General features: G+C 41.6%; 18 protein-coding genes across 30 annotated transcripts in view; 11 read left to right on the top strand and 7 right to left on the bottom strand.

Annotated features, from left to right (window-relative positions):
• LOC129090112 (equilibrative nucleobase transporter 1-like) overlaps window positions 1-12,775 on the bottom strand; it is a 13,095-nt gene extending 320 nt beyond the window's left edge. Inside the window, exons 1-13 of one of the 3 annotated variants that reach the window (XM_054597630.1) lie at window positions 12,678-12,775; window positions 6,089-6,359; window positions 5,704-5,833; window positions 4,402-4,448; window positions 4,210-4,286; window positions 3,498-3,590; window positions 3,273-3,412; window positions 2,558-2,670; window positions 2,291-2,434; window positions 1,960-2,067; window positions 1,411-1,597; window positions 1,025-1,148; window positions 1-921 (exon numbers count right to left, since the gene is read on the bottom strand). The exon at window positions 1-921 is cut by the window's left edge and continues 320 nt beyond it. In XM_054597630.1, the coding sequence (XP_054453605.1) occupies window positions 811-921; window positions 1,025-1,148; window positions 1,411-1,597; window positions 1,960-2,067; window positions 2,291-2,434; window positions 2,558-2,670; window positions 3,273-3,412; window positions 3,498-3,590; window positions 4,210-4,286; window positions 4,402-4,448; window positions 5,704-5,833; window positions 6,089-6,275 (1,461 nt within the window). In that variant the 5' untranslated portion in view covers window positions 6,276-6,359; window positions 12,678-12,775 and the 3' untranslated portion in view covers window positions 1-810. Of the gene's footprint in view, window positions 922-1,024; window positions 1,149-1,410; window positions 1,598-1,959; window positions 2,068-2,290; window positions 2,435-2,557; window positions 2,671-3,272; window positions 3,413-3,497; window positions 3,591-4,209; window positions 4,287-4,401; window positions 4,449-5,703; window positions 5,834-6,088; window positions 6,360-6,734; window positions 6,801-12,677 lie in introns of those variants that run through there. The other 2 variants (XM_054597632.1, XM_054597633.1) reach the window with 2 other exon arrangements.
• A 988-nt stretch (window positions 12,776-13,763) lies between these two features.
• Window positions 13,764-15,255, bottom strand: LOC129090446 (nascent polypeptide-associated complex subunit alpha, muscle-specific form-like). Its single transcript, XM_054598098.1, has 5 exons — window positions 15,204-15,255; window positions 15,070-15,125; window positions 14,687-14,992; window positions 13,921-14,555; window positions 13,764-13,839 (listed from the first exon to the last, which is right to left on the bottom strand). Exons 1-5 carry the CDS (start codon window positions 15,227-15,229, stop codon window positions 13,828-13,830), a joined length of 1,035 nt encoding a protein of 344 aa, XP_054454073.1. The 5' UTR covers window positions 15,230-15,255; the 3' UTR covers window positions 13,764-13,827.
• A 1,863-nt stretch (window positions 15,256-17,118) lies between these two features.
• On the bottom strand, window positions 17,119-18,609 carry LOC129090435 (trithorax group protein osa-like). The gene is made up of 5 exons (XM_054598087.1): window positions 18,559-18,609; window positions 18,425-18,480; window positions 18,042-18,347; window positions 17,276-17,910; window positions 17,119-17,194 (listed from the first exon to the last, which is right to left on the bottom strand). Exons 1-5 carry the CDS (start codon window positions 18,582-18,584, stop codon window positions 17,183-17,185), a joined length of 1,035 nt encoding a protein of 344 aa, XP_054454062.1. The 5' UTR covers window positions 18,585-18,609; the 3' UTR covers window positions 17,119-17,182.
• A 2,855-nt stretch (window positions 18,610-21,464) lies between these two features.
• smtnl1 (smoothelin-like 1) lies at window positions 21,465-24,827 on the top strand. The gene is made up of 5 exons (XM_054598218.1): window positions 21,465-21,545; window positions 22,556-23,220; window positions 23,313-23,427; window positions 23,548-23,699; window positions 24,407-24,827. The coding sequence occupies exons 1-5, from the start codon at window positions 21,465-21,467 to the stop codon at window positions 24,825-24,827; spliced, it is 1,434 nt and encodes a 477-aa protein (XP_054454193.1).
• A 1,165-nt stretch (window positions 24,828-25,992) lies between these two features.
• LOC129090296 (zinc finger protein 3-like) lies at window positions 25,993-30,101 on the top strand. Its single transcript, XM_054597895.1, has 4 exons — window positions 25,993-26,345; window positions 27,499-27,599; window positions 27,686-27,761; window positions 28,337-30,101. Exons 1-4 carry the CDS (start codon window positions 26,051-26,053, stop codon window positions 29,122-29,124), a joined length of 1,260 nt encoding a protein of 419 aa, XP_054453870.1. The 5' UTR covers window positions 25,993-26,050; the 3' UTR covers window positions 29,125-30,101.
• A 356-nt stretch (window positions 30,102-30,457) lies between these two features.
• On the top strand, window positions 30,458-49,402 carry LOC129089635 (catenin delta-1-like). 7 transcript variants are annotated; one of them, XM_054596913.1, is made up of 23 exons: window positions 30,458-30,474; window positions 30,911-31,045; window positions 36,115-36,238; window positions 37,208-37,371; window positions 39,808-39,876; window positions 40,000-40,119; window positions 40,320-40,582; window positions 41,357-41,638; window positions 41,757-41,997; window positions 42,114-42,336; window positions 42,530-42,722; window positions 42,830-42,947; window positions 43,060-43,213; window positions 43,449-43,466; window positions 43,796-43,864; window positions 44,324-44,451; window positions 44,691-44,841; window positions 45,007-45,199; window positions 45,662-45,858; window positions 45,990-46,031; window positions 46,139-46,206; window positions 46,417-46,519; window positions 47,658-49,402. In XM_054596913.1, the coding sequence occupies exons 4-22, from the start codon at window positions 37,213-37,215 to the stop codon at window positions 46,474-46,476; spliced, it is 2,748 nt and encodes a 915-aa protein (XP_054452888.1). In that variant the 5' UTR covers window positions 30,458-30,474; window positions 30,911-31,045; window positions 36,115-36,238; window positions 37,208-37,212; the 3' UTR covers window positions 46,477-46,519; window positions 47,658-49,402. The 7 variants fall into 7 exon arrangements, with proteins under 7 accessions (XP_054452888.1, XP_054452886.1, XP_054452889.1 ...); XM_054596912.1 differs by lacking the exon at window positions 30,458-30,474 and adding an exon at window positions 30,661-30,764; XM_054596911.1 differs by lacking the exon at window positions 30,458-30,474 and having other exon boundaries at window positions 30,660-31,045.
• Window positions 49,403-54,834: 5,432 nt separating this feature from the next.
• Window positions 54,835-61,673, top strand: LOC129090573 (uncharacterized). Its single transcript, XM_054598217.1, has 7 exons — window positions 54,835-54,923; window positions 55,931-56,044; window positions 56,119-57,395; window positions 58,197-58,229; window positions 58,335-59,258; window positions 59,360-59,476; window positions 60,063-61,673. Exons 2-7 carry the CDS (start codon window positions 55,942-55,944, stop codon window positions 60,924-60,926), a joined length of 3,318 nt encoding a protein of 1,105 aa, XP_054454192.1. The 5' UTR covers window positions 54,835-54,923; window positions 55,931-55,941; the 3' UTR covers window positions 60,927-61,673.
• A 1,279-nt stretch (window positions 61,674-62,952) lies between these two features.
• On the bottom strand, window positions 62,953-65,209 carry cryba1l1 (crystallin, beta A1, like 1). Its single transcript, XM_054597217.1, has 6 exons — window positions 65,154-65,209; window positions 64,635-64,717; window positions 64,396-64,514; window positions 63,850-63,991; window positions 63,611-63,753; window positions 62,953-63,419 (listed from the first exon to the last, which is right to left on the bottom strand). The coding sequence occupies exons 2-6, from the start codon at window positions 64,707-64,709 to the stop codon at window positions 63,272-63,274; spliced, it is 627 nt and encodes a 208-aa protein (XP_054453192.1). The 5' UTR covers window positions 64,710-64,717; window positions 65,154-65,209; the 3' UTR covers window positions 62,953-63,271.
• Window positions 65,210-66,604: 1,395 nt separating this feature from the next.
• Window positions 66,605-67,667, top strand: crybb1l1 (crystallin, beta B1, like 1). The gene is made up of 5 exons (XM_054597219.1): window positions 66,605-66,715; window positions 66,819-66,937; window positions 67,016-67,148; window positions 67,248-67,390; window positions 67,496-67,667. Exons 1-5 carry the CDS (start codon window positions 66,623-66,625, stop codon window positions 67,665-67,667), a joined length of 660 nt encoding a protein of 219 aa, XP_054453194.1. The 5' UTR covers window positions 66,605-66,622.
• Window positions 67,668-70,163: 2,496 nt separating this feature from the next.
• On the bottom strand, window positions 70,164-82,192 carry LOC129089839 (calcium-binding protein 2-like). The gene is made up of 7 exons (XM_054597216.1): window positions 82,108-82,192; window positions 81,260-81,561; window positions 71,935-71,965; window positions 71,682-71,816; window positions 71,055-71,164; window positions 70,335-70,482; window positions 70,164-70,240 (listed from the first exon to the last, which is right to left on the bottom strand). The coding sequence occupies exons 1-7, from the start codon at window positions 82,190-82,192 to the stop codon at window positions 70,215-70,217; spliced, it is 837 nt and encodes a 278-aa protein (XP_054453191.1). The 3' UTR covers window positions 70,164-70,214.
• Window positions 82,193-86,928: 4,736 nt separating this feature from the next.
• LOC129090079 (zinc-binding protein A33-like) lies at window positions 86,929-93,261 on the bottom strand. Its single transcript, XM_054597584.1, has 6 exons — window positions 92,539-93,261; window positions 91,727-91,822; window positions 89,464-89,697; window positions 89,269-89,291; window positions 88,648-88,763; window positions 86,929-87,958 (listed from the first exon to the last, which is right to left on the bottom strand). Exons 1-6 carry the CDS (start codon window positions 93,055-93,057, stop codon window positions 87,393-87,395), a joined length of 1,554 nt encoding a protein of 517 aa, XP_054453559.1. The 5' UTR covers window positions 93,058-93,261; the 3' UTR covers window positions 86,929-87,392.
• A 3,235-nt stretch (window positions 93,262-96,496) lies between these two features.
• Window positions 96,497-98,644, top strand: LOC129090397 (endonuclease domain-containing 1 protein-like). The gene is made up of 2 exons (XM_054598039.1): window positions 96,497-96,938; window positions 97,690-98,644. Exons 1-2 carry the CDS (start codon window positions 96,633-96,635, stop codon window positions 98,293-98,295), a joined length of 912 nt encoding a protein of 303 aa, XP_054454014.1. The 5' UTR covers window positions 96,497-96,632; the 3' UTR covers window positions 98,296-98,644.
• A 639-nt stretch (window positions 98,645-99,283) lies between these two features.
• Window positions 99,284-103,702, bottom strand: LOC129090396 (zinc finger protein 449-like). The gene is given in 5 exon segments (XM_054598038.1): window positions 99,284-99,976; window positions 99,978-100,927; window positions 101,062-101,173; window positions 101,790-102,103; window positions 103,334-103,702. Coding segments are annotated over 5 exon segments (1,737 nt in total). The 5' UTR covers window positions 103,638-103,702; the 3' UTR covers window positions 99,284-99,919.
• Window positions 103,703-104,693: 991 nt separating this feature from the next.
• mif (macrophage migration inhibitory factor) lies at window positions 104,694-106,339 on the top strand. Its single transcript, XM_054597778.1, has 3 exons — window positions 104,694-104,880; window positions 105,694-105,866; window positions 106,026-106,339. The coding sequence occupies exons 1-3, from the start codon at window positions 104,773-104,775 to the stop codon at window positions 106,090-106,092; spliced, it is 348 nt and encodes a 115-aa protein (XP_054453753.1). The 5' UTR covers window positions 104,694-104,772; the 3' UTR covers window positions 106,093-106,339.
• Window positions 106,340-107,486: 1,147 nt separating this feature from the next.
• Window positions 107,487-109,030, top strand: LOC129090184 (macrophage migration inhibitory factor-like). Its single transcript, XM_054597725.1, has 3 exons — window positions 107,487-107,665; window positions 108,435-108,607; window positions 108,756-109,030. The coding sequence occupies exons 1-3, from the start codon at window positions 107,558-107,560 to the stop codon at window positions 108,820-108,822; spliced, it is 348 nt and encodes a 115-aa protein (XP_054453700.1). The 5' UTR covers window positions 107,487-107,557; the 3' UTR covers window positions 108,823-109,030.
• A 1,547-nt stretch (window positions 109,031-110,577) lies between these two features.
• On the top strand, window positions 110,578-116,422 carry LOC129090239 (oocyte zinc finger protein XlCOF22-like). 4 transcript variants are annotated; one of them, XM_054597807.1, is made up of 5 exons: window positions 110,578-110,657; window positions 111,154-111,549; window positions 111,804-111,931; window positions 113,455-113,515; window positions 115,142-116,422. In XM_054597807.1, exons 2-5 carry the CDS (start codon window positions 111,246-111,248, stop codon window positions 116,410-116,412), a joined length of 1,764 nt encoding a protein of 587 aa, XP_054453782.1. In that variant the 5' UTR covers window positions 110,578-110,657; window positions 111,154-111,245; the 3' UTR covers window positions 116,413-116,422. The 4 variants fall into 4 exon arrangements, with proteins under 4 accessions (XP_054453782.1, XP_054453783.1, XP_054453780.1 ...); XM_054597808.1 differs by having other exon boundaries at window positions 110,632-110,692; XM_054597805.1 differs by having other exon boundaries at window positions 110,645-110,800.
• A 1,684-nt stretch (window positions 116,423-118,106) lies between these two features.
• Window positions 118,107-121,636, top strand: LOC129090295 (zinc finger protein 875-like). Its single transcript, XM_054597894.1, has 4 exons — window positions 118,107-118,524; window positions 119,054-119,172; window positions 119,326-119,443; window positions 120,004-121,636. Exons 1-4 carry the CDS (start codon window positions 118,284-118,286, stop codon window positions 120,990-120,992), a joined length of 1,467 nt encoding a protein of 488 aa, XP_054453869.1. The 5' UTR covers window positions 118,107-118,283; the 3' UTR covers window positions 120,993-121,636.
• Window positions 121,637-129,771: 8,135 nt separating this feature from the next.
• Window positions 129,772-137,540, top strand: part of LOC129089953 (serine/threonine-protein phosphatase 2A 55 kDa regulatory subunit B gamma isoform) — an 18,976-nt gene continuing 11,207 nt past the window's right edge. Inside the window, exon 1 of one of the 2 annotated variants that reach the window (XM_054597388.1) lies at window positions 129,772-129,847. In XM_054597388.1, coding sequence (XP_054453363.1) covers window positions 129,772-129,847 — 76 coding nt within the window. Of the gene's footprint in view, window positions 129,848-133,117; window positions 133,200-137,540 lie in introns of those variants that run through there. The other variant, XM_054597387.1, reaches the window with a different exon arrangement.

Raw genomic sequence — 137,540 nt, 5'->3', positions numbered from 1 at the left:
GGTTGACGTTGGCTGGCTAACAGCTTAACAGAGTCCAGCAGATGGCAGAGCTGTGTCGTCAGTTTGTTCTGTTCACATCCCTGATCACACAACACTGTCTGATAAATGTGATTCTGACTGACAATCCTCCCTTACAATGTTTCTACATTCTGCCTTTTCCTACAACACTTTCTGGTCCTATACTCTATACTGTAAACATAAAAAAAAGATAGAGATAACTTAAGAGGTATATAGGCGTTATCTATAACATTTTCAGCACAAAGTCTGTTATCTTTTGGCACTCTGAATCCAACCATGGTGTGATAGGTGGCTGGTTTTACAAAGAATAAAAGAATACACGAGTATATGTTACATTTGCATTAAGCTTGCATTAAGCAGTAAAACATTATGTCACAGTTGTGTAAAGTGGTCAGCAAAAGTCATATAAATTGTAAAAACAGACAAAGTCAGCCATTGCTAAAGCTGGATTTTTAAAAAGGTAAAATTATAGAAGGGTGTGAAATAAGTTGATCTATGCATCAGTGAAAAGAAAAAATAGGTCAAATGTTATGCAACGCTACGACTGCAGCAGACTGCACACCAGAAGCTCTTAATTATTATGGATGAATTCAATTTGGCTGTGAAAATGATCTGAGAGTGTGGGAACACTATGACACTGCAATGTGAAATGTATTTACCAGCACTTGATGATACAAACAGCAACAGAACACACACATATGAGCACTGTTAATAAATCAAACAAACTGAAGAGTAAACAGTGTCACTGGTGATATTAAGGACATTTTAAGTGCAAGTATCATTTGATAAACTTTAGGAGGAGGTACTGCTGGCTCGCTGGGAGGCGAGACGTCGACAGTGCAGGAAGACAGAGAGGGGATGGATGAAGGCGAGCAGGCTGAGCACCGTCAGACCAATGTTCACCTGCAGACACATGAAGGGAGAGAGAAGAGAAGGCAGTGAGAGGAGCGTTCATAAAGATGGTGATTAAGGGAGGAGAAGGACGAGATTTAAAAGATTTACTCACATATAAAGGGTTTCCCTCCAGAGGTCCATTCACCAGGGCAAAGCAGGGATACTGCAGGATAGAAATGACTGCAGACAGAGCCATGACCAGACCATACAGCTTCCCAAAGTGGCACGATGGGAAACTACAACACACACACACACACACACACACACACACACACACACACACACACACACACACACACACACACACACACACACACACACACACACACACACACACACACACACACACACACACACACACACACACACACACACACATAAAACACACACACACACACACACACACACCAAGGAATGTCATTATCAGCCAGTATAAGAACACCAAAGTGTAGTCCACAAAGACGTGTGCTGTTTGTATGCGTGCGTTTTGATACTCACGCCAAACTGATGAAGGCTGCGTTGCCGCCGTAGAGGAAGGAGCGGTTGAGCACCTGCAGGACGAAGGTTAGATACTGGAGAGGCAGGTACGGGATGGAGGCACAAACTGAGAACAACAGACACTGCAGCGCTGTCAGGAAGAGAGAAAGCACCGAGGCCCGCAGGTCTGCTTCCTGTTCACTCTCTCCTACAAACAGATACACACACAAATGAAAACATTCACCTATTCCTCCAAAGAAAAATACATTCATGATGAAAAATCTGAGAAGTAAGTCATTTTAAGTAATACGTCTCTTTCTTGCACAATTTTGTTTGTATAAGTTCCCTAAAAGGAACATGAGGTTGGTGTCCAATGCAACTGGATTACTGTTTATCCACCACAGACATTAATGGGACTTTTTCAATTAATATCTATCATCTCTTTAGAAATTAAAGAGTCCACTGATATGCTGGATCCTGAGAGCACACCTGGGACACACTGACAGTAGGTCTGCCATGGCTGTGGCCTGTTGGATTCATTAATAGTCCTTATAAGTATTAGTATGTTACCTGGAGCACGAGGTTTTCCCTTGTGTCTGTCCATGATGAGGCCGTTCCAGGGAGCACACAGCACGCCACACAGCTGAGTTATAGCAAAGGCATTGATGTACTGGCTCACTGCAAAGACACACCATAGGACAAGATGGTTAGAGACAAAAAACAGCTCAAAAAGTACTTTCTATACTCAACAAACGCTTCTTACTCATATAATATTACTTCAGTCACGTCCTCTAGAGGTTAACTGGTCAGTATTAATGCAACTTCATGGACCTAATAATGAAAGCTTGTACAGACGTCCATCTTTACTAAGACAGGCAGAAACGATGTAGTGTTTGTTTACCCAGTGAAGGCTCTCCGGCAGTCAGACGCTGCAACATGGGATTGAGGGTGCCGATGAAGAGGTAATGTCTGAGCTGCATAATCGACAACCAAAGCAGCTGCAACACGAAGAACCTGGACATCAAACACTCACGGAAACTCTTCTCTAAAAGAGACGAGCGGAGAACAAGGAGATTGATGAAGACGAGTAAAGAACAAAGATGTAGGATTATTTTAATCCGCTACATTTTACTATGTATCAATCCATGTCACAGTAAAGTGAACAGACCTTGTTTCACAGTGACGTCCTTGTTGAGGGGCATTTCCTCCGTCGCCGCCTGTTCGTTACCATTTGTTGTTGTCTGCTCTAAACTCAGGGTCTCTGATTTACCACAGGTTATCCTGAAAAAGGTCAAATGTCACAGTGGGTCAGACCCAGTCTAAGTGCATTGTGGGAGTTATTTGATATTATTTACTTTACTTGCTGTAATCACATTACTGGATATAAAGTATATTTCCAACAAAGTGGCATGATGATGTAAAAAAACAAAACTGTTCTAGTAAGATAAAAAAAAAATGCAAAAACGTATTCATTAGTTGTTTCTTTGCCTTTCAATATTTGCAACTGAATGTATTCATCATAAGCTTGTTTACATTTTTGGGAAATAATGCTGAAATAATGTTGTTATTTTGGAAAGCAGGCAGACTGGTGACAGTCTGTGTATATACTGTATGTATGCACTACGTCAAGACAAATGTACTTTCTATCTTATATATCTTGCCTTTTTTTTAATTTAAATTGTTTTCAACTCGGACATTATGTCCTATCACATCCCATATTTCTTCCTGTAAGAGTACACTGAACTATTTACTGGGCTGTGTAGTAGCACTTCTAGCAAAGAGCTTAATTTTGTATATTTACACGATTGCTTTTTTTTAACTTTAATGTTAAATCATTTTCAGCATATTTTATTTGATGTGTGTGTGTTTTTCTGGTTTGGTACCCGTATGTGAAGTCATCAGGCACCGGGTAGGGAATGTGCTTTCTTGGCAGCAGGAAGAAAGTCCTGAGGAGGTGAATGACGCTGCAGGCGGACAGGAAGAGGAAGGAGGAGCGGAGAGAGACACCAGCCTCGTGTAACAGCTGCAGGAGAAGACATCGAGATCATCATTACATTATTAGATAGGTTGAATATATTTCTCTGTGAATGTGTGTGGATGTTTCTCACCTTGATGACAAGGAAGAGTGCTGACGAAGAGTCGAAGGCCCCGTTATAGAGAGTGATGATGGTGGAGCGACGTGAGCCGAACAGGTTTCCTACCTTTAGGAGATAATTTGTAATTCATTTAAACAGATGTCGCATTTAAGTGTGTACCTATTTGGGGCTTTCTTTGCTTTTTTGCATCTACTTTTCTCTCAATCGGCGTAAAATATGTTCCTGCTGTGTTAAATTATTTGTTTGAACAGGATGATTTGGATTTAGATTGTTTCCTTGAGAGAGCTTTCATGAGCTGAGTCTGAGAGAAGCCCTGCAGTTGGTGTTCTTGTTTTGTGACTTTTTTTAGTGATTTAGTGAGTAGACTGTCTTCTACTTTGGTGAACACAACAATCTTGAACATCAAACCTCTGACTCTCTCAAAAAAAGCTTTTTCAACTGTGTTTCTCAGTCACTCCTTACAAATGGGTCATAGTATTATTTAGAGTCAGTTGTTTCTTTATCATTATCTATTCTACTTTAGCTGATACTCAACTGACAGAGCACAAATACAAGTAATACATCCAGAAATAGTCAAATAAATAAATAGATTTAATTGTGACTGACAGCTTTCACAATTTCCAGACATTTCACAGAGTAATCAATTAAATAATCAAGGAAATAAGAAATTAATTTAGGTGAAACTGACAATTATCTTTTTTAATGTGAACAACTGCTTCAGTACCTGCATGTTTGTTATTAGGAATAAGATGCCACCTGCTGCCAGGAGGGAGACAGCTGGGAACAGCAGGTTGGACGAGGCTGATAGAAAAAAAACATGGGAAAAATGAGCATTAAAAAGCTGTAACACCTTTACTCTTATTGTTTAAACAGTGAGGTTCCTGAGAAAACAAAAAGAAGGAGAAATGTTTTTCACCTGCAGTCGAGAAGGCCACCATCAGAGTACCCGTGGTGTAAAGAAATCTGGTGGGAAAAATAAATCCCAGTGTTTTCAGGTCATCTTTCTGAGGCTCGTCTTGGCTTAATGGGAGCTTCACAGTAACCAGCCACAAGATTTTACAAAACAAATAATTTGTGACGGAGACAATTGGTTTTAAAATGAATAAAAAACAGTAAACGTTCAGTTCAAAGTCACAGAAAATCTGATTAAAAGCAGGTTCTGCTGTTTGAAAAAGTTTGGTTGACTTTTGAACAAAGATCTATCCTCAGCTCCACATGCTGCGTCTTGTCCAACTATTTTCCCTCCACCCTCTTTTAGTGGAAACATATGGGTGTCCTTAGTGCCAGTTTGTTATTGAGGATTTAGATATATCTGCTGGGTAGGTATGTGTGTGTTTAGTTATGTTATATGATAAATATTAACTCTGAGGCAGTAGGAGGGACTTCTTCATCACACGGTTGGAACATCAGCACAAAAACACTCAAAATACTTCTCTCTGACATTCCTCCATCCGCCGATGATTCATGATCATTCTCTCACGCTTCCTCTTTCCATTTCATTGTCCTTTATTTTCTTAACTGCTCCTTTTTCTCAGAAAACATTTTCTCTTCATTCTACATTGCTAAGTGTCAGGCTCTGGTATGTACGCTGCATATCTATTCTTGTTGCTGACAGGAAACCTCAGCAACTTTACGTAACAATCATTGAGGGAGCTACTCTCGCCTTTCGCTTTTACAACTTTTCCTACAGTACATGTCCCTTTTACTTCCCAGGAGCTTGTAGAGTATATTTAGCTCAAACATATTTGGAAATCCCTTAGAGGGAAATATCAGAGACTGAATCTACAGCAAATGCCTCTCTGCACTGTAGCATTAGCTTAATCACAATAGGCAGAGAGAGTAACAGCCATGCAGGGAGATCATAATGAGCCCTGTCTTCAGGGAAGCGTGTTTGATTTAGTAAAAACATCAGGCTGCAGGGACATTTATTATGTTTAGTTTTATTGCTGCATCCAAAACAGGAAGTTACAGCAAAGCAACCAGATGCAGTTTTTCTTTCCTTCCTAGTTCCTTGAATTTGAATTTGAATTTGCAAGAAACTTTGTACAACTTGCACTTGTTCAATTGTGAAACCAATAACCAACCTCTTGTTGTGGTTCTTTACTACCTTACTGTTTGTCATTTGATTCCTCTTTACTACCTGACTGGTGGGTTTTAAGACCTCTACCGAGTCACTGTTTTGATGAGAAATTACACAGGAAATCTTTTTTTTACTCACATTCCAAAGAGGCGAGCCACTGTAGTACCAAACATGTCAAAGAGGAAGCCATTGGGCAACGTCAGGAAATTGTTCATGAAGGAGGCGATGGTGAAAACAAGAGAGAACTGTTCATCCTGTCCACTGCAATCTGTAGACACATAAAACATAAAGGAAGAGAGAATAAATGGTTGTGAAATATATGGCTAACCAGGTGACAAAGGTCAGAGGACACAAAAACATCTAGATTTGTAATTCATTTTAGAAATCCAGGCAATGGGGCGCCCTCTCCCCCTTTCCAGTCTATCTTCGGCTGTACTATCTTATAAAGGCGAAATAAAGGTCCCAAAATAACCTAAAAATAATAAAGAATTAACAGCAGTAGGGGTGAGCATTTCAAACTAACCTAAGACTTGAGTTGCATTGAAATATGTGGTGTTGACGCATTGAGAGCTGAAGTAGCCATCCGTCTTCAGGATAAAAACAAGCGAAGCCCATCCAAACACGGCTCCAGCGAAGCACAGACATTCCACCAGACCTGTAGCAAAGGTGAGGAGGCGTCGCACAGACAAGCTGTTGCCAAGCCCTGGCATGGTTTGCTTCCTCAAACCCGGGCAGGAAATTCACAAACAAATGTCACCTGCATGGACACATACAGATGTCTCCTGTCACTGCACCTGCCAAACAAAGGAAATAAAAAATGAGAAATGTAATTCTGATACATTTGACATGGGCCTGTTCTGCACCTTTAAATTCATTTTTCTATAAAAAAGAACATGACCCGCTTGACACGTCAAAAGCGCTTTAATGGAAAATCTTCAAGTTGCAAAAGCAAGACATGAGCCAAAACATCTGGGCACAAAATGTTGTGCTTCAGTCCAGGCTATTTAGTGAATCCTCAGCAAAATAAACATGAAAACTATCATCTTAACAACAATAGGAATCAATTAAAATGTGTAAACATGGATTCTTAACTCCTGTGAAGTCACAAAAACAAAATGCACAGTTGTTAAGTAGTATTATTCTCCAGCTTAGTGCTCTCTAGTACTCACAGTCTAGCCTCTGTGGGTCTCCCCAGACGTTCTCACAAACCACACCTCCCTGCTCTTACTCTTTCTTTATCTATCTCACCAGTTCCCTCCCTCTCCTCCCTCTCTAATGTTTTTCTCTTTCTCAATTAATCTTTGCTGCGCAGCAGAGAAAATCTCTCTGCCCTTGCGGTGCTAGTGGCTGCTGAAAATAAACACTCCTGCATCCCTGAAGCCAAACAGCAGTGAAGCTGCTGCTGAATGGAATTTATCTCTATGTAGAATGTAACATAACAGTGTAACAAAAACGTTAAATATGGATTACCCCCTCTTTTTAAAAACGAGCCTATGACGAGCACATGACATTTAAAGAAGCTGTTAATGTTCCAGGGGGATCTGTACTGAACAAAGTGAAACATTGTGGTAATCTAGGATTCAATACTTATAAACAACTCAATAATTCACGTGTATGTCCTGTGTGAGTGTGTTTCTGGTGTTTGTGGTTTCTGTGACCACACAAGTTGTAACACATTCAAAAATCTACTTCTGTTTTGGCCATTAGTGGGGATATGTGTTGGAAACCTCCAAACAGCAGACATAAGTGTCAAAGGCTTCGACTTTGGAACAGACTCGGGAAGATGTCTGAGCATAGACCAACTAAAAAATGTATTTCACTGGGACATCGTGCATGGCCATCACTGGGCTAAGGGTTTGAAATCTCTGTTTGATAAGAATGATTTGTCATACATTTTTCATAACACGTTACTTTGTGATATTCACGAGTTTATGAACAAACTGTTTCTCATGCATAGAGAAAAATGTTATGTTAATATATGGTGTAAACAAAAGTTAAGAACTTTTTGTCTCATTAAGAATAACTATAGTGCAAAACTTTATGTGAAGTATAACTTTGTTTGTTGCGAGAGCTCGGGGAAATGGAAAACAAGGTGCACTTTTTGTTTTACTATCCTATCTACAATCATATAAGGGATGTACTCTTTATTAAAATTACTTCCATTTATGTTGATTGTATTTGCCAGGCCTTGGAGAGAAGGCAGAATATTTTGTTTAAGATCGAGCGGTGACTTAATGAAATGTGTGTCCACTGCAGCTGTATTTTTGGTGTCTTATAAACCCATGACGATCTGTCTGTCTATCGATCCATCTATCTATCTATCTATCTATCTATCTATCTATCTATCTATCTATCTATCTATCTATCTATCTATCTATCTATCTATCTATCTATCTATCTATCAACCTATGTATCTATATATAAACCTATCTATCTATCTATCTATCTATCTATCTATCTATCTATCTATCTATCTATCTATCTATCTATCTATCTATCTATCTATCTATCTATCTATCTATCTATGGCCTTATGGTCTTAAATCATAGAATGAGTCTGAGTTATTGATCATGTTTAAAGTCCCTATATTCTGAAGTATTTTTAGATAGTGCCCTCACATGGTTGCGGTGACTCACACTTTCTCCAAACACTTCTGTTTTATACTGACATTGTGCTTCACCAACCTCCACCCACTACTCTGTGGCCAGAGACACAGTGGGAGAAAACTATAGACTGGATGTCTAAGGGGAAAACAGTTTGCTCACTTTTATTGTTTTTGAAGGTGTGTTTTACTATCAGCGAACTGTTATCTGCTTATTTTTAACTGTTTAAGCAACTACACACACAGCTAACTGCATCGCTGCTTCTAAGCTGCTCTTCAGCCATAGTCATAGTTAATGCGTGCCTTTTTGTTTTGCATTAACTAATCATTTACACGCAAAAAAATATAGACTTCAAGCCTAAAGAAATGCTTAAAGTCGCGGTTACACCCGTGGGACAGAGCAGAGATCTGCATAGATTAAAATGAAGGCATAACTGTCGGTCAGATACACTTGCGTTCTAGATGGGGGATTAGCCTATTATGGGTTGTCCTTCAATCACACGATAGTGCCATGGTTTAGATTTATATATATTTTAGAATGAAAATACATGAATAGTTTGCAAATTCAAGAGACCCCACTTTTAATTTAGCAGTGTACGTTATGATTGATATACTAAAATATCCCCATAGAGAAATTTGTCTTGCATTCAAATGCTGCACACATGACTTGTTACACTTTTGATGATAAACTACACATTATTCTTAACAAATTCCACAAATTGAAAAGAGTTACTGGCTTTAAAACAGAGTAACTGGCAACAAAATGACAATGACATCAGAGGACCAGCAACAACAGAACAAACCATTAAAGCCACAAGATGATGTTGCATTGGCATATCAGCATGTTATCAAGCCACATATGTAAAGTCCACTGAGTCGCCCATGTGTGTCATTATCAAAGGAATCCTGTAAGACTACCAAGGTCGACTCCACTGATACTCCAGAGACTATTATTGATTATCATCCTGTTAATGATAATGCTTGATTTCAGTGTTTGACTTTTCTTTCCCCTACAGTAGATAAAACACGATGAAGTGCCCTCTAGGTCATCCTCCCAGTAAAGAAAACCAAATGCAGCTCACTCATGGGTGCCCGTTTCATGGTCTTTGTTATAATGCCCAGATACATTACACAATGTTTAAGGCTTGTTCACTTTGATGCTGTTTTTGTTTCAGTGGGATCAAGCAGGTCGAGGTCGACATTACTAGTAGCTGAGGGCGGAGATGTATATCACAGTTGGAAGTCTTATGATAAAACACCACTCATGAGACCTATAAATGCATGTTTTGCCAGTATCGTCACCTGATCACAAGACAAAGATATTTTTTTGCACACACAAATGCACACAATGTGCGAACAAGCTTGTAACCACTTCCTAAAATGAAATGACCCAGTGTTACCAAAGGCATCCACCCCCTACATATCTCTGTGTGTGTATGTGATGAATAGAGCCTGCAGATACTAAGTCCACAGATAATCAGCAAAGGTCGGGACCCATATGACTTCTTCTAATCACAATGTAGATTTTCTATAGCTTAAAGGATAATGCTGCAATCATTTGCCATCTTTTGACTTTTATCAAAAAATGACACAATGTCTTATGTACCTCTATTACGCTCTTGAAGCTATAATAACGTCAAACCATCAAACCAACATGGATGGCTTTTGAATGCCCTCCAGTAAATAAATGTTTGATCAACAGCTCCGAGAGCACTGTGCAAACTTCATCTGCTGATGGAAGACCAGAATAAGCAGTAAGTTGCACGAGAAGGGAGATTGTTTAATCAAATGCTCAGTATAGTTTATTCCTCTCAGGTCTTTGTTGTATTTTGTCTAAAAATATGGCTCATATCCTACAGCTGTGTAACTTTAATAATGAATAGCTAACATATCTAATAATAATAATAATGATAATAAAAACTCAAATATGTGCATTCTATCTGCAGGTTGTCCTACTAAAGACGTTATAAATCCATCTGTCAGCATATTTTTAATGAGGAGCCTACGCATCCCAATGCAGGAGTCAGGCCTTCCTCACTCACAAAGCTGTGCTTGCTTTGCTGGTTGTGCATTGAATGGCAGTAGCCTTGGATGGCCAAAGCTGAAATGAATTCCCATCTTATATAAATGTTATGCGGGTTGTTCCATATCTAAAGTTGCATGCTTTGTGTAATGGCGACGCCTACGATTGCATTTTTTTGCAACATCGATTGTTTTCAAGCAAACGAGGCACACAGGTTTAGCAAGTTGGCGAGATGAGATGCATACTTACAAACAGCTTGTGAGTGACATTCCATTACCTAACCAGACAAACCATCAAACAGGCTTTTCTTCTGTAAGTGTTAACAATCATCTAACCCTCGGCAAGAAATAAAAAGTGTAAATCCAAAGATGTTGACATTTTCAGGTAATAAAGCAGGACCTACATTTTCATGTCAGTTTGTATCATTGTTTAGCACCAAAGCACAGAGTTACAGTAGATCATATTAATACAAACCAATTGCCACACAGTGATCTTGAGGATTTTGGTGGCCTGTTCTGGCTAATCGGCCTGTTGATAATCCCGCTTTGGTTTAGATTAAGGTTAGAATACAGGTACAGGTTAGCCATTTAGCTGTGAAATATAACAAAAATCTAGTAGTTAAGTGACAACACACCTGAATAAAGCTTAACCAGTAGCTGACTGCAGAAAAACTCTGAAACAATGTCATACGCCAAGAGAAATGTCTTGTGAAACCTTTGAAGAATAAAGAAATCTATTCAGAGACATGCTGCTAGTAAATTTACATTTTTTTAAATGAAGAGAAGCCACTAACAGAAAGAAGCTGAAACTGTTTGGCCTTTAACAGTTCCAAAGAAATATGTCTCCTATGTCTCATATAATATGCCTCATAAGTTAAAAAGAGCTAGTATGTGCACCTGTATGCATATAATGTGCAAATATCAGCAATTACAAGGACAGCAAATGGTCAGATTTCATCATCTCTCATCTTATTCTTTAGGAAATGATGCCAGAGAAACCCACGAGGCTCTTTTTCCTCCATCTACTTCTCCTTTGTAAAAATAATGTTTGTGGTGAAAGATGACAAGTCATGTGGACTTACACAATCAACAACATTTTATTTAATACTATCTATTTCGTCATCCGTTATCCTTCCCAAGGTCGCTGGGGCTGGAGCTTATTCCAGCTAAAATTAAACAATGTAAGAGTCAACATTTAACATTACCTGCAAGTCTTTGGACAGCGGGAGGTGACTGGAGAACTCAGAGAAAACCAATACTAACACGGGGAGAAGATGCAAACTAATTTGTTTCACCTGAAACGATAACTGTTAAGTTAAAGTGCTGATTTTCAGCTTTGCTCCTGTTTGTATTTGGTTAAACAATAGTACACAAAACCACCTGGCTGTCAATGGCGAGGGACAGTGATTCTAAACATAAAGACAAAGCAACGACTAAAAAGTACAATGACCTTCGATGGTAAAGTTGGTTAACTGACTTCAGTCCAACTGAGCATCCGACTGGATGGAAGATGCCCCTTAAACAACCACAGGGGGAAGCTGCCTGCAGAGCGTCACTAGGGAGCTGTCAACTCTAAGGATGAGAGGCTACGGACTGCAGAGGATTTGTAACTAAATATGAAATACAACGACCTCAAATTCATGTTTCAGCTCAAGTTGTCTGAGTATATTTTGAACCCTTAAAATTGGAGATTGATGCATACAATGTTGTTTTAAGATCTCGACTCAAACACAAAGGTGACAGACTTTTCGGTGAGAGTCCTATTAAAGTATTTTCTTTAGGAGAGCAAACCAATTCTTTTTTAGTTTGTTTAAGCTCAGTTGTATGAGTTTTTTGTTTGCGTGTTGTTTTGATTTGTCTTATGTAAAGCTCTTGTAAATATGTTTTTTCGAAAACTGTTAAATATATAAAGTTTATTATTCCACAAGTGTAAACATTTATGGCCTGTAATCCTTTTTCAGATCCACACATTTTTATGACCCCAGCAGTTAAGGAGATATTCAAGTTGTTAAGTGAATATAAATAATGTGCATGTGAGTTTTCAGGAATGTGTGAACTACTTTACAGTTTTACATCTTCATAAATGATCCCAGAAGAGAAAATTACTCTTAAAAAAGTAACAACTGCTTTACACTGAATAACCACAGACACTTCCTCGTGAGTATGAACAGTGAGCCTACACATGATTCAGCTCCAGTTAATTTAAAGGTTTACCGAGCTCTTAATGCATGTTATATAATGATGATACTCAGCAACACAAGCACTTCATGCAGCAGATTAAAGTGTCATTGCTACGTGGTGCAGTGTCTGCAGAACCCTGTGGTTCCGCTGCGGGCTGTTCACACTGAGCTGGATCCCAGATTCACACTCCTGTAATTATCTGGAAGAAAGAGATGTGCATGTGCACACACGGTCACAGAAGAGAGCCTCTGATCTATTCTCAGTCTGTAGCTGTCTGACGTGTATTCGTCGCAGGATGTACACTTACGTGGTGTTATGCCCTCCTACAGTGATCCCATTGTCCACAGATTGTTTGTCCCATAGGTTCAGACGTAAAGACCCGGTGGGGAGGATCCACATGCTGAGGCCGCTGCTGTCACACGGTGGACGGAGTACAGAGGCTGGAAGAACCGCTCCCATCTCTGATCTCTGGATGCTTCCTCCGGGTCCAAATGCCCCTTTGGTTGCTCTGCTGATGGAAACACTAACAATTCTAATTGACTGATTTGTGTAAATTGAGAATGATTCTACAATGAATTAATATTAAGTATAGCCAAGGCCAATCAATTTTGTGGTGGACCCATTAATCACTTACCATTTTTATTAGAGTAGACACAAATTGATTGAAAAGACTTTAACCTCGTCAACTCAGTTTCCCATGTTTCATAAGCAGTACAAACAAATAAATCTAAATTATAGAATTTAGGCCAAAACAAATGTATAATTAATCAATTGTTGATTATAGAATAGAAAACCAACTTAGGCTGTTCAGTCTTTTGGCGCCCCCATGTGACCAATTCGCAACATTGACTCTAATAAATTCAAGTTAATGATTAAGCAACACTACAGCAGGGGTGAAAAGTATTTAAAGTACTGAAATTCAGTACATATTTGAAGCACTTTTACTTTGATTCCATACAGCTAGCAGAGCACTTTGCAGGGTGAGGTTTTAAAGTTATTTGAGCACTACACAATTAGATTTTGACAGTCCAACAGCACAAAATTGTTTAGCCCTAGCTTAACCAACAAATGTGTTTACTGCTTTACTCTCATCCTAAACATTTTCAGATCTGTACCAAGATTTGATACAAAGAGGATCTTCTACCGATTGTTGCCAAGATCTTTTTTAAGCCCCACAGCGGGGAAATGTTCTACTCCAAGAAGGTGAGAGATGTCAAGTGATTTCAGAACCCTACTGCTGAAGAGAAAGTCATATTTTGCCTGTAGGCCACAAAGACCAAAGCTGCAGCAAGGAAATGTTAACATCCACATGCAATGAATTTCTGAGCAACATGTACAAGTTTTGGGCACATACAATCTGATATTAGGAAACAAGACAGGTCAACACCCCAACTTCAGATTTTTCAAAATAATTTATTGTATTCAGAAATCTTTGTTCATGCTCCAGGGTCAAGCACTCAGTTTAAAACCTGAAAGTAAGGACAAGAGAAAACTTAGTATTAGTTACACAACCTAGTGATCTTCTGTGCAAATACATCTTGTCAACATACCTTGCCCGAGTTGGGGCCGCCACCTTGGCTGGGAAATGGCTGCCTAAAGACTCCACGGGAAGCAGCAGGTCCAGCCTGTTCACCACCATGTCCATAACCAGCCATCACAGGATTAGGATCCATAGAGCTCTGGGGGGCTGCAAAGTCACCGGTAAAGGTTTCCATCTGCTGCTCAGGAGCGGAGTTGTAGGGAGCGTAGTCCCTCACATAGTGACCATCTTGCCAGTAGTCTCTCCCCTGCTCGTAGCTGCTGCTGAAGTGACTGACTGTGCCTGGAGGATACTGGCCGGTCAGGAACATGAAGTCATAGTAAGGGTAATAGTCCCATCTTCCACTGATGTAGGAGTTTGGCTGAGGTTGGTAGATGAAGCCTTGTCCAGCAGACTCTTGCGCAACGTATGGCGGTAGTGGAGGAGGAGGAGGATACAAACCCGTTTCCTCGGTTTCCCTCTCAGAGTTAGCACGCTCAAAGCTATTCTCAAAATGGGAAAGCTCTCCTGCCTGGTACATTGGTCCAGGCGGTGGGAGAGGTGGACTCATTTGCTGAGGTAGACTGGATACAACGCCATGAGTGCCAGATGAAATGCCCTCATCTGGAGAGAAGGGACTGGGTGGAGCAACAGCCCAGTTGATTTCTGCAAACAGGAATGTAAAAGAGCAAGAGACTCACAATAACATTTGTTTAAGAAGTGGGTCAAGCCAAGACTGTCTAGTGATTTTGGCCATTAACCTTTAACATTGCAAAATTGTATAATCAGATTTTTACCTTGCAGGCCAGGTTGAAAAGCAGCTCCCTTTTGTGAAGGGCTCGCAGGGTTTCTCCTCACTGAAGAGTCACTGTATCCTGACACAGGTCCAGAAGAAAAACTGGAGCCAACAGATGGTTCTGGTCCTCTTTGAGCAGTAGGCTGCGGGTCAGCCTGATAAGATGGTGTGAAGACTCCTTTAGAAGGAGCATTGTTAGGCAGAACAGCTGCAGGTGAATACTGCCCAGAAGGAGCTCCCTTGTACGAGTCAAAAGTAGGAGCAGCGTTTGGGTAACCCCTGCCATAAGAAGCACCCGGATCAGAGCCTGGGTACAAGAAAATACAATTTAAAGCAGAAGTCAATCAAACTGAACCTGTTTCACCAAAGCGGATGATACTTTACCTTTCTGATGAGGAAAGCAGCAAATGTCCACAATCAGCAGAGCAAAGAGGGAAGCCCTGAAAAACATTCACATAAGATAAAATCAACAATTGTTTTCTAGTAACCAGGCAACTTGGAGAAAACCAGCTACTTACCCTGAGAAAAACCGTGCAGCCATCATGTTGAAGGGCAACACACGATAAGCTGTTAAATGTGGAGGGTTATAAGTGTTACCAGAGATCAGAACTGACCAATCAGAGCTTAACGAGGTTACGACAGACAGCTGCTGGTGAATGAATGACTCTCAGTAGACTGATCTAACATCAGCAATTAGTCTAATAGGAGCCAATAGTGACATCTCAGAAAGAAAGTAAGTGTGACATTTGCACTTGATCCATTTATATTGCAACAATTGCAAGAATGCATTGACAGCCTAGTACATTTACATGAATGATGTATTCTATTTATAATGCAAACAATCACTTATTTTAATCAATCTAATGGGAATTGTCTTGATGCAGGACAACTATCAGAAATTGTCACTAACTCAAACAATGTAAGGATACAATTTAAGACCACTGTAAAATCATAACCAATATCAAGAACACGGTCCAATTTTATCAGGATTTTTTGTTCAATTCATGATGTTGGCAACATGCTTCTCCATAACTTCATAACTGCATAAAGCTAGAAAATGGTGGACCAGAATAGTCATATATTGAAGAACAGATAAAGACAAAAATTCTACAAAGATGAGATGTGTGAGGTTAAATATAGCTGTAAATTGGAATATATTTTGAGCACATGCAAGTAAGAAATGAGTACAAAGTAACCATGGTTTACAAAAACGTACCAACAGTTTTTCCTGCGTCATTATCATGGAACCTTTACATTTTCCTGTATTGGTTATAGAAATAAATAAATAAAAACTAAATTTAATTGGTCAGCCATTTTCAAAATCACATTAAACACATGAGAACTTCTAAAGGGATTGCTATATGCTACATTGTCCACAGATTGTTTGTCCCATAGGTTCAGACGTAAAGACCCGGTGGGGAGGATCCACATGCTGAGGCCGCTGCTGTCACACGGTGGACGGAGTACAGAGGCTGGAAGAACCGCTCCCATCTCTGATCTCTGGATGCTTCCTCCGGGTCCAAATGCCCCTTTGGTTGCTCTGCTGATGGAAACACTAACAATTCTAATTGACTGATTTGTGTAAATTGAGAATGATTCTACAATGAATTAATATTAAGTATAGCCAAGGCCAATCAATTTTGTGGTGGACCCATTAATCACTTACCATTTTTATTAGAGTAGACACAAATTGATTGAAAAGACTTTAACCTCGTCAACTCAGTTTCCCATGTTTCATAAGCAGTACAAACGTAAAAACAAATAAATCTAAATTATAGAATTTAGGCCAAAACAAATGTATAATTAATCAATTGTTGATTATAGAATAGAAAACCAACTTAGGCTGTTCAGTCTTTTGGCGCCCCCATGTGACCAATTCGCAACATTGACTCTAATAAATTCAAGTTAATGATTAAGCAACACTACAGCAGGGGTGAAAAGTATTTAAAGTACTGAAATTCAGTACATATTTGAAGCACTTTTACTTTGATTCCATACAGCTAGCAGAGCACTTTGCAGGGTGAGGTTTTAAAGTTATTTGAGCACTACACAATTAGATTTTGACAGTCCAACAGCACAAAATTGTTTAGCCCTAGCTTAACCAACAAATGTGTTTACTGCTTTACTCTCATCCTAAACATTTTCAGATCTGTACCAAGATTTGATACAAAGAGGATCTTCTACCGATTGTTGCCAAGATTTTTTTTAAGCCCCACAGCGGGGAAATGTTCTACTCCAAGAAGGTGAGAGATGTCAAGTGATTTCAGAACCCTACTGCTGAAGAGAAAGTCATATTTTGCCTGTAGGCCACAAAGACCAAAGCTGCAGCAAGGAAATGTTAACATCCACATGCAATGAATTTCTGAGCAACATGTACAAGTTTTGGGCACATACAATCTGATATTAGGAAACAAGACAGGTCAACACCCCAACTTCAGATTTTTCAAAATAATTTATTGTATTCAGAAATCTTTGTTCATGCTCCAGGGTCAAGCACTCAGTTTAAAACCTGAAAGTAAGGACAAGAGAAAACTTAGTATTAGTTACACAACCTAGTGATCTTCTGTGCAAATACATCTTGTCAACATACCTTGCCCGAGTTGGGGCCGCCACCTTGGCTGGGAAATGGCTGCCTAAAGACTCCACGGGAAGCAGCAGGTCCAGCCTGTTCACCACCATGTCCATAACCAGCCATCACAGGATTAGGATCCATAGAGCTCTGGGGGGCTGCAAAGTCACCGGTAAAGGTTTCCATCTGCTGCTCAGGAGCGGAGTTGTAGGGAGCGTAGTCCCTCACATAGTGACCATCTTGCCAGTAGTCTCTCCCCTGCTCGTAGCTGCTGCTGAAGTGACTGACTGTGCCTGGAGGATACTGGCCGGTCAGGAACATGAAGTCATAGTAAGGGTAATAGTCCCAGCTTCCACTGATGTAGGAGTTTGGCTGAGGTTGGTAGATGAAGCCTTGTCCAGCAGACTCTTGCGCAACGTATGGCGGTAGTGGAGGAGGAGGAGGATACAAACCCGTTTCCTCGGTTTCCCTCTCAGAGTTAGCACGCTCAAAGCTATTCTCAAAATGGGAAAGCTCTCCTGCCTGGTACATTGGTCCAGGCGGTGGGAGAGGTGGACTCATTTGCTGAGGTAGACTGGATACAACGCCATGAGTGCCAGATGAAATGCCCTCATCTGGAGAGAAGGGACTGGGTGGAGCAACAGCCCAGTTGATTTCTGCAAACAGGAATGTAAAAGAGCAAGAGACTCACAATAACATTTGTTTAAGAAGTGGGTCAAGCCAAGACTGTCTAGTGATTTTGGCCATTAACCTTTAACATTGCAAAATTGTATAATCAGATTTTTACCTTGCAGGCCAGGTTGAAAAGCAGCTCCCTTTTGTGAAGGGCTCGCAGGGTTTCTCCTCACTGAAGAGTCACTGTATCCTGACACAGGTCCAGAAGAAAAACTGGAGCCAACAGATGGTTCTGGTCCTCTTTGAGCAGTAGGCTGCGGGTCAGCCTGATAAGATGGTGTGAAGACTCCTTTAGAAGGAGCATTGTTAGGCAGAACAGCTGCAGGTGAATACTGCCCAGAAGGAGCTCCCTTGTACGAGTCAAAAGTAGGAGCAGCGTTTGGGTAACCCCTGCCATAAGAAGCACCCGGATCAGAGCCTGGGTACAAGAAAATACAATTTAAAGCAGAAGTCAATCAAACTGAACCTGTTTCACCAAAGCGGATGATACTTTACCTTTCTGATGAGGAAAGCAGCAAATGTCCACAATCAGCAGAGCAAAGAGGGAAGCCCTGAAAAACATTCACATAAGATAAAATCAACAATTGTTTTCTAGTAACCAGGCAACTTGGAGAAAACCAGCTACTTACCCTGAGAAAAACCGTGCAGCCATCATGTTGAAGGGCAACACACGATAAGCTGTTAAATGTGGAGGGTTATAAGTGTTACCAGAGATCAGAACTGACCAATCAGAGCTTAACGAGGTTACGACAGACAGCTGCTGGTGAATGAATGACTCTCAGTAGACTGATCTAACATCAGCAATTAGTCTAATAGGAGCCAATAGTGACATCTCAGAAAGAAAGTAAGTGTGACATTTGCACTTGATCCATTTATATTGCAACAATTGCAAGAATGCATTGACAGCCTAGTACATTTACATGAATGATGTATTCTATTTATAATGCAAACAATCACTTATTTTAATCAATCTAATGGGAATTGTCTTGATGCAGGACAACTATCAGAAATTGTCACTAACTCAAACAATGTAAGGATACAATTTAAGACCACTGTAAAATCATAACCAATATCAAGAACACGGTCCAATTCTATCAGGATTTTTTGTTCAATTCATGATGTTGGCAACATGCTTCTCCATAACTTCATAACGTTGAATATGAAGTCATATTATGTGAATGAAAAAGCATCCCTACCATGCCTGGCAGTGCTGAGCCTGCCTAAATAACCTACAGGAAGTGCCAGATCAGAACGTTGCATGTAAAGATTGTTTTAGTTTGTTCTGTGACATATAAATAATGTTTAGCAGTCCCTTGACTCTTTTGGATCTTGACTCAAGATCATCCCACTAAAATACCATTACCACCCGATATGTGTTCAAATCACATCAAGGTCAAACAGGTGTATCTTCGTGCCACATTTGTATTTCAATGTGCATGATGAGTTCACAATAAATAATGATTCATAAAGAAAATTGACAACAAATTGAGCCAATGTTTTTTTTTATATATGTCCTTGTTAGACCTGTCTAAAAAAGTATCAAACTGTGCACTCTGCAATGTGAGAAAGTAAAAAACAATATCCCCTTATCAGGATGCTGCCACTGTTGTGCATCTAGTCCAAAAAGCAGAAGACAACGGGAAGAGTTCTCACCAACACATAAAGGGTGGCATGCAAGTCAGCCTCTGTTGTGGACACACACAGACACACACACATTCAGATAACATGACTGGCATGAGGCACTTCACTCAAAGTAAAGAAAATAATTTCATATGAATGACAAAAGTTATCACACAGCAGCTTTGACTCCACCCATGGACACACGAACACGAACACGCACACACGCACACACACACACACACACACACACACACACACACACACACACACACACACACACACACACACACACACACACACACACACACACACACACACACACACACACACACACACACACACACACACACACACACACACACACACACACACACACACACACACACACACAGATACAGTGACAGAAGAACATGGTTTTGTCATCCATTGCAATTTTCTTAATAAGCGAATGTAAATCTTTCAACATTTCCTTTGTTTCCCTTTTTAATTATATAAAGTCCTCTGGTTTCGCAAACACACAAAGTGCAACAGAGGCATAGTTTTGCTTTATAGTAATTGGGCCATGAGTAAGAGGGAGTGGGACAGATACACAAGAAGGCGTTGACATATTTAAAGCCCCCAAGACTTAGACAGCAGGGAGGAGAAGAAGAAAGATTGTGGGGGGGGAAGAGAGAGATAATGACAGACATAGTGGGAATAAAGATAGACATTTATTTTTAAAAACATCTGTTTTGTGTTGAATGAGTAGATACACTGTTTGGACAGGAACGCAAGTTGAAAAGCTAGACTAGTCTTGTTTAACCATGTATCTAGTTTATATGTATATGCCTTGTTAACATTTTATGATATAAATTGCAAGTAAAGTGGGAGGACAAAGAGAGATAGAGAAAAGAAAAAAAAATTCAGGAAGCTAGAAAATGGTGGACCAGAATAGTCATATATTGAAGAACAGATAAAGACAAAAATTCTACAAAGATGAGATGTGTGAGGTTAAATATAGCTGTGAATTGGAATATATTTTGAGCACATGCAAACTATAAATGAGTACAAAGTAACCATGGTTTACAAAAACGTACCAACAGTTTTTCCTGCGTCATTATCATGGAACCTTTACATTTTCCTGTATTGGTTATAGAAATAAATAAATAAAAACTAAATTTAATTGGTCAGCCATTTTCAAAATCACATTAAACACATGAGAACTTCTAAAGGGATTGCTATATGTTAAAGCTTAGTCAAATGGTGCACCAGTTTATCCACTTATGAACACAAACCAGCTTGTGCAGTGTTCTGGCATTCATCACTGTGCACATGCCTTGTACAGATGGAACAATTAAGACATAAGGAAAAGACTCTTTGATATATATATATATATATATATATATATATATATATATATATTCAAATCAACAACATATACTGAGGGTGAAAAGGAAGTGGCAGACTGTGTGTCTGTGAGCATGTGCATTAAACTGCATGCATGCCCCCACGTGTTCATTATGTGTGTGTGTACAGTCACGGTTTCCACAGCAGACGCAGCTGTCTGGCCCGGTGGGTTGCGCCTATGTCAGTGTGACTCTATTTCAGGACCTTACGTTGTTCGAAAGGTCAGATAAAGAGACATAGGCATCCTCACAAAGCAGAGGGAGGGGTGTCTGGTGACAGGGGGTGAAGGCGGGCATCCACAAACCAACATACACACACATCACAAACACAGGGGCATTGCTGACAGCGAAGCAAAGTAGAGGAGTGGGAGGACGTTGAGCAGGCTTTCTGTGAAGAGGATTCACCTTCGACTGAATGAGAACCTTCTAGGTAAGACAGAAGTGATAGTTTGAGAGTCCTGGGACATTAGTGGAAAAGAAAGTCTGATTTGACCTTTTATCCAGTGGACAAACAGACATTTATTGTCATCATGGATGGAGAATTGCCCAGCCAGGATGCATCTGGGTCTACAGAGACCCCTAGTCAAACTGACACCAACAACAACAACCAGGTCTGTGTGTTTCTTTCATTTACCTTTTAAGTTGCAGCCGTAAAGTGTTCACATTTCTATCAATGACCAGTGTCACTACACGTACCAGGAAAAGGCAGTGAGTTCATTTGTGGCCATGGCAGGTGTTGTGTTTGGACAGTTGAAGTGATTTTGGCTGAATTAGCTGCACCTGTTCTTACTCACAAGACACACAAGTTAGGCAAAGTTATGCACACACAAATACACACCGTGGAGTTTCCTGTTCAGTCTGTCGAGTCACCGGTCCAAGCTCTGACCTGGTGTGACTCTTCCTGCTCTGACGTTTTACCAGATCATACAGCATTTCAAAAATCATTACATTTATCTCTATAACTGAAAATTCTGTATGCCACATTTAGTCTTGATGAGATTTGTAATCACTGAAAATGTCTGTGAATTTTCAAAAAAGATTGTGTGACCCTCAACTGACTTATCACACATTTTCTCACTCAAATTGATAATCAACACTCATGTCAGAGGAAACAACTTTATATTTAAACGTAAAGAGTTGAGAGGGATTAGATTATTGATTCTTTGTGGATTTTAAAAGTTTTCCTTGAATGAAGTTGACCTGTATTTTAGGTTCAGGTTTGATTTTAAAAAACTACAAAAGGAAAATGTTCCATCTGAAAGTTCAACCTCTCAGCTGTGTTCAAATAAGTGAGATACCCAACAAGTCCCAGAGTGGAGCTTCAGGTCTCACGTTACATCAGGCTCTCTAGTTTGAGGACTCTGTTATCCCCAGAGGAAAGTGTTGGAACTAATTTTAGAACATCTTACATAATGTTTCTCAAACAGAAGTCATGCTTTTAGTAATGATTCCAAAAAAGACAGAGACCTAAATGTATCTCTGCAGTGAAACTGGAGCAAGAAAACAACAGAATGAGTTCGGTTTCCGCTCATGTATGTCCTTTAATTTACACATATGTTAAAGTATTATATCTGCAGATGGATCGATAACTAAACTCTATTTTATGCTACTTGTCCTCCAGACCGATGAGCCAGAGCTGGAGGAGAGTAAAGACCCAGGGAGGGAGCCTCCAGCAGGGGAGACAGTGGAAGGTCTGGGGGTAATGAAAATGGAGGAGAAAGGGGAGGAGGATGCAGTACTAGAGCAGGGAGGAGAAGGGGAGGCCAGTGCTGGGGGTGAAGACAAGCACCAGACTCTTCCTTCAGAGCATGTTGAAAATGACACTGAAGAGGCTAATGAGTCTGAAGACAAAGCCTCCGCGAATGTTGATGTGAAAGATCCTGAACCGACGAGTGAAGAAAAAGATGGGGAGGGAGAGAGTAAGGAGGAGAAGAAAGGTCGGGAGGTAGAGGAGGTCAAGAGTTGCGAAACTGGAAGAGATGGAGAGGAGGTGACAGACAAAAACAACAAGAAAAAGAAGAGTAAAACAAAGGAAAAGGCAAAAGAAGCAGAAAAAGATAGGGATGAAAAGGCAGCAAAAGAGGAAGAGGAGACAAAACAAGTTGAGGAAGTGGACGTAGACACAAAAGACAAAACAAAGATTAAGGAGGTAGAAAAGCAAGGGAAGCCCAAAAGAAAGAGTGGGGCTCCCTCTTCTTCTGTCTCCCGACCAAGACCCTCTCTACGCTCTATGAGAGCAGCAGCTAAAAACGACATCATTGCCAAGTTCCAGCAAGGTGCACCAGAGTAAGTGATACGAAATATCATTACCTCAGTGACAGTGAATATGAAAATGAGGGTTTCAGAAAAGTAATTGTGCAATATTGTGACATTTGTAGGACACCAACACCCCGCAACTTCAAAATTCAGAGGTCATCTGCGGCTGCGGCCACAGGAGCTTCGATCAAACAGAAGATGCTTCAGTGGTGTCGCAGCAAGACTCGCAACTATGAGGTGAGTTCAACACTCAGATATCATCACAAAGATTTTGTCGCCCTGTTGGGACCATATATTTTACACAATGACATAAATAATCCTTGGTTTGTCTATCTTCCTGTCCTTTGATCTTTTCAGGGTGTCGACATAGAAAACTTCTCATCATCTTGGTGTGACGGTTTGGCGTTCTGCGCTCTGATCCATCGTTTTTTTCCGGATGCTTTTGACTACAGCTCTCTGAATCCAAAGGAGAGGAAGAAAAACTTCACTCTGGCCTTCCAAACTGCAGAGTAAGAAGTAGTTAACTATCTCCCCTTCATTTCTCTTTTTTCTTAGTTGGGATCTTTATTATCACACAAGAATACATTTATTTTGCATTGAGACAGCATAAAACATTATCACAATAACAATACAATAAGGCAGTGGACGTTACAAGTACTTTATTGTCATCAAGTATTCACACAATTACAGAGAAGCAGTTGTTGTTCTAACAATGCTCACACTAATAAGGACAGAAACATGACATTGCTGATACATGCTGGAATAGATACATAAGTATGATAACATGTTCGCCGTTTCAACTTAAAAGTTGACACTTATTTAACTTAAATATATATCTGCAGGTCCTTTTAGACCAAAAGCTAAAATAAAGTGTTCTCTGCATTTATTAAATTGTGTGGATATCTATTTTATCAGTTTGAGCTTTTTGATACTTCCAGCACCTTGTTGAAGATTAAGCCGAGTGAGGCTGTAGTTAACCTGCAATTAAATTGAAAGGTGATGAAAAGATAATGTTATGCATAACTTGTTTTTCCTTGTTATTGCGTGTATGTTGCCTCATTTCCCCAATGTTATGCACATTTAAACTGATCACACCCAAATCAGTTAGAAAGTCAGGACTCTCTTTCTCTCTGTATGTAGTTACTTTCCTGTATGTCACTGCTTTGTCTCACCTCAGTTCTCTCCTCTCCTCTGTTCCCCTGTAAACCTCACTCAGGTCCCTGGCCGACTGTTGCCCCCTGTTGGAAGTGGAAGACATGCTCATGATGGGTAAACACCCGGACCCCATGTGTGTGTTCACATATGTCCAGTCCCTCTGCCACAGCCTCTCTAAAATAGAGAAAGAGAGGAAGGACAAGGAAAAGGAGGAGAAAGACAAAACACCTGCTAATGAGGGAGAGGAGAAAGAGGAGAAAGAGGAGAAAGGGGAGAAAGGGGAGAAAGAGGAGAAAGAGGAGAAAGAGGAGAAAGAGGAGGGAGAGGAGGCAGAGGAGAAAGAGGTGTCACCGCAGAAGGAAGAGTCTGCTGAGAACGGGACGATGGAGAGCCAAGAGGAGAAACAGGGAGATATTAAAGAGACAGAGGGTGCAGGCGAGGAAGAAAATCCACCAAACAGCTGTGAAATTGAGGAGTGTTAATCAAGACAGAGTCCTCGGAAAAAAAAAGACTGACTGCAAACAGAGAGACTGAAAAGACCAAAATGATAGTTGATGGTTGTGGTACTTCAATGAGTAAGTCTTAGTTTGGTGTCAGATTGATTACTGGCAATGTTATATTAGTTAGCTGTATTTTTGAAAGTGTACTATGCTGTGTTTTTTTTAAAGCAGAAATGTTTAGTTCCTCTTAAAAAAGTATTAAATGATTTGACTTGTGAACTAGAAAGTGGTTTGTCCAGAAAGTCTTTGTGTTGATATGACGCTCAGCCAATGTGAATGGGAATGAATGACAACAGTTATAATGGATGATGTATTCACAATCTCGCCAGAGACAGTTGAATTTTGTAGTACACGAAGTATATTACTTTATAGAGATGTCTAAAATATAATACAATGAAAGTTTATTAGGAATTGAACTTATTAGGTTTGTTTCAGCTTCGCGAGACATTTTGCGAGACAAAGGTGTGTCCAAACTTTTGACTGGTACTGTATATATATATATATATATATATATATATATATATATATATATATATAACACAAACTTTTGACTGGTACTATATATATATATATATATATATATATATATATATATATATATATATATATATATATATACACAGGAGTCAATGCAACGGTACTGTGTGTGTGTATATATATATATATATATATATATATATATATATATTATACAGTACCAGTCAAAAGTTTGGACACAACAACTTCTCATTCAATGTTCTTTCTTTTTTCTTTATTTTTTTATTTTTTTTTTTTCTACATTGTAGATTAATATTGAAGACATCCAAACTATGAAGGAACACATATGGAATTATGTGGTAAACAAACAACTGCTCAACAAACCAGAATATGTTTTATATTTTAGATTCTTCAAAGTAGTTGAATGAGAAGGTGTGTCCAAACTTTTGACTGGTACTATATATATATATATATATATATAAAATATATATATAAAAATATAAATATGAATACATAAATAATTCTGACCAGATGTGCTGCAGAATAACCATGAAAACGTCCACTAAACGCAGGAACTGGATCTGCCCCTGCTTTACAGGGATTACGGTAACCAGCGTCATTGCTACCGGAAAAGCCATTGTGTTGACCCTTTTGTTTGCTTACCCAACGACTGTGCTGAGCTGTGTTTTCCCCCCACATCACATTTCTCTGCGGCAGCACAGTGAAACATGTCCGCAGACATGCCGCCGGGCAGCATGAACCTGGAGTCCCAGCTCCTGTCCGTCATGGACGTGCTGGTGAAGGCGGCGGTGGTGGAGATCAGTCAGCTGTTCTCGGAGGGCTCGTCGTCTCTCCGCCTGCATCTCACCCAGAGCCTGAAGGAAAACGAAGCCCTGAGGATGAGGATGAAGGTGATGAGGAGCGAGCTGTTCTCCCTCAGGCTGCAGACCAGGAACAACCGGCCGGTCAGCCGCTTCTCCCCGATCAGAGGGAGCATCCCCAAACCACGGGCCAAAACACAAGGTACCGAGCGCCTCTGGGAGAGGAGCTCACCCTCAAGTTACAAGTGTTGCTCCTCCTATTGCATTCACATTTTTAACCAAATTGTTTTTATTTTGAATAAAACTGGCTGTAACAGTTGCATTAAAGGGTCTCTTACTAAAAGAAAATGTCAATAAATGGTACATAAACTTCATCACGTGACTCAGACATCAACATGGTTGTTTGCCCTCTTATCCTGTAGGTGGTCTGTCTGATTCACTCTGAATAACACGTTTGACGATAGTTCAGTTTAAGGTCATTATTAGGGCTGATTACAGATATCAAATGTTGATAGTCAGAATGCTGTATTATTATTTATTTGGTTTGATAGAGCGTTACTGATTAAGACTAGATTACCTTTCTTTAGAAGACATCACTGACTCAGACACCACTTCGAATAAATATTTATGAATTAATTAATAAATGTACCTTTTAAATTAATATATTACAAGTTAAAATACTAGATAAATGATTGAAACCCAATTAGCAAGTTTTACAAGGTACAGTACCAGTCTAAAGTTTGGACACACCTTCTCATTCAACTAGTTTGAAGAATCTAAAATATAAAACATATTCTGGTTTGTTGAGCATTTGTTTGTTTACCACATAATTCCATATGTGTTCCTTCATAGTTTGGATGTCTTCAATATTAATCTACAATGTAGAAAAAAATAAAAATAAAGAAAAACCATTGAAAGAGAAGGTGTGTCCAAACTTTTGACTGGTACTGTAAGTTATTACTGGTCTGATATATATATATAAAAATATGTTGTTGGTGAAAGGAGTTTTAAAAGAGTTTTTAAGGGAGTTTTTTTTTAAAGTATGTTAATCTGGTTATTATGACTATGAATATGTCATCTTGGACTCTAGGAAACTGTGATGGACATATTTCACTATTTTTAATAAGCATGTTTCTTATTCATCAAATTTTGGAAACTTTACATTTATTGCTTTTTCATGTGCTATATTTAATGTAAAACATTTGAATGGTAATTTATTGGAGATGGCATTAAATCATCGATATCTCAAATAATATACATATAATACTCGGTACACAGATGCTTGGTGGAGAAGTGCTCTTGTCAATAGCTTCACCAAATAATAATAATAATAATAATAATCTTTATCCCTCTAGTTGTCATTAAGCCACCATTAACTCCAAAGACTGTTGTGGAAGCGGCTTCTATCTCTCTACAATCAGAGAACAAGACTTCCTCCTCTGAAACTGAAGTGGAGGTAAAATACAGTACTTTCAGTCAATAAAAGTTGTGTTAAATTCTTTATAATTGTTTTGCTTGTGCATAAATATACTTATTTGTTAGTGTGCAGATTTGGAGAGCCCAGATATCATCCTGATCAAAGATGAAGACGACGTGGGAGGATGTGGGCCAGTTGTAGGTGAGTGGTCAACAGATGCAAGAGTATGACTCAGGCAGAATCTACACTGACAATACGAAGTTAGTACTGTTAATTGTAGAAATTCATTGTTAGTTTAGCATTTTCAGGAGGTTTGTTGACAAATAATGTTGATTTCAATATGTGAAATAAAGATCACATTGAGTTATTTAAAAGGCCAATGGCAGCAGGGACGATTGAGTTCGCAAGTATTTACTGGTTAAAGCAACTTAAACTCCTTAATGAGGGAATTTATAGACTAAATTGTCAGATTGGGGTCAATGAATAGGCTTTCAGGGTGATTTATTTCAACACAGTGTGCATTAAAACACAAACAATGATTCAGCCATGACACGTCACTGTTAACGGTACAGCACTTGTTGATTCACTTCTTGAGGAAGCGGATTTTGGGTAGGCGTCAAATGAGTCAGTATTTTCAGTCAGTACTACAACGTTAACTTTGCTAAAGCTACTTAAAGCTTCTTGATACAAATGATGTCCTTGTATATAAGTCACAGTCTTAAAGTGTAATACACAAACTCTGATTAAAATAGTTATTTTGTGGCTTGCCTTCTTAGGTCAGGACGACTTTGGAAACCACAGTACGCAGGGTTGTGTTTCTACAGGGACTCAGAATGAGTCCTGCCTGACAGGTGATAACAAGGAGCTGAGAATCGTGAGTGTTCACGGACGAGGGGAAGGGCCGCTACAGGAGGAGAGCGACTCCCTCTTCACTGCCTCTGAACTCCAGGCTTTTACCTCTCTGTCTCCTGACCACAACGTCCCCCACGACGGCCTCCTGAACTTCACAAGCGGTGCTAATGACAGAGCCCCACCGAGAGGGATGCCGAATAACAGAAACAGCCAACTGGAGCGAAATCAGTCCACCCAAATGGCTTCAACAACATTGAATCCTGCAATTAAAACACAAATAGTAGGAGCTGATGGTCAGGTGGGACACCCGAGTCATGTCAACCAGTTTGCCCAGCAGCAGAACATCTTCCCTCATAGTGGCAACAAATCTCTGGACTGCGGCTTCTGCGGCGAGCGCTTCCTCAGCCGTGAAGACCTGATTGTGCACAGGGTAAGTCACACCGGGGAGCCGCCCGTCCTTTGCAACTTTTGCGGCAAGTCGTTCGTGAACAAGACCACGCTGAGCATCCACATGCGCATTCACACTGGGGAGAAGCCCTACGCGTGTACGCAATGTGGGAAACGCTTCACGCAGAACGGCAGCCTGAAGATCCACCTGCGGACTCACTCTGGAGAGAAGCCATACACCTGCAATCAGTGCACCGCCAGCTTCAACAACCCCAGCAACCTGCGCAGGCACATGATCACACACAACACCAATGGAGTGTTCTGACCGTGAATGAAGCAAACATATGAAAAACTAACACGGAGTTTTACATTTTTTTAGCATGTTAATTTTACTGACTCTTGTGTGCCACAGTGTGTATTTGGATAATATGTATTTCCTGTGTGTTTGTGTAGTTGTCAGGTACCTGTCATGGGTCAAATGTGCTTGATGAACTACAAGTACACCAGATGTATATCTTGACCACTTCTCAATAATATCAGTGGAGTCTTGCGTTTCAACATGAGGGCACAAACATGCCTGATCTCTGTTCAATATGAAGAGGCTTTTTAATAATTAACTTTCAAAACTAAAATGCCTTCATCTTTTTTAAAGTATCTTTAAAGCAGATAAAATGTATGCCTTATATATTATTCAAGGAAAATAAACAGGAAATTCATTTAATTTGAATTAGATAAATGCTCAAAACATTGACATGCCCACATTGGCCTGATGCAGATATTATATATATATATATATAGCTCACATTTTGTAACTAGTCTGGCAAAATCCAGTAATGATTTGGTTCATAAATTTCTACTGATATATATTGTCAAAGCGCCCAACCTTTGGTACACAAAAAAAAGATACAAGTATGCTAAGGTTAAGTGATTTATACTGTTTTTTAAAGTTTGAAAGACACAGTTGACAAGAAAAATCCCAGATACACTGTCTACATTTCTGAATTTGTTTTATCAATCTGAACATTGTAATTTATTAGGTATTCAGCGTTTACTGAATAGTAAGCTGCCTTTTAAGGGGAGAACCATTTACCTGTTTCATTTCATTTATTTGTGTAAGTGTGTGTTTCATTTAAAAAGCAAACTACCTCCACTGTTGTCTCTGTTGCAGCTCTCTTATACTATTTTTGTACTTCTCATATAGTTTCAGACTGATTGCAATAATCAATTTAGTGTGGATTTTGTTTGTGGATTTGTAATCTGGATATGCAATTAATAATAAATACAGATTTTTTTTTTAACAGCTTTCAATGTCTGACAAGTCACTTGTAATTTTTTCACCTCTAGGGTGCAGCATCGTTTCTGTTCCCAGTGATTATTGTGACTCATGTTCCCTCGTACTGTGGCGCTGGGGGGGGGCTTACAAGGAAACTGGGGGAAATTCCTTGCATTGTCCCTCTTTCCACCCTGTTTTGTTTATCGGGAACTTTCTTGTTTGGCTTTCGTTTCACCTAAAGATCTAAAAGAAAATGGAATTGAATCAAACACATATTACTAAAAGTGCAATTATCAAGGGAAAAACATTAAGTTGACTCTTAAGTTGGAGTTTCAGTCCTGCAGAGATCCCCAAATAGTTTACCAGTCAAGCACGATTCTTTTAAATCCATTGATTGCAGAGGTAGTTCACCTTCAGTCTTTTTTACTCATCATGCACATGCAAAGGATGTGATGGTCCCTGGTAGTGGGTTAATGTGACAATTGTTTTATCATGTTGGTGCGGAATGCTGTTATACTTCCCCAAGAAACACAGCTTCCTCTCAGGCCATTGTTCTTGGGCAATCAATGAAATGACATCAGTGTGTGTATATTTGAGGGAGAGGGAGGAGAGAGGAGGCAGTGGGAGGCAGCCTATTTATGATCCTACTGCAGCAGACTTTACATCCCTCTTCTCCTCTTTTAAAATCGCAGGTTTGCTCTTGTCAGTCAGTGTTTTACTTTTCAGCTACTGCATGCCTCTCTAGAAACTTGTAACAAACACCTGTGTGGGGAAAGGAATTCTTTGTGCGCCGTCTTTACGGTAATGCCCTCGGTTGATCCCGCCCTCTCTCTGGTAGAAAAACTCGGTGATGTCGCTCCGTCTTTAACGAGCTTGACCCAGAACCCAGGGAAGGAGGGGAAAAGAGGGGAGAAAACCCACCGAATAAACGGAATAGTCTGGAAGGGGCTGAGACAGGCTTTCAACTAGCACGGTAAGTGGCTTCATAAAGGAGGGTTGATAGAGTGGGGGGTTGAGGTTTTGATACTGGGTGCACTGCAGCGTTGGCAAGGAGTGGTCACATCACCGACACACCAGCAACACGACTCCGCCAGGCTAACGGTAGCTCACACTGCCAACGTTTAAAAAAAAAAAAAAAAGTTCGAACCGCCACCAACGACTCCGTCGCCCATAGTGACGCTCCGTTCCAAAAGAGCACGTGGCACCAACGGCTAACCCCCCAGAACAGTAACGTCTGGAATCAGAACGCCGCGTAGCCCAACACGCGCTAACTTGCTGCTAATCGGGGTGGTTCGCTATGCTAACTGTTAGCCTTGGCTAGCTGGCCACCGCTCTGTGTGGGTTATTGTGATGCTAACGTAGCAAGACAGCCGAACCAGGTCACGATGGGCTGATTTGATCCCACACAGTGTCATGTATCTGGGCAGTGAGGGTTGGCACAAGCACGCAGTTCCTCCACACACTGCTCTTTGTCACTGCCTGTTGTGTGTTAGCTAGCTAGCTAGCTGCCCTAGATAGCTATGCTAGGTTAGCAAAACCAACCCACCACAGTCTGCAGAGACACATTAAAACGTTGAGCCTGGTTTCTGTGTGTATTTGAGTCTGGCTCAAAGGGGGGGTGGTGTTACTCCAGTTGTAGTCTGTCACATTGTGAGTGTGTCTGTGAACCTGTTGGGTGGGTCCTGTGTGAACTTGTTGTCTGGGTGGGGATCACTTAACTGTCAGCTTGTGTGTGTGAACAAACAAACCAGCACCAGCTCTCCCCATGTGAACACTGGCTCCATGCAGGCCTGTACACAGTCCATGTGAGGGGCCTCCCTGTGGGCTTGAGGACTGTCCTGGATTATGTGTATACTGTGTGTGTGTGTGTGTGTGTGTGTGTGTGTGTGTGTGTGGAGAGGTCACAGGTGTAGTTTAATGTGCCTCCACTAATAACACCACCTGTGACTGTGAACACCCATGAATTAGCCTTTTCTTACTACTTTTTTAAGTCACTGTTTGATTGTTGATGTATGCTCCCAACCAACGCCAACCACAATTATGTCTGCTCTCTTGAGGTGTGCAGGTTAATCCTCAAAGGGCCGTGTGTGTGTGCGTGTACACACACACACACACACACACACACACACACGCACACACACACACACACACGTATGTGCGTGCACCTTAACATCATGTCTGTATGTGTTGGGAGGTAAGTGGATTAGTGGACTAAAGCTTCAATCCCATTAGAAGCCACACTTGGTTTAAACCAGTGCCTGGGACATCACGCTGATTTCGAAGCTAACTGCAGTGTCCGTTACTCCCGAGATGCACGAACAGATGTGCTTTTTGACGGTGAATGTGTTGTTTCAGTGTCAGTTTTTGCCGCTGCCGGCAGGTGTAGGCGCTTATTTCATTAGCCAGTGTTTCATTAAGTCGACAAAGGCTGCACTGTTGGGTTACATGTGTGCATATGATCACAGATGTCTTCTGACAGGGTTGAGTGAGTCATGCTGACTGATGGCTGCAGAATCAGATGGAGATATGTGACTTGTGGTGTGTCAGGGCTCGATCAGATGTTTGAGGGCTGTGTGTATCTTGTTGACCTTCAGGCACTGTGGTATTAGTCGTAGATAGTTGGGGACAGCAGAATGTAAGTCTTTCTTTGTGCATTCTTGTATCTTCACCCTTTTTTAAAAAGATTTTAAAAAAACATTTTGCTTTGCGGCTGATAGTAACTTTAACGTGCCTTAATGTACATGTTTTGTGAATGAAGGCTCATGTTCAGAATGTACGACCAAAATGGTTCTTCCCATTCAGTTTCTTAGCGATCTGGTTTTTCGCTGCTTGAAGTTTGCTGCTTTTCTTGGAGTGGTCTACCCGGACAAAATTTGTCATTTGAGAGAAAAAAAAACTAGGTCAGAAACTAAAGAGACTTTTCATTATCAATTACTGTGCAGATCCTATTCCTGATTGAATATCAGAATATGGAAAAAATGCAATGTGATGTCTTTTTTTTCTTTTTCTTAGATTAATAGTCAAAAAACAAAAGATGATGAATTAACTATGGTAGAGGAGTTAAAAAAACAATATTCACATTTGAGACATTGAAACCAGTTAATATTCCCTATATGTGCTTGGATAAATGAGTTGTATCATTAATCCTTTGTCAAAATAGATTTGACCCGTCGATCAACTAATTGTTTAGTTTCCTTTTTAAAAAGAGTATTAGGTTTCAGCGGTTAAACTATGGGAACAAATCAACATTTTAATAACTTACTAAAAGAAAGATATTCATGCGCTGATTTAGCCACACGGGTTCTCAAAAAGATTCTGAAAAGTCATGAAAGCAGAACAGAAAGCTGTAGGTGGAGAACAATATTAGCAAAATGGGAAGTGGTTTGTGGGCGTGTGATCAGCATATTGACCATGGGGGATTTTCACCTCAAAGACTTCCTCCAGCAATCAGTAGGTGGTTTATTAGAGTTTATATCCTATAGGTTCTCGTGGTTTTGTTGAGGACAAATGTTTTTTGGTGAGCTTAAGTAACCGCTGCGTCCCTTTACTCGTCTCTGATGTCCAATCCATAACATCCTGTTTTCTCAGGAAGTGGGTTTGAGGGGAAAGGGGAGGGGAGGGGAGCGGCAATGGGACAGAAATGATTGTTTTCATTGTTCAACGAAACTCACCGGTGACTTTCAAGGCCAAAACTAACAGCTGTGAAAGGGGAATAGGGGTGGAGAACAGAAGTCAGGAGGGGGTTAAAGAGCGACGTTAACTCGACCCCCTCCAGACACACACAAACACAGATGCACGCACACTCAAATAGGTCCAATAATACTCTCCTGGCCCTCCAAGTGTTTTCACACTTGCAGTCATGCTCTCAGTTTCACAAACTACTTATTGTTCCACCAACCTCCCAGACTGGCAGCTGCAAATTCCCTCCTTTTGACTGCTGTTAACTCACACACTTGGAATCACATTCGCAAGTACACTTGCCAAGAAATATCAATCACAGTTTATAATTTATCTGGCATGAGTGACAGTTGTGCTCATTAGTGAAATACGATAGCGGTTCACCGTGGTAATGATGATTTATTTGCTTCATCTGAGATAAGATGAGGAGCGAGGCAGTGTTTACATATGGATTTAAATTATGGAAAGATGCCAGATGGGAAGACATGGAAATAAATAGTCAGTCTTTCTCTGGTTTGGGTACTTGCCACCAGTGAACTGCTTCAAAATGATGCAACAGTATTGTAAACACAAATCTGTAAAGGATTATTAGCCAGTGTCCTGTCATGGTTGTTTTATAGTAGATGAGTGGGTGGGCTGCTTTGCTGAATTGGCAGGAGACAATGCTAGGAATGCAAGATTAGCTTTTCTCTTTTATTCAGCTCTCCTTTCCTTATCTCTACCCCCTCGTTCACTCCAGATTACACTCTCCTTGTGGGTTGTTTTTTTCTCTGCCTGTCTTTCGCCTCGCTTTATTTGTTGGTAGCTCCTACTCTGTTCATCTCTGTCTGTCTTGTGGATAATATCAGCCCTGTCCCGACTATGACCATATATAGGCATGTGTGGTACAGGACAGCAGTGTGTGATTTGCTCAGGTGGGAGGTTATAGCACCGGGGCTCCACAGCCACTATGCAAAGGATAGTGTGTGAGTGTATGTGTGTGTGTGTGTGTATATGTGACATCATTTCATCCCGTCAGTCAGCTGTAATTGCGCATGCAAATCCTGGTTTTGGTTCTGAGTTATTCCTTTGTCTTGTGAAATAAACTTCAGCCACTCCTTGTTTTCTCATCAGGCCATCCCACTTTCCTCCCTTTTTTCCCACACTGGGCACACCCCGAGCTGGGTTTCTTTTTATGCCACAGGTCGTGTGTGACTGTGTGTGACTGTGTGTGTGTGTGTGTGTGTGTGTGTGTGTGAGACTATGTGTTAGTCATTCCTTTAACAGATGTACAGGAACAGATTCAGACTCTCCGGGCTTCATTTTACCAGTTAAAGGTTGTCGTAATAGTCTGTTGATCAGACGGTGATTTCACCATGTCTGTCTTTTATTTCCCTTTCTTTTTTTTTGTTTGCCCAATCTAATTCAGGTGAAACTGTGAGTCAGTTATCGCCATCTCTCTGCTTGAACTCATTTCACCTGCTTGAATGTCGAAGCTCTACCTTGTCGTTCACACAAACACCTGCTGCCTGAAATGTGAGTGCATGTCCCTGTTTGTTGCCCAAGTCTCTGTGGAATTGCCCTCATGATTGTCAGAAGAGTGTGTCTGTGCATGTTGGCAGGACAAACGGGAGGCTTGAGAAACTGAAATTTGGTCGCCCCTCCTCTACCTTGTCCAACCGGTCCTGCAGGTGTGTGTGGGTGGTAATGCCTGTGTTTATTCACCTTTTCAAACCAGGGCTGATGGGGAGCCGGGTTGCTGCAGTACAGGGTGTAGCAAAAGATAAGAGGATCTGAGTCTACACTTGTTTGGCTCTGCTATAACAATGTCTTTCTCTCAGAGCACAGCCAAGATAACAAAGACGGAGGGGGAGGGATAAAAGGCCGTTTGGTTGAGAGAACAAGAGCAGCGGACTGACAGAGTTGAGCCAGAAGTAGATGAAAACTGATAAAGGAGGAAAGGCTAGAAGACAAACGTAGAAGGCAAGGTTAAGAAAATAATGAGTTTATAGCAGAACATAAAGGTTCTTGAAGAATGTTACTATCTCTTAAACCCCCTTTCTCTTTATGCTGACGGTCGATGTTCTTTGGCCCAGAAAGAGCTGCAGGTTGGTCAACTTCCCAGCTCTTGCAGCCGTATGCAGGCCAAACGTTGAGTAAATACAGGGTGTGTCTAAAGGCTGAAGCTACTGTATGTCTCTGTCTCTTGCTGTGTTTTTCTTTCTGCTCACAAAGCAAACACAATCCCATTGACACACTTGTAAGGTATTCTCACCATGTTGCTGTTTCTCAAACTGAGGTGCCTGCGTTCTTCACCAAAACATTTCTCCCTCTGTCTCCTTATTATTCTCCTCCCTCCCTCTCCCTCTTTCTCTCTCTCTGCAGTCCATTCCTCCCTGTTTCTGGGCTTGGTGGTTCGGTGACCTTCTTCCCATGAGCAACTAGAGCTCAACCTCTGACCTTGGCGTGATCTTTCACCTCTACTACCAAACAACGCCCACAGGGGAAGGTGGGTATTTTTGTGTGTGTGTGCTTAAATTGTAAAGACAAGTATGCAGCTACCTTTTATTGTGTGTGTTGGTCTATAAAGGATGCTCCCCTTCATGTGTGACAGTCCTCCTCCTCTTTGTTTGTTTTGTGTACACTGTAGATCTGTGTATCGGCATAAATTGGTGCTTTTAATATTCAGTTCATGATGTTTAAGTATGGAAAATCCACCTACATATCCCCCATGACTTTGTACACCACATTAATTGTATGTTCATGAAATAAACATTTGTATGCCAGCGAGGCACCCCATATTCTCCTGAAGATGGAAACATTGCAGTTTTTCCTTTTTTAAAGGAAGTATTCTTGTTGTGCTTTGGCAATACACCAATGCTGCTTTGGTTTGCCAGGTCTACACTGCAGAGGATTTATACCCAAAATCTCTTTGTCTGCCGTCTGTATTTAAGACAGTATTTTATGTTGTGGAGTCTAAGAAGCTGAAAAGCCCTGAAGACTCCTCCATGCATGCCTTAAGTGGCAATAACTTTTATTGATCTGCATGCAGGGGATGGTGATATTGACCAATGTAAATGTTACAATAGCTATCTCCGTATTATCATGATCAATATGTTGCAATATTAATGATTAATGCAATAACCAGGGTTTTAAAGACTCCTCCCCCTCCATCATCACTACCTCTTCCTGCAGAGTTTGCCTCTTATTGTGTCTACTGTCAGCCACGAAAATGACAGTTCAAAGGAAGTGTTGTGCAATCCGCACAGTGCCGATTCCAAGGAGGCATCTCCACGTTAGTCACCAAACAAAGCAGATATGATGAAATAACTATTCTCACTGCATCCAATGGCTTTTTGCTACACTTTGTACGGAGAGAGGTGTACGTGTCTGTCTTAGGCATGCTCGCCCTATGCTGTAGCGAGTACGAGGCTGTCTGGATGTGTGTAACGCCTCTCTCCCTCTGGGGCCCGTGTAGTGTGTATGGAGCAGTGTGAGAGCGCAGCAGCTCTGCTGGAGTCGGTCAGGGAGCAGGAGGTGCAGTTTGAACAGCTGACCAGGGCGCTGGAGGAGGAGAGGAGGAGAGTTGGCCTCCCCGCCACCAGCCCCTCGGCCCTGGGTCACCCCCTCCCCCACACACAGGTAACACTCCCCATAAACATCCCGATCCAGAGTCTCTCGTAAGCGTTAAGCACCCGCCATCATTCGCTTAACATCCAATCCATGGATCAGCATTTTTCTTCCATCCAACCCTGAAAGATTCCTCCCTTCATCCATCGTTCATCCCTTCTCTGCCTCCGCCTGCTTCCTCTCCAACCGCACTCGGCGAGTCCGTATATGTTTGTATGAGTCATCATTTAAACGTCTTTCTTTATTGTCGCTGAAGTCCATCTGTCTTTCAGCCATCATTCGCCACCAAAATTCTTTCCTGCACGTAGTTCCACTACTCTTAACATGCCTGAGGTGGTCTTCATCACACATTTTCTGCATGCCTTCACGGTCACTCACCGGATGCACTCTTGACACAGACGTATACACCTTTCGTTGGCCCCATGCTGTGGAATCTCAGTTATTTTCCTCTCTGTTCCAGCATGCTGTGACTTGTGTTATCAAGGGCACTCATCTGTTGTGCATGTGTCGCATAGTCCTTCATCCAGCATGGTTCCTCATTTATTTATAAATAAATTTGTCTTATTTTCATTTAAATCCCTTATCAAGCACTTTCATATTTTTGTGTCGAACATCCATGATATTGCAAGCTCTTTGATGAAATGTGTAATAAAATCAGTGCTATGTTTCTGCTGCATTTTATCAGCCTTATAGCCCATTTTCCTTGATCTGCAAGGTATTTTTTTGAAAACAGACATTTCAAAGTTTCTCAATTGAGTTTACTAGATCACTTTATAGATCTGTTATAGATCTGTTTTTGTAGTTGATCAACTTTCCTTTCTTGAGTTTAAAGGCTCTCACTCAGCTTTTTTGGTTAGAGCCGAGTTATTTGATTGGACGAGGTTTTATTGTTGCCTCCTTGTCCCATTCTGTTGTTTCTACCAAAAAAGGTGCCTACAAGCTTAAGAGAGCAATTAAAACAAACCAAGTATCAGTTTTCTATTGATGGGTTGACATTAAAGCACATTTCCAGCCCTTTGCATTGTGCACATACTGAGTAGAATAGTGTGAAGTCTGTTTATAGATATTTTCCTCCATTAAGGGCTGGCTGACATAGATAAGGTTTTATGTTTTGTCTCTTTGAATCCTTGGAGAAGACTTATTTGATTAGTATGTGGCATGAAGGCTAAGAAATCAAGAATCTGTGTTTATGGCCTTGTGCTAACTGTGCATGTTTTTTTCCCCTAAAAGATAAGTATGCTGATGATGCATTTTCTTTTTTTTTTTTTTCAAGACCATGACAGAGTTGTTGGTAAATGAGGTGGCATTATAGGAAGGACCAGCTGTAGAGGAAGTTTGCCCTTCTCACTGTAAAAGTCCACTTCCACTTCCCATTCCTTTTCAGTAGTAGCCCTGCCTCCTGGTGGACATAATATTAAGTGCAGTGTGACATTCTACTGCAAATGAAGTGGGTGTCTGTGTTTGAAAAGGTTCAGATCGTTTTGTAATTGACATCACGGTACACAGCAAGTGCAAGTCCGATACAGCATGAAAGAAAACCCGAATGCATAAAATATTTATTTTCATTTATTTTGAACAGATGGTGTCTGTGTCAAAAGGCTATAAAAGTGAAATCGATTTCTTATACAATGAAACTGAAAATATCCTAAAAAAAGGGAAATGCAAAACAATTGTGTTTCACTTGGTTTCACCAAAGTTATATTTAAACATTAAAAGTACCAGATCATTGTGACTGAATTGCACACCACATATCCTTTTTGTTTTTGTTTCTAACTGCATGATGCGAAAAGATAAAGAGCAGAGCTCGCGCTTGTTGGCTTTGGTTATGCACTGCATGCATCAATCTACATGCAATGTTTTCTGCATGAGGCTGCCTGCACGGGACCGTGACCCCTTTTATCCATGACAGTTCAACGCAAATGCACAAATCGTTAGTTGTGTCAAAGAAATACTGTAACGGATAGTAACCCAGGCCATCAGATATGAGGAGCAGGCATTGCTGGGAAATATTTCCAAAGTATCCCAATTAAGCAGAATTCCCATGTGATTCAGCTCGGGGCTATTGCTTAAAACTGAGGCCGTTATAGTGCATGAGTGTTACTCAGGGTTAGGTAGAAAATGTCCAAGTTATACAGTGTGACAGTCATTGGTTATGTAACAGAATACAGCAGGAGGAAGTGGGGTGTGAGGATGAGTGGCTGAACTCCAAAATGTCCTCCCTCATGTCTGGCAGTGATTCACAGACCATAAACATGTAAGGACAGTTTGTCAGCAGTGAATGTGCTTCGGAAGGAGTAATCTCATCTGGGAGGTTGTTAGAAAGTAGACAGCACTGGCTACTGGGAATCATGCCTTTAACCTCACTTTTACCTGTTTAAGCCGAATTGTTTTATATTTAAAATTTGAACAATATATATTTCAAAGTTGTGTCTTTCTCTTTCCTCCCAGAACGGGCGTTTAGGGGATGCAGACATAGAACGACTGAAACTGACTGACTCATACATAAACGGCACACAGGTATGTGTGTGTGTGTGTATATATATATAGTTTATAATGTCAATGTTATTGTTTTTCTTGTATTAATAGTAGTCCGTGCCAGTGATTTGTAATCTAACTGTGTGGTGTGCCTCTTCACTCCAGTACAGAATGGTGGACCCGGCACATGGTGCTCTAGATGAGAGCTACACACCAGAGGACGACTCCCAGGAAGTGCACTCAGTCTTTTCAGACGAAGGACACACACGGCGGCCAGACAATGGCGTAAGTGAATATGAGAAATGGGCCATGATGTCATCAGACGTTTCCTGCAAAGCCCCGTGGGGAAAATAAATTTGACCATTAAAATGTTTTTTGTTGTTGCTGAATTTAGTAATCTGGAAACGTATGATCAAGGATCTTACACCACTTGGTTGTCCTTTACCATAAACATACTTTGATGTATCAACCCTCTCCCCTTTTAGATGAAGAAACCAATCTCACGCACAGTCCTGCCCTCTGACTCCATGTCCATTGACGGGGGCTTGTCGGTGTCTGGAATGGGCGGCTACAGCGCCACACTGGACCGTCCTTACAGGCAGCCTGGACCTGCAGACTACCCCACCGCCACAGTGCCCAGAAACTACCACTATGCCCCTGTAGGGGGTTATGACGACTACCGGGGAGGCCCCCCATCAGAGGCTTACACTAGCCTGAGCAGGGGCTCGCACATGGACGAGCGCTACAGGTACAAGACCTCTGCATAGAAGAGTGCTGGGACTGTTTTCTTGTGTTGTTCATACATCCTGAAATGCGTTGCCTTGAAGTCACGCTGTAACTGTAGTTTTTGGTTTCCATGAGTGGACGCAAAAGCATAATTCCTTTATCCGTTATCAACATAACGTGTGACACACAACAGACGTTTTACATGGTTAATAAAAACATGCTCTATCCAAGTTTGAACCCTTTAAACCAGATTTTAGCGGTCACAGTTAAATCTCTGATCATCGTTTTTAAAACGAGATCTGAAACTACAACCGTGGTTCATATACAACAAAAAGATAAATAACACTAAACTAAGCAGTTTATATTTGCTAAAAAAGAGTTGTTGATGTTTCAGTTCTTTAAAAGTGGTCCCCAGAACATTTACAAATAATTAAACGGACATTGTGGGAAAAAGGGTTTAACTTTAATTTCCTGTTATGGCGAAAAGTTAATGGGACAAGCTGTGTTCTCTTATCATTAAGAATTTCTCAGATTGACGAGAGCAGAATTCATGTAAAGGGTTGAAATCAGCACCTTTTTAAAAACACTAGACACATGTACTAGCATTCACACTGTATTCAAGAAGTGTCAAATCTGACTAACTAAGGTCTGTTAAGAATCAGGACTGAAGCCAAATAACACGGTTTGATGGACTTCAAATAGAAATTCATCCCACATCACTGTGTTGGTCTGAGAGGGGGGTCACTCAGGATGAGTTCTTACTTTAACAACTTCTCTCATTCCCTTCTTGCCCCAGGCCAGTTGACGGCTACCGGACCCTGGACTCTGGCTACCGCGCCCCAAGTCGTCAGCAGCTCGACCCGTATGCAGCCCAGCCCCAGGTGAGCCGGGGAATGAGGGCCTTGGGCTCAGCCATGGAGGTTCGCTACGGCCACGGCCACTACGGTCTGGAGGATGACCAGCGCAGTGTGGGATATGATGACTACGGCATGGGTCCTCCACCAATGCACCCTGGAGGCTACGGTACCATGCCCCGCTTAGGGCCTGGCCCCGGGGGTGTGGACAGACGAAGACTCAGGTGAAACACTAAAACCTAGCTGTGTTGTCATATCGCACTGGTTTTTTGTTCAATCTGACGATGTACGTGAGCAAAAAAACCCAAATGAAACAAATGTTTCTCTATTTATCTCGTGCAGGAGCTGTGAGGACACTTTGGATGGTGACATGGGAGGAGTTGACCCTTATGCCTGGGGCGTTCCCGTGACGATGGAAAGGGGGAGCATGGCTTCCCTGGACAGCACACTGAGGAAGGGTCCTCCCGGTTCATGGAGACAGCCGGAGCTTCCAGAGGTCATCGCCATGTTGAACTACCGCCTGGACCCCGTCAAGACCAACGCTGCTGCATTCCTCCAGCATCTCACATTCAAAAATGATAAGGTGAAACGCATTCAAATGTGGTATTCAAAACAGTAACGCATGTGAATCTTTGTGTTTTCCGGCTATTTTGGCAAATCCTTAATGTGAGTTTAATCATTTTGTGCATGTGTGTTTAGGTAAAGTCGGATGTGCGTCGCCTGAAGGGCATCCCGGCCCTGGTGTCGATGCTGGACCACCCCAGCAAGGACGTGCACCACTCGGCCTGTGGAGCACTGAAGAACATTTCCTATGGGCGAGACCACGACAACAAGATCGCCATCAAGAACTGCGATGGAGTGCCCGCTCTGGTCAGGTTACTGAGAAAAACCCGCGACCAGGACCTCACTGACACTATCACAGGTATCAACATCATATGATGCTTGTATTAATCATTTGAATAGTTTTTTTGTTTAAACTTTGTTATAAGTTGTAGCCCTTTTGAACAAAAAGAAGAAAAATTAGTCCAACATAATGGTGATATTTGTTTTATTTTGAGGGCCAAACTGTGTCTTTTATTGTAGTGATGGTAACGGTTTGTATTGTATCGTCCCAGGCACCTTGTGGAACCTCTCATCCCACGACTCTGTGAAGATGGAGATTGTGGACCACGCCCTGCACGCCCTTGCTGACGAGGTGGTCGTTCCTCACTCCGGCTGGGAGCAAGGGAGCAACGGAGGAGAGGAGAGCTGCAAACCACGCCATCTGGAGTGGGAGACTGCCTTGACCAACACTGCTGGCTGCCTTAGGTATGCAAAGGGGTTCAATGGATTGAAAGTCAATGAAGGAGAAAGGGAGGCTATTTTGAGAGGGAAACATGCAATTATGTGCTTAAACTTCTCCCTCTAACAAACAGGAATGTGAGTTCAGAACGCAGCGAGGCTAGGAGAAAGCTGAGAGAGTGCACGGGATTGGTGGATTCACTCATGTACATTGTCCAATCACAGATCAACCGCAAAAATGTGGATAACAAGGTACCTGTTCACTTAAGTCCGATAACAGATTTTATCTTTATGAAGCCAAAACACTTCTTATCCTCTGCCTCCATCTCTGATCATGTCGTTCTCTTGTCTTCTCTTCCTGCAGTTGGTGGAGAACTGCGTCTGCCTCCTGAGGAATCTGTCCTATCACGTTCACCGTGAAGTCCCCGGCTGTGAGCGCTTCGCTGAGACTGCGCCCGTCAACCAGGGACCTGCCCCGGCTAACAAAGGGGGCTGCTTTGGCTCTCGAAAGGGCAAAGGTCAGTGTTGGGCAGCTTACAGTTGTGTGTCCACGAGATTTGCTGTTGAACGATTGGTTGCTGCTGCTGGTGGCTTTGAGCTTGTTGGTGGCGGAAGCACCTGTCGCTGTTTTTCACACTCTACCCGTTTCCCTCCTTTTCCTCTTCTCTCTCTCATCCCTCCTTCCTCTGACCATATCCCCAATCGATCTTCCAACCCTCCTTCACTTTGTCCTTTTCTCTCTGCTGTGTTTAGATGAGTGGTTTTCAAAAGGTAAGATTGTCATCTTGGTGTCTGTGAACTTTTGAAACTATTGACCACTCTGTCATTACTCATTCTTACTAACGCAATAATACTTTGCTAGTGAAATAAAGATATTCAATATTGAATTCACATCCAGTTCATGAGCATGATGCCCCACAAACGACTGCATGTTCACAGTGTTTGTTCCACTGGTTGCATGGTTGCATTTCACCTAACAGTGTGCCGGAGTAAAGGACTGAAGATAACTGACTGCTCATCCAGCTTCACATAATCACTGTGGTTTACTTAGTTCAGTCTTTCACGTTCTCTCTTTTTTTAAATTTGATTTCTCGCTGCAGGAAAGAAGGATGGCGATGATGGAAGTGGAGATCAGGTTGACATTCCAAAGAGGACAACACCAGCCAAAGGTTTGCATGTCTCTTCTCCCTTCAAATCATTTATAATTGATCAGATGAATTTATCTTTAAGGCTGCACAAATCTCATCATGTCCTATTTAGCACTCTCTGTGCTGCTATCAAGCTAAATTTGCTACTGCTAAACATTAACATTACTTCCCCTTTAAAAAGATAAGATCTTAGCTAGGAAATGGGGAACCAGCTAAAAAATGTTAATGCTTTCACCCTGTAACACTCAAAAAATGTTCTAGGTTTCAAACTAGTGGACATGATAGTAATTAGTAGTTTTTTGTGCGTTAAAATGGTTTCTCAGAGTTAACAAAATGTATACCAATAGACAAATGCTGCCAGTCAGTCACAAAGCTAAACAGTTCAGGCTGTTAGAAGTAATAAGTAGATACAGAACAAATGTTACTGTTTTTTTAAGACCGTGAATCTAAACTTGCGCCTCTCTCTCTCTTGACCTTTAGGTTACGAGCTGTTGTTCCAACCAGAGGTGGTTCGTGTTTACACGTCGCTGCTCAGAGAGAGCAAGAACCCCTCGGTGCTTGAGGCCGCTGCCGGTGCCATCCAGAACCTGTGTGCTGGCCGATGGACTGTTAGTACAGCTTCTTAATATAATGACTCTCTGCTTTGGGGGAAAATAAGAGGGAAATTATTAGAAATGTTTTTAGGCGAAGTCTGTTTTAAACCAAATCTGAATGAGCTTTTTGGTTCTTTTAAAGTAAATGAGTCCGATTAGTCTGCTGTGATAAGGTCCATGGTACTGTCTGTCTTGTGAAGTCATTGTAAGGAAAATTATATTTATTGCTCCCTCTCTATCTGCTCGCCCTTCAGTATGGGCGGTATATCAGGGCCACTGTGCGTCTGGAGAAGGGTCTTCCTATGATGGCAGAGCTACTGGCTCATGGAAATGACCGTGTGGTTCGAGCTATGTCTGGAGCCCTGAGGAACCTCTCCATCGACAACCGTAACTGCCAGCTGCTCGGTAAGGATGTTGTTCTGTGCACTCAAATGAGATACTAAATACTCTCAAAGAATATATCTTACACTTCTCTTCTGCTTGATAATTACATTTCTTTTTTTGTTTTTGGGTGTTTGCATTTGTATATCTCCAGTCACATGTTCTTACCTCACTGCGTGTCACCTGCAGGTTTGCATGCAGTGCCTCACCTTGTGGCCAACCTGCCTGGAGGCCAGAGTCAGTCTGGGCGCATTCTATCAGAGGAGACCGTGGTGTCTGTGCTGAGCACGCTCACCGAGGTGCTAGGCAACAGCGTGGAGGCAGCAAAGACACTCCGAACCTCGCAGGGCATTGAGAGGCTGGTGCTTATCAACAAGGACGGGTAAGTGTATTCTGTAGAGTGACCTGAGAATTTAGGAAGTGAGTCAAAATTGGGCTTTCACTGTGTTTTCTGGTGCATTCATAATCTATAGCTGTGAATCAAGCTTTTTGTTATCCAACATGCAACTCTGCTTTTTATAATAGCTAAACAGAAAAAACATACTTAGACTGTATTAAAGAGACTCTTATACCTTACTGTAGTGGAGCCACCATTGCTAACAAATATATGAATATGAACAGATTCTGTCTATTTATTCAGCTATCCAACTACTGTTGAATGGGAAGAGTCATGTTGCTCAGAAACAAAGCTTTATTTTGAATAAAATAATTGGTTTATCACATATTTATGAAAAACAAACCGTTTTCTGACCCTTTTGTGAACAGGCCTGAACTAGCTGTTAAAAATAAATGGCTAAAACAATACTTTAGTAAATGTACTGACTTGTGTCTGTGTATCCTACAGCAAGCGCTCAGAGCGTGAGGTGCGGGGGGCCGGCCAGGTGCTGCAGCTCGTCTGGGCCCACAAAGAGCTGCGCAAGCCTCTCGAGAAAGACGGCTGGAAGAAAACCGACTTCATGGTCAACCTCAGCACCACCAACGGTCCGAGCACCAGAGCCAACGGCACCTACGAAGACAGCACCACGCCACTGCTGGACAGAGGTCAGTCTGCAAGAAACATCTTATGGTTGAAAACATTTTTGACAGCGTTTAAACCCTACATTTGGAAACTAAATAAATAGGAAGTTCAGAAAGTGAAGTTTAACTTGTGACTCTGTTTTGCTTCATCTCAGGGGAAAAGAGAGACATGATTCCACTAAATGACCTTGGCCCTGGTTGGTACATTTATCATTCACTGCTTTTTATCAAGACCAATTCATCAGGATCATGAGATGGAGTATTTCTTTCTTTCTTTCTCATTCTTGTTGTCTGATTTCCTCAGAGGCCTACTCTACACTGGACCAGAGGGAGAGGAGACACACTCTGGATGAAACCACAGACACTTTACCGGTATTTTAATCTTTGTCATGCACATTCACATGTCATGTTGGATTGCTCACTTAACTACACTAACCCCTAATCTCCTGCACCGATATGAGTATTTCCTGACTTAACTTTGTTCCTGACTTTCAGCTTTTTAAAGCTTCACAATTACTGACATTTTTCTTTTCTCACACTCACTTCCTCCCGCTCTTCTCTCTTTCTCTGGTTGTCTCTCAGCGAGGGGTGTATGGGGGCAGAAAGGGCTCCTTGCCCCTGTTGGACTCCTACGATGGTTAGCCCTCCCCCCTCCCCTCTACCCCCCTCTGCATGTAACAGCATGGTATGTCCAACTCACCTCTCGTCCTGCATGGACTCTATGAGCTCTGTTCCTTTGTCACTTATAAGTTCAGACTGTCAGTAAAAACCTGCTCTCTGTCTTTGAGGGTTTCCTGAAACACTGTACTAATGTTTAACTATAAGGTGCCCCGATGTGATGTGTACATGCTAGTATAGAATGCTGCAATGTGCTCCTTGTGCATTGTGGTCCATGCAGTCTGTCAGTGTGAAGAAGAACCCAAAGCTGATGGATTTAAATTCTAAATTTAAAAGTATGTTTGTGCAGTAGTGCTGTTACAATACCAGAACTTTGACTTTGATACCATGATTTCTCCAAAACAACGACGAACAATGAAAGCAATGTGGTCTCAAAAAATTGGATGTAACATGACACTTATGATCGTTTTCTGTTCCATGTAGTTGTGTGTCTTTTTACCGTGGCAACTGCCAGAGTAAACTCACTTTAGGAACGTAGTTTGTGTTGTTTGATACTATCGCCATGTTGGGAAATATTTGACTCTACTGATATTTGCACTTAAAACCAGGATCCAAGTACTTAGCTGCTGCTCTGTCTTCTGTCCACTGTTGCCAGTGGTCTAGATTTGAGTTTCAGTGCACTCCAGTGGTTCTGCAGGGTATTACAACAACATACGAGCCAGGATATATACACAGTTAATGAATTCAATATGTTCAAACGTCCGCTTTTGAGTAACTTCATATTAGTTTATAAATAAATATTGATCAAGAGGACAAACTTGTTGGATGTGTTTGGAGAAGTTAATTAATTAATTCATCCATTATTGATTACTTGATAAACAGTAACTTTGTTAACAATTTGTCTGATTTGTAAAAGACAGCAGCAGTATTTCCTCCATTACTTGCTGATGCTGGAAGGCACAATAATTCAATGTTTTGTAACATAATTGTGATTAGCTCTCTGAGCCATACTGGCTCCAAACTATGTTCAATTTAAGATTGGTGTTAAAGTATTATTGAACATCTGGTTATTGTGACTGCACTACTGTGCAGTGTTTCATACTTACCAGATAGTCTTTGTGTTGCCCACATTAGATTTTTGTTTTGTTTGTTTGTTCACATTTCGACGCGTCTTTTAATCAACGTATTTTGCTCTGATCCTCCAGAAAAACTGATAGTGTGCATCACCCAGACCGGGCCGTCCCTGCCCTACCACTGCTACTGAGGAGAGAAGACCCAGATGCACAAACTCTCTCTCCCTCCCCTCTCCTCCTCTCCTCCTCCTTTTCTCTCTCTTATCACCACTCCGATGGGATTAGAAGATGAGGGTTGGCATCCAAAGAAAGTGGCCGTGTTGCAGGCAAACCATTTCATGCAACACACACACGAACAGACACACACACACACCTACTTTTTATGAATTCATTCAATTGTAGCAGCAGAAATGTATTCCGTTTATAAATTATAATTCTCCTGTAAAGGCAATCACCTTTGTTGACAATCATTTAATTCCGGTGTTGTCATCCTGCTTGTTTTTTTTAATTCTTTCTTGCTAATTGTCAACATTTCGGTAAATTTCGTCATGCCACCCCCGCCATCCTGATGATGAATTTGTACGTAGACTTCTATGTAGGGTATATACTGTATATAAAAAGAAAAATGGGGATGACTGCATTAGTTCTGGCTCATTAATTTAAATCGTCCCATTACTGGGATCGTTGGGAGGTTTGGGCCGACAGACGTTTGCCCTTTTAGATCGAGAATGTTGTTTATAGAGGAGCTATTTTCCTGTCTAGAGTTATTTTCTCTCGGTTGGGATGAGCACAGGTGTAGACAAGAAAAGGGCATGTGTGTGTATATTGGTCATACAGTAAGTGTGTGTGGAAAATGAATATGGACCTTTTGAGTGAGTGTGTTTTTGTGTGCACGGACCAGACCCATAAGACCACGCGTTGATTATTTCATCTGTTCATGTTGTCTGTTTTCATGGTGTGCTCCTACTCCTGTGATAAAGCTTCTGTTTTTTGTTTTGTCTGGTTTTATCTACCAACTGCCTCTTTTTGTATTTCATACTTTAATTCCCATCCAAGTGAAAGAAAAACTACAATTTGAATTGCTGTGTTTTGACTTTAAACCAACGAGACCAGTACAACACTTGGCACTGAAATGTGAAGCTGGGATTATTATACACTAAACCAATAAAACATTTTAACATTCTGCTTTAGAATCCATAACGCTTATGTAAACTTTTCGCACCATAGAAACAACCTACTCAACTGTTTATTCATTAAGAAAGTAGCAAACACTTCAGGAGGCACTTTTTGGAATAATTATTTCCTCTTTAAATCGTTAAAAAAAAATCACTACTTGCTGTTTGTTTTGTTTTTTAAAATATAATCGTTGATATTGACATTCTTGATGTGTCGTTTTACAAAAGAAACTGCTAATGATGGGAGGCGTCTTCACTCAGAGGAGACTCGAGTTACAACAGACAGATTGGGGAGAGACACTGACCTTATAATTTAATTTGGGAGGTGGACAAAAAGCACATTTTTGTCCGTGATCCACTTGTTTTTATCATTTTTTTTTCGTATTTTTTTCCACTTTGTCAGGTTTGTGTGTATTTTTATTTGAGGTTTGTATGTATGGGAGAGGTGGGAGAGCGCATTATGCAATTTGTTCAACTTGTTAGTTCCAGTTTTATCCCCCAAGTTGTTTTTAGGGCAAAAGAGACCAATCATCTTTGTTTTGTTTTTTACTCTCCACACATAGTATATTTGTAATGTTGCCTATCCATGTAAAATTATGATGTACGATTCATACCTGCCTTGGCTCTGAGAAGTTGCTTTTTCAGTAACGTATGTAACTGGTAATACTGTTTTTATAAATAAAGATCTTTTCTTAGACCAGATTTGGGCGACTTGTGATTGATGTGGTGAGGAAGGACTGCTGTATCATGTAGATGAACACGTCTAATTGAAGGGAAGCCGTCCGTTATCTGTGAAGTAATTTCTGTCACCACCAGACATTTTTAAACTCACTACAAACACATTCATCTCCCAACTTAAGAATCCAAACTGTGTTGGGCTTCATGTCTGTGTTAAGCAGGTTAACTTTCATACACGAAGCACGCCTCAGCACAGTTTGAGTGTTGAGTGTTGATGTTCTCAGCTTTGCTTAGGTTTCCGGTTACACATGCTGACAGGGAATAGCTGCCGTGTGTGTGGGTGGGTGTGTGTGTGTGTGTGTGTGTGTGTGTGTGTGTGTGTGTGTGTGTGTGTGTGTGTGTGTGTGTGTGTGTGTGTGTGTGTGTGTGTGTGTGTGTGTGTGTGTGTGTGTGTGTGTGTGTGTGTGTGTGTGTGTGTGTGTGTGTGTGTGTGTGTGTGTGTGTGTGTGTGTGTGTGTGTGTGTGTGTGTGTGTGTGTGTGTGTGTGTGTGTGTGTGTGTGTGTGTGTGTGTGTGTGTGTGTGTGTGTGTGTGTGTGTGTGTGTGTGTGTGTGTGTGTGTGTGTGTGTGTGTGTGTGTGTGTGTGTGTGTGTGTGTGTGTGTGTGTGTGTGTGTGTGTGTGTGTGTGTGTGTGTGTGTGTGTGTGTGTGTGTGTGTGTGTGTGTGTGTGTGTGTGTGTGTGTGTGTGTGTGTGTGTGTGTGTGTGTGTGTGTGTGTGTGTGTGTGTGTGTGTGTGTGTGTGTGTGTGTGTGTGTGTGTGTGTGTGTGTGTGTGTGTGTGTGTGTGTGTGTGTGTGTCAGACTCCAGACATGTCGAAGGAACACACAAGGGTTGTACGAGGACGTGAAAGTGTCACGCCGTCTCAAGTATGCAGCACATCTGAAGTTCATCCCACACAGATGGAGAAGCAGCTGCTGGATCACGAGGGCTTTAAGAGCACGTCAAGAGTGTGAAAGTTTGATATTAGGTTTATGAGGCGTATGTGTGAACTTGTGACCTACAGAGTCACACAATTTCACTGAGTGCCTTCTAAATAATAAAGTGTAAATGCTTATGGAGAACAACACAACACATTTTAACACTGCAACAATGACAGTACTGTGCAAGATGCAGGGCTGTAACTGATAATCGTGAGGGTTATGTTTTAGTTTATATTCTTCAACTATGAACTTAAACATGAAAAGTATTTTAAGAGGCTGGTCCAGTTGACAAACCTTAATATGGTTCTGATGATTATCTTCCTGAGTAATCGATGAATGATGACTTATTTAATCTATGAAATGTCCCCAATTTTTTTTTGCCTTGCAGTGAGGTTTCACGTACATAAACAGAGTTCAGCCTCTATTTTCTTCAAATTCCTTGATATTCAAGGAATGTTACTGCTTTTGTTTGTCATTGTCCCATCATAATGGATATCCATATATACATATATATATATATTTATTATTATTATTATTAGTCTGACCAAGCATTCAATACTTTTGTTACACAACACTTTTTAATACTTGATGCAATGGACACATTCTGGGATCTATTCAGAATGTACGGAGTCTTTTTAGTACAAAATTCTACTTTTTTGTTCCCCCAGATGACGTATCCTTGCTGAGCTGCGGCAGAGTTTCACAGGACACCGACATTTGAATCACCTTAGGAAGGAATTTCTTCACGTTAAGTATCGAGAGAAGGAACACTACAGTGACAAATACCTCCTGAAATGTGGGCATGTGAGTCCTGCTGTAAGACAAAAAAATCCTTTGAGGTCATCTCTATAAAGTATAAAGTTATCTATAAACTTTCTTTGTTTCTCCTTGAAGTATGGAGACTGGCTTTAAACAGCATTTAGACCTTCATATTGGGAAATGTATATTTTGATATATATATATAGAGGTGGTGGTACATAGGAGGGATTTTGACTCATGACCCCAGTGTATCTGAAGCCTACGGCCCTGATAAGATGTGAAGTGTAAAGTTTATGTAGGTGAACAAGAATCCGAGAGCTGCACCTGCCACAGTGTCGTATTATTAGAGCTGCAATAAAACTTCAGAGGAGCATACTTTTTATCCTCTAGCTGCTAAAATCATTTATCTGATTGACAGGTGTGTGTGTCTGTGTATGTCTGTGTGTATGTCTGTGTCGCTAAATGCGTGTAATGTTTGTAACACACACATGCACACACACCCTTCCTTTAATTTGAGACCACCAAACGCAGCAGATTCTCCCTCCCTCCCGCTCTCCTGTCATTGGATGTCATTTCTATTTAGGGCTCCCCCGCTGTTCTTCGCTTTCCTCTCGATTTCTCTCTCAAGCTCCAATAGAAGCAGCAGCATTTAACTCCAGCACGCAAGATCTGTGAAGAAATCAGGATAAGAGAAAAGGAATATAACACACGGAGAGGAATCATTGTTGGGTGGAATTTAGCAGCGGATTCATCACAGCGAGTCCACTTTTCAGGACAGCACCAGGTCTGAAGGGAAACCACACCACTGGGACATTATGTGAGCCCTAAAACCTTCTTCTTTATGATCCCTGGAGCTAATTTGTGGAGGAAAGTGAGTAATAAACAGTTAAGTTTAAGAGCAAAGGAGCTGCTCAGTCTTTACTTGTGACTCATGGATTCCGTCAGTGTCCCTAGTCCGTCCTCTTCAAACTCGGATGACGAGTCCCCCGATCGCACTCCAGGCCCGGACTCCTCCCGCCACACCTCCCACGCCGGCAAGCAGAACGGGTTCAGCGGTCTGGGCTACGGGGTCTTTGTGGCCTGGGACCACCTCAGGCCCTTCATCCCCTTCTTCCTCATCAGCTTCATGGTCGTGGCCCTCGTCTACCTGATGCAGGCCATCATCTTCGGGGGGCCCTATAAGGACCCGCACTTCTTTGTCAAGTTCAACGAGCGCTGGCCCCGGCCCGCTCCGGACCAGAAGGACTCTCCAACGCCTACCAAGTTTTTCAGTCCGGTCCCCTCCTCGTCCTTTGAGCAAGTCCTCTTTGAACTGCAGAGAGACAACGAGACAATGTGAACTGTTTGATTACAAAAACTGGAGGAAATGTTTCTTTTTTTCTTTGGATATGAGCGACAAGGACTCTTCAGGAATTAAAACCTGGTTTCAGTGCTATTAAAAGCACACAGACTGATACTTTGACTGATATGAGTAATTTATTATTATTATTATTATTATTATTATTATTATTATTATTATTATTGTATGTGTGTTGCTATATATGTTAACCTGCCTTTTCTATTTAACTAGTTATGTTACAGCTTGGAAAAACACTATTAAGACTGGGTGAAAATGTTCCAGCAATGTGAAGCTTCCTCAGGTGCATTTTAAATCTAAAGCAACTACCTTGAATCCATCAGTGTCCTCCAGAGTTTTTAGCCTTGTGAAACATGTAAGACTGGACCATTATCATTTAACAACTTTTTCAATTTGACCATGCTGCAGTTTATTAACGTAGTTTTTCTCTATGGTAACTTTTTGAATGTTTTAATTAGAAAGTTATGCTGCTGGTTCTTACAGTCTGTATCAGTGCATGAGAGCAAACACTATTCTCCTGAAGCTAATATGAGGTTTAGCAGTCTGTGGAGGAAAAATGAAGAGGAATTTTGTAAAGTCTTCTCTGTACAAAATTCCTGCTATTTTGACAGAGGGAAAGTTGTATTATATAGACTTTTAACTTTGAAAGTTACCAACTTGATTTAACTAAGTCAGACTGCTGAAACCTCCTGTAAGCTTCAGCTAAACTTTAGAGGTAATTTTGCACAGCAAGGACTGGATTTTGTCACATATAAACTTTTATAAGCTACTATAAAGACAGATTTTGTTTAATGTACTATACTGTAGAAACCATTTTTCATCTCTCACAAGTAGACTGGAACATAAAATATTATAAAACGCGTTAAGACCCCTGTTACACTGTATAATACAGTATATGTTTACACTAATGCTCAAACGGAGGGAGGGGTTGAAAGGCAGCTGGCAAACTGTGTACATGACAACATATAGGTGGATAAAAATAACATCTTGTTAATTTGTTTGTTCATATTTCAAAGGAGCAGGGTGTCCAAGGTTGGTCATTAAAATAGTTTACCCCAAATAAGATTTAAACCAGACAGGCTGGTGAAAACAATTAACACAGGATAAAGTTTTATTGAGTCTCTGTGTCTCGGTACATAGTGTCTTCAGCCGAAGGAATGTGCCATTTGTAGTGCTCCGCCACACATTAAAAAGAATTCTGAAATGTCTATGTTACTTTTGCTGAACAGCAGTTACAGTGGCTACAAGTGACAACTGGGGGAAAATGGTAACTATTAAATGTAGTGTAGCACAAGATAAGTCAACTAACCACCTAAGTCCAAGTTACACTGAAATATATACCAAAACTTTAGCAACCATACGTCAGACCAGACCAAGGAATGTCACATACTGACTATACAGAGTTTAGCAAGGTTGTTTTATTGCTTTTCAATTTTTAATAAAAAAAAGACTTATTTCTTCCCTCAAATGTTGAATGTTTCACTTTAAGTCCATCCTTCTAGACGTATGCATTGTAGACCTACAAGGAATCTTACAAGTAATTATCATTAAACTGCATCAGTCGCTTTAAATAGGTGATAGTTTAACTTTATTGTTTTGGAGGCTGTAGTTTGTCGTGCTGCCACATTGAGAGCATGAATCAGCACCTTACTAACAAAAAAACCATAATATTCATGAAGGTAGTTTTAACTAGGGAGTGGCGGAATAACTATTTCGATATTTTACAAGTTAAAGTAACAATACTACCGTGTTGAAATACACGTAAGTAAAAGTTTTGCATTTGAAATCTTACTTAAGAAAAATTTTTAAAAGTATTATTATCAAAATTCAGTTAAAGTAGCCAAAGTAAAAGCCACTATCATTATCCAGGACGGCCCAATTAATGTGTACCTCACTTTAATGTTGCTGCTTTTAAATATGGGGCTATTTTAATTACTTTTTTGTATACAGCTGGGTAGCTTAACGTGTAAAAATATATCATAATGTATTAGTTGTTTTGTATTTTTTTTAATTAATATAAATTTGTAAAGTAACTAGTAATTGAAGCTTCAAAGTAAGTGTAGTGGAGATGTAAAACGTGCAATATTTGCCCCTAAATTGAAGTGTAGTGGAAGTGTAAACTAGAATTAAATGGAAATGATCAAGAATCATACAATTACCTCAAAATTGTAAGTACAGTACTTGAGTAAATGTTACTTTCTACCATCAAATATGACGGGTAATATTTTAAGGCGAAACGGGAAGTAGCAGAGGTGAACTATCCCGTTGAGGTGAACTGTTTCGTTCTGTGTCTGTACTCTTTGACCCTGCTGATGAACCGGACGGTCCGCTGTGTGGTGACAGGCCCGCCCCCTGGTGGCGGAGCGATATGCGACAGTGTACCGCTGCGGCTCGATGACCACGCTGACCTGTTGATGACCTCCCCAAAACTCACAGAAGAAAACTGAAAAGTAAACGAGAGAAAGTAGATCAAACTGCTCAGGTTGCACTCGGACGTTTAGTGTGAGTGAATCATGTAACATGTGCATGCATGTTAACTAACATGTGATCTGCTGGTTAACTCCGGGTTGTTGTGTTGTGCACAGCTAGTTGGCTGCAGTGATGCTAACCTGCAGGTGTGCAGATTAGCATCAACTTCAATCTAATGCAGAGTTTTTGATGCTCTAACAATGGTGTTCAGAAATAAACAAAGGCTGCTGATATCTTAAATCAGTGTACTAAATATTGATTAAATGTGCAAAATGTAATACTATCTCTTCCAAGATAAGAATTTAGGCCATAAACCAATGACTATCCAATTAAAGCTACAGTACAAACTCAAGTATTATTGTTTATAGTATAAATAAATAAATAAAAAAACAAGTACACAACCTCAATTTATGATAGGATTTATGTTAAGTTTAATGCATCTCACTGCAACAGCTCAGTATGCTACTTTTAAGTGTACAGTACTCCAACAGCCCCCCTACAAAATAATGCATATTGGTGGTGATAATGCACAGTTTCAAGAAGATATTGTGCAAAACACAGACACGATCCTACTCATAATATCTGATAATATCTGATCAGTATAACACAGAGCAAGAGTTAGAAAAATGCTGAGCATAATGCTTTAGTCATTTTAAATATAGATGGACTGATTTTGTTTGTATTGAATCCGATTTGTTTTAAGTTCACCCAAGGGTACGAGTATAAATAAGTTCAAGCCCTTGTTTATTTTTGTTTTTTTTGCAAGACCCTGATGAAGTTTTAAGCAGAAATGTGTTACTCATGCCAATTATGATACAAGGTTTTGGATCATATACTTTTATGGGTTGCTTGTGTGGTCATTGACACAAAAGTCTGTGTTTTGTTGTTTCGGGAAACAAAACAAAAAAAATAGAGTCACAGTCGAGTTGAAAGACATATTTACAAACTTTTCATCCTCACTTTTCTCCACTCTGCTTCTAATCTGAAGTTAATGGGGAGATGTGGTGCTACAAGAAACCAGGGTTTGAAGCCCTCCTCCTCACTGAGCTGCAGAGACAGCAACAGTGCAGCCAGTTCTGCGACACTCTGCTCAAGACGGAAGGTATGAAAACTCTCACAAATCACATTGTCGCCTTTAGATCATCATTTCTAGATGACATCTCTCCTCTCCTCCAGGTGTATCAGTGCCAGCACACAGCTGTATCCTCTCAGCGCTCAGCCCCCACATCTCCTCCGCTCTGTCCTCCACGCCGCCGCCACCTGCGGGACAGAACCGTCTCTTGGAGTTTCGGGCTCTCGGCGCCTGCACCCTGCCCCACATGGTCCGACTGCTGTACTGTGGAGAGATGGCAGGGGAGGGGGAGATGGAGAAACAAGAGGCCATCTCTGCTGCAGCCAAGCTGGGCATCCACGGGCTGGTGGAGGTCACAAGAAGAGATCAAGAGGGCAGGAATGAGGAAGGCTGGCGCGCGGAGGTGGGGGTGCAGACGGAGCCACTGATGCCTGAGGAGAATGAGGGGAGACGGGGCAGGTGGAAGAGAGAAGTGACGGATGAGAGCACCTTCCTGTGGAAAGAGAAGCAGTTAGATGGTAGAAAAGACACATGGACTCAGACAGAACAGCTGCAATTAAAATCAGATCCTCCTTCCTACCCAGCAGCCTCCTTTGAGACCATCGATATGAAGGCTTTCCAGGGTTTAGGACAGACCGACTCCCATCTTGCTCCCCTTCGAATTCCCTACATCCCCATATCCCTCCTCTTCCCATCAGATGAAAACCAAGTATACCAACCTTCCTCTGCTCTAGTGGACTCCATGCAGGAATCCACAGCAGCTGGACACACAGCTGTTGCACCGCCGCACGCCTTCGTCCCTCCAGCCCTGCTTCCTTTTTCCAGTCATGTGACCTCAGGTCCCGCTGACCTTCAGAGCTGGTGGGCTGGCCTTCAAGGAGCAACCAGGGAGGTCACAGCAGCTGAAGAATGGGGGGACGAGCGGTTAGAGCATTTTCAGGGCAACATCCCAGGATACATCAGCTACTTCCTGAACCCGGATAAGAAGGAGGGCTTCGGTAGGGGGCGAGCTAGGAGGAGGCCGGGTGCAGGAGTGGGAGGTGCCAGGAGGGCTGCGACAGGTGAGAGAAGAGCCAGGAGACCACGAGCAAGAACAGGAGGAAGAGGGAGAGGAGGTTTGACGCAGACGGTGGATGTCCAGGATGTCGGGGTGAGCAGGCTGCAGAAGTTGTTCCTTCAGAGGTGGGGGCCGTCCAGAGCCGGTCAGGGCGGAGGAGCTGTGGGCCGAAAGTTGTACCTGAAGACCAGAGAGCTTCTGAAATCAGCCAAGAGCAGTCAGAGGAGAAGAGGGCGCGGCAAAGTGTGGGAGTTCAGCCAGAGTGGAGACGTGCCGCTCCACAGTGATGGAGGAGGAGGAGGAAACACGCAGCAGTTTAACCAGGTGAGAGTGCTGACTTAACACTGTCCATCAAAACATGACACTAAACATAATAACATAAACTAACCATGAAAATAAGGTATAATCTACAAACTGACACATTTCAAACCTTCCTAAACAATATTTTATTTCGAAAACAAGATTGGAGGTTTAGTCCAGGGCTGGGATTTTAAGAAAATCTGTATGGTATTATTGATTAATAAAAAAGATATATTTTGTTTTCATAAAGTTATCATTACAGAAGAAATAGAAACTTGTTTTTTCAACTACTGCCCTCCACAACTTTCTCATTATTGTGGCAAAAAGGAATTCACAACAGCAATACTATCTCAATATATTTAGAAGATTTAAAGACAAACAATAATAGTAATGCTTTCAGCCAAAGTCATCTTCAACCTTTGTTTATTGTGAGTAGTTTCTCTTTTAGGCAAATTAATCACACTCAAACTACAAGTATAGGGAGGTGGAGAGAGAGTCTGTAACCATAACTGTATATATAATATTATTTAATATTAATACTTTAATACTAGTTGCTGGATAAATTACACAATATTATCATATGTGTATTATTAACATTATATAAATATTTCATTTCTGTCTGATTGGTTAATTAAGATGTCCCAGCAGACTTCTGAACAATCCCTGAGCTCAAAGAGGATAATAACTCTGCTCAGTGATTTGATTTAGATTCTAAACTTAGTGTATACTCACTGTAGACAAATAAGACTGCACTATGACACATTTCTAATTCCTTGTACATCTGCACTTTTATATTGCGTTGTATTAATACTCTTTCCTCCACAGTTACAGGATGGTCTTCCTGTCGGCCGGGCGAGGGCCAAACCAACAGCACCCGTTTCCTTTTCCTCCCCCAACATACGGTCCCTCAGCCCCACCATCCAGCCTCCGTCCCACCCGGCCTGCAGTCACCTGCAGCCTCCTAGGGCGAGGGCCAAACCAACAGCACCCGTTTCCTTTTCCTCCCCCAACATACGATTCTACAATGTCCTCAGCCCCACCATCCAGCCTTCTCCGTCACCCGGCCTGCAGTCACCTGCAGCCTCCTACGTGCCTCCACCATCGTCCCTCCTCCTCAGCACCTCCCTCCCTCCTCCGGCTCCTCCACCTCACGAGGAACCGCCCGAACACTTTGATCGTCTGCTGGAGGAAGTGATGATGGGCCTCGACATTTTACCAAACAACGCCGGTGCTCCACATTCTCAGCCTCCTCCTCCGACAGGTAGCAGCAGCTACACCTCCTGTGGCGATGCTGTAGTCCAAAACAAACACCACCACCGTACCGCCGGCCTCCTGGAGGCAAGTCCAGGTTTTCATGGAGCCACGCAGGTTGTCGCTAAATCAAGAGGAGATGTCAGCGCCGGCCTGAAGAAATACAGAAAAAACAAGACTAACAGACGCTCTCAGATAACTGAACTGCAACTCCTGCTAGATTTTATTTTGTGTGTCTTAGTGGACTGTGCACTTCCCTGGATTATCGTCAGCGGCGGTATCCAGTACACAGCCGCTGAGAGCGATGAAGCTGAAACACTGGAGAGATGTTCACAGCCACGCAAGACTTCTGCTCGCCGCGCCGCTCCCCCCAAAAACACTGAGGAATCACCAGTGAAAGTCAAAGCGCCGGCTAAAAAACGGAAGAAGAGAAGAAAAAACGAGTATCTCCTCTCACTGGAGAGAAAGAGGGTGAGGGTGAGTAAGCCGGTGTCATCGAGTGACGTGAAGACCAAAGATGTTCATGATGACAAAAGAGACAAGCAGCTGCAGCAGAGAGCTGTGGTGAAACTGGAGAGCAGAGGTCAGCTGCCAGCCAGAGTTACTCTGCAGAAACACAGCTGTCTGCAAGTCAAGGTGACAAACTTTTCTAACAACTCTGCACGAATGCTTCTGATGATGTGTGCTGTCACCATCAGTCTGACCAAGTGTAATGAATGGTTTGTTTGCGTGTTTAGACTTTTCAGAGACCTGAAAAAGCAAAGACCAGTTCAGCATCAGTGAAAGACCCACGGGACTCCTTCAGCACAAAGACATACCCCATCAGGAGTAGGTTTACAGACGCACACATCCTGGTGAGCATTGAGCCTTTTTTTTTACAAGATCCAAGAGCCAATGGAGGCATGTGTGTCCTCCTAACATATGTTCTGTAAAGGAAGAGGCAGCGTGTTTTTACGTTATTGTTTTTAGCCACACTAGCATCGAGGGCTGTACGGATGACAATAACTGTCAACAGATATTGATTGCTGTGACATTTTGTACAGACATTCATGGACCCCAGATAATACATCCTATCGGCTTTAGTGATCTCCTAACTTTTCCTTTCGCACTTCCAGCAGGCAAAATATATTGGATTGATCTTTTAACCTTTAATATCATTCGGTCAAAACTTTACTTTGTCCAATACTTTGATGTATGACCAAATACCTCTAAAATGAATGATATTCCTGCTGAACATTATAAACATTATCCCTGCTTCACATCAGCATGTCAGAATCGTCATTGTGGCAAGTTAGCATGATGGCGTTAGCATTTAGCTCAAAGCACCGCCAGGCATACGTTTAGCCTTGCAGAGCGGGAAGCATTGCTGTAGACTGTTTTTTTTTTGGGGGGGGGTTTGTATTTGTCTGAATCATTTATTAAGGTTCATTTGTTTTACAGGACAGTTCGCCCTTTCTTGAGGAGCCACTTCAGATGACACGGACACCCGCAGAAGGCCGAGCAAACTGCAGCCGAGACAAGCCAAATAGAAAAGTACAACTTCTCAGTTTATTTAGTGCTGAGAGTTCAACGGTACAAATTCAGCCGCAGCCTTTGGAGCCATGTGGCACAGAGGAACCACTAGAGAAAGATCAAGAGAGACATGAGGGAGACAATGCTGCCAGGCCACAAGAAGAAGCAGAGGGAGCTACAAAGAGGGGAGGGAAGAGGGGAGCAGAGTCGGAGGAGGTGACGAGTGATGAATCCACAGCGTCCAAGAGGATTTGCTTTGAGCAAATGACCCATTCAGTGTCTGAAACATTCAGACCAAGCCCTCAGTCTGCAGACTCCGAACCAGCAACCAGAGAGATAAAGGACATTTCGCTAACCAGTGTAAGACCTCATTTACAAATAGAAGACCGAGAAAGTTTGATGGATGAGGAGATGGAGATAATCGATGTGGACGGAGGCCCTGAAGATGACCGCTGCTGGAGCAGAACAGCGCCAACTCTGTCACATTTTGCCGGAGTCACGCCTTCGGTTTCACCATCTTCACGTTCAGCAAAAGAGGTTTGTCTGCGGTCGACAAGAAGCTGGGAAGAGGACAAAGACGAGGACATTGATGTGATTGGCGGTTCCAGTCCCGTCCCCGAGCCGGTGATCATCAGCTGGACCGAGTCCTCAGAAGGCGAAGAAGAGGAAGGAGCCGAGGACATCGATGTTGTCGGAGAAAAGACAGACTACGCTTTATCAGCGGACTTCACTACTGTGAGTAAACGTGAGCTTGTTACCAGAAAATATCAGACAGAGGTGCTCTTACATTAGCATTTGTGACATCCTGTTTTTCTTTTCTACTCATCTCCTTCAGTTTATTTTCATTTTAAATTTCCCAGAAGACATTTGTTTCATTTAACTGTGAGTTAAAGGGCAGGTAGAGAGATAGATTAATAGTGATCAAGACAAATGTGATTTCAGTGTAAATGTCTTCTGTTTTTATTATGTTCACCTCCCTGTGCAAACACTGACAATCACATGAGGGATTTTTGTTTTCCTATCCCACCAAAGTTTGGAAAAAAAGAGGTGTGAGCAACATGTTAGCTCTTTGTTTAGATTGTAAAACAGAAAAGATAAGACGTGCAAGATAATGCATAAAGACACTTTGATCAGCAACAAACTAACATAACTGTGAGGTTTATATGCAGCTAATGAGTTTCAGCTCTTGAGTTGAGGTCAGAGGTGTCTTGGATTGTTTGTTTATTTTTGTACTTTGAAGATATTTAGACATTGATTTTATGCAAAGAATTTCAAAGTTGTTACTGCTAAATCCAGTAATATGCGATTGTTAAACAGATATGTTCAGCAAAGTTTGTTTTAACTGTCAAGTGTTGAAAACAACACCAACCGAACAGTTTAGAAAGAAGAAATATCAGGTTAATGCACCGTCAAGGAGTTAAGTGTTTTATTAGTTATGACTATGACTGTTTTAGTTTTATATATAATTCATAATTTCATCCTGTGTTCTGCCACAGTTTGTAAATGTTCCAGGTAAACTTGTGTTTTCATTGTTTTATTGCCACATTATTCTTGTTAATGTTCCTTTTTGGCACTTTTGAGTCTAGGACTCTTATTTCTATAATAAAAAGATCAAAAATCAATCAGCAGCTCTGTTCTGTGGCTCCTCATGCACGTCACAAAAATTGGCTCATCAGCAGGGTGTGGATTTTATTTTATGATGTACAAGGAATTCAAACTACCAACGCAAAATGTTGAAGACTATATATCCATTAATACTGGAATCACACATATTTGTCGACATGTTTGTCAGTTTTAATGTCACCCAGGACATTTCTGCTATGTTGTATGGGACTTGCTTGTGTTTCATTTATTGGCAGCTTTTAATGAACCGGCGATGACCGTGGTCGGAGGCGTTATGTTCTGTGGTTGTTCAAATTTGACACAGGTCGGACTCACAAACTGATTGGATTTTGGGGATCACAGGTTACTGTGACCTCACAAAACATGTTTTTGGCCATAACTCAACAATTCACATGAAAAAATGATGACGTTCTTGACAGACATGAATGTAAACTGGAGCTCGACTGATTGCTGGAGGCATTCAACAGCGAAGCAATAATTGTAGTTGCTAAATGTTTAGTTTTTTCTTAAGTTGCACTGCATTCAGCTCTCAGCCACTGTGAAAATACTGTATGTCAGAATGTAAAATAACCTGTTTTCTTTCTTACCCTGTCCGTTTTTACCCATTAGTCCTAAGTTAGCACATTATATCAGTTTGGCAGGTAAACTTTTAAATACAGATAATAAAGTAGTTACACTTTCAAGCATGTGGTTGTAAGTTCCACTTAACCATAAGTTGAAAAGTGTTAGTTTGACTGGGTTTCATAATTGGACTAAGTGTCAAAAACATCAACAGAAACTTATCAAACTACACCTGCAATATAATATAAGTTTGAGAATTGTCTTTAAACATTTTGATATATTTCCCCCACTGTTAAAACTTTCATAATTACACCCATTGCAAGCACAACCACTGTTCTCTGTGAAGAGGCAGGCCCATTTCAAGCCTGCAGGTGGTGTTTTTTGCCACAAAGAGAAGTTAAGCCCACTTTATTCATTCACACATGTATAATAAAACCAGAATACATGAAGTCAAAATGAGTTTATTAGTTTTCAACCTGTTGATCAACCTCCTACACACAAGATCATAACACATCTGAGCTGCACCACAGTGCGGTCGGCTGCACAGAGAGGCTTCATCTCCCTCTGTTTGCTTCCAGCTCGCTGAGGAATCGCTCTGCTCATCGCTCAGCTCAGGGGAGGAGTACAGCGCAGGTGTGTGTGTGTTTGTGTGTGAGTGTGCAGAAACCTCTAAACCAAATAAAAAGACACTGTGTGTGTGAGTGTCGAGTTATGTTGGCATGTGTGTGAGTGGAGCGTGTGTGTCCCTGTGCTTTAACAGTGCGATATTGTCCCTTATCACACTTTTGGCAGCGGCTGTAAATCAGTAGTGGGGTCGAGGCGGCTGTTGCGGCTCAAGTCAAGAGGAAGGAAAGGATTGAAGAGAGGAAGAAGGAAATAGAGGAAAGGGTTATGGGTGAAGGAAGGAGGGGGGTCGAGGGGAGCTGCTGTCTCAGTCTCAGCCTGTCTCCCTCTCAGTGCTGGATGCGCCTGATGGACTGGATCTGGGGGGTCTGACAGTGGGACCCCCAGTTCTTCCAGTGCTGGTAGTCTCCGCTGTGTCTCTCACACTCCATGATGTACTGCTGGCCCCTGTAGCCAGGGTGCTGGTAGCACACGAAGCTGCGGGAGAAGGAAACAAAGGTTAGTGGGAATATTTTAAGAGAGAAAACAGGTTTATTTTTGTCAAATGATATTTTGACAGAACAAAAACTAAGCCGGATTTGAAATCTATATTCAAGTGTAAATCACCTGGAAAGAGTGTCCTGACAAAAAAAGCATCTTATTACTCAATCAGATTCACAGTAACTTACGCGCCGCACTGCACGTGCATGGAGCCAACCTCAGGCATCATCCAGCCCATGGCCTGCAGAGAGGGGTAGTCGTCACAGATCTCCACACTGCGGCCCATGAAGTTCTCCCTCTCGAAGATGATCATGCGACTGCTCTGGTGGGACTGCAGGGGAGAAAGAAAAGCAACAGTTGGATTTTGGACTCCTGAGGTAACTGTCCATTGGGCACCTGAACACTAAAGAGACGGGTTGGCACTCACGGCGCAGTAGATGGGGCGCAGAGACATGAGGCGCTCCACGTGGTAGGAGAGGGAACCACTGTAAGCGTCCCAGTGGGGGTACTCTCCTCTCTCCAGGATGAACTGCTGGCCCTGGAAGTCATGGTGCTCAAAACCCACCCAGCTTTTACAGAGAGACAGAGAACACATCACTTTACTGCATGTACACCTGAGGACCTTTGTTTCTGTGATCTAACATGGCGGGTCTTTGATATTTTGAAGACAATAAATGGTGACGCGGAAGACATTTTTTTTTCTCTCCATAATGGGTTTTGGATAATGATCAAATCTTGTTTTTTTTACCGGGCTTAAGAGCAACAGTACAAAAGCATGAAGCTCCCTTTGCACTGTCAACAATTCAATTGTGCTTAAAGCTTCCCACGTGACTCCTCTTTATCTCTTTTGTTTGGGATGGATGTATCGAGAGGAAACAAAAGTGATAATTGTTCTTCTTGATGTGTATTTCATTATCATTCAGAGTCTCATTTTTGTCTTGTTTTTATCAGAGGAAAAGTTTGAGACACTTACGCTCCGCTCTCCACCCTGATGGAGCGGATGTTGTCCAGTCCACAATCCTGGATGTTGCAGCACTCAGAGGTGAACTCCAGGCACTTGCCCTGGAAATGCTCCTGCTCGAACACAGTCACCTGAGGGAGGAGCAGGGCAAGGAATTCAGTTGGCAATGAGGTTGTAAATAGTTTATCTTTCTTCACCTTTGAGTATTGAGCAGAATCACATAATCTGTTCTTAAATGAGTGTGTGTTTACCTTGAAGAAAGGAGCCATGCCCATTCCAGAGTTGACCAGCGGCTGCATCATTGGGGATCTTGTAGTTCTGTACATCTTTACTCCTGGTGTTCAAATGAAGACAAAGAAAAGTAAAATGCAAGAAAATATGGGGGGAGCTGTGGGAGAAAAATGTTCTATACAGACTCATTTTGAGCATAAATTATTCAGCAATGTAAAATAGACATCATGTTTTTATGAGTGTAAAAACATGGTGGTGTTTAATTTACACCACAAGTCCCTTTGAAACGTTGAGGCAATGCAGCTACAACTCATCTTGTAAAAATCTGAACTAAAACATCTGGAGGCCAAAAATAGTTTGGTTTTTTTGTTATTCAAAGTTTTTTTCAAAATCAGAAGTATCAAATACAATTCTGATGATAATTAAGATGTTGTACTTGTGTTTTTAGAAAGTGCTTTTGGTTTTTTTAGTGTGAAGCACTTGGAGTGCACCTGTCTGTCTGAGCCTGAGCCGTGTGGAGAGCAGAGATGAGTCCTTACCTAGATTGGCACTTTATTGGAAGAGCTCGAAAACGGTACGCGCCTACGGTCTGCCTCGCGTAGAGCTTTGACGGAACCTGGCGCTTCAGTTTTATACCGACGGTCGAGGAGCGCGCATGCTGGTGCGCGTCCACGGCTCTGACTCGGCCCGTTCACACCGCCCATTTGGCACAGCGGCAGCGGCGAGGCGCGCACCCGGATTGGCTGCGTGTGCCGCTGGACCCCTGTTGTCCTGCTGCCGGGGGCCAGCTCAGCACATCCCATAGTGCTGCTGCTGCTGCTGCTGCTGCGAGACAAAGGCGCTCCGGTATGTTCGGACCCCGGTCAGCAGTCCGGCGCGTTCCCCGGCACAAAGGGTCGGGATCGGGGTGGAGAATGTGGGGATTAACGGCGGAGCAGAGAGGCACCGTGGGGGGAAACAGAACGAGATCATTGGGTGGATCTGAATATGTGTATAGAAAGGTTCAATAGCTAGAAGTGTGATTTTATTAATGTTCACACAACTACATCTCATTCTAGCCAAATGATCTTCCACACGCACCTTCAAGTGTGCAAGCACACATGTGTGTGTTCTAGCTATCAATGGTGAAAAAAGGAACTCCCATTACATCACCTAAATGATATCAAACATCACTTCAGATTAAGTTTGGTTGCACAAGTCCTATCCTATAAAACACGACTCTGTGCTCTTATGCCTCTTGGGCCTTCCACATGAAAAGTTTCTTTTAATTTCATTCTGATTTATATATCTCACATGAATGTTACTCACTGACATTATCTGGAAACATTTAGCCTGGAACATTTCATATGAATTACATTTAAATGTTGCCACCTAATATGAATCAATCAGTCAAATAATTTGTGCCACTGTATGCAATCAAACCTGTCAAAATAGACTTTAGTATGTTGAAAGGAGACCAAAGAAACTGATATATGAATCCTAATGATTGTGATTTAGGGTACATCATTTACCTGTAATAGTTGATGTCAGAAACATCAACTTGTATTTCATTAGTTCAGTTAGTAACTGGTCCTGGGTCTGGTCTCCAGCTTCTGTCAGTCCTCTGCCTCCGCCCCTCCTCTCTGTCCGTCCCTCTCTGATGATGTGGGGTTTCTTTTGTCTCGTGTCTCTGACCTCAGCAGGTTTGCTTCTCTCCCCATAATCCCTCTCCCATGGGCGCCAGCGTATAAAAAGGAAGGGCGCACTTCGAGCCGCACACACTTTCAGTGAGGCTCTTAGTAGGCATCGAACACACAGATAGGTAAGGTACACACACACATACTGTACCTGCAGGTGTGTGCAGACACAAATAGGCATAGCATAGACCAAAATATACAGAGTATTCTGTATCTGTCAGATTTTTTATTTCTAATATTCGATACTTTTACACCAGTGAAAACATGATAGATTTGTTACATCAATGTATCCTCTTTCACTGTTTTTTTCCCTCTCTGTCCACACAGCAATCATGTCCAGTGGAGATAAGTCCAAGACTTCTTCCCAGACCGACGGGAAGGCTGCTCAGGGCAAGAAGTCTGAGATGGGAGTGATGGCCTACAAGGTGGGTGTCCCTCACATGGGATGTTGCGATATATTCAGTTTATCACATCACAGACCCTCACTGTGGCTGGACTAACTCATCCGTGTGCATCCGTCTCCTCCAGATGTACGTGTTCGACCAGGAGAACTTCCAGGGTCGCATGATCGAGATCAGCAACGAGTGCATGAATGTGTGTGAGATGGGCATGGACCGCGTGCGCTCCCTGCGCGTTGAGTGTGGACCGTAAGTCTCAAAATACATATAAATATTTCAAATCCCTTATCTTTGCATGGATACCTCATAATATTGTCTCATCTGCAGCTTCGTGGGCTTCGAGCAGATGAACTTCTGCGGTGAGATGTACATCCTGGAGAAGGGAGAGTATCCTCGCTGGGACTCCTGGAGCAACTGCCAGAAGAACGACTACCTGCTGTCCTTCAGGCCCGTCAAAATGGTAAACAACAAAAAAAAGATATACCCTCAAGTTTCCCTTTCTCTGCTGCTTTTGATTGCCCGCTAAACTGGTGTTTCTCCCTGATTTTCTGTCCTCAAGGACCCCGAGAAGCACAAGATCTGCCTGTATGAGGTTGGAGAGTTCAAGGGCCGCAAGATGGAGATCATGGACGACGACGTTCCCAGCCTGTTCTCCTACGGCTTCACCGACAGAGTGGGCAGCATCATTGTCAGCTGCGGAACGTGAGTGTGCAGAGGTTGAAGGTGTCACTGATTGAGCTCAAAGACATAAAAATCAAAATAGAGTAAATCCTGTACTGACATGTTTCCTTGTTTTTTTTTCTCCAGCTGGGTTGGATACCAGTTCCCTGGATACCGTGGCAGCCAGTACCTGCTGGAGAAGGGCGAATTCAGGCACTTCAACGAGTATGGTGCCCGCCATCCTCAGTTCCAGTCCGTGAGGCGTATCCGTGACATGCAGTGGCACCAACAGGGCTGCTACACCATGGCCAGCAAGTGAGGCTCAGGGAAGGAGAGAAAGAGAAAGAGCGGAAGTGAGGGAGAGGGGCGGAGGAAGAGGGAAAGGGGGAGAGATGTCTGAGGCCTTAACTCGGTACCTTGAACGGTCTATGATCTAACGCAGTGAGGGGAAGGGTGGGGCTCTAGATCTGTCACTGATTGTGGAGACACCACCTCAGTGGGAACACCAGCTGGACCACCCTCCACTCCTCTCTGTCTCATCTTTTCTCTTTCTCCCCCATGGGCTGAGCTTTGCTTTCCCCCCTTTTCTCCCTTTTTTTTTAGTCCCTCACTTCATTCCTCTCCACAGTCCTCTGTGACACCAAAGAGGGAACACAGCACCTCTTGCTGTTTTACACACTTGATTCTCGGCTCAGGGTATGATGCATCATGGGAAACTGAGTCCATAGAGCCCCCCTGCCCCCCGTCTTCTTGCCCCTGTGCATTGCACACCCTCTCTGCTGTACAGAATCCTGGCCAAGTTTTCAATAAAAAGGAAAATCTTGATTTCAAAGACGTTGTTGTTGTTGTTATTTATTACTGAAAATTTGACTGAATTAAAATGTTTTTGAACAAAACATTAATAAAATAACTACATTAATTTAAAAAGAAAAAAAGATTAATCCATTCTGATCACTTCTCTTCAGATGCTCAAACCTTTCAGGAAAAATTGTACACCAGTATGTTACTTGTGTTCCTTTTTTTGAGTTTACACTATTATGTTCATGCTGACCGGTGTTTGTAAACCTTTGCATAGTCAGCTTCAAAAATTCTACAAAAAAATCACACAATATTTGTAAAACAGAAAAAAGTGCAGTGTGAGGAAAAAGAGTAAAAGTTATCTGACAGCCTTTAGACTCTTAGACTTGTGATGCTGACATAGTGTTGTGGAGCCTGCTGTGTAACAGGGCCTTTGTAAAATAGGACATAAATACATTTCTGCTGATATTCAGTCTCATTTCTTCTTTCAATTAAAGAAGAGACACTCCATAATCAAGTAGCATTGTACAGTAAAATAGAAGTTTAGCAGCTTGTGAACAGTTAAGAAATGTGATTTGATAAATATTTGCATCTTTAGGGGATTTAAACTCAGCAATATTGTACCTTAATTGTCACATGAAAAATAATGAGGGACCTTAATTAATCACTGATATACTGCCTACACCTGGCGAGCAGCTAAGATACCCAAATCAAACACACCCTCGTGGCATGCTGGGTGTAGCTAACCACTAGATGCTAAATTGGTGACTTTGGCTGAGCAAACTTTTCCTTCAGTGAGCTGTGGGAGACCTTTTGGCTTTATTCATCCTAAATGAGTAGTGGACCGGTTATATTATGGACCAAGAATAGAAGAGCCGATACATTGAACCTGGAGCAGACAGAGCAGGACTTCAAGGTACACAAGACTCCCAGAGTGACGTTCACACAGGTGAGTACAACAAATGTTTCTGATGGTTGTGACGTCGATGGCGCGTTTTTCTGTGTGTAGTACTACATGTTGTGTCAAACCGTGCAGCTCTTGTTTTGCTTTGTGGTTGCAGCTGATGTGGAGTTTACATTGTTTTTATGACGGTGTTGTATGCTTTGATGAAGTTTTATTCAGCTTTTGATTATATAAAGGGCTTATCAAGTTGCATTTTGGTTAATGTGTGTGCCAGATTTTGACAAGGAAGAGGAATGTTTGGAATATATGGCTGAGTAATATCTCTGGTTCTGCGGCATCAATGTTGATTCTTCTTTTTATCCGTTGTGAGTCAGAAAATTTTACATTGTACAATGACAAGCACCTCCTTTATACTGCTGCATATTAATTTTAAATTGCAGATGTTATTTAATGTAAACATTTCAAGTTACATATAACAGAAATGATGGCACCTTTTGTTGGTATATTAGGTAAGTGAGAAGTTTTTGCATGTTATCTGACTTGTGTTTCACCTCAGCACACACAGTGCACGTTCTTGTTGAATCTGCTTTTCACCTCTCTGCCCAGTCACAATTCAGCAAACCATTTCACAGTAAATGTACTGTATTCATTTATTTTATTAACCCCATATTTGCGTATCTCTAATTTAATGATGCGATTGTGTCAGATCCTTCACAAGTCTACCTGGTTGTAAAAATGTGTCCATACATCCAGTTTTTGTACATTTCTTTTAATAATAAAAAAGATTTTTAGTTTTACAAACAAGATTTTACACTCAGAGATTAAACATTGATATATAAAAATGCATCTAGAAAACACAAAGTCATAAATGTTGTCTATGAAGCAGCTTTTGATAGGTTTTACTGCTGTGCAAGTGCTTTATCGTTGTGTTTCACCTGGAGTTCAGATGTAGATAGTCATGTTCTTTGTAGGCTGGATAATATTTGTCTATTCAAAGCATTTTATTTCTTATTTTGTCTTTATTTGATGCAGAAATACAATTTTAGATGTGTGCTCTTAGGAGCGGATGAATGGTGTTCACTACGACGTAGTGTGTTCTCTAATCCAGCAGTTGCATAATGTGTGTCTGTCCATCTCAATCTGACATGTGGGCAGCTGGGCCGGTCAGCGGGACATCATTCGTACAAACTCTGAAAAGACAAGAGAAAGGAGTCTGAGTGAAAAAGTTAAGGATGAATGTAGTTGCCTTAAAGATCCCATAAATGCAAATATAATTTATTTTACCCTCAAAGTCCACCAGACCGTCTCCGTTGAGGTCAACATCTCGGAGGATTTCGTTGATCTCCTTGTTGGTTACTTGTTCTCCCATCAGCTTCTTCATGGCTTCACGGAGCTCGTTTAAACTGATCTGACCGTCTCCATTAGAGTCAAACTGGACACAGGGAGAGAGACAGAAAAGAATCACATCTAAATTTAAGTTAAAATTGTATCAAACCGAAAACACTGGCACATTTTAGAAATAACACTAGTTGCATTGCCATCCCCCAACTGAAAAATAACTTATTTTCCTTTATTTATATATATATATATATATATATATATGTATTATATATATATATATATATATATAAATAAAGGAAAATAAGTTATTTTTCAGACCTTAACACTTTTGCCCCTCTAATGCGAGTGCCTGAACTTTGCTCTTTCGCACGTTTGAAGATTTCAACCTTTTTTCCTCAGTGTTTGTTTGTAATGTTCATCCGAGTATTTACCCACTGAGCACACCACTATCTTTTTAAACTCATCATTCTTTATTTTCCCAAACCTTTTTCACAGCAGACATGTTAGTTTGTCAGAGCATGAAAGACACAGATGATAATGATCAAACTAACGATGGCTTCATCTCACCAACTATTGCAGTGTAACGCAACAATTAGTGATGTTAATAGTCACAATGTCTGCAGTGAAAAATAAACAGCTTTAAGTAACAATTTATATCCTGACCTCTTTGAATGCATCTCGTAGTTCTTTGACTCCGATCATGTCAGCTGTCTCTGCCAGCATCTTGGGTCCCATCAGCTCCACAAAGTCCTCAAAGTCAACTTTACCTCCACCTGAAAAAAACAGGTTAAATGAAAACTGCCCCTACTTTCTAAACTAATCAACTCTAATACCTCTATTAAAATAAAAGTGTAAAAAGCATAATAATTTATTGTTAATCCATTGCTAAGCCTCACACAGTGCTATATATTCGTCAAGCTGTGTGGAGCCCACACTGTCAATAACTGCACTCCCTGGATTAATATTGTATAACTTCTGGAAAATGAAAAAGTGATTTCAGAAACTAGTTATCATTCTCTTTTGCTCTGTTTTGTTTTTGTTGTGATCGATTTTATTCTATTCTTTTTTTATGCATTCAGCCTTTATATGACAGTCACTGAAGAGAAAGACAGGAGACAGAAAACGAGAAGGTAAAGCTATGACATGGAACAAGGGTCAAAATTGTGGTTCTGCACTATGCACCTTGACCATGCCCTAGTCTTTTCTTTTCATGTTCCCGTTCTATTCTGTTCTGTTTTTACTCTACTTTAGTCTTTTCTTTCAGATGTTTCAGGCTGTTGTTCAACTCACAGATCTGCTGGCTCAGTTCGATGAGCTCCATCTCTGTCGGCATGTACCCCATGGTCCTCATACACTCCCCCAGGTCTTTGTGACTGATGTAGCCTTTTTTGTTCCTATCAAACTCCACAAATGCCTCGCGGAGCTCTGATTTAAAGAAACAAACAAACGGAAGGAAAAATGTTAATATTAGTCAGTCAGCTGTCACATTAACAATCTGTAGAGCAGAAACACACAGAGGTTTGTTGCAGAGAAATCACCTCACCGTCAAGCTCCTCTGGTCTCAGCTCTCTGTCCTGTTGGAGGAAGCAGACACTCATTAGCTTCTCACTTCATATTCCTCATGATGAGAATATTTAGAGAGCTTGTTTGGCAAAGTAGAGACATAAACACAGTCAGATTTAAAGCGACACCATTGTAGAAACACCCAGACAACCACTGAACAGGGAAGAAATGATACACAAACAGAAGATGAGTGAATTGATTAATGGAGTTTGGCTTTATGCGGTGAGAATGGTATGAAATGTCAAAGACGGTCCACTGCTTCAAATCTGAGCCCATGTATCTATGTTTGTATTATAGTCATGCTTTATACTAAAACATAATTTCAGTGATTCAGTGTTATGTGCTTTAGTTATTCAGTAAGCTGTATTAAATAGACAAAGCCAGTGCATCTCCAAATGAAAAAATAGAGTATAAATATATGGATAAAATTATACCCTGCATTAAGATAAATATGACAATTCACATACATCCAATCACAAGGAGTGACCACATTATTTGTGGGAGGTTGCCTGGCTTCAAACATCTGGAGATTCTGAGGTTTTGGAGGTTAAGTTGGTACTTTTGACAGTTCATTGTTCAGACATGCATAAGTACACATTTATTATATCTATATATTGTATGTACATTGCACGGTTGCACGCAAGCCCCTGGCCGTACAAAAGCAAACAACAGAAATGATGGTTTAGAATAGAGGATGTTGGGCTAAGAGCTTTAGAGAGAAAACAATATGGGACTAATCCTCTACATACATATTTTATTTATTTGGTTGCACTCAGCCTCATGTAGTCACACAACAAACTAAATGTACAATGCCTCAAATTAAACCAAATTACAATACAAGTAGCAATCCTCCTTGGGAAACACTGACAAAGTAACTGCAATGGATTTTGTAAAGTTTCATATTGGCACAAACAGAAAAGACTGGAAAAATCCTGTCATGCTCAAGGTGTTGCTTTCCTCTTTAAAAGCCATTTCACACCAACTACAGATTTTCTTATGCAAAAAATTTGCACAATAATTTATAAAAACTAACAACTGATTTCATCAAATTTACGCCTGTGGAAACATGTTCGACCAATGAAATCCTTTTTTCCAAGTGATGTCATAAGTCCTGGAAACCTGCTGCCAACATGAGCAAGTTCATATCAATCTCGTTACTCAACCCCCAATATTATACGAGAAACACAGTGACCTTAAAAACCCAATATAGGAGAATATATGTATTGAGATTCCCCAGCAGCTAGGATACGATGTAAATGGTAATGTAGCTGATAGGCACTTGCTAATGTTATATGTTGGTCACGGAATGGGGATAGCCACAACAGCTAAAGTTTGCATTAGCATCAAATATGGGGTCGGTTTAGGAATTGTGTAGTTAGCCTAGATATTCTCTGTCTGTATGCGTTTTTGTTGTGTGGTGAGGACACTGGCACTATATAAATTAGGGGATGTCTTTTTGTTTTTTCTAACATAGTTGTCATACAGAAATTTCTCTTACGGATTCCCCTATTCCTGCACCGTATTTTCGCATCACACTGGTGAAAAACCTGCTTTGAAGTTGAAATATTCTATTCCTGTTGTCCATATGTATTGTCAATGCTAGAGAGAAACCTGCAGACATTGCAGTTTAGTGTTTTTGTGCAACCCTTTTTCAGGTTTTGGAGGGTCTATGGAGTGAAAATTAACTGTGGGTCCAAAGTGGATGCCCCATTTCTCTCAGACAGGTACTCAGTTTAGGTTATTGCCTGTTAGTAGCTGTTATAGCAGCAAGGCATAGTTTTAATTAACAAATCATTTCTACCTGTGCCATCATAATACTATCCAAGTTTTCTGTTAATCAGCAGGTTTGTACTAATTCATTCAACATTTATTCATTTAGGAAACTGCAACGTTTATACGTCATTTCAAAAGAAATAATAAAAGTATAGATGGAATCTAAAAGTTGACACAGGGCCCCTCAGCAAGAGAGGGCCTTAAGAGCGGGTTAAAAATGCAAGAGCCACCTTATGATCCTTTTCATTTCAGTTTAAGTTGTGCTTCAGTGCTGCATTACTTTTTTTTATTTTTTTTAGTATAAATTAGATCAATCTAATTGCCATGCAGTGACCATGGAGCATTCAGGGTCCCTTTTTCTGGAGCCCAGGGGCGGTCACCCCCTTTGCCTGGTTGGAAATCCAGCCTCCACATCATCCCGTGCCTCATCTCATTATAGAGGAAACTCTTAAGTCGGTCAATATATTTCCATTGGATCTGAATCATCGATTGACCCCTCTGGGCACATGCGATGCAGATTTGATCATCTGACCCAGACCAGTGCGGTGGAGAGCAGGGGGTGTTCAGCCACGATGCAGGGATGAAAATGAATCGACATGAGTGGAAACAGTTGCACCGGGGGGTTGTGTGAGGACCACAGCGTGCACACATTTTGAGTTCAGCTACATACGAGTGTCCGTGAAAAGCCCTGTTTAAGGAAGATGCAGGCCGGGCCGACGATGTTGTGCAGCATGTTGCAGTTCTTCACCAGCGTACTGAAGGAATCGTTGAACGCGTTTTCCTCCGCGTCGTCCTGATCCTTGTCTTCTTCCTGGCCCAATGCCCTCATCTTACCCCTGAAGGGCCCATCCATTCCCCCCTTTAGAGGCAGACCAGGCTGTTATTCCACCGCTCAGTCATACACTGTCTGCACGACCGACTTCTTCACACATTAAACTAAATCATACATTTCAAGGAACAAGGTTAAGACCCACTGTTTAGTCATGCTTAGTGAGCCTGGATTACATAAGCTGCTTATTATTTCCAGGCAATCCACTCACACCAGTTATTATCTTTTCTGTATAAAAAACGTCTTGATCTCAACATTCTCCTGATGCATCAATGCTGCTGACACTTACTGAGCTAACCTTCAGGTTTAGCGACTGCGTTCTTGTGTCAGTACATAACTCTGCTACAGTAAGAAGTTAAACATTGTGTCGTTAATAAAAATGATGAATAATGTTGTCAGTTTTCATGTTACTTCCATCAAGGGAAACATTTTGTATGGGGCAGTTGCAAACAACCAGTGCTGCAATCCTCCATTTAAAAAATGATTTACAATTTTTAAAACTAATATCTAGGGATTAATAATTAAAACAAGTTGCGAAGAAAGTTTCAGAAGCTATTCATAGGTCCTTTGAACTATTATTTTGTTCCATATGCTTTTCTCCCAAATAACAAGAATTAACTTATTTGCTCAAAGTTGCTGAGATGTTTTATAATCAATCACATAACTTTTATAAATTGACAGGGATACAAAATAGAGTCAATTAGCAGGTGCAGGAGACAAAGTACTCTTACCTTCTTCATTTTGTCTTTTGGTTTGGTGCAGTTGCCCATTACCCAACCCTTCCTGGTCAACAGCTGCCGGAACTTCCCTTCTTCTCTCTCTCTCTCTCTCTCTCTCTCTCTCTCTCTCTCTCTCTCTCTCTCTCCCTCTCACTTCTTTATGATCCTATTTCACTGTTTTATCTCCTCTTTCTCTGCTCTCCTCTCTTTGGACTTCTCAGGGCTCTATCTCAGTTTCAAGCTCTGACTTTGGTTGAAAATTGTGTCCCATGTTGATTATCAGTCGTAACATCTGATCTTTTTTTTTTATAATAAACAGCCTTAATCCATGCATGAGCGATTCTGAAGGACTCCACCCATCTCTATATGATCCAAAGTCAAACGATGTCACTAAACAAAAAAACTAAATAACCCGACCAAGCTGAGCTCCCAACTGGAAGCAGCTCACTCATGTGTCTCTTTGTAGCAGCCGCATCGCTGTGTCTATCTCTTCACACTGATCAACGCTTTTAATCCCCCTCTCGCTCTATTTCTTTTTTCAGTTCTCTCTCCTCCCTCTCTCTCTCTAGTTCACATGTTGCACCAGAATTCAAATGACTTCATCCACAGTATGAGGAGTTTTAGAGAGAGAATTAAGAGGAAATAAACGGAGACAGATTAATCCATTCCATTTGAGATTAAAGAGTAAGATGGGGTGATGGAAAGAAAAAAAGAGAGGGATACAGCAAAGAGATGGATAAGAAATAAGTGTATATTTGGGTGTGAGTAAAATCTGATCCAAAACTGAATATTCTTAATTGATTGAAATAAAGTTCTTGCTGCAGATTTAGCCTTCCAGTGAAAATGAACATATTGCTAGATTTATATCTCTAAAATATAATTATAATAGTGAATAAAAGTTATAATATCATATTCAAAATCAAAACCAGGAGTTCCTGATTATTTTCTGCAACCTAAATGATTAGATTTATTTCCTAAACATTAGACTGGTAAACAGTATATAATATTAAAAGCGGTTAAAAAGGTACGGTATGAAACTGATACATCAATTTTGAACATTAAACAAAGGAAACTCAACAAAACAAACACTTGCATAAAGCCAAAATTAATTATCAAATGTGCAATAATATGAATCACAAACCACAGGGGATTGATTTTCTTTGAATTATTTTGATTAATTGGAAGCTCATACGCTCATTTAATGAGAAATGAAAAAAACAGAGAGTCAAATTGTTAAACACACAAAAAAGCAAATCTTAGTTTCATGATTCCTGAAAGATTTGAGCTGTGACTCTCGGGTGTTTTCCATGAAGAATTAGAAAAGTTTCTCGGCTCGAATCATGCAAAAATTTTAAATAATGAAAAACTGCAAGTGAGCTGTGACGTCTTATGAGAGCCACTGTTTCTGTTTCACCATACAGGAAGTAACAACTCAAAGTCCGAGGTGCTTTGAGCTCTCTCAAATGATGACAGCATTAAAATCACAAGTTGAGCTTATGAGTGCAATGCTAAGTGGTCAGCTGAGCTTGTACAAAGCATCTGGCAACAAATCTCTCCAAAAGCAGATTTGGCATGCTGCTTACTACATCTTTATGGAGAGCACAGCTTTGTGTGTTTGTTTGTGTGTGTGTGTTTCACCCATTTGATATCTGGCTTTGAATGTGTTTCTCCAAAATGAAATCCTACTTTTGTACTAAACAGTTGTACTAATGTACACAGTTGGTATAGAAACAGTAAGACAAGTCGGGCTTAGGCAGTTAGTCGACTAAGATTTTGTTTATCATGTTTGTCATTTTGATGCTTTCCTAATGCTGAATGACTTATTACCAAGCAACTACTGGACACCTCTCTGGAAAAACACTAGATTTAAAGTGGTGATTTATCTGATTCTTTGAGGAGGAATTTAGGCTTTTCCAATGCACATGGGGAACATTTGTATTGCTGCAAATAAAAGCCCTTCACACTCACACACGTGATTTTAACTTATATAGGCGTATTGGAGTTTGTTGCAGGTGCAACAAAATCTAAAAGATGTCAATCACTTTCACTCAGTCCTGAGATGAGCTCTAATCATGCGGGTGTCGCAGGAGCGTGCAGGGCCACTAAATTAATTGTGGGATTTTGTTTCTCCTCACATAAGACGGGTTGTGTGGTCTAAACTGATTTGCTCAAAAATCGTCTTGGAATGTAAATCAACTTCATAAAATGAAACATAAAGGTGACACTTCTTTCTGTTTGGTTGATATTCTGTTACAGAGACCAGCAGTCACCACTAGAGGCCACTTTAGGGCAGTGAGACCTAACAGCTCTGTTTTATCTGACAGCTGCTGCAATGAAGAGTTGAGACTGTTAATAATACAACAACTAATAATGCCCACTGTAAATGAAAACTTTACCCAGAAAAGGTTCTTAACTAGAAACAGACAGTTTGGACTTAAAAACTCTAATTGTGGCATACAGGCAGATATGAGTATCTGATTCTCGTAATAATCTGATCCTCTTGTAAGAGATCAAAATGACATTTGCTCCCGTCCTGCTACGATATGTTTTGCTGCCAGTGACACTGACAAGCCATTAAGTTTGTTTTCTGACAATAAAGCAGATCCAAAAAGGGTTGCAATAACTGTCTTTTAGATTTGGATTTCATGGACATGGTTTTACATAGAAAAACAAAGAAAGCAGAAATAAAGTTTGTGGATATTGGACTATACCAATAAACCCTGATTATGTACTTAAGCATCAAATAAATCACATTGTGCAAATTAAAACTCCTCCACAAAAGTCAGATTTTTAAAATGTGCATGCGAAATTCGGAACAAAAGTCACATGTTCACCTCTGAACAGCATCTGCGTGAGCATGTGTGATTAATTATTTATGGTGTATGAAACCGAAATACTGTGTTATGTAATGAAGGTCCCCACACCTGAACTTCAAATGGGATATCTGAAGTATAAAGTAACACCTGAGCTCAGACCAAAACCAGCAAACCAGAGTTTCAAATAGTTACCATCTTGGAGCAACAATTAACTCATTTAAATCTATGTTGCTTTTTTAAAATAAGGATATACATCTGGCATAGTCCTCCTCACAAATGTATCTCATTACCGCATATTTGACACCTCAAAGACCAAAATCGTTTAACTTTTAGTCAGTAAACTACACTGTAAAATACATCAATCAATCATCAATCATATCACCACCTATTAACCCCATAACATTTCTAATAATATGAAAACAACGAGTTAAATTCAACCTCTAAACAACAAGAAACAACTTCATCAACCAAATTAACTTTGACTTTCAGTGATTTAACAAAACTAACACCAGCCGCCGCATGAATAACCTAAGACACAACCAATACCAGTACACCTGATTAGTTACCAGGATGGTCCTCCCATATTGATGATTCCAGTTAATCATGCCATTGAGATGCTGGTGATCCTTTAGGTTTTGATTACTTTTCAATTGCTTGTCTCGAGGTATCAGCTTTGAATGTTTGTCACAGTTGTGAGTTAATTGTAGCACCACACACACACTTGTGACGCTAACCATGTATTGTGTGTGTGTGCTGTGTGTGTGTGTGTGTGTGTGTGTGTGTGATGGCCAGAACTCTGTCCTTTCTGTTGGACTCCGCAGACTCTCCTGCCCTTGTCACGTCGTGTGTGTGTGTGTGTGTGTGTGTGTGTGTGTGTGTGTGTGTGTGTGTGTGTGTGTGTGTGTGTGTGTGTGTGTGTGTGTGTGTGTGTGTGTGTGTGTGTGTGTGTGTGTGTGTCTGTCCTTTCTGTTGTGTGTGTGTTGTGTGTGTGTGTGTGTGTGTGTGTGTGTGTGTGGACATATCATTTACTGATCTGGTGTCAGATGTACATCAGCTGGTGTCTAGTAACGAGAGCTGTTATCAGAGAAAGACTAGAAGAGAAAGAATAGACGGAGGAAGAGGTATTCTGATATGTAAAATGACTCCATTACAAGTTAAAGTCCTGCATTCAAACTCTTACAGAGGTAAAGGTACGGAGGGATTATCAACAACACAGTTGGTGTTGTTAGGTTATCAGTACTGATATATAAATGTGTGAGAAGCATTTTCAGTGTTCTAGATAGAGACTTTTAACTACTTTATATTATAGTGAAAAATGTAATAAAAAAATGTTATATGATTTACATTTTGATCATATGCTTGGATTTGGAATATTTATCTTTAAAGTAATATAGCTGTCAAATAAATGGAGTGGAGTAGAAGTACAAAGTACCCTCCCAAAATATACTCAAAGAAATACTCAAGGAAAATACAAGTATCTCAAAAAGTACAGTAGTTGAGAAAATGTACAGCTTCTCACTACTGCAGATAATGTGTGTAACAATAAATTAATACCTAATTTATATATAATGGGGTTCAAATGAAGCCGTTATCTGCAAATCAACAACTACATATGTACCAAATCTACATAACTCAAATAACTGCAGTGAACCCACATTTTTTTCTCTTTATATCCCTATAAAAATAATTAGTATGACCTATAATGTACTAAATAACGTTGGTTTGTTGTTTTTTATTTTTTATTTTTTTATAGTTGAGTTAACTTGCCTCGTTGAACTCATAGTGCAGAGCAGACAGGACAGCCCTCACTGAAGCATACTGATAATAAATATCATATGAATATTATTATTATTATTATTATTATTATATTATTATTATTATTATTATACATCTTAAAGTGTGAAAGGTTTTCAATTCAGAAGTCAAATTGCCTAAGCATATTCATATATGCAAAATGACAATGACAGATAACTAGAAACAAAATGTACCTTAAAGTGCCAAAGATTTACCAATCAATAGTCAGATAGTTTCAGTTTGTTGTAATGATTATTATAATGTGAGTAATTAAGCTTCAAGAAGACGATGAGTTTGTACGAGCCCCTTCAACCCCGTCTGATTGAGTTCAGTCCTGTGTGTTTGAAGCTCTCGCTGTCCATAATCTGCTGCCTATTACACAGTTTTACTCATAGTGCACCAGTTGTCAAAGTGAGTTTCAGGGACCCGATGCGCCCCACAGAGAAGCCAGAAAAAGAGAAATCTTCTCTCCAGACTTTGCCAACATGCTCCTCTCTCCCACTCACTCAGCCTATCTCTCTAATTCTGGCTCACTTGCATCACGGCTGACATCACGTTTTTTTCTTCATAATGATTTTAACCTCATCATCACCACCTGCAGAGTTTTGCTGACGTGATCAGGTGGACTCTTTCTTCATGTCAGAAAGAAACCCAGAGTGACTCACAAGCTGAGGGCAGAAACAGGAAGCTAGTGAGGAGGGGGGGGGGGGGGTAAAACTTTAATCTGTTTTGATTTCATTTTCATACACAAACTGCTTTCTCACACCATGATGCAACATGTCTGACCGTTGGGTGACAGATGCTGTGAAGGCATAGAGGTGGCGTGCGGTGTCGTGTGTCACTGCTCACCATGTGAGTGATGGGATGTGATGTGATACTGGGTGTTCATCAGATCTCTAGCCGACTATGGCCGTATCTGTTACGGATTACTCTTTCACAACGTTTCCCAAAGTAAAGGAGTTTAAATCCTCTCCCACACACGCTATCTCCATCCTTAGCTGTAGCCCCCATGCTTTGCTGCACCCACCATTCCCAGAAGGATTTGTCATTGCAGCTTTATGCCCCTTTTGCATTGTGAGATCAAAGGGATGTGAGGGAGATGGCTATTTACAAAAAAAAAAAAACTGGAGCACAGCCAGGCTTTAAATTTGAATTGGAGGCTTAAGGTTTCAATCAAGCTGGTGGCGAGACATTCAATCAGCCGGAGAACTTGATGCAGCTCATGAAACACACACAGGTGATCTAGTGAGTCACACACACACACACACACACACACACACACACACACACACACACACACACACACACACACACACACACACACACACACACACACACACACACACACACACACACACACACTCCAGCTCCTACCTGTCCAAACACAGAGTCCACGATGGGCAGCAGGTCCACAGGCTCCCCCTCCTCCTCGTTCTCCCTCTCTCTCCTCTGTGGACCCTCCATCATCTCCTCCAGCTCCTCCTCCTGCATCTCTCTGTCCTCAGCAGCCGCCGCCATCGTCGTCCGGGGGAACTGACTGGATTTCTTGTGGCGAGGAGGCTGCGGTGTCGCACTTTGATTGTCTCCTCCTCCCTGCCCGTTGCCTCGCTTCTTCTGCTTCTCCAGCTTCTTCTTGATGGCGGCCTGAACCTGAGGGGGGGCAGAGGGTTGAGGAACTGAGTTTAAACTAATGATATCTACATTCAAGACGGACGCTTACACCTCATTTTTGACACATTTAGCAGTCTACACAGATGCAAAATATGGTGACGAGTACAGACACACTGTATTTGCTCTGTTGTCTGATATTGTGCAGCACTTTGCAACATCTGCTCTAGAAAGCAAGTAGACACATTAACTTAATCTACTTTTTTTTACTAATTTACATGCAAATAAAAACACCACTAAGTGTTATTTTCATCATGTTTCACCAACATGTCAACTTTCATAAAATACATTACAGAAATGATTGATTTGTTAAGCGTTTGCATAGTATATATCTAATATTTAATATGGTATAATAGTTTTCTATATACAGCAATTTACACATTCGTTACATCAGTAACACTCTATTTAAGTCACCCCATTTTGGAATTGAGTTTTGTGGACTCTATTACAAATTTGTGCAAAATGTATTTTTGTGCATACAATTGCATATTTTCAAAATATTATACATACAAATAACACACATACATACTATATGTATAGACGCATATATTCACGCACCTGTTTTGCACTCCTCTCCGATGGAGCACTCATCCCTGCACTGCCTCCTCCAGCGGACGGCTCTCGAATGATCATGAACATCTCGGTGTCGCCGGCTCACATACACTCTCTCTCACTCTCTCTCTCCCTCGCTCGCCCTCCCCCTCCCTCACCCTGTCTGTCTTGCCTCTTCCCTGCGCTCCTCTCTTCTGCAGCAGCTTTTGTTTATTTTAATGTTTTTTATTTTATGTGCTAAAATTCCTCACAAAAGTCAACTTCAAATGATTGAAAAATTCCCCCAAAAATTCAGCTAAATCGATGAGGTATTTTCTTTTGTTCCAGGTAAAAATGAAAATAAAAGAGAATGGATGAAATGATTCAAGGAAAAAAGAACTCAAATGTGCACCGCGCTGCGTTCTATATCTCTGTCGGTGTGTTCAGGTGTGGAGGTTTTTATCTTCAGCTGTTGTCATGGCTCTTGGATTGAGTTCCTGCTTCACTGCCCCCCTTCGCTATCTCTTGGTCCTTTAGGTGACACTCTATACCTCCTGAACTTTACCTCTCTCACGTTATCTACCTGTAACACATCGACTCTCTCTCTCTCCTCGTCTTCCTCCCCTTCATCACAGGTAAACACTCCTCCTGTTGCCTGGGCGCCTTGTCACATTTACCCATCCTGTCCTCAGTGTGTGTGTGTGTGTCAGTGTGTGTGTGTGTGTGTGTGTGTGTGTGTGTGTGTGTCAGTGTGTGTGTGTGTGTGTGTGTGTGTGTGTGTGTGTGTGTAAATATTTATACATCCTTCATAAAATCTAGCTCTCAATCAAAATCTTGTGTCATGAATTTCTTTCACTCATATATTCCTGTCTGTATTTCGTTTGTCCTCCCATCCCTGTCTCTTCTCCTCCTGCAGTAATCCTCGTTGCTTTACATGCTTTCACCTCTTCCCCGTCTCTCTCAATCTGTCAGCCCTCAATCCCCTGTCATATTCGGAGCCTTTGTTGTAACACAAATTGGATTCTTTTGGAGGTGCCAAGGTCAGCTTTTCATTAAGTGACAGAGATTGAGAGAGAGGGATACAAGCTTTGTGATAATGATTTTGTTTAGCCTACAACACGAAGCCTTTAATGTTGTCTTGCATGTATAATCTCATCCAGCAAGCATGGCTGAGCACACACAGGTGAACATGTTGCCACTGACCTCTATTTTTAGGCGTGTTTGTTCACACAAGCATGTAATCATATCATTTTGGTATTAAGCTCTCTAAATCAGCTGTCTAGTTTTGTAGCTTTTGTCTAAAGCAACTGATTCCACCAAAAGTTAAATTTTTGTATAAATAAAACCCATCAATGTGTTTTTCCTCCTTCAAGTCAAAAACAGGGACGTTGGCAGGTGTTAAAGGATCTCGCTCTGCTCTCTATTTGACCTTAACTGCCTCCCCTGAAATCTCCCTCCATCCCTGCATCTCCTGTTAACCCGCGTAAAACATTTCAGACTGAAACAGACCGTGATAATGTATATTCTCCAGACTGAGGGATAATGTATAGCTAGAACTCTCCAGTTTCTAATGAGGTTTCCATTAATCACTTTAACCCTGTCTGTTCAGTCTCTCTGTCTTCCTTCAGCCCTCTCTTCATTGATTATTGAAGGAAGGAGGAAGCAAATTCTTGCGTGGGCGGCATAAAACTGATCCATCACAGAGAAAGCTACTTCACATGACGCTGAGGGGTTAAAAATAGGGGTCGTATTTTGGGAACAGATCAGTCATGTGAGAGAGGAAAGATGAAGGATGGATGAACAAGATGAAAAGAGATATGAGGGATGGAATAAAATGCAAAATTTTAAAGGAGAACATGTAAAAAAAGGAAAAACACCTTTATCTCATGATGACAGAGGGAGTGGCAGAAGAGCAGGGATGTAGAAGTGACTGCTTGTGTTACTGCTCGTTGATCGGCCTGCAGTTATATCTAATTACAGAACAGGACAGTTAGAGGAGAGAACTGGACTTTACCCTGACAGGTGAAGTTTTCAGAGCAGCAGTCTATGGTTAATGTATTGGCAGATGACGCACAGAGATTAAGCTGTTAATAGATACCTTTTATTTGGGTCAGACCAACTCTCATCATTTATTTGTTCGTAATAGTAGTCACAGATTACTGCTCGATTGGCATGAGGGATCTAATTAACCTTGCTTAACTGGACACTGATGAAAAAAACACTTTGTGCGTATCAGTGACCGGTAATCACAACACTCAAACACAGGCGACAGGTAATCAAACAATTGACAGCCAAAACATGCAATGTCATGATTTAGGTTTTTGTTTAGAGTCGGTGTCAAACGGGATGTTTTAACTCTTTGTGCCTGTAGTGTGTTGTGTAAAAAGTGATCTGAGACCTCACCAGCACTTTGCCGCAGTTCAATCAGGTGTTTCAATGTCTTTTTGATTGATTAGTGTTTAGTGGACCATCCGTTAACTTGGCTGTTGGCGCCTCGTTCCAGATGTTTTGGAGATTATGGGTCACCTCTTGTTTCTCTCTCTCTCTCTCTCTCTCTCTCTCTCTCTCTGTGTCTCTGGTTTTATTGTCTCTTCTGTCAGATATGTCTGATGTCAAAGTTAAGAGATGGCATGGTCCACCTTAGTGGTGTCTGAAAGTATATTAAAAGTTCATGCCAGTCTTCCAGGCATGAATATAGGAAATATATTGTAATATGTTGTTGTGATTACAGGTAAGAACAACATATAAATGATTTGACACCTCAACCATTTTCTTTTCTCTTTTGGGGGATATATACAAAGTACTTATTAACGACCCCCGCCCAATCCCCCCTGTAATTCAAACTCTGTCTATTGTGTGTCTGTATTTTACATTGATGTATTTGCACTTTTACTTCAGTAAAAGATCTGAATACTTCCTCCACCATTGCTCAGGTGGTCCTATCTGTTTGGACACGACTGGAAGTTCATATATGTTTACAATCTACCTTTAATATCGTCATCCAGATTTTCCATCTTGTAATTTTGCAATGATGGTCTATTTTGGACACATAGCATCTACTGTATGTCTATCATCTCAGGTTTCTTCCATTTATTTCCCTGTTTAAGTTTATTTGGGGGAGTTTTTCCTTTATCAAAATTGTAAAACCCCTTCATACACATTTGTAGTTTGTGATATGCGGCTATATTAACACAATTTTTAATATAAACTCTTTGTGTGGGCTACAGTTGAAGAGGTTGACTTCCATATGGTTCATTAAATGTTGCATTATGAAGATGTTGTGGAGCAGATTGATGCCTCATGCAGTTTGTTTTAGGCGCCATCTGGTGGAATTAAATGTACAACGAAACAACCACAGTAAGAAATTTAATCATATTATTAAAATCCGATGCCAAATGTCTAGACAGTGTTTTCTCTAGTCAAAACTTTCAAAGACACAAAGTATTTTAAAATGACATTTTTGTAGAGTTGTGTTGTGGTTGGACATTTAGAGGTAAGTGTCCCTTGTAAAGACAAAGGCATACAGAAGTCATTATTACTTCTGTTATATCAACTGTACATATCATTTCCTTGGAAACAAGTCATTCGAATTACAGGATTGGCTACACAACAGCTATAAAACAGTAAAAAGTATGAAATTATTTTGTTAGACATTATTTCAAAAACACACATTAGTTAATACCATTTAGAAATCTGTTTTGCACAGACAAGTTGAATTTTTTCTGTAGATTTTTCTTTTAAACCAAAAAAAGTTATGTTAACATTCAGCGTTTCTCAACTAAATGCATTGTGTTTACATTTTAGCTCTAACAAATGTGTTGAATGCATCATCATTATTAAGCAATATGCCTTAACCCATTTCTAATTCATTCACAACCAATACAAAGTCTTATAACATGAAGCTATTCTTTGTTTCTCTTATTGTCAACAAGACCAAATTGAATGATGTGTTAGTCTGTCTCTCAATACCCTTTTGGCTCTCAGCCACAAGCCCATTCATGTATACATCTCAAAATTATTTTACTTCAACAATCTACACTCAATACGCCTTAATAACAAAGTGAAAACAGGATTTTTTTTTTTATTTATTAAAGAAAAAGTCAAATAAAGGATTGACATAAGACCTTTTGCTATCACACTAGCTATTTAGATCAGGTGTTTCCATTTTCTCTTGATGTTCTTTAAAATGTTTCTACAACTTAATTGAGGTCCAGTCAGCGTGTGGTTAATTCAATTGATTGGACAGGATTCAGAAAGGCACACACCCGTCTACATACTCAGCTGACAATGCACATTCCAGCAAAAACCAAACCACAAGGTCATAGAAACTGCCTGAATGCACAGTTTTTTTTGCAATACAATGGAGGCCTATGGCTCAGTGGAATAAAGTCTATCAGGCTTTGACTGAACACACATAGTACGTGATAATATAATCAATTCATTGTTGGTTTTGGTCTTTTCATTGGATTTGTTGACAATGAGAAAAATTGTAGAATATCAACAGCCATGTCCTTCAAAGTGTAATTTTTTCGTGTTTTTTTGTAGTTTCATCTTATATTAAGTCGTTTAAATTATAGCATATGTTCTAGACCTGCTTAAGATAACTTCTGTTTGGAATAGACGCTATATAAAATTGACTTGACTTGCAATAATGTTGCAGGGTTGGCTGTGGGGCCGGGTATCTGTAACTTTTAAGGTATTTACCGAAACAACCCAGTACCAAGTGCTACCGATACTTCTACAGTTAAACAATACCTGCATTCAATCCTTTTTGTACCCAGATCTGGAAGAAAAAATTAAATTGATATGGTATTGCTTGCAGCCAATCACCGCAAGCGTTTAATGTGATGTGTGATTGGCCCACTTCTGCACCAGCTACAACTTATACAGTCTGAGTTGTGGTGAAGTCAAGGGTGGTGTTTTTGACAGAGTTGGCAGTTCAGTCTGCCAAGATGTCACCAAAACATTTGAAAGTACAGCTACATTACACACCTGTTGCATCTAATAAAAATGTATGCATTTAAGGCAACTGAATGCTTCCACTCACATGATGGGTATAGAATGAATAGAAAACAACAGGTATGAAATAAAGTACACTATTGGTATCACTTTAAAAAGGTACTGGTGGTGGATTCTTTTTTAATCATTCCTAGCCCTTGTTAGTTGTGTGTTCATCATCCCCATATCATTAATACAGCAAAGTCCTTACGACAGGCAGATGTGCGAGTGCTCATGAGATGAGTCCATATAGCTGCTGAATTATCTTCTGTAGTTTTATTCTGAGTCTGTCCTCTGATGAAGAGGACATCTATCCCCAGTGTGGCGTCACTACGGTGAGCGGCTCCCGGTTTTGTCCGTTGATAATCGGCCATGGATTAAAGTACGGGAAAACAGGCTCTTTAAACTTTGCATTATAGAAGGTGAAGAGGTGGCTCATGTTCCCTGCATCATAAAACCCCACGTCACCACGACTATAGTCCAGATAGACCCCCACCCTGCTGGGGGGTCTGGAGGGATATATTAAGCTCTCCTCCGAGTCGGTGCATGCCTCATACTCGCTTGAGCCGTCGGCGTTATCCCTCAGCACCAGGGTCCAGAAACCATCATCGGGGCAGAGGCTGATCTCATCCTTCCTGTTGACGGAGGCTTTGGCCACACCCAGACCCCACGCTGTCTTGTAGTCCACTTCCACCTCCCAGTAGTGTCTCCCAGAGGAGATGGCCTCGGAGCCTAGGACGATGTTGTAGAGAGTGAAGCGCTCCGGGTTGTTGGGCAGGTTGGGCTGGATTTTTCCCACGTGGACGCTGGTGCGACACGGGGACACCCACAGGCAGGGGTAGGCTGTGTCTGGGTCCAGGGTCACCGCTTTCACAGCTAAGAGGGGAAAACAAAAATTATAAATAGTCCAATGGAACAACAACAACAACAACAACCCTGTGTTAACAGGGAATGACCCAAGAAAGACTCCTTGGCTGTGACCTTCAACAAGATACTGAATGCCAACTTGCTCAATTAGTGTAAGACGAGCTAGATAAGAGCATCAGCTACATGGATACAAATTAAATATAAATGATCGTGCGTCATATGTATCTCCATAGATTAATTTAATCCTTTACTGCAGTCTAATGTTACGCAACCAGTGTTTGACATGGCATTGGCAAAATACGTTTTTTTTACCCAGTGACCGAGCAGATGCATTCGTGCTTGAAAACTCGTGGCGTCTCATGACTCATCTCTAGACAGAGCAGGTTGATACAAGAAAATGAAAAAAATATATATTTTGTAGCCAACTTTTTTGAATGTCAAATGTCAAAGTTAATAGGTTAGTCATGGGGAGGAGCCTTTGGAAATAGTTGTATAAAGTCTTCTGTGGAGGAGCTTTAAAGTCTGAAAACGATTCAAGTGATCCATACTTGAGCTTGGAGACTGCAAATGTTTGACAGAAACATTGTAGCAGTAGGATCCTGTTTTTTAAGCTTGACTAATATATGTCTGACTCCGATGCATCAACTGCTCTCATGAGTCTGTTCACATGGTGCGTGTGTGTGTGTGTGTTTATATACCTGGCTGAAAGATTGAGCTCATTTTCCTCCATGTCCTGTACTGCAGAGGTCCAAGAAACTCTCCTGACTGCAGATCCTCACCCACCTCTGGGGGGCGTTCAAAGAAGCTCTCAGTCCTGACAGAGAGAGAGAAAATAATTTATAGCACAAGTCCTCTCCACGCCAGATCTGGGCTGCTAACGGGGGCAGTGTGGCCCAGGAGTTAAATTTTGTAAAAATAAATTAATAGATTGAGCATTATTCTTTTGTTTTACTTAGAAAATATGAAGATTTAAGCCATGAGCAGCACATTGTGGCCTTTAAGTCATGTCTACTAATGTTATATTGGCATTCAGGCCACCTCTTTAAGAAGAAATGTAAACAAGAGCCTGACGGATCCTTTAAGTTTAAATTGTCTTGAACTTTCTGCCTCCAGTAAGCGTTACAATGTGTGGCAAAGATGAAAGCTCCAAACCACAATCAAGCCCCCGCATCCTGTTTCTGCAACACTGAATTACAAAACAATACATGATTTCCTTGTGACTTTAGACCTTTGATTTAGGTCACATAGAGATATAGAGGGAGAAAACCTAGCTATGAATGAGTAACTCAGTGCCGTTGAAGGATTTTGATGATACTCACCCTCCGATGAAATCTTTGATTCCCTGAAATACAGCAGATCAAAACAAGCCAATGTTTACAATACTTTCTATATCTCTGACACTGCACTTCTAGAGTGTAACAATATTCTTTGGTATTTTTCCAGCTGCATTTTCTTAATGCAACTGATACTGCTTTTTTTAATTCCAGTGTGTCGTATATCATCGTCTCTTATACCTTGAGTTGCTCTGGGTTTTCTTCTTCTCTTAGTTTCAGGCGAAGCTGGTCGGCCAAACTTTCCATTTGGCTGATTTGCTCTGTGGTCTCAGTGAGCGCCTCCTCCAGCTGGTTGAGCTTCTCCTCTTTCTGCTTCTGCAGTTTCTCCTTTATGTGCTCTTCCTCCTCCAGTAGGAACTCCCTCAGACGGCCAAACTCTGCAGTGACCATCTCATCCAGATCTCCTGCTCGATCCTGAAACACAGGGAGGACTCTCATCAGCAACAAAACGGGAGAGATTTTGTGATGTTTCAACTCTAAACCAAAGTAATCTCACTTTCAAACATGCAAATTAAAATATCCTCTATCTATATACTCTTATTTCATGACAGGCCAAAACTTCCCAAAATCACCCGGGGAAGAAACACTGCTTTGTTGCACTTTTGGAAACCAGATGAAAGAAGGATGTTGATTATGTAGGAAGAGGTCTTGTTGTGGACTGAATGACACCAAACCTTTTTGGTATTTATTTTAGGTTGAATAGATTTAAAATGGTCATTGGTAGAATGTGAATAAGTACATGCATTCCACCACTTACTGATTTCATGTGACTTTGTACTTATAGTCCACTAGCCTACATTTCAGAGGTAAATATTGTACTTTTTACTGCACTACAATTATCTGAAGTAACTGATTGCTTTACAAATTACAGAAACATTTAACATAGAAAGCAATGTTATTATGGTTATAAATTTCAATTAAATTTCAATGTGGCTTTGTTGGCATGAAAGTAAAAAAAACATATTAAAATAAAAAAAGTCAACAATATTACAACATTATGAACAGTAAAATGCTACATATACATGATACATTAGCATTAATAATATGATAATGTAAAGCCTAATATACAACCCACTGCTGATTATTTTCTGTATCAAGTACTTTTGATAATTTGTGCTTAACCACTGATTTCGCATTGAAATACTGTAACTGTAACAAAAACATCCTCAAAAAGAGGTTCAAAATTGACACAGCAAAACCTTATATTACCCACAATGCAACTTGACCACTAACAGTTCGGTAGGCGTTGCAGGTGTGTTATGCTAGTAGCTAATGTAGCCTCGAGTCACTAGCCTCAGGCAGAGATGAGGGGCGGACTGCAGAGGTCTGGTGAAATCACTTTATTCTCTTTCAAAATTGTAGTCTTCTTGAGGACATTTATCAGACTTTACCGAGCTCCTTCTGGAGACACAAAAAGCTTGACACAACTGTTTCACATATGCTGCAATAATTCCAAAGACTTTTATGTATCATGTATGTAATGAATGCGAGGCTTTTACTTGTAACAGAATTGTTTTACTTTGTTAAACTTGTGCTATAATCTGAGTAAACGTCATAAATACTTAATTATTCCTAAAACCGGTAGATAGACAGGAAAAATAATAGGCACTTACAGACACAGACACGCATAGGCACTTACAGACACAGACACGCACACACACACACACACACAAGATTGCCAAACTTCCTCTCAAACTTGTTGACCCACATCCTGTCACAACGACAGAGAAACAAAGAAGTGAAAATCTATGAATGTGCACATAAACTGTTTTCAAACAGACCGACAGCGAGACAGACAAACAGGATAGAGAAGGAAAGCAGAGATATGTGTAGTTATCTGCTGCAGCAGAAACGATTAAACACAGCAAACATGCTACGCTCATATATCTCTGTGTAACACGCATAGATACGCACACACGCACAAAGAAGGCTCTATTTGAGGTGAGTGCTGCTCTGTTGGAAAGAAGCAACCCAGCCTAAACTCAACCAGCTGTTATCTCTTTCTGTGAGGGTGTTTGGCATAGTTAGTGTACACTGTGTGTGTGTGTGTGTGTTTGTGTGTGTTGCCTGTGACAGAGGAGATTGTGAGAAAGACAAACATGACTTGACGTGCATGAATGTTTATTCGCCGACTGTTTAACTTCAGGAAGGATCTCTGCATTTGCAAAACATGAGAACCATCACGTACAAACAAACAGCGCTGAGTAACAACCTGTTGTGTCACCACCAGACGTAACAAGGACGAGTCATCCTTCAGTCACGTCTGTCACACAGGTAAAGGTAAAGGATTGCTGGTGAATGTTGCTTAGCGACCAGAAATTCTGGTTCTATTCTCAGACATACACAAACACACATACACACATATTTCTTGGCTAGTATTATGTCCAGTATACTTCCTGTCTTTAACAATGCTCAGAAAACAAATACAAGCGTATCTGGATACCTTGACGAGGAGGATCTTTTCATTGGTCTGCCTCTGGAAGAGCGTGGCCTCCTCTGTCTGTAGCTGAACCCTCTCCAGAGCGACAGACAGCTTATCCTGCAGCAGAAATAGACAGTCACATGCTAAACATTGTTAAGAAGTGGTGTCGCTAAACCGGATTAAGGCTCATCTGATTAGTGCCTCTGCTCTGAACAACAACATCTTTAATGGGAGTCATATGATGCTCAACTGACTGCTCTAACCTGCAAATTCAAACAAAGTGGAAAATTCAATGCCAGTGAAACATGAGAGGCCTCTCGGAGTGACTCTTCAAACAAGCTGGTGATGGTCAGCAGCAGGGTTAAACGTATAGGGGAGTTACAGGAGTTCACACTGTTCTGCTGAATTCCTGTCAAACAAAGTACCCGAAGGCTGCCTGGGGCACACAGGGAGTCTGCTTTTCAAAATAAATCACATTTCTCAGAATCTGCTCTGTGAAAGAAAGCCCCGATTGCTAATGCCAGACCAAATGTGTTTATTTATTAAATACATTCCTGATATACTAGATTTAAATTTGACATTCATGAGTGTTTGGTCAAACTTGAGATAAGTTCTCCAGAACAAGGAGAGGAGTGTCGAATGAGCTTGAAGGAGTTTGGCACTCCCTAAAACTTTAGACATGAAGTTATGGTGATAAATAATGACATTGATCAATGATAGGTCAAGATAGCCATCACCAACGATTCAAGAACGTGGTCTGTGTAAACCTTTTATCAGATTAGATGTTGCCATACTCATTGGCTGTGTCTAAAACTCAGCCAATGAGCTCGTACCTTGTAGTTTTCAAAGGCCTCGGTGATGGGGATCACATTGTGGCTCTTGTGGTCCCTGGACATGCCGCACACCAGGCAGATGGGCAGCTGGTCGTCCTCACAGTACAGCTTCAACTTCTCCTCGTGCTCCTCGCACATATCCATGCCCAGGTGAGGCCAGTGCCCGACGGAAGAGGCCACGCTGCTCATGCTGGAGCCGGGCTCCCGTTCCCCCGGCTCCTCCAGCGCGCCCTCGTGGGTCCACCCGAAGTGGCCCGCGGCGGTGTCCATGGCGCGAGCTCTGCGCACGCTGTCCACGACGTTGCACAGGAGCGAGTTGGGTCGCAGCTTACGGCCGCTCGACTTCCTACACTTGGGGCAACTCGACAGCTCGTCCGCCTTGGCCTCCCAGCACTGGATGATGCACACCTGGCAGAAGTGGTGTCCGCACTCGAGGATCACGGGGTCGTGGAACAGCTCCAAACACACCGGGCAGGTGAGCTCCGACTGGAGTTCCTCAATCGCGTTGGCGTCCGCCATTCTTGGCAGAGCACATAGTCCTTAAAGACACAAACGAGTGATGGCAACACGGTGGAAAGACTGGAGTGCTCTTCCGTTCACAGAGAGAGACGGAGGGAGGGAGGGAGAGGGAGTGGTCTGAAGCTGATGTTTGCAGGGTTTACGCGGAAGAGAAGGAGAGCGTGCAGCAACAGGCCCGTGGAGCTCCGGGGCGCAAAGTCTTTATTGGCCCGGAGACAACTTTTATTAGAAAGAGGGAACCTCAAAAAAACGACAAACCACTCAAATGTTTCCTAATTGAGTGAAATATGTTCTCTCTGATTTCACAGTTGATGAAATGTGGTCTCTCATAAATCACACCACAGAGACAATGTTTCTTACTAATGATGTAGAGAACAATTGTAAGCATTAGGATAATACATATCAAGGTTATAATGTTAAGGAATCATCAATCAGTGCAAGAGTTTCTCACTTTCTATGAAGCCAGAAGTTAGTAAGTCACCTGTAATTCTGAATGTTAAAACGTTGAAATGTTTGGGATAACAGAAATGTCTTCCAGTAAATGCATTTTGCAGTTGTCAGCCCTTCTTGTCCAAGCATGTAGGAGAACTACAGCTCAGGTACAGATAGTTATCGTTAGGATTTTAGTACAACTAGGAGCTACTCTTATCAATACTTTGTTCTTCTACATGACTAAATAATTGCTTTTAAAAAACTATATAGAATTTTAAAAACAAATTAATTCAGAACAGGATTATAATGTATATTTAAAATATATCTAAATACTTTGTCTCAGCTGGCAGATAAGCTTACAAGAACAAACAAAGATAAACAGTAAACTACAGACAGATGGCTTGTTTTAGCTTGTTTGTAAAAAAAAAAACAACTTTTGGCCGATTTGAATTAGGTTTCACTTTAGTTACACATGTTCACAGATGTATTGATAAAGTATTGGCTTTTTACTTGCAAATATTTTAATGCAAGTACAGTGACAGGCTACAGTATCCTTCACTTCACCTGGTTCACTTCACCACAGCGGCCTATCTGCTCGGGCTTTGTGCGTGTGTTTCTGAATGAATATGAATATATGAATATCAGCTTTATTGGTCATATATACATTGTTACATACATACACAACATTTCTCCTCTGCATTTAACCCATCCCTGAGGAGCACTATGTGTTTGTGTGTAGTTGGCGGTAGTAAGTAGATATAAATGCACAGCTTTTTCTAAGCTAATGAAAACACTTCTTAGTTCCAGGTGATTGTACACTGATTAAACATGATGAACATTGACTATGAGTATTTATTCAATTATTAATGAATCTCCCTAAATGTTACACACTGTTCCCTTTAATGTAGGCTAATACTGTTCCCTATTATTTTTGCAAACTTTCTGTATTTATATCTGTATAGGCTAATACATTCACTTTGAATTCAAGTTGCTATTGCTATTTGCTTATTGTGTAACATGCTGTATTTATATAGTACTTCTCATGTGGCATTGGAGAAGCACATCCTTTAATAAGGGCTCATTAACTGCGCTTTAGAGTAAAGCTGTAGAGTGTAAACCTACTTTAACAGGTAAGTGAGCCAATTGTTTCATTTAAGTTCCCAAACACACCCTACAGCCTCTGAGTCAGTAACACAAAACAAAGAAGTAGGGAAACTAACTGACAGAGTAAAGGGAATGTACGAGCATGCAATCATAATTTGCTGCCTTTGTGTGAGCAGGGGAGTGACTTTTATTTAGATTTTTTTTCTTATCATATAATTCAGCTTTTTTATAGTCTTCTCTTGAAAGATTATATAATAAACAAAGGCAGCTTTAATGCGTGCCAGGAATCTTTAAGGTGTGTACTTTCATGCAGAGGATCAATCCTGTCTCTGTATGAGGGCTTCATTTATTATGGTATATTTATCCCCATCACTATCCAACAGGTAGCTAATGTCTGTTTATAACAGACCGTCAAACATCTAAGGCTACAGCATGAAATATAGGATTCCCCCCAACATGCAATCACTGTTACTCAGCAGCAGCTCTGCTCTGTGAGGAAACTGAAACTGTGGTAATACCAGGTCATCCACAGGTTGAGACTCATCACCAGTGACTGTAAACACAGTGTTACTCACAGTCCAACCAGTTTCCCTGACCCGACCATTATTAGCTTCTGTGTCATGAATAGTCAGGCTGCTGCCAAGTGTCATGTCTCTGAGTGCTCACTAGATGGCCATAATAAACAGTTTAGCGCCCACAAGTTAAGATAAAATTAAAGAGTCACACAGGTTGTACTCCTTTCATCCCTGATCGGCATAAAAACACAGTCACGACTAAATGTTCAGACACCGTTATGCTGTCCAGAAAATCCCCATTAGTCCTGGCAAGGTATACAGAAAGGAGCAGATTTCAGATATGCACCTCCAAGAGGAAAAAATAACTAATGTATAAATTTGTATAATATATAGTATAATATGTCATTCTTGGGGATGCTAGTATTGATACTCAAAAAAAGGACTTAGAATCAACGTTATTAGTACTTTAGGTATAGAGCTACCCATCACTATGTACATCATGGTCTCAGATATACCTCTTGGCCTTCATTTGTAGTGTATATCCCTCTGGTTTCCCCCATATTTACATTCTTGCCAAAATGTAACTATTTTTGAGTACTGTAAAAAAATATATTTTCCTGACGATCAGAAACTGAGGATTTCCCCACTTAACTTAAAAGTTGAGAAATAATGGAAGTACTGTATGGAGAGCGTATGTCTTTTTCGGAAAATATTTGCTGTCTCCACAATGAGAGAAGAAATGCTAGACCACACAGAAACTGGGGGCAGAAAATGAAACTTGCTGACTTGCGCGGAGGAGTGTGGTTGGGCAATGATATCACTTAACAAATAATAATAAGCAATTTTTTAGGAATGAATTTGAAGAATCAAAATGAGTGTTTACACCTAAAGCATCACAAACATCTCACTGCGATCCATAAAAAAGCCTTTCAAGTCACTTCTAAGTCCCCAATGATGCCTCATCTTGAGAAAGCAGGAGAGGAGACGTATACAAACAGAAACTGCACCAGTGCGTCAGTTTCTGTAGAGTTTAACAAATGCCTTTTTTAAATCTGTTATATTTGATGTGGAAGATATCTATTTCAGAAGCTTATCTATTCTAGTCAAGAATATACAAGCTCAGTCTTGATGCTCAGTTTATGTTTTGGAGTTCACCCTCAACTTGCCACAATCACAAACTGATTAAAGAGTTGAAACAAGATGATTTCCACCTCTGCTGACCAATGAAAAAAAGATATGCCCTGCAATTGTTTCCCAGAAGGCCGCCTGACTGCTTGTTAGCAGGGGAAGTTTGATAGAGGTAGGGGGTGGGTTACTCTCACCCACAGGACTCATTCACTCAGTATATATAAGAGGAACCCTCAAACGCATATACTCCAGACGCTGAAAGGACACAAAGGACATATAGGTTTATTCTAACTCTGGAGCTCTATCTGGGAGGAAGTCTGTCAACAGAGTCTGTGTTCGCTGGCATCTCTTTCCAGAAGACGTAAATACAGCCGACCTGCTACCTTGTTGTGTAGGATGTCACAAAAGAAGATGCTGCGATTCTCAACGGGAGCTCTGCTTCTTCTCCTTCCCTGGTTTGGTGGCCTGGTCCTTGGAGAGATCAGCAACGACTTCTCCCAGTGCCTTGATTTCTTCTATAATACAACTCCTCCAGTGGGTATCACTGCAGCAGGTTACCAGCCAATATGCCAGCGCTACAAAAACCAGTACCACTTCGCCAGCCTGTATAACCGCCAGAGTCGTTCACCACTGTACTCTGCGTACGTACTCAGTCCTGCGGATGGAAAGCGCCCCAGATCTACTTGGATGTTTGAACCTCAGGTGAGAAGGAAGACAGTGTTCAGGATCAGAAACCTCATTTTAAGGCTAACTGCAATCTATTGAGTGTTACTTTGTTCAGTATGATGTGTTTATATATGCTGTGAGTATACACCTTGTTTCCACTTTATTTGTAGTATATGTATTAAAGAATATTTATTATTATTTTGTCGACGAAATAACAGAAAAATGACAAAAAATGACATCTTCCAAAAACGTCATCAAAAACGTCATCAAAAACTCTCTAAAAACTTTATTATTGCAACTTTCATGGAGATAGAATTTGAGGAAGGACTGTTGTTTTGTGCTGCATTCATTTTAGATAGCTGTAACTTATAAAGTGGAAACTGAGTGTGTCTTAATAACTTATAATTACACAAGTACAAAGAAAATATCCCCCATAGATCTATTTGGAATTTGTGTTTATGTTTTAAGGCTACAAGAGACAATGTGACAGAGAACACTAGTAGTTTATGTTTAATTAAAATATTGTTGTGGTCAGTGTGAGATTTGCACAATTAAGTTTGAACTATGACCTTCAAGCAGGAAACAGTGAATACAAAAATGCTTCCACATACATGATCTTTTCTTTGGTGATGTAACAAAGAAAGGAAAGCGGAAATTTGAAGTTCTATTTTAATTTTTCTTTTTCAAACTACATGAGTGAATCAGTCACACACCCAACATTTATACTCGCATGAATTAAAACAGGATTAAAAAATAATCTATCCTTCTTTCTCGCTCTGTCATTCAGTTGGCGTTTTCCCGTGCCAGCTCAGAGATGCAACGCTTCCAAACCCCGTTGGACCAGAATGTAATTGAGAGCCAGGCGGTGCTTGAAGACTACAAGAACTCCAACTTCACAAAGGGCCATCTCAATCCCAGCCAGCACCAGAAGACAGTAGAGGACCGTAAGGCCACCTTCACGCTGACAAACATCGTCCCTCAGAAAGCTGGCTCCAACTCTGGACCGTGGAACGGTCTGGAGAGTGAGGTTTTAAACAGATTCAAGGCCTTCTGCAACGGGTCCATGCACGTGATCACCGGAGCGATGCCTTATGAGTCTGAACCGCGCTGGATCAATAACAGGGTGTCGGTTCCCGAGTACATGTGGTCCGCCTACTGCTGCCCCTCCTACAGATCTGACCTCCCTGAGTTCCTGAAGCCCTTTTTCCCCACGTATGCTGCAGTGGGAAGGAATGACCGCAACAGTGGAGAGGAGATTGTGCCGGTTAATGCCAAGGCGGGAGCCTCTGTGAGGGGCTACGATGTGAGGCGCATGTCTTTAGAGGCTCTGGAGGGCATCCTGAAACAGAGGCTGGGCATGCCCATCACTCTGTTTCATGGACAGTGTCAGTAACTAAGGTTAAAAGCTTTGGTTCCTTCTTTAAGTCAAATGTTAACTGTTATGTGTGTGCACCATGTAAAGCACATCTTAACATCTTTAATTACTTCATGAGCATTTGATTAATCAGTGCATGAAATACATTTTTTCAATGATTACTATTTTTTTAAATACATATTCTTTTCCTTTTTGTTAATGTTTTCATCTTGTAACAATTAACCACATGATTTTACTAATCACACAAGTCATAAATCAGTGAAGAGCCATCTGATGGAACAAAATTAACATTGTTTTTTTCTTTTGAATAAGTAATAACTTTGTTTATACAAATGCAAACACCTCCAAATTAAATGCTTGCACATTTCACGTTTTGTACTCTTCGTATGTACTGCAGCAGGCAGACAGCCCAAAGCCAGCAGGATGTATAAACTACAAAAACAGTCTGACGTGCTAGAGACGTAATTACCTTTTAGGACAAACTGTATGCAATGTGTTTTTATCAGATTCTTTCAGTTTTTTTTAGTTAGTTGTCACCTTTAGCAACCTACCCTTACCTGTGAGGCTGTATCAACCATTTATCCCTATATCTGCACAAGGTGCACGATTTTCCTATGCCGAAAAACTACATGGCTCCAGGATGGCTACAGATGTATTCAGGAATTTGTTAAATTTATGTCAGATCTTTATCAGATTTTATTTACAATAAGCAAATGTTTACCCTTACTATGTAAAGTAAATGTAATAGTTTCACCATTGTAGCCAAAACAATATATAAACAATGAATAAACTACAACAAAAAAGTATTAAAACAAACTAAAAAATATAAACTAATTTGGACCTCGATACTGAAAAATAAGTTAAAGAATACTTGTTTTGTTTAGTGATTTTCAGCTGTTTTCACTGTCCATAGCCCAAGTCTAAAGCTAATTAATTAACATGTTAGCCTATATTTAACTTGATTAATCTGTACAATGACTCCAAAAAAGTTAACTTACCTGCTCTTATGGGTCACTAAGTACAGCATGGTGTCTGTTCAGACTCAGGGGTAAATGGACTCCTTCACTATTTAATTACAAAATAAATGTTGTCTTGTCTTATGATAGCTGGAAATGAAAACACTGAGGGATAAAAGGCCTTCTGATGAATTTAAATATTTATTTCTTAACGATATGGCCAAAACACAAACATACAAAATACCAAGTTTTCAATTATATTGTCTGCAACATGAGTGAGTTACTGATAAAAAAGACAGAAATGTACAATTTGATCATAATAAATAAGTACAAGCTTTGTACATACAAATGAGCACACCTCAAATTATAATGGCTGAAGAATGAAATATAGAGAAACACCAGGTACAACGGACTTCCTGTCAACTTGGACATTTGCCTTCTTTATTTACTCAAAATACACAAAAATTGTCCGCACGTGTGATCGCTTCTTCATTTTAAAGTTAATTTGACTTCCTGTCGGAGCGTGTATGAAAGGCAACTCCAGATCACTGAGAATAAAATAAGCATCCACCATCGATCGCATTTATCACCTGAATTCAACCACATTCAATTTAAAAAACCCGCCTTTTCTTTTTCCAGTTCTGTCACACATTTGAAGGATTGGCTCTAAAAACACTGGTGGTTTTTCAGTTGCTCCACATCACTAAAGCCGCTTCCACAGTTGGAGCACTGGAGCGCCGCCTTCTCACTGCTGTGTATGAGTTGGTGTCTCTTTAAGTACTCCACGCGACTGAACCGCTTCCCGCACGCTTCACACCCGTACGGACGTTCACCCGTGTGAATCCGCAGGTGTCGTTCCAAATTGCCCAGTCGGCTGAAGCTGCGTCCGCACTGAGTGCACCGGTGCGGCCTCTCGCCTGTGTGCACCACCTGATGGCGCTCCAGCGAGCGCGAGTGTGTGAAGCGCTTCCCGCAGATCTCGCAGCAGTGCGGCCTCTCGGCGGCGCACGCACACTCGTGGTTCTTTAGGGCCCAGGAGTGGCTGAACGTGTTGCCACAGTGGGCACACGGGAAAAGCCCTTCCTCTTCACTGTTTTCTAAATGAGAGGCTCCCAGGGGACACGGGTGCTCCTCCAGCTCAGCCTGCGAGGTGAAGCCTCCTCCACACTGCGGGCAGAAGTGGAGCAGGTCCCCTCCGCCCTCCTCTTCCCCGCCGCTCTCCCCGACACTCCCTGGAGCACACAGGTGGGGCAGGTTTTCCGACTCTTCCTGCTCCACCACCTCCTCTCCGGTCACAGAGGCAGCAGAGTCGTCCTCTCTTGACTTCTTCAACCAGCCGGACCTCAGCTCCGCTCCGGCCCTCACAGCGTCCTTCGCCCGTCCTTGCCCTATCTGCTCCTCTCTCTGCAGGGTGGGCGGCTCCAGCTCTTCGTCGTGCTCCATTCCATCGAGACCAATGTACTTGGGTGCCAGGCTGCTCTTGCTGCCTTGCTCTACCTCGGAGTCAGGGCTGACGGGCTCGGAGGCCGTCATGGCGGCCTGTTCGCGGCCTCTCTCAGCCCTCAGTGCAGACTCCAGACCCCTCAGCTCATCCATGGTCATGCCCCCCTCCGACGGCTCGGCTGAGTCCGACTCCCAGTCCTCATCGTCTCTCTCTTCGGAATGAAGGCTCGAGTGAGGATCTGACAGGTCTCCTGAGTACAGACAAAAGGTGGAGGAGGAGAGAGAGCTGGCGTGAGCAATCATTTCCACCTTCTTTCACACTATTCGGTCTCTGAACATTTCACTAACTTCCCCTCCCTCAATCAGTGTGTACTGGGCTCATTACCTTTGCTTTGGGCTCTGGAGCAAGTGTGGAGGTTCTGGTTGGGCGGGTCCATCTTCAAAGCCTCCTTGATTAGCTGGAGAGAGGCGGGTTGATAACCCTCTGTTTGTGCAAACTGCAATGAGGAGCACAGAGAGAAGAGTCATTTGGGTGAGTAACTCAAACGAGCTAGTACAAGACATGTTTAGGTTCATTTGTAAATGCTTTTTACAGAATGGCCCTTTAACTGACATGCAACACTAATCATAGCTATACATTCTGACAATAACAAAGCCATATGGTTATATTTATGTACGCGCATTTTTATCAGACATTATAAAACACCTTGTTATGACTTCACAGGGAGGCTAATAACACGTTCTACATGATTTGAATATTCAACTACAGGAGACAAGTGAAGAGAGGATCTGTGCCCTGCCACTTGGTCACGTGGTGGAATAGCAAACAGCTTTTCAACCTCCACAGTAGTATTTCTACCTAAAAGCTTGCTGCACTTGAGATGTGGAGAGCGCTCCTCAATGTGCTCCTCTGGAGGCTAAATAACGAATCAATAGCCTTCGTCCAAATCTCTGCAGTGATCACAGGCACACTCAAATCACAGGCACAACTCTCTGTGTTATCTTTCTTTTTTCTGTCTGCGTTTTATAAGAAGCCGCTGAGCAGTGCAGAGATGCTGTGCCACTTTCTCCTCCTACTCCTCCTCCTCCTCTGAGAAAGCCTGTCTCCCTCACCTCCTCTTTGATGTTGGCCGTCTCCTCCCCCTCACCGCTGAGGCTGCCCTCCCCTTCCTCGTCCTCCATCATCCCTCCCTCGTCCTCTTCATCCCCGGGGAACTGGATGAGGTACATCTCCCTGGCCTCCTTCCCCCCTTTTCCTTTTCCTCTTCCTCTTCCTCCTGCTCCTGCCACCATCCCCACAGCTCCTGCCCTTCTTTTTCTTCTTCTTCCTCCTCCTCCTCCACCACCTCCTCCTCCTCCTTCCTCCCACACACCTCCAGGCCAGCCTTTGCCATAGACTGCTGCTGGGCCCTTCTTTGACTTGCCTCCTGTGGAGAAGAGAGGATGATGAGCAAATTGTGGGAGTTAGGTGAGAGAGGAAGGAGAACGTGAGGAGGAGGGCAGCAGAGAGGGAGGGCACGGGGAGACAGGAAGGAGAGAGAATGAAATTTGAGGGGGAGAGAAAGAAGTGGGAGGAGATGATTGGAAGGCCAGGAGAGAGAGTCGGAGGAGAGAAGAGGGCGGAGAAGTGGGAGATGAGAAGGAGGAGGAGGGGTTTGGAGAAGCAGAAGGGAACAGGAGTAGAGAGGAGCTTGGGGGGAAGGGAGAGAGGAATAGGAGCAAGGGGAGGAGGAGTGAGCATGATGAATGAGTGAGGAGAGAGGGGGCGTAGCAGGACAGGCAAGAGCGGGAAGGAGAGAAAAACACATGAAAGGAGGAGAGGAGCAAGAGGCAGAGGCGAGGGGGAAAAGTGGAGTTGGCGGGGGCCATGGGGGAGAGGAGGAAGATGAGGAAGAGGAGAGGGAGGGCACGTTGAAGGAGAATGAGGAAGGGTGAGGAGGAAAAGGTGAAAAGAGGAGAGAGAGACAGAGCAGAGAGAGGAGAAGTGGAGAGGGAGTGTGTAATTATGGTGGTGGTGGAGAGGAGCGGGAGAGGATTGGAGTGGAGGAGGTGGGGGGAGGGAAGGAAGGAAGGGGGGAGTGTGTGTATGTGATCATGCAACGTGATGAAGGAGAGAACAGAGCAGGAGGAGGTGGGGGCAGGGAGAGCGGAAGGAGGCGAAGGCGTGGAGGAGAGAGGAGCGGTAAGGGGAGGAGTAGGAGTTTGAGAGAGACAGAGAGAAGTGAAGGAGGTGGGGGGAGGGAGAGGAGCAACGCAGGAAGGGAGGGAGCAGAAGCACAGAGGAGTGGGAGGGACAGAATGCAGCGGAGAGAGAGAGAGGAGAGGGGGAGGTGAAGGACAGAGGGAGCGAACATGAAGAGGAGGCGGAGGAGGAGGAAGGAGGAGGAGGGAGGGAGAGAGGAAGGGAGGGAGAGATCAGCTCTTGCCAGATGGTTTCCAACAAAACAAGTGCGTCTTCACATAAGCCCTGACTGCACAACAAGAAGCCTGTTTCTCACATTACACAATCCTACCGAAAAACACAGAAACAGATGTTTCAGCAAGGTGCCCTTTAAATGTGAAGGCAGGTTATTTACGACACACTTCAGGTGACGTAAAGCACCCTTGTTTAGGAGTCAAAAAAAACCACAACAAAAACATCCTGGAGCGATACTCACGGGCCACCTCCACTCTCCGTTTCTGCCGCCCTCCAGCTCCTTCCTCCGCCGCCGTCAGCCCGGCGTTGCGGCGGTTCGCAGCCCAGCCCATCCCGTACTTGCGCTCGGACCTCAGCTTGTTCTCCGTGAGCCTCAGCCGCTGCTTCAGAGCGTCGTTCTCCTTCCGGTTGAGGGACAGCTCCACCAGGTAGTCGTTCACCATGTCCTGGAACAGCTTGGTGATCTCGCACACCGAGGCTCGGATCAGGCTGTCCATGACGGCCGTCAGATGCGTCTCGAACGTGGACACCGATTCCTCCATCATCGTGGCACCGGGGAGGAGGGGGGGGCCTGACGGCGGTTCAATAAAGTTTCACTCTGTCGTCTCGTACACGTGACGTAATGTATAGCCTCACCAACGTTCCAAAAAATAACTTTATTGGTCATTTTTTTGTAATGTCAATGAACGTTCCAAAAAATAACTTTATTAGTTTTGTTTTTTTAATGTCAATGAACGTTCCAAAAAATAACTTTATTAGTCTTTTTTTGGAATGTCAGTTAACGTTCCAAAAAATAACAAATAAAGTTATTTTTTGGAACGTCCATTTTTTTGGAATGTCAGTTAACGTTCCAAAAATAACTTTATTAGTCAGCTAGCAGCGACACAATCTACATGACAGTCAATCCACACTGTAGCATTAAGGTTAACTCCTCCTCTGTTATCGTTTAATTAAAGAGTGTACCGCCTATTGATTTAAGCAGCTTTAATACCAAACACTGTAAGTCAACTTGTGTAGCGTTAACGACACACAGCTACGCTGCATATGAAGAGGAGCAGGCTGTAAAGTGGTCGTGCTAGCGGCTAACGTAGCTCCGCATACGTACCGCTTCTGGGATGAAATCCGGAGGGCTCACCGAGACGTGGAAACGGCGACGGACTGTGTGGTTTCACGGGTCGCGGATAAGCTCGGTCGATGTTCGTAAGCAGGGAAACACGGTGACAAAGGAGAGCGCCATCCAACTTCTCCCTCTCTTTCTCTCTCTCGCTTCCTCTGCTCCTCCTCGCCTCCTTCAGAGCTGCTCGATGATGCTTGAGCACACTGCGCATGCGCGGTACCGTAATTACCCTACACTCTTCAACTACCGCACACCAACAATATTACATTCACAATTTCATACGTTTTTTTTTTAGTTTTTTTTTTTTTTAGGTGTGATGTCAACAGCTTTGGTGATCATTTTTTTTTTTTTAATAGGAATTAATAACCCCAGAAAATACTTGTCTTCCACGTTTTGTTGAGCGTGACAACAGAGGAGTCCTCCAGGCCGGATGGAGGCGCTGTGGTCAGTCTGTCACATGTCACTGTACAAGGGTCCTCTCTCTCTCTCTCTCTCTCTCTCTCTCTCTCGCAGCATCTGCAGCTTGTAAAGTAGAGAAAGACTGCACTAAAAAAGGAGTAATCATGCCGATGTTCGTGGTGAACACCAACGTGGCCAAAGGCGAGGTACCGGCGGCTCTGCTGTCCGAGGCCACCGAGGAGCTGGCCAAAGCTATGGGCAAACCTGCACAGGTAACGATGCGCGTTTATTGCTGCAGAATCTGTGTGTTCACTATGAAACTAAAGGGTTGTCTGCCTCTCTGTCCTATATGGGTCAGCTTGATAGATTAACATCTCTGCTGAGGGCTTAAACGACCAGCAGCTGATCAATTATTTCCATTTAACTGCAGCTAAAAGTAGAGATCCTACATTAAATGAATACAGCTTCCTTCTAATGCAAGTATGTCAACATAGGCGTGACTGTTATTTGTAGAGCTAGCGTGGTAGATAATTTATCAACAGTCAGTAATATTAAACCCTCGGGTTAAAAGCAAATCTCCTATCATTTCATACAAACTGAGGCTGAATACTTTTAGAAATAAGACTCAGAGCAACATCATTTTACAAAGTCCAACATTTATATTTTTTTGCCTCCAAAGTGTACAGTTTGTATCAGAGCTCTCTATGGCACTTCTTCATTGTCAGGCCAAGGTTTAACTAGATATCCAATATAAGACCAAATAGACTGCAAATGAAGAAAACATTATACATTTGGGTTTCAATTGTAGTCACACAAAGTTAAACACTGACTGTACTGTTTCTGGGAATTTGGAGATTTTAGCAAGCAGTTCTGTTACATGGAGGTTTTTAAGGGCTGTTTCCATTGGTAGGGAAATAATAGTGCAGGTTGAACAGTCAAATTTTAGATAATTTGAAAATTGTATTTTTGGAGATTGCTTCAAAAAATCTACAGGTTGGGGTTGCAGTGGGCTGCATTTGGATTCATGACTTCACTATTTCAAAAATCCTGACCTAGGTTTTCTGTTTTTGTCTTGCATATACCAGTATATCGCTGTGCTTATCAACCCTGACCAATTGATGATGTTTGGAGGAAAGGGAGACCCCTGCGCAGTCTGCTCCCTTCACAGTATCGGCAAGATCAGCGGCGCTCACAACAAGCAGTACTCTAAGCTCCTGTGTGGACTGCTCAACAAACACCTGGGCATCTCTCCCGACAGGTAGCAACGCACACAGCAGCCAGTACTGCAAATAATGTGACAAGTAAAGTAGTATATTATGACAGAAACACACTGACTCAGATACCCCTGCACCTCACATGACTTGCTCAACGTTAATGATCAATCTCATTTACTTATTTCTGTTCGTGTCTGTTTCAGGATTTACGTTAACTTCGTGGACATGGATGCAGCCAATGTGGCCTGGAACAACACCACCTTTGGCTGATTGGAGGTTAACCCACTGAAATAGAAGATAATTCCCTTATTGTCCTGTATGTATGAGTGTAGTTGAAACAGACAGTCAAGTGAAAATGCAAAGACACCTGGTAATTGAAAGGTCAATATACTTTATGGCAATCCTCTAAGCACTTAGCTGGGCACTTTTTGTTTTGCACTGACCTTTTTATCATTAAAATGCAATAAAGAAAACCCTGCAGACCATAAATTAATCTCTGTGGCCATGATTGTCTCTCCGACAAAGACATACTACAAGCAAAGTGTTTGTTAATAGATTTAACTCCGGAAAACACCCATTGGAAAATAATAGAGCTATTGTAATGCAGACAAGCACAATACCACGCCTACCGACCAATTGTTTGCTGGCGTGAAACTATTGTTTGCCTTGTGTTTGTTGACATAGTGGAAGATTTTGATTTTAATAATCACATTTGTTTGCATTACTGATTTCTTGCTATCTGACAGTACAGTTGAAAAAAAAAAAAAAGTACACATCACTGGGCTTAAGTATGCCCATGATATGTAAGACATTTTATCCTCATATTTGTTTGTGTTGTGTATTTAAGTTAGTATTCTTACATTGTACAGGATGTTTCAGCAGTGGGTGTATGTGTTGGTATACAGTGGGTTTAAGCAGTCAACACAAAAACCATAACTTTTTAATCTAAATGTTTTAATCGAAGAACAGAGTGGATGAATCATTTTAATGTGTGAGATAAAGTAGTTCTAGCATTTTAGCCCAAAATATGAACAAGCACATTAATTATGCAAACCGTTTGTAATCCGGGTCTGAACAACAAAGACTGCATAGTACCATGTAATTGCAATTTTGTGTCCACCTTGTCACATTTAATCAGCACCTTCTTTCGGATATCTGTACAAAAAAATAGAGCCCCGTAAAACACATGTGCTGCGTTCAGGTGCCCCTCTTAAATTCTGAACTTTTGACTAACAGTGAATTATTTGTAATAAAACAAAGGGTATATAAGTGTTGTATTCTCGACACAGTTTATTTCAGTGACAACCATGGTCTAGACGTGACACGGCGACAGACTGTATGATTTCACGGACTTCTGCCCTCTCCCTCTCTTTCTCCCTCTCTCGCTTCCTCTGCTCCTCCTCGCCTCCTTCAGAGCTTGAGCACACTGCGCATGCCCAGTACCGTAATTACCCTACACTCTTCAACTACCGCACCCAAAAAAAAAATCAAAATATCCTACATTATTTTGTAGTCAATTCGATGTCAACAGTGTCGGCCATTATTATTTTAATCATGAAATAAAACAAAAACATTCTTGTCTTCCACTTGGCTGACAGCCCTGTCATCCAGGATGGATGGAGGCGCTGTGGTCAGTCTGTCACATGGTGATCACTGTACAAGGGAGGAAGAAGAGTCCTCTTCCGTCTGTAGGCAGTAAAGAGCTGAGAAAAGACTACACTTCAGAGGAGTAATCATGCCGATGTTTGAGGTGAACACCAACGTGGCCAAGAGCGAGGTACCGGTGGCTCTGCTGTCCGAGGTGACCGAGGAGCTGGCCAAAGCCATGGGCAAACCTGCAGAGGTAACTATAGGTCAAGGGAGCGTTTAATCCTGCAGGATCTATGTTTTCACTATGAAACTTAAGGGTTATCTGCCTTCATTTTGTCCCAAATGGATCAGCTCGAAAGGTTAACTTTTCTGCAGTGATTTATGACCAACCCCTATAGCCTGATTTACATTTAACTGCAGCTAAAAATAGAGATCCTACTTTACATGAGTATAAGGTTAACTTCTGATGCAAGCATGGCAAAAATAGTCGTGACTGTTATTTGTAGAGATAGCATGGGTAGATGATTAATCAGCAGCGTCAGGAATATTAAACCCTCGGGTTAATAGCAAATCTTCTATCATGTCATTCAAATGCGGAATACTTTAATTAAAAATAAGACTCAGAGCAACATCCTTTTAGAAAGTTCAAAATTTGTGTTTTGTTTTTTTTGCGACCCAAAATGACAGTTTGTGTCATTCATAGGCTATGTATTGCGACATAAAATATGTTGTTTCTGGGAATTTGGGGATTTTTGCAATCAGTTCTGTATCATGGTGGGTTTTCAAGGCTGATTCTAAAAAGTTTAGGTTAAATGTGTTTCAAATGTGGATCTTTTTAGGCTTTAAATATCATGATCATTTATATTAATCAATATTTGGACCGTTATGCTGGGAAATACTACTCTACAGTAAAAGCGAATACATCTTCAGATTGGGTTTTGCAGTAGACGGACTTTGGATTCAGGGCTTCATATTTCAGAGACCCTGACCTCAATTTTTTGTCTCTGTCTTGCATAAACCAGAAAATTGCTGTGAACATCAACTCTGATCAAATGATGATGTTTGGAGGAAAGGGAGACCCCTGCGCAGTCTGCTCCCTTCACAGTATCGGCAAGATAGGCAGTGATTACAACAAGCAGTACTCTAAGCTCCTGTGTGGACTGCTCAACAAACACCTGGGCATCTCTCCCGACAGGTAGCAGACGCACACAGCAGCCAGAACATTTACTGCACATAATGTGATGAGTAAAGTATAATATGGTGACAGAAACACACTGACTCGAATACCCCTCTGGCCCACATGTTCAATCTCATTACCCTATTTATCTCTTTGTCTGTTACAGGATTTACGTTAACTTCGTAGACGTGGAAGCAGTGAATGTGGCCCGGAACAGCACTACCATCGGATGAGAAGGAGGATTAACCCACTAAAATAGAAGATCATTTCAGTATTTTCCTGTATTAGCGTAGTTGAAACAGACAGTGACGTGAAGATGCAAAGACACCTGGTAATTAAATGGCCAATGGCAAACCTCTAAGCACTTAGCTGGACCATTTAGTCGAGCGCTGATCCTTTTTTCTATTAAAGTGCAATAAAGAAAACTCTGCAGACCAAGAATTTTTCTGTCTGACAAAGAAATACTACAGTCAAAGTATTTTCATTAGACTCAGCTCCGGAAAACACCCAATGAAAAATAATTGACCTATTTTAATGCAGAAAAGCACAATAACAGGCTTCAACCGGACATGCCACCTCTCTAAACATCTGAACCATGTGAACTATTTAAAAAAACATAAAGGAATAAATTAAATAAACCTTTCAACCTGTCAATTATCTGTCCCAACTGAAAGCCTATCGACCTTTGCTTGTCCACACTGCACCACATGTGTGCCAATGATGTGGAACTATTGTTTGTCTGCTGTTTGTGGACAAAGTGAGAATGTTAATTTTAATACTTACATATATTTAATTTTATTTTATTTAATTTACTGCTCTCTTGCTATCTGAGGGGAAGCAAGGATTTTTTGCACAATTACAGTAAGAAACAAACTACGCCTCAGCATTCCTAAGGGGGGCATTTTATCCTCATGTCTTTTTTGTGTTATGTATTTCATTAAGTGTTCTTATATTGTACAGGTTGCTTTTACCGCTGGTGTATGTGTTGTATACAGTGTGGTCAATACAAAAAAACATACATTTTTAATCTAATTGATTAATCGAAGATCAGAGTGGATGAAGCATTTTAATGTGTGACAGAGTAGCTCCAGCAGCAGAGCACACAATATGATCAACAGGCAGTTGGGATTAGATACGGTATGTCACCTCCCAGCTATCGTTACAAAAAATAGACCCCAGTCGTAGCCTAACATATATATACAGTACCAGTCTAAAGTTTGGACACACCTTCTCATTCAACTACTTTGAAGAATCTAAAATATAAAACATATTCAGGTTTGTTGAGCATTTGTTTGTTTACCACATAATTCCATATGTGTTCCTTCATAGTTTGGATGTCTTCAATATTAATCTACAATGTAGAAAAAAATAAAACAGTGAATGAGAAGGTGTGTCCAAACTTTTGACTGGTACTGTATATATAAATATATAAAATATAAATTAAAAATAAATCACTGTTTGTGACTTTTCAAATCAAAAGTTCCGAATTTAAAAGGGGCACTTGTATATACTGGTTTTAAGTGCCCCTTTTATATATAAAAGGGGATTTGAAAAGTCACAAACAGTGATTTATTTTTAATTAAAACACATATACAAGTGTTCTATTCTTCTATTTATAATTTATTGATAATAAATCAGTTCCCATGGACACGATAACCTTTGACAGAAGACTCCTGAATGAACGAGTTTCTTTGGGTTGTCTCGTTGGGTGACAGAGCGGTTGCTATGACGACCGCCATGCGGAGCCACCAAATCTGCACAACAACGCGCTAATGAAAACGTCACACTGTGACAACCGACTATTCAAACCACCACCATGTTCTTTATCACATTCTTTATTCTCTAAAAAAAATTAAAAAAAATACTGACCGGTAATAAAAGTAAACGCTAACGTATTGTATGCAGTGCATCCATAGTGACGTAGAGTGAAAATGGCGTGTGGACGCTACACGCGCACTGACAGGACCGACGCGTCCGAGTCGGTGAACCGCTCGTGCAGTAGAGTTTCCGGTGTGTCGGGGGAAGTTAAACCAACCTGGAAGTGCAGCAGGTCTCCTCACGCCGATCGGTCAGTACCACGCGTAGATGGTCAACAGCCGCCATGTGGGCTTCACATCACGTGCATTCTCATCCTGTAACGCACTTCTTTGCAGGTTTTGTCGTCACAATGTCTCCCGGTGTTATAATGACAGTCATGTGTGCAGGAACAGAGTGAGTGAGTGAGTGAGTGAGCGACATCTACACAACGTTATGGTCTTATTCTTTATGGGCATGCCTAATTCCACTGTTGATTTGCTTACATCCAAACAGTCTCACGGTATGTGCTGTTGCTGATGAATTGCCCACTTTGTGTGTGTGTGTGTGTGTGTGTGTGTGTGTGTGTGTGTGTGTGTGTGTGTGTGTGTTCTCCTAAAGTTAGAACATCAGAGGTATATGTTTGAAACAGTACTCCCTCTAAAGGTGAGGAGACAGTTAGGTGGGTCTCCCTGTGTCCCATAACCACAACATACTGAAGTGACACTATTTGAAGAAAACCAAAACTGATCTCTAATCTCTCTGTTTAGGGGCACGTGGTGGTGGGAAGGGACCAGAACAGCGGCGCACGAAAGTTAACCATCCAAAACATTTGTGAGCAGCTCCCACCCATTCTTCAAAGATGTCTGACCTTCTGCTGAAAACGTTCAGGGCACAGCTGACCACGAGCATGGACTCGGTCCTGAGGAGAGCCGTGTTGGAAATCATGATGATCTTTGAGAACAGTCTCCATGACCACCAAATGGAGCTAGTGCAGAAGGGAGAAGAGGTTGCTCAACTGAAAGTAAAGCTGCAGAGAGCAGAAGTTAAGCTGAGTGAAATCGAGCACGGAGGCGACAGAGGAACTGAGACGAAGAAGCGAGAGTCTGAAGATGTGCCGAGTGGCCCAGAACAAACTTCTGATGTTCCCGAGATTGATTTTACAGGTATAGCGTTCAAATCACTTGACACAATATGCTGCGGTCTAACGTGGAAGACATTATATGAGCGAATATATTTGGAAGCTACATTTATAAAAAGAAATGTCACTCAAAATACAGTAACCAGTTTAAGTTGCAAGTGCATGTGAGGGTAGCACAGATACATCCTTTTTAACTGCACGCATGTAAATGTCTTCATTCAGTCAAGTGAATCACAATATGACATGTATTATTGTGTCTTTGTGTACGTGTATGTGCAGTACCTGATGACTGGTGTGCTCCCCTGGGCTGCGAGACTCAGACCAAGCAAGAAGAAGGCTTTTGTCCCAGTGTAAGACTTCGCCCGCTGTCCATCCCTCTGTGGCCCATTCCGATCATCAAGCAAGAGGTGTGTAGCTGAAGTTGAAATCTGGATGTGATGACATTTCAGTTAAGCTTTGTGAACCAGCAGAGAAAACAGCTGATGACAACCAGATCATTTATGTTATTTGAAGAGGCCGGCTAAAACCGTTGTGGACTGTACACACACTGTGTATGGGATCAACACTGATGTACTGTTGGCTCAGTAATAATACTACTCATTAATGAACTTCAGAATGGGCAGCGGTCTGCTCTAGACAAGACTGTTGCTGAGATGTGCTGTAAAAAAAATGGATAAAGCTCCAGTGAAGGCCACGTATTTTGTTTCAGTGACTGGATCAAACACTGTGCGTCCTTGATTGATGATAATAATAATAATAATAATAATAATAATAATAATAATAATGCCTTTATTAGTCCCACAGTGGGGAAATTACAATTCTCTGCATTAGACCCATCCCGGAGGAGCAGTGGGCTGCTAAGAAGCGCCCGGGGAGCAACTTGGGGTTAGGTGTCTTGCTCAAGGACACCTCAGCATGTTGACTCAAGAGGGGTTCGAACCACCAACCTCGTGGTTATGGGACGAGCGCTCTACCTCGTATGCCACTGCCGACTGATACACTGAAATGTGGCTGTTTGGCTCTTGATGTCACCACAGCCAGTGGTATGAAGTTGTCAAAATATTGTGGTGTTGTGTAAGATTTTAAGAAAAACATTTTTCTATACTTTATGACCAATATTAATGTTATTCCTTGTCTTACAGGCCAACACAGCAATTCAGTCAGTTAACACTCTTTCCTTTGGGGAACTCAATTTTTCATTATTTTACTCTAAAGGACCTGTATTTAACATTAAGAGCATTAATATAGCGGCAAAATAATGATTTGCTATGTAAACATATAGTGGAGTAATGTCTACCTGAGCAGAGAATGTGTGTGTTGTTATCCGAGCTTCCCCTTGATTTGTTGACCTAGACAATCATGTGCTTTAAGTGTTTGTTTGTGCATGTTGGCGTGCCCCACTGGTTCGCATACGACCGCCGCTCTGCACTGCTATCATATTGCAGTTACAGCTGATAGAGCTATCCTGTTGTTGTGTAAGCGAAGCACACACCCTCCGGTTACCCCTAATGTAAACACTTTCGCCGTAACTGTAAGCCATGAGACGCCAGCTCGCTGTCAACACGTTGAGAGCCATTGCGAGGCATTACAATGGCTCCCATTCTCCAATCATGCACCTTTTTAAGGGGATTGTGCTCTAAAAGAAACCTCTGTGCCTCTGGTAAATATTTGATATATGCAGTCGGAGTCAGCACCTATCCTATCAGTATTTTTCTTTTCCTCAGCTGTACTGTGTTATAAGAAGCTACAATATCCACTTCTTTACATTAAGGCAACATGATTGAAAGTCTCAGAACATCTAAAGTTCAACCCATTTATTATTGCTTATGCAGGTACAGCTCTGCACGTACCTGTCTTCTTCATACTTTGCATTGTTAATTACTGAAGCTAACACTGGAGATAACCAATTACTTTGGATTGTTTATTTCAGGTTGTTAACCATGACATAGTCTCCTACCAGCAAACTAAGAGTCTTAGGAGATCCAGAAGAGGTGAGTTTCATTTATTCTTTCATTCATTATTTTGTGCTGTAAATTATATTTATTATTGTCAGAATGAGTTTTGGTAATTGCATTCACAGAAGCTATTTTAAAGTTTCCAAGGCTCACTTTATGAATAAGAATATTGTCATTTCCACTTCTTGCGTAAAGTACAAAGCTGAATGTACTTTAAACCATAATATAAAGGGCTGTTTTACCAAAATTACGGAGAAGGTTTTTAAAACTTTTGTATAGTGCATGTCTATCCTAGTCAAAACTGCTCAGGGTTGTCAGTAGGTTATCCAGGGTTCAGATGGGGATATACAGTACTTGCTTTTTTTCCCCACTATGTGAAGTAGCAGACAAACACCTGCATACATTGTGTGTACCTGGAGGTTTAAATGGTTTATGCACTCAGGGGTCAGATCTGGGCCGTGCCTGGCTGACACCACAGTATCTTCTCTTTTTTTCCGGGATACACATGAGTAAATGAAGGGGACAAACGCAGGGGTGAAAGTAGGCCGGTACGGTCTGATACTCTTTAACACTAAAATATTCAGTGCTGGTACTCAGTATCGGGAAGAGGGTCAGCAGCTGCCAGCCAAAAGCCACGTACAACAACCCATCACGAATGCATTTCAACAAGAAAACCCATCTGCTTCGGAATAATCTGAAAAATGAGCTGCTGACTGGGAAAATGTATGCGAACATCCCATCAACGTCTCACAAACAGCTAACGTATTGTTAAAGCAATAAAATATGACACTTCTTCTTAGTGGTGTCCATGCTGTTCCTCATTACGACTTAAAGATTTATAAAAACACTGGCGTCGGAATGATGACTCCCTAATCAGGGAAATGGGACCATCTGAAGAACTTGTGTATTCATTATTGTCTGCTCATTACGAGTGCCGTTCAAGTTTTCTTCTAGATTGCTTCTAAATGGTTCCAGTGTAGGTGTGTTTGTACCCAGAACAGACCTGCGGGTTTTAATTTGTGCTTGCTGCTTTTCAAAAAATAAAGTTAACCTGCTGCTGGCAAACGTAACTTCTGCTGGGTTTTTGGCAGACAGTCGTTTTTTCTAAAAATGACCTATTGCAACTTGTGGTATAGACACCAAGTTTCACTTCACCATCCCACCTCTGTTGTTGTCACTAGTTCAGTGTCTGTAGTTGGCCTAACATCACTTCCTGAGTTAACACCACCACCATTTATGTGCTTTATAGCGTCTTGCAGAAGCACAGCACTCGTTTGCATGAAGATACATAAAACCAATGCTCAGAAGGAATGCAAGATCCATTCGGTAGCTAATCACATGTTGTTAGAAGTTTAAAAGCGCTCCCACTGACACTGGTTCTAAAAAGATGTGTTGCAATAAAATGTAGTAAATGTCATCTCTAAAGGTTTTAGCATTACAAATACTATTTCCTTAAATTGTGTTGATATTTTGACAGATGGCCCAGGGAAAGATATTTCAAAACGTGGTCTAAATTAAAAACATCACCCTCACTACTGTAGGCAGGTATCTTTATATAATTCTGTTTGTTACATATTAGACAGTTTGGTTCTTATATTCATGTCACCTCTGCGTTTTCACTTGGTCGTATTTCAATGTCTTTGCTATGTTTTTCTTTCACAGGTTCCTCATCAAACGAGAGGCACACACAAAAGGAACAAGTAACTCGACGTCGACCGGTGAGAAGCGACATGAAGAAACTGCTCCTAGACATCAAACAGGAATATACTGACCCGACAGGAGGTGCAGGTCCTAGAAGAAGAGGGAAACATGTAACAGGAAAAGAGCCAGAGAATACGATGAAGAGCAAAAGAGAGGGGAAAAAAATCGCAGCAGCTGAGTCTAGAGAAAAGGAGACGGTGAAAAATGACAGTGGAAAAAGGTATATCTGCAAGTTTTGTAAGAAGGAATTTAATACAATGTTTGGCCGAAGTGTGCATGTACGATCACACAAGAAGTGCAAAGGTTGCAAAAAAGAGTTCCCTTTTCCAAGTGCTCTTAGGTGTCATAAAAGATTTTGCAAAAAACTCCAGATATTGTTGGCAAAAAAAGCTCAGTCCACCAACCCTCCAAAACTAGAGACCTGTGATGAAGAAAACCTGACCGCGTCTGGCAAAAAACGGGTGATAGTTCAGACGGAAAGCAAACCTTCCTCCAACAACCTCAGTGAACAATCTGTTCAGAAAGATGGGTCCGCCAAAAAGCACTCCTGTGTACACTGCAACAAGAAGTTTCGTAACAGTTGGAGGATGAAAGAGCATGTGCGTGTTCATACTGGGGAGAGGCCATTCCCTTGCAGCGTGTGCCCAAAGAAATTCCGCGTTAATCAGGAACTCAAAAAGCACATGTTGAGAATGCACAAAGAGCCAACAAAGTTCAGCAAGACAAATGAAAACCGTGCATGGGCCAAACCTTTAGAGGAGACGGAAGATGGTGGTGAGGATCTGATGTCTCCGAAGAAAGACACAAGTCAAGCGATCAACCAAGTTAAGAGAAATCGCAATGCAGACAAAAGGGAAACTGCAAACTGGCAGACCATGGGGACACGCTGCCCTGATGGTTTCCTCTGCATATTGTGCCAGAGGCTCGCGAAAAACAAATACCTGTTGATTGAACACTTTCGCACCCACACTGGCGAGAAGCCCCTCAAATGTGACCGGTGCCCTGCAGCGTTTCGTTCTCGTGGACAGCTAAGCATTCACAAGAAAGTGTGTTCTAATCCTCTCACGGGGACCCAGTGTGCAAAGTGCAAGAGGAAATTCTCCTCACAGACAAACTACATTAAGCATGTGTCCAGTTGTCAAAGAGATCGGCTTAATTTCTGTAAGTTTTGTGGAAAAGCCTTCTTCACAAAGGGACGCCTCAGGAACCATATGGAGCGTTACCATAAGTAAGCCAGTTTACGGTTAGAAACACTTGTCTGTGGAAACTGAAACATTGGATGTTGTCATTTACGCTCTTACAGGTTGATGAAGGGGTTTTCCCTACATTTAAACCTCTTTAGGTTCTGTTGTTTTTTTTTCCCATTTTGAGAAAATTATAGAAGTCACATCAGTATTCCCTATCTCTGTTAAACAGTGTTGTAAAACCAGTAATAATACTTTGTATTATGAGTCTGTTGTAGTCCAAGTGAATCATAACTTATTGTGTCAGTTTAATTTGTTTTAAAAATTGTTTTAAAAGTTTATCCAAACATTTCTTTACATTACGGGTATTTTCACGAATCACACCAAGAAAACGAGATCCGATTAACAAACCATTTTTGGAAAGAAATGTGGTGGAAATGTGCGTTTTTTGGCTAATTTAGTGAATACCTGACAGAACAAGGTCATGTAAATGCAATACTGCCTTAAAGCAGACCTGCTCTTTGACTACAGAATAGGCTCAGTAGAAGCTGTATGACAAAATCTCTACCTTGAAAATCTGTTGTCCTGCATTACACAGTATAACCTCAACTCCACCAGCCCTTTTTTGTATGTACTGAAGGTAAATGTTTAGTCATTTGTAAACATTTGTCTACTGTTTGCCTTAATTACAGTCTACAAGTGTTTTGCAGAATTCAAAATAACGTTATTCAAACAATCTTTAAGATCAACAGTGTCTGGTGATGTGTTTGGTTGTGGAGTCAGACTTTTGGACTCATCTTTGCGATGTTGACTGTATTTTCTGGGACCTTTTGTTATCCTGTAGCGTGTCTTCTGTTTCTTCACAGATATCTGAAAACATTACATTGTTGAGGACTTATTTCTTTTTTTTCATCTGATGACTGAGTCCTTAAATATGTCTGAACAAAAAAAGCACACATTTGACAGTTTCAACTGTCAAAACAGTTTGTTTTTATTTTGTATAGGGTGAATTGGTTGTATTAATTTATCCACATGGGATGATCTTACAACCCTACTGCTCTTTATGTACTTTTACACAAGTAAACAATTATAATAGTGTTGCTAGACTTAGACTACGTTGACATTTTCCCAATAAAATCCCTATTTTACATTTTGTCGTGCATGATTTTTGAGTAATATAAATGAGGAACAGTTTTCCTTTCAGTTCTACCAATGTGCATTTTACACCTCTTTCCTATTGAACGTGTGAGAGATGATATCTGAATGCTCATCTTTCAACATCACACATTCATTCTGGATCTCCATTAATTTCTGCAGAACCCGAATCCCGCAGCTCTCTTATCGCGAGACTTCCAACAATTGTCACATCACAGGCATCAACCTGCTATCTGGACGACGAGTCGCCGCATCTTTTGAATGTGACTAAAGTGCCACGAACATGGACGAACATGTGAGCCGGTGACCGTATCTGACCTCCGGCTGCTTCGGTTGTCTCCATTGCATGTACACAGTTAGCTTCAGCGCTAGCAAGAACGTGGCTACGCTCCGTTGGCTCCCTTATTTACACGTTAGCTCCTAATGCTAACTAGCTAGCATCCTCACTGAATGGCTGAATTGAATGTCAGTAAAAAAACTATATTATATATATATTATTTATAATATTACAAACGTGACACATGAGGTATTAAAACTAAATAACTGTGAGATTTTATTAAATTAAAAAAATAAAAAAAAAAAAAAAAAAGCTATTGGAAATGGCCCCAGTTATTTAACATGGCAACCACTCATGGCCGTGCACAGATGTGAGGGCAGAGCAGTGCGCAGCGGTAACGTTAGCAACGCCGTCCGTCAACCGTCCACTGGACCTGCGGCGTCAAACAGCCGTTGACACCAAGACGTCATCGTTCGAACGGAAGAGAATGGAGTGCGCGAGGAGTGCGTTCCACGCTCAACTGGCCACCGTCATGGACTCGCTGCTCGCGGCCGCCGTGTGCGAGATCGCCAAGATCTACGAGAGCAGCCTGTGCGAGCAGCAGGCGGAGATCTCCGTCCTCAGGGCCAAGCTGGAGAGGAGGCAGAGGGCAAAGGGTGCAGGGGGCGAGGAGGGGGAGGTGTCATCCGGGGACAGAGAGGGGAGGCCGCAGAGCGTGGCAGGATCAGGTAACAGCTCACCTGTTCAACCTGAAGGATGAGTTACTTTGAGTGACAGTGATGTCATTCAGGTCAATTATGTGTCCTAGGACAGTGGTTCTCAAATGGGGGTACGTGAGATTTAAAAAATATATATATATATTTAAAATGAGCATCCATTCAAAAATCCTTTAAAAATAGTTATTTAATAAATATTCAATACAATATAAGTGTAAGTTCATAAACTGAATTCAATGCAACAATGCAATCTACAGTGTTGACAGTTTAATAAATCAGTGTATTACATCTTTTTTTCAACCAAAAATGCTTTGAGCTGGTTAGGGGGGTACTTGCCCCAAAAAATATTTCACAGGGGGTATATCACTGAAAAAAGTTTGAGAAACCACTGTCCTAGGCTGTATCTCAAACCAATTCATCTTGTTTTTATTATCTCTACCTGCTTATCAACAGTGTTTTGTTCATCACTTATCATCACTAGGCTACTTGGCCTCGCACCAGAGGCTTCACTGATGCACTGAACTACTTTTTTCTTCCACAGGACTAAATATGGGGAAGGACACGTCTTCTCATTCAAACCCAGTCGAAGGACTCAGTCAAAACCTCAGGGGGCTGAAAGAAGAGGTCACAGGCCAGACTGGCGCTTCAGTAAAACACGAGGTCAGACCCTGTCCTCTATGTTTCAAAAGGTGGCTGTCCAATAAGTTATGATGCCTTTGTTGTTTCGGGGAATCCAATACAAAGTGTCCTTGAACCATGCTTTGCGGTTGGCTTTTGTACGTCTTACAGACTTGTTTTATTTATTCTCCACAGCGTGCTATATCTCGACCTTCTCTTGGGTCTGTCGCGGTCCAAGTCCCAGAGGGAAGCCTTGCTGCTGGGGACCAGAGGCAGATAGATACCCTGTCTGGCACACAAGCCAAGGCCAAATGTAAGAAGTCATAATATTCTACTATTGCTTTTTGACTATTTAGCCTTTTCAATGCAAGATGTACTTGAAACTCTTTTGAGTGCAAAGGTATTTAGTGTTTCCAACAAGATTTTGTGAGCCACAGAGGAAAATTGTGTACCTTTTTAAAAGTTAAATGTATCAATCTGGCAAATTTGAAAGAAAAATGAAGAGACTTGATCTATGAAGAATGTTGTGCTCTTGTTATCAATTTTGTTGTCTTGTTCTAGCAATGTTTGTAATGTGTAAAACTAACATTTTAGGTAACTTAATACTTCTAGTTCACTACATCTCCGAGGGAAATGTTGTTCTTTTAACTTCACTACATTTATTTGACCATACTAGTGTTTAATTTAGTTAGGTTACCCTCCAGATTCAGATTCTTAATGCAAAATATAAATCAACTAATAAACTATGACACATTGTTAAGTAGTATATTGCCTAATTATTAAAAATAGTATGAAAATAATTAAAATGAGTTAAACTATAGATGGCCATTTGAAAGTCCATCAATTGTCTTTTTCACATTCATTTCTCTGCAGTGTCTCATTGGGATCAGGACAGTGCAGACCACAGATCACTCCAGGATCAAGCCTCCACCCCCTTTCTCTCAATCTCCCAGAGTGGACGCTGCTCCCCCAGGCCTGACCCAAGCCTAGCTCAACCAGGGGAGTGGTTACCGGGGTTGGATTCCGGCCGAGGTGGGGTGTCGGGTCTGGATAACCTGCAGACGGATGGCACCAGTTGCTCCGGTCCAGCTAGCAGCAGCACTGGCGCAGACACACCTTGCTTCCGACCGGGCTTTGTCTCCGACGAGACCAGCAACGAAGATGACGATAGCTCCTTCCCTTTCCTGGACCAGGAGCCTGAAAACCACAACTCCAATCAGAACTCGGTGCAGGTCCAGGGCGGAGGGCAGAGGGGGGCTCGGCAGGTTCAGCCCCAACCTCCCTCTGGAGAATCACCATGGAGACCCAGAGATGACAGGAGCGGGAGAGGCCCTGTGAATCACACACGGCGGCTCACTACTTTTGGCAGTAGAGACCCTCTCCGACCACAGTCCAATTCACAGTCGCTCACGCTGCGACACACAAACACCCTCAGCCACCCTCCGGCTCCCGGCGGAGGGAATGGACGGCCTTACACCTGCCCGTACTGCACCAAGTGTTTCACCTACCCCTCCCACCAGCGCAGACACCTTTTACGCCACACAGGAGTCAGACTGCATCCCTGTCAGTTTTGTGACAAGAGCTTCCTCACTCCCTCTGAGCTCACCGTGCACACTCGCACACATACAGGGGAGCGGCCTTTTGGCTGCGCTCAGTGCGGTAAACGTTTTGCCCGCAGCGGGAACTTGAGAGCCCACCAACGGGACGTTCACATGGGGAAGAGGCCCTTCGCCTGCACAGAGTGTGGGAAGAGATTTGCCCACAGGGGGAACCTGAGGGTGCACAATCACAGAGTCCATCAGGGAGATCCCTACTACATGGATGAACAGCAGGAGCCCGACATAGGCCCTAATCCCATTTGAAAAACAATGGCTCTGCACTTTACTTTTGTTTGCAAATGAAACCTTATTGAACTGTAACTTATTTCTGAACACATAAAACCGTTTGAAAGTATTTTAGGTTTTTGTTTGTTTGCTTTTTATATTTCATATGGGGAAACCGTAAGATTTAGCCCCATCACATTTTATTATATGTAATCAATACAAGGTCAAAGTACATTTTATTTAAGTGTCTTGAATCAATGTCAACAGTTAAGTGGAGAGCTTTGTATTAACTGTATTGGAAATGACTGGATATAATCATCCATGAATGAGGAATATTATCTACTGTTGTATAGAAAATAACTTTTCTCTGGGATTACTTTATCTTCCAGTCATGTTCTTCCCTATCAGTGACAAAAAGGTCACTGAACAGAAACCTCAAAGTAATGTTTTACATAAAGCCAGTAAAGAAACTAGTTGGTTTTAGATTTAGACATGGCATGCAGAGGTAGGATAGCACGTCTCTTCCTTCTAGGTTGTGCTTGAGTAATGCCCGTCTCCTCAAACTTTTATTTGTTGTAAAATGGAAACGTGTTATCGAAACTAGTACATAACCGTGTTGTTAAAGAGGAACTGTGCTTTTATTTTTCATTCCGTTTTTGCAAGGTAAAATTAAATAATATACTACAGAATATTTGTTTTTTTCAGTCAGTCATTGATGCATTGTTCAGTAAAATCTAATGTTGCACCATTCGTTGCCAGACACCAGGGGGCAGTGCCAACATACAAAACACTGATAGAATTGTATTTGGGCATCATTGCAAATAGATTTTAGTTGATATAAGTGTTGCAGTCAGCATTTTTAACCATGTGCCCTATATTTGCAGATCTTTTCCCCTGATGCATGCACTGCCATGCCAAATCTGTCATGGTCTATGAGCATGTGCTTATAAGGCAAAATCTGAACGTGAGTATTTTAGTCCTTTTGGTTACTGTGTTAACCTGCACCAAACCTAATTTCTTTCCCTGCAGTTTGGCCTTTATGTAGGTGTGTGTGTGTGTGTAAAAACGTGAGCCGCTTTGTCCCTTTAAAACAATCACTCATAACATTACCAAATCATTTTTACCTCAGTCCCTTTTTGTTAAAGGATATTTCATAAAACACTATTCTCTTTCCTTATGCATGACAAGTTAGCAGTCCCTGTAACCTTCCTCCTCTTGACATCATCCCTGGAAACATTCCACCCTAATGTGATGACATTTAAATGATGGGGTACAAAATCCACATTCAGTTAATATGTTATAGGAATTGGGTCTCTACCATAGTCGCAGTGTAATATTTGACGCTGAAGCCTCATATAGCTTCAGCTGAACTGTGTTTTTGTGCCCGGTCACTCTCACAAAGGCCTACATTAAAATGCCCTGAGAATGCGGGATGTGTGGAGGTTGATGAGACATTTGTCCCTGTCTCTCACTCTCCCTTTCACACGTACACTCAACTGCTGAGTGAGGCTTGGCCGAGCTGTGGCGTGTATTCCCCAGGCTGCTGAGCCCTTAGTTTGCTCATTGACAGATTACATTCAGTGACCCCCTCCAGTGACCTCCCCTCCCCCAGGGGTCACCTGTGTCTGTCTCTCCCTCTGGGTTTTGACTCACACAGTTATTAAAATTAAACTGTTTATAAAAATGCACAACCAAAGGCCCAGCCTACACTGGTTTTGGGAATGGGCACGCGTCTTGCTTATAGAGTTTTATATTTATGGGTCAGATCAGGGTTCAGCGTGTGCATTTGAGTGAACTACTGTTAATGTGGGAGGATTGAATCCCCACAAAGTAAAGCTGCAGATAGAAACCCAAATCTATATGCAGATTAGGGTCTTGAAATAGGTGTGTGTGTATGTGTATTCATAGGCAGAGGTCACATAGGCTTTGCAGTGTTTTCTGTTTGTATATTTGGTTATGCGTAAGCTCCTTTTCTGCTATAAGCAGCTTTTCCCCAGGGGGGAGAGGCAACAAATAAACAGTTGACCATGTTGGAAGGACTGCACACTACGGATGCTTTAAATGTATGTGATAAAAAGGGACGTTGTATGAAGATATTTTATAAATTCACCCATTCAAAACAATGAAACAAACAATTCTGGTAATTTTCTCAGCTTTTCCCTCCAGGTTCTGGGCAGTATAATGTGTAAATATAATGGCTACACAGTGATTTGATATGGTATAAATTCGACCTTCCTGTTTGTTTTCACAGTCGGCATGTAATAATAACTATATCCCTGACAGATAACCATGTACTAGTCAGTGTTTATTACTAGGCCACAGTGTTATCATTCTGTTTTCCAGCAGGGATCATATAATGTGCTCTTTACCTTTTATGTCCCCATGTTTCAGTTTATTTCTGTAACCCCTGAGGCTGCTGCTTTAATTTACCAGAAAAAAGAACACACTTTCAACCTCCTGCCGTCGCCCTGCCCTCGGCCCAAAGAGCGATTCCATCACCATCCCATAATCCTCCAGGAGTTAAATTACCCCCTGACAACCCAGTTATTGCACCTTCCTCCCAAAACATGTCACAGACGTTAAAAAGAGCTGAAATATTTCCCCAACTCTGCTGGAGATGTGTGTGTATAAGAGGAATCAGTCAATGTATACTCCCGTGTTTATTACTACATGCCTACACATGTCTCCATCATACTTAAGTGTGTGTTTTGATGTATGTTATGGTTGTATTTATGTGTGTACACTTACCTGCTATTTTCTGCGTGCGTGTGTGTGCGTGTGTGTGTGTGTGTGTGTGTGTGTGTGTGTGTGTGTGTGTGTGTGTGTGTGTGTGTGTGTGTGTGTGTGTCGGGGCTATAATGGGTTTTGCGTCGCCCCAAGGCTGCTCATAATCTACCCAGTCCCACCACTCCCCAGGGGCTGTGGTTTCATACAGGGTTACCATTACTGTAGTGAAACCCCCCTTTAGGGGATTACAGGGCTGTCTCCCGCTCAAGGCTCTGCGTTGATCCATCGTCTGCTGACTGTATTTAAGCTCTCGCTTAATGTGCTAATAGTGTTAGACTGGGGAGACGCTGCTGAGCTTTTAACTTTCATCTTCTAAAAGCTCTTTGTCCGTTGGAAATGCTGATTTCATGGCTGCCGGCTTAAGTCTACTGGTAATCAGTCACAATCACAAAATATGAAGTGAGGTTCTGGATGTAGGTATGTCTTTTGTCAAAAACGCTGGTGGGATTGTTTCACTATTATGTTGCATGTATGTGCAGTATTTCATGCATACAGTTGAGTGCAGGGACAACTTCCTACCCAGACAGTGGACTTTATGTGTGTGTGTGTATCAAAGGCACTGATGAGAAGTCACTGGGCCACGGTTACAGGGTTGTATCTCCTCCAGGCAGAGGGCTTGGCTGTTTCTCTTCACATTTTGGAGATCACAGAGCCCGATGGAGGGGTAGGGGTGGGAGTACATTATCTTTCTCCTTCAGAGTTCCTGGGTTTCTCCAAGTGTGTGTGTGTTTATGTCTGCACGGATGAGAGTGTGTTCTCCATAGGCTGGTCTTGGGTTGCTAAGCAACCCTGTGTCTGCACATTGGAGTGGGGGTGGGAAGGGTAGAGAAGCACCAGGTCAACAGAGACAGACACTCACAGGCACTGCCGCGTCTGGTTGGACACACCGGTGCTCCTGATGAATGATGCTGATCATTATCACGTTGACCGGCTGTAGGCCTTAATTGTGTTGGGGTCTCAAAGTCCACAGCCTCCCTCTACAGGAGTCCATTCACTGTAACAGAAGCTGAGCCTGAGATTCTACTTTTAATCCGCTAAGAGAGAGATGGGGAAATTTGGGAGGGTCCAACAAAAATATTTATATTAGTCGAATGTTTTTGACATCCTATTGATATATAACAATCTTTATATTCTCCCTTATTACTCTCATATACAATCAGCTGTGATGAAGGGAACCGTATCAGCCAAGACACCTTGTTTTCAAAGATGATTACACAAATTGATTTCTGTCTCACATTTGGAGAACTTCATTTTAAAAACTTAAACAATCAGTCTACGTGGGACAACCCAGGGTTGTGTATTTTCTTGAGACAAAATGAATGTGGGTTGAATTATGGCTTTTTGATGCCTGCCTTAGATGACCTGCTTTTGTTTATCACTGTTAACCAAGGTAATAGTTAAACATATTGGTTACAGTTCCTCCTGTGCACACATACACAATCATTCTTGTTTATGTTAAGCCTCAGAGCTATTTGATATTTACAACTGATCTGTGATCTAAATATGAGTCAGTAGGGTATGACGATGGACAGCTGTGTCCCCACCGTCTCTACTGCAGGAGATGATGTGAGGACACTGGACAGCTCAGATTCACCCAAGGGCAACGGGTCCAAGTGGCGCTGGAGATGGTGGATGGTCATGCTCCACTGTCACCAAGGTAACGGGACCGGTCCGAGGCCAAGCCTTCACGGCTGAATGATGAAGAAATGAGTCCGCTCTCACAGACCCAGGGTCAGGCTCGGCAGGTTAACAAGGACAAGCTGAAGTGGATTTACTGTACCTGGAAAAAAAATGCCCCATGCAAGGGTGATGATGGTCATTCCTGTATTAAAGTAATTACTATGTTGATGAGGAGTTTACAGTGTGAGGACAGTTAGGGAATCGGACTGATGTGTTTGTGAACTTGTATTTCTACATGCTGTAACTTCCTGTTCCTCGCTTTTCTCTAAGAATTAATTTTTTCTACCATAAATATTGCATTGAAATAGGAAAAAATATATAATTTTGTGCAATATCTTGACCGCTGTTGATTACTTGAGGTACTCATTAGATTTTCTCTGTCGTGCAAACCATTTAGGGGAGCACTTTCATTTTGCATGAATAGATATTAGAAAAAAACTTGGGATGCTCCTAAAGGGTTGTTACACCCAAATAAATCAAATCTGCTGCCATCTAACTACAATGGGCTATTTTTTCTTTGTGAAAAAAAACAAAACTGTTTCAACTGGTTGATTTGTTCTTTCAGCCACTAATATTACTGTTTGGTACAGTCCAACATTCATTAATAAACCCCCTTTTTCAATCTGTAAGTTTAACTACAGGTTGTACCTTAGCCATAGCAATGCTATACGGCTAAAAGTTGCTAAGTTAACATGAGCTAATCAGTGACGTCACAGCAGGTGTTTCCCATCAGCGTGACGGAGGTTACCTGAGGAGAGGTGAACATTCAGATTGATCGATTATTTTATTCCCCCTGCAACTCAAAGCTAGAAAAGATGGACGCAGGTAAGAAATCTTTATCTGGACCATATACTATTCTATGTTATGATATTTTATGTTTATATTTATTTCATATTTAGGTGATCTAAGTGATATTTAGTGAGTATTATTATTGATTTAGTCTACATTTGTTGTTCAATGTCTTCAAACTGCTTGTTTTGTCTGAACAATTGTACAAAACGCATTTTTTTTTTTACATCAATATAAACTGATATAACGGAGAAAAACGCAAATCAGCATATTTTAGAAGGTAGAACCAGCTAATGTCTGGTGTTTGTGCTTGATAAATTACTTAAATCATAAATAGATTAATTAATTTAATAATCATTAAATTATGAAATCTCAATTCTTAATTGAGTGAATAGCAAATTGAATATATAAATTACAAAAGGAACTTTATGCAGCACAGACCGGACTTGATAATTGCATGCAATATCTAAATGTGATTTTACAGCTTTAGCCAATCTAGTTATACCAATATGGAAGCACGTCAAAGAATACTGAAATCAATAAAACATTAGCATTGTCTGTCATCTCTCCCTTTCTGCTTTGGGTTTGGCAAATGGGTCAAATCTCACACTGATGGGACCTTTAGAAAGAGCTAAACACCAAACCTTATGGGTTTATAGATTTAACCAGAGGGGGATTTTTGTGGCATATGGTTGGGGTGAATGGGTAGGGACTTGCAGGTGGAACAGTAGCTATATATGGGGAACAGTGGGTGGGCTTGGGGGAGCTTTGTGGTGGATGTTAGGCTGGCAGGGGGCAGTTAGAAGGGCAGATATGGCAGTGGAGCATTGCCCATTATTGGTGAGTAGATGGTGGGGGAGGGCGATGCTGGCAGTCTTGGAGTTAGTCAGATAAACAGCTCTTCTTGTTCCCTACTGTGGAGGGGTTTAAAGCCTGGTGGCAGACAGCCAGAACCAGTGATGGCACCAACTGTCACTGGCAGCCCCTCACTCTGCCACCACGCTGTCTGAAGCCTGTGTGTTAGTTTGTGAATTTAAGTATTGCTTTTACAGTCTGTAGTTATTTCTGGTTCCTTTTTTGCGATAGGCAATATGGTTGAATTATTTATCCTGATATAAAGAGGAATATTGTTCTAATGTTGCATGTATACTCCTTAATGTTGTACTGTTTATTATGCCAACTGATGTGCAAAGTAGGAGTAGGTGAATGGATACCTTAATTCTTTATTCTGCTGATAATATGCCTCATTTTTAGTAGCCTATCTACGAACCTAAGAACAGAAATGATTAACAGACTGATTTATTGAAAGAAAATCTATAAGCAATTAAAAAAAAGTTATTAATTGTCACTAGAAAATTTTACAGATTTCATCTTCTGAAATGTGAACACTTGCTTGAGGTCTTAGACCTCCAAGTAAATAGTTAATATCCTTATTAACTAATATCCCTTGGGCACTATCAAATTTTGACCCACATATTTTAGACTGAATGATAAATCAATAAATAAACAAGATTGGTAATGAAAATAATAGGGTTACATTCCTACTATCAAAAATATTGATACAAAACAAACTGATCTGTTTTCACGTTCTTTAGTGCTAGTCATTTGGTGGTGACATATTTATTATAATTAACCAATTTATGATGCACTTTCCTCATAAATGATGACATAGCTCTTCCCTTGTACGTATTACATTTGCTGCTTTTTATAGTAAAAAAGTATCAGTATATTAATATTTGAGATTCTGGCACTTGTATTAACTTTAAATCAAAGAAAGATGGTTTACTTAACTTAGCACAAAGACTGGAAACACAGGGAAACAGCTAGCCAAGCTAAGTGCAAACTAAGATAATGCAAAGTAACTAACACGTAACTGAATCTGTGCAAAAAGTGAAGTTGTGGTTTTATGCTAATCTAAGCTAACAGACTGTTGGCGGTGTTATCATATTTTAATGAACAGAAATGAGAGTGGTGTTGATTCTCTCATCTAACTTTCAACAAGAAAGCAAAAAAGCGTATTTTCCAGTTTACCAAAGTTGAACAGAAGCTTATAAAACCACAAGTTAATAAGACGATATCATGAAATGATACTGCTCTTAAGTTGATATCACTCAGTTTTCTTGAGTAGAAGAGATTCTGCTGTGATTTGAAATGTGTGTGTGTGTGTGTGTGTGTGTGTGTGTGTGTGTGTGTGTGTGTGTGTGTGTGTGTGTGTGTGTGTGTGTGTGTGTGTGTGTGTGTGTGTGTGTGTGTGTGTGTGTGTGTGTGTGTGTCAGTGGTGTGCTAATTGAATTATGTCTCCAGGTGAATCCTCTAGTAGTCACTGTACTGCGATTCATATTCAGCACTCAGTCAAGTGAAACGGTCTTAATTTCATCCTCTCTCTGGCACTCTCTACTTTCTCCCTCATTAGTCACAACCTTATAAGACAATTTTATTTCAAAATTCAATTTTCAACAACACAAAAACCACATCATAGAAAACCCAACAACACAGTCCCTTGACAACGGCAGACAGAAAAGAATAAAGAAAAGACAAAATTAGATTTGATTAACTCATCCTTCTCTGTTTCTTTAATCATGTTTAATCACCTGCAGTCAGTGGTCGGGCAGATCCCAGCTCTGTGAGGATTGGCTGCGCCGAGGAGTGGGCGGGGTCTACTCTGATGCATCACACACGTACCAGCGCAGCAGGATGGATCCTCTCTCCCTCCCCCTTTCTCTACCTCTCGGTCTGCCTCTCATACATACGCCAGAGCGCAGACTGCAGCAGAACGAGCACCAGTAGGATTTTCCTCCTCATACTGGAACAGCTGAGAAACCAGAGAGACAGTCATCCGCTGAGGAGGAGGGAGACGTTTTTCATGGGGGATCGGCTGAGGAGTACCTGACCCACAAGCTGACCGATTGTGTAGGTGAGCGAGTGTTTGGCCCACTGTTTATGTGTGTCCATGAGTGTGAGGCCGCTGCAGAAGCAGCAGCACTGCAGATACACCGACTAGGGGCTCTGCTCATCCCTCTCTCCCCTCCCCCCACTCTCCTCCTCCTCCTCTTCATCTCCTCTCCTCTATTCTCTTGAAGCATTAACAAGTAGGGACTTTTGTCTCATTATGGAGAGCACATGTCTGTGTATGTAGTGTGTGTTTGCAACAGTAGCAGTGGTTTGGCCACACCTGGGCTCAGCAGCTGCAGAGTGGACACAGGGTGCGCTGGATTTTTCCTTGCCTCACAAGCGATGTGTGCTCTTGCAAGACACAAATCAAGCTCACCCCTTGTGGATTTTGAACTGTTTTTAAATAATCTTCCTCCTGCAGGTTTTGAATCTGGCTCTCAGAAGCAGCTGTGTGGACTCCTACACGCACCCATCCCTCCTTCGGGACCGGCCCACTCCCTCCAACATTTAAGGATAAGATGCACGGCTCTGCGCCCTTGTGCTGAGCAGGCGTCTGCGAAGAGCAGTATGGGCGCTGTGCTGGCTGGCATCCCCACCACCACCCCCTCCACCACCGATCTGCCACCACCACGCTGCCCCACCGAGACGGGCGCTTCCCCCAGCCCCGCTGATGGGCGAAGACACTGACGCCACCCCGACGCTCAACCACCGCGGCTTCCTCCCCGACCACAACTATGTGACTGAAGGTAAGAGCATGTCAGAGGAAGCTGTATGTGACTATATGTTACAAAGTGTTTGTTTAAGTGTGCCACCATGTGAGTGTGTTTCTATGTATCGGACTTCTGGAACGTGTGTGTGTGTATGTGTGTGTGAGTGTGTGAGAAAGTGTGTGTATGCCAAAACAAGCTCAGGACGGCTTCCTAATCCTCTGTAAGCTCTGTGTTGATCAGACAGAGTTGTAGACAGAACAACAAGAACTAGGGCGCAAAACACTTATAGGCAAGTGTTCCTACCCTTCTTCCCTTCTGTGTTTTTGTTTATTTATGCTTTTGTAACCACTTTCTTCACCTTGTGTAACAGCTGCAGGGAATAATTGATCTGGCCTGTGTCAGAATGTGTACATGTATGTCTCTGTTTGTGTGGGAGAATAGTTATTTTTCTGTTACAGCAGACATTTCCAGAAAAACAAGCTAGAAATTTCCCCCACATTTTCTTCTACTTATTGCCTTGCATGTCATCTTTCACATGAGGATAGAGTCACACACGTGCATGGTGTCAAATTGAATATATAGAGTCTCACCTCTCAGGCAGGGGAATGTTAAAAAAAAGTCTAGCAGTCCACAAACTGTGTAGATTATTGAATTATTTTGGTTTGTTTCATAAAACAGATGGATTATAACGTTGGATAACATCCCTAATCTCAATTACACCACTTATCCAGCCTCCACTCGAGCTTAGCGTTCCGCCTTCCTGCCTGTCTGTCTGTCTGTCTGTCCCCAATCTGTTTCTGACACTCGGCTCGGTGTTCGCCACACCTCTTAGAACAGAACAGCGGATTATCATCTGGGGGTCAGGAACGTGTTGCAAGCTCATTTGGGAAACCTCGTAACACTTGCGAAAGGGAATTATGCTTCCTGTGTCTGTGCTGTAATATAATATCCCCCACACAGAAGCAGATACTGTAGTCAGGGGAGACCCGTAGTGCTGCCTGTTGATTGTGTAAATGCTTGTGTGTGCAAACAACATATTGTATTACTGAGAAGACAGAAGAGTATCTATGTGTGTATCTTTGTTAGTCTGTGCGTGTGCAAATCTTTTCTGATACAAACAGTATATCTATGTGTCTTCGGCGTGTCAGAGAAGGATTTTGATGAGTTAGTGGCAGAAAATCTGTCTTAACATCCATCACTGACCATAAATTGTTGCCATAGCAACAGTCAGTGATGATAAACACGCCACTTTTCATGCTTGGCCAATATGATTGACAGGTCGTCTCCACCCACCAATAATGGCAGTATTAATTATTCCACACATCTCAGGCAGACACGGACATTATTCAGGGTGAATTGCTGATGAGCTCACAGCGAGGTGAACACACCACTGAACACCACTGGTCCGACAGGAATGTGCAACACATGGACAGCCTGAAAATAGATTTTTAGAAGAATAAGTACAAATTGTGCTGTAAAAAATCTATCCCACAACAATTCCCCTAATGACCAAAAAAAGGATAATTTTCCATCACAAATAAACAAAATGAGTCATTACCTGCCTCCTCTTCTACATCCACTCCAACCCCCTCCACCTTTCCTCAATGTTCACCCCATCCCCCGTCCTCCTCCCCATTTCCATCCCCCACTGCCTCCCTCTCTCTCCCTCTCCCCATCGGTCCTCTAATGCAACTCGCAGCATTGCCCGGTGCTGAAGTGGCGCGTCTGCCAAACAATTATCCAACAGTGCTCTGAAGGCTCAAACACAATGTGCCTCTGTATGTGTGTGTGTGTGTGTGTGTGTGTGTGTGTGTGTGTGTGTGTGTGTGTGTGTGTGTGTGTGTGTGTGTGTGTGTGTGTGTGTGTGTGTGTGTGTGTGTGTGTGTGTGTGTGTGTGTGTGTGTAAAGAAAAAGACAAAGTGAGGTGGTGCATGTGATTTTATGCTTGGTTGTACTTCGTTAGCTCCTGTGTGTCTCCATCTTTCTTTATTTTCTGTCCGTGTTGCATTCATATTCATGTTCGTGTCCTTGAGTGCATACTGTGTTTCTTTTTGTTTGCTCGGGTCTGTGTATGTATGTGAGTCTGTCTGCAAGGGTTGTGTGTGTGTTTATATGTGTGTGTGCGCATACAAAACAGTGTGTCTGCAGATCTACCCGTGGGGATTCCCCTGCCCTTTAACTCCTACAAGGGAGGGATGCTTAACCTCCCTTTACCTTACCTCCTTCCCTCCCTTCTCCCCTCCATCTCTTAATCCCTTCGTCTCACTTATTTTGCCCTCCTCAATATCTCCCTTTGCTACACCCTCACCTCCGACCGGAGCAGCATCGGGTTCAAGGATGGATGAGGAAATAATAACAAAAATAATTATATATTGCATCAAAACTCTGAAGTTTTTACATTTTTTTACTGTTTGTAAATTAATTATTTATGACTGATCCCATTTCATAAATAATGCAAGCAAACAAACCCCCATAATTATTGTGCAACATATACAAAAGTATCAATGTTGTTAAATAATAACTTTAAATAGTAAATTTGACATTGTAAAAACATATATTATATTTATAAATATAAATTGTATATTTAACTCTTGAAGTAGAAATTTTTACTGTTGGCATTGCTCCCAACATTAATATTTATTTCCATGTCTTCATTCATATAATTTCAAACTGTATTTCTATGGGTTTTTTGATTGTTGCTTGTGCAAAGTTGACAGTTTATAAATTGCTTTGGGCTTTAGAAACCTGTGATGAGCAGATGTCATTATGTTTGGCATTTCAACTGACGGGGTAATCAATAATGCAAGTAATTATCAGTCATCATACCCTTATGTAAGTAAGCGAAGTATCAGCAGCTCTCACTGCTCTTTTCGAATTCTCAATCACCTCTGGGGAAATGTGAGCGCTATCTACACTTCTTGTTACGTTCACTTGCAAAACTTAATTTGAGAAGAGACGCATACTAAAAGACATTAAGACTTTGTCGCACGAGCTGTCTATCTCTGTCTACCCTGCATGTTTTGCCAAACCCAACATGTGAATAAATCCTGTTCTTTAGATACAGACTCATTATAAATACACCATCAGTTTTTCTCTGGTGAGCACTCATGGCCACATGTGGTGATGCAGTAACTCAGTCCCCAACCTCCCCGGTCCTTCCCTCCTTACCCTCTGCTCCTCCCTGTTGCCCTCCTCCCCTCCTTCCCTTCCCTCCATCCTTGCTCCTCTTGCAGGGCTGCTCCTGGCTATAGCCTGAAGAGCTCCGCCCATCCTGTCCACCCCTCTTCCCTGGAGTCCTACCCCAGGATGTTGAGCCCCATCCAGGTCCTGTGCTCCGACATCACTACCCTTTCTCTGGAGCCCGAGCCGTTTGCCTCTTACACTGAAGGTGTGTGCTCTATCCTCTTCTATCCCAAAGGTCACATCTGTGTCGCACAGCTGCGCCACATGACCCCAGTGTGAGATACGTGTGCGACTGTAAGTGGGAAGTTGAACGTGACAGAGAAAGTGTGTGTATGCACGGATGAAGTCATCAAGTGTGTGTGAAGTTTGAGTCAGGTGAATTTTCACCTGAAATGAATGTTGCAAATTAACTCATCTGAGTTTGGGTTATAAATATCTCAAACATCGCTTTGTCTCTGTCTGTCTGCCTCATCCTTTCTCTGCTTCTCTATTTTTGTACCTGCCTTTTTATTTTTGTCTCAGTCAGCCTGCTTCAGTGTGGATTGTCTGTGTGGGTGTGAGTATGTGTGATTTGATTTCTTTAAATAGTTTGACCAGACGACACCCCTGCTCCTTCAAAGCATCTATTTTACTTCTACCTCTATTTAACATGGAGAAAGACACACACACACAGACATTCACATCTATGCACACAAACATGTACAGACACACTCTTCTAAACCTCTTAACAAAGGCACTATACATGTACAGTGCAGACATTCATACACTAACACAGGCAGGGCTACGGCTCACCATGTTTTCATTATCAGTTCTTCTTCCAGTTATTTTATCAATTTGAAATTAATAATGTGGTCTACAAAATGTCTTACAAGCAGTCCAGAGGTATATAGTTTGCTATCATAAAAGACCAAAGAAAGCAGCAAAAAAAAGCATAACTGAGAATGTGGATCCAGTGAAGAAATGATCAAATATCAAAATAGTTACAATATCATTTTCTGTCTGACAACAAATCGTTTCAGCTCTGCACACATCACACAGAAAGATAAGCATGGCACCATAAAAAGGAGGAGAGTTTTCTGAATACGGGATTATGTTCCAGTATTTATGAGGCGTCGACACATAATCTCAGTTTTCAGTGTCGCCTGGGTTATATTGGATGTAAACCAGCTAAGCTCATAATCTTTTTTCATGTTACAGCCTCACAAATCTGTTGGAAAAACAAATTGATTTTGATCAAAAATGAATCACGGATTGCAGCTTTGAGAATTTATGCAGCTAGAAGCTGTCATTGCAGCGAGGCAAAGCAGGATTACAGGTGTATTTCACACACGTTCAAGCCGGTTCAGTTCGTGGTTCTAATTGTTTGTGTCTATAACCATTAGGCTCACACCAGCTCTGCTCCATTGTGCCGATGTGTGTTTGGGGATATGGCAGACTCCCTGCTGTGCTGAGCTTAAATCACTCCTCTCCACACATGTGAACCTCTAACACAAACACATGCACCAGTTTTTTTTTTATGGATAACTCCAAAACTGCAGGACAGGGATCAATTTAATGTCTCCCTCCGGCAGTCTCTCCCCCCTTGTCTTTCGCTCCCTCTTCTCCCTCCAACCAATTTATTTCTCTACTGGGTAATTGAGTACACACACTTGTGCACACGTACACGGGAAATGCTGGGTGCACACAAACATACACACATCTCCTGCTGAGCGGTGGCTTGTCCTCCCTTTTAAGGAGTGTGTGTTTTTGGCTCGGCTTTAGTGGTCTGTGTTTACCCAGTCCTAAGATATCTATAATTGGGACTGTAGGGCGTCTGCTCCCCTCTCTGTCCCCGTAGTAGCCTTAACAAAAAGAAATAAGGAAATCCACCTCCCTCCACCTACGCCTCCACCCTCATCTTTCCCTCCTCTCCTCTCTGTATTATCTAATATTGTAGCCACAGATGAGCACTAGTCTTAATGTGTATTCTACAGGATGTCTGGAACTAACAACTATTTTAATTATCAGTTAATCCTCTTATTTTCTCAATTAATCATTTAATTTTTTGCTTTATAAATTGTCAGAAATTGTAAAAAAATAAATAAAAAAAAGACTGAATGCCCAGATGTTGTCTTCAAATTGCTCGTTTTGTCCAATAAATTGTCCAAAACCCTGAGATATTCAGTTTATTATCACTTACCAAATTAGTTATCAAAATTGTGGCAGATACATTTTCTGTAGATCAACAAAGATATTCATTGACTAATAACTCCAGCTCTATCTCTCAGTTATTAAGACATTTTTAAAGATGTTCAATTTTCAATTATATAAATCATAGGAAAACTGCAAATTGTCAAATTTTAGAAGCTGGAACCAGCAACAGTTTGGCATTTTTGCAGAATAAATGAATTACCGAAATGTATTTTCTTATGATCAGCTCTCCCTAGATTATGCTTTGATCATTGAGGAGCCAATGTCCTTGTAAAAACCTCTCTGTTCTTCTGTGTTTGGTGTTCACCATCAGTGCATGGTTTTTTAAGCTTTTTTTTGTGTCATTGGGTTCATTCATGTTTGTGTGTTTTATAGTGTTAAGATATACTGTATGTGTGGGCGCTTGCACTTGCAGTCACAGTGTGATCCCCGGCTCCTGCAGTGTGGCGATGAGTCAGACAGGCCTGCTGATGCTAATGGATTGTCTGTGGGAGACGGACACTGCTAGCTTGCTATACTGTAGCACACACATCCACACTATATTGACTTACAGCTTGACAGCCTTACAGACAGTCTCACACACACACACACCACACACACACACACACACACACACACACACACACACACACACACACACACACACACACACACACATACATATTGCATCACAGTACACTGGCCAGTGGTGCCTCTTGGAGGAGAGCCACAGCCCTCATGATACTTCTTCTTTCTGCTCTATTTGTTTGTGTTCTTGGAGGTTTGATTTTCTGTACTACTCTTCTAATAAAGAGCATCAGAGAGACAGATGGGTGTGGAGTTTATGTGTGTGTGTGTGTGTGTGTGTGTGTGTGTGTGTGTGTGAGAGTGAAAGAGAGAAACACAGAGAGAGGGTTTAGGTTGAGAACAGACAGAGGATGAGCGAGAAGAGTGTGTGCTCCATATTTTATTCAACTGTATTGTGTGCCGCTCATGTGGATTTTGCTTAGCTTTGCTCTTTTTCTGTGCTGTGTGGAGACACAGTTATCTGTAAATGTGTTGGGTGTGCACTAACACACACACAAACACACACACACAGACACAGTCTCTAGCACACACATTTGCAGTGCATCATTATGTGACTGTGTGCATTACAAGCTGCCTGGTGCATGTGTAGGGGTCATCATGTGTGTGTTTGAATTAATTATCTGCTTTTCCTCAATTTGGACCGTCCCCTGGTATTAATTTAGCAATGTTTGTTAGTGGATAAAACTGCAGTGCCATAATTATTTTACCGTGCTCCTTCCTGTGAGGATTGGATTGATGAATCCCACTTCCTCCTTCGCCAGTGCGCCATATACGGCTAACCGTTACGAGTGCTCACGCTACTGGTTGGCTCGGCCTGTTACCATGACAACCCCCTGCTCACCAAAGGCCCCCTTCACCGCCTCCGCCCCAGCGCCTCTTCCCTCCGCCTCCCTCTCCATCCTTTCCATCCATTCTTCCACCACCAGCGGCTCCACCACCATGTAGACGTAACATACAGCCAGGCAGCAGAGTGCCGTGGGGGAGGGATGAGAGAGAGAGAAAGAGAGAGAGAGAGATGAATGTGGATAGACAACCGGGATGAAAATGAGAGAGTAAAATGGGGCAAAAGAGAAAAAAAAACTGGGGAACAAGAGATGAGAGATGACAAAAGAGACGGTGGGGGAGAGGGATTGAGAGAAAGCCTGAAATAAATTGAAATTGAACAATAAAGAAGGTACTGCAGTGAGGGAGAGATCAAGGAACAGTGCAATGACTGTCGAAAAAGAATAGAGACCAGTGATACATGAAGTGTGAGAGGCACAGAGTGAATAAGGTAGTTAGGGTAGAGATTGAGGAGCAGTCCTTGCCTCCCCTCATCATAAAATCTCTCTCTCTCTCTCAAGGCCACCACAAATTAGACAAGGCTACAGCTTGGATTCACTTCGACTCCTAATAAATACGCTCTCCACGCTCTATTTTTCATAACAGTCAATGCTTATTGAGGACTTTTTTTTTTTTTTTTTTTATCACAACAGAGCTCTGTGGACTCCTTTGTTGAAGGCTTAGTGGAATACAACATCTGACGGGAAATTCATTTTAAATCTAATCTGACATTTTTTAAGATGGTATTTGATTATTTGGTGGTGCAGTAGCAGATTAAAGCTTTTGCTGTTTAAAAAAAACTTTGAGGTGGCACAGCTTTTGAGGTCACGATATTAAGCCAGTCAAATGCACCTTTTTGATAAGCGAGTAGGCTGTGCAGCCCGTTAAATATTTTTAAACAACTGTAGGTTTTGTTTCAAGGTGGCATAGCTTTTTAGATTTTATGGTCTGCAACGTACAGTATTCA

The sequence above is a fragment of the Anoplopoma fimbria genome, chromosome 4 (genome assembly GCF_027596085.1).
Source record: "Anoplopoma fimbria isolate UVic2021 breed Golden Eagle Sablefish chromosome 4, Afim_UVic_2022, whole genome shotgun sequence".
Classification (NCBI taxonomy): domain Eukaryota; kingdom Metazoa; phylum Chordata; class Actinopteri; order Perciformes; family Anoplopomatidae; genus Anoplopoma; species Anoplopoma fimbria.
The sequence above is the reverse complement of the archived record's forward strand: the minus strand, read 5'-3'. Positions and strand labels throughout refer to the sequence as shown.

Bases quoted from the DNA above. Each gene is read 5' to 3' on its own strand.
- LOC129090184 (XM_054597725.1), top strand. From the start codon at position 107,558: ATGCCGATGTTTGAGGTGAACACCAACGTGGCCAAGAGCGAGGTACCG. The intron at 107,666-108,434 runs GTAACTATAGGT...TGCATAAACCAG, and splicing joins CCATGGGCAAACCTGCAGAG to AAAATTGCTGTGAACATCAA. The intron at 108,608-108,755 runs GTAGCAGACGCA...TGTCTGTTACAG, and splicing joins CTGGGCATCTCTCCCGACAG to GATTTACGTTAACTTCGTAG.
- LOC129090079 (XM_054597584.1), bottom strand. From the start codon at position 93,057: ATGGCGGACGCCAACGCGATTGAGGAACTCCAGTCGGAGCTCACCTGC. The intron at 89,292-89,463 runs GTATAAGAGACG...GCTGTATTTCAG, and splicing joins AAAACCCAGAGCAACTCAAG to GGAATCAAAGATTTCATCGG. The intron at 87,959-88,647 runs GTATATAAACAC...TTCCCCTCTTAG, and splicing joins GAGCTCAATCTTTCAGCCAG to CTGTGAAAGCGGTGACCCTG.
- smtnl1 (XM_054598218.1), top strand. From the start codon at position 21,465: ATGGATGGAGAATTGCCCAGCCAGGATGCATCTGGGTCTACAGAGACC. The intron at 21,546-22,555 runs GTCTGTGTGTTT...CTTGTCCTCCAG, and splicing joins ACACCAACAACAACAACCAG to ACCGATGAGCCAGAGCTGGA. The intron at 23,221-23,312 runs GTAAGTGATACG...TGACATTTGTAG, and splicing joins TTCCAGCAAGGTGCACCAGA to GACACCAACACCCCGCAACT.
- LOC129090397 (XM_054598039.1), top strand. From the start codon at position 96,633: ATGTCACAAAAGAAGATGCTGCGATTCTCAACGGGAGCTCTGCTTCTT. The intron at 96,939-97,689 runs GTGAGAAGGAAG...TCTGTCATTCAG, and splicing joins CTTGGATGTTTGAACCTCAG to TTGGCGTTTTCCCGTGCCAG.
- crybb1l1 (XM_054597219.1), top strand. From the start codon at position 66,623: ATGTCCAGTGGAGATAAGTCCAAGACTTCTTCCCAGACCGACGGGAAG. The intron at 66,716-66,818 runs GTGGGTGTCCCT...CGTCTCCTCCAG, and splicing joins TGGGAGTGATGGCCTACAAG to ATGTACGTGTTCGACCAGGA. The intron at 66,938-67,015 runs GTAAGTCTCAAA...TCTCATCTGCAG, and splicing joins CTGCGCGTTGAGTGTGGACC to CTTCGTGGGCTTCGAGCAGA.
- LOC129089635 (XM_054596913.1), top strand. From the start codon at position 37,213: ATGGAGCAGTGTGAGAGCGCAGCAGCTCTGCTGGAGTCGGTCAGGGAG. The intron at 44,452-44,690 runs GTTAGTACAGCT...CTCGCCCTTCAG, and splicing joins TGTGTGCTGGCCGATGGACT to TATGGGCGGTATATCAGGGC. The intron at 44,842-45,006 runs GTAAGGATGTTG...TGTCACCTGCAG, and splicing joins CCGTAACTGCCAGCTGCTCG to GTTTGCATGCAGTGCCTCAC.
- LOC129090435 (XM_054598087.1), bottom strand. From the start codon at position 18,584: ATGATGGCTGCACGGTTTTTCTCAGG. The intron at 18,481-18,558 runs GTAAGTAGCTGG...AATGTTTTTCAG, and splicing joins GCTGCACGGTTTTTCTCAGG to GGCTTCCCTCTTTGCTCTGC. The intron at 17,911-18,041 runs GTAAAAATCTGA...TCCTGTTTGCAG, and splicing joins TTTTCAACCTGGCCTGCAAG to AAATCAACTGGGCTGTTGCT.
- LOC129090573 (XM_054598217.1), top strand. From the start codon at position 55,942: ATGTGGTGCTACAAGAAACCAGGGTTTGAAGCCCTCCTCCTCACTGAG. The intron at 56,045-56,118 runs GTATGAAAACTC...CCTCTCCTCCAG, and splicing joins CACTCTGCTCAAGACGGAAG to GTGTATCAGTGCCAGCACAC. The intron at 59,259-59,359 runs GTGACAAACTTT...TTGCGTGTTTAG, and splicing joins ACAGCTGTCTGCAAGTCAAG to ACTTTTCAGAGACCTGAAAA.
- cryba1l1 (XM_054597217.1), bottom strand. From the start codon at position 64,709: ATGTACAGAACTACAAGATCCCCAATGATGCAGCCGCTGGTCAACTCT. The intron at 64,515-64,634 runs GTAAACACACAC...CTCCTCCCTCAG, and splicing joins GCATGGCTCCTTTCTTCAAG to GTGACTGTGTTCGAGCAGGA. The intron at 63,754-63,849 runs GTGAGTGCCAAC...TCTCCCCTGCAG, and splicing joins TGCGCCCCATCTACTGCGCC to TCCCACCAGAGCAGTCGCAT.
- LOC129090239 (XM_054597807.1), top strand. From the start codon at position 111,246: ATGTCTGACCTTCTGCTGAAAACGTTCAGGGCACAGCTGACCACGAGC. The intron at 111,932-113,454 runs GTGTGTAGCTGA...TGTTTATTTCAG, and splicing joins TTCCGATCATCAAGCAAGAG to GTTGTTAACCATGACATAGT. The intron at 113,516-115,141 runs GTGAGTTTCATT...TTTCTTTCACAG, and splicing joins TCTTAGGAGATCCAGAAGAG to GTTCCTCATCAAACGAGAGG.
- mif (XM_054597778.1), top strand. From the start codon at position 104,773: ATGCCGATGTTCGTGGTGAACACCAACGTGGCCAAAGGCGAGGTACCG. The intron at 104,881-105,693 runs GTAACGATGCGC...TGCATATACCAG, and splicing joins CTATGGGCAAACCTGCACAG to TATATCGCTGTGCTTATCAA. The intron at 105,867-106,025 runs GTAGCAACGCAC...TGTCTGTTTCAG, and splicing joins CTGGGCATCTCTCCCGACAG to GATTTACGTTAACTTCGTGG.
- LOC129089839 (XM_054597216.1), bottom strand. From the start codon at position 82,192: ATGTTCATGATCATTCGAGAGCCGTCCGCTGGAGGAGGCAGTGCAGGG. The intron at 81,562-82,107 runs GTGAATATATGC...GTTTAAACTCAG, and splicing joins GAGGAGTGCAAAACAGGTGC to TTCCTCAACCCTCTGCCCCC. The intron at 71,165-71,681 runs GTGAGTTGAACA...TGTTTTTTTCAG, and splicing joins CGAACTGAGCCAGCAGATCT to GTGGAGGTAAAGTTGACTTT.
- LOC129090295 (XM_054597894.1), top strand. From the start codon at position 118,284: ATGGAGTGCGCGAGGAGTGCGTTCCACGCTCAACTGGCCACCGTCATG. The intron at 119,173-119,325 runs GTCAGACCCTGT...TATTCTCCACAG, and splicing joins GCGCTTCAGTAAAACACGAG to CGTGCTATATCTCGACCTTC. The intron at 119,444-120,003 runs GTAAGAAGTCAT...ATTTCTCTGCAG, and splicing joins CACACAAGCCAAGGCCAAAT to TGTCTCATTGGGATCAGGAC.
- LOC129090446 (XM_054598098.1), bottom strand. From the start codon at position 15,229: ATGATGGCTGCACGGTTTTTCTCAGG. The intron at 15,126-15,203 runs GTAAGTAGCTGG...AATGTTTTTCAG, and splicing joins GCTGCACGGTTTTTCTCAGG to GGCTTCCCTCTTTGCTCTGC. The intron at 14,993-15,069 runs GTAAAGTATCAT...TCTTGTACCCAG, and splicing joins CTGCTTTCCTCATCAGAAAG to GCTCTGATCCGGGTGCTTCT.
- LOC129090296 (XM_054597895.1), top strand. From the start codon at position 26,051: ATGTCCGCAGACATGCCGCCGGGCAGCATGAACCTGGAGTCCCAGCTC. The intron at 27,600-27,685 runs GTAAAATACAGT...CTTATTTGTTAG, and splicing joins CCTCTGAAACTGAAGTGGAG to TGTGCAGATTTGGAGAGCCC. The intron at 27,762-28,336 runs GTGAGTGGTCAA...TTGCCTTCTTAG, and splicing joins AGGATGTGGGCCAGTTGTAG to GTCAGGACGACTTTGGAAAC.